The 133,197-nt window shown below is 38.2% G+C and overlaps 6 protein-coding genes across 6 annotated transcripts in view; 2 read left to right on the top strand and 4 right to left on the bottom strand.

The window, feature by feature from the left end:
• Positions 1-35,295: 35,295 nt before the first annotated feature.
• LOC146169825 (ATP-binding cassette sub-family C member 4-like) lies at positions 35,296-50,902 on the bottom strand. The gene is made up of 28 exons (XM_083387479.1): positions 50,786-50,902; positions 50,069-50,281; positions 49,315-49,404; positions 48,105-48,268; positions 47,755-47,880; positions 47,174-47,312; positions 46,569-46,679; positions 45,963-46,115; positions 45,379-45,480; positions 44,832-45,023; positions 44,117-44,329; positions 43,960-44,028; positions 43,706-43,808; positions 43,422-43,501; positions 42,745-42,914; positions 42,205-42,362; positions 41,649-41,795; positions 41,507-41,586; positions 40,984-41,134; positions 40,799-40,918; positions 39,619-39,836; positions 38,813-39,007; positions 38,301-38,459; positions 37,827-37,916; positions 37,190-37,362; positions 36,450-36,555; positions 35,852-35,985; positions 35,296-35,320 (listed from the first exon to the last, which is right to left on the bottom strand). The coding sequence occupies exons 2-28, from the start codon at positions 50,141-50,143 to the stop codon at positions 35,296-35,298; spliced, it is 3,543 nt and encodes a 1,180-aa protein (XP_083243605.1). The 5' UTR covers positions 50,144-50,281; positions 50,786-50,902.
• A 5,661-nt stretch (positions 50,903-56,563) lies between these two features.
• On the bottom strand, positions 56,564-59,262 carry LOC146169824 (BTB/POZ domain-containing protein 9-like). Its single transcript, XM_083381159.1, has one exon. It carries the CDS (start codon positions 59,260-59,262, stop codon positions 57,367-57,369), a length of 1,896 nt encoding a protein of 631 aa, XP_083237285.1. The 3' UTR covers positions 56,564-57,366.
• Positions 59,263-65,474: 6,212 nt separating this feature from the next.
• On the top strand, positions 65,475-68,900 carry LOC146169823 (DNA-directed RNA polymerase I subunit RPA2-like). Its single transcript, XM_083388767.1, has one exon. It carries the CDS (start codon positions 65,496-65,498, stop codon positions 68,898-68,900), a length of 3,405 nt encoding a protein of 1,134 aa, XP_083244893.1. The 5' UTR covers positions 65,475-65,495.
• Positions 68,901-69,155: 255 nt separating this feature from the next.
• Positions 69,156-92,971, top strand: LOC146169822 (uncharacterized). Its single transcript, XM_083387468.1, has 21 exons — positions 69,156-69,406; positions 69,543-69,577; positions 69,963-70,096; positions 70,522-70,617; positions 71,458-71,580; positions 71,974-72,102; positions 73,112-73,268; positions 73,544-73,645; positions 74,359-74,535; positions 76,778-76,857; positions 77,616-77,715; positions 78,177-78,283; positions 80,149-80,238; positions 80,590-80,645; positions 81,161-81,229; positions 81,740-81,810; positions 82,388-82,506; positions 84,020-84,140; positions 87,697-87,798; positions 88,318-88,410; positions 89,362-92,971. The coding sequence occupies exons 1-21, from the start codon at positions 69,246-69,248 to the stop codon at positions 89,688-89,690; spliced, it is 2,451 nt and encodes an 816-aa protein (XP_083243594.1). The 5' UTR covers positions 69,156-69,245; the 3' UTR covers positions 89,691-92,971.
• A 6,617-nt stretch (positions 92,972-99,588) lies between these two features.
• LOC146169821 (CDP-diacylglycerol--inositol 3-phosphatidyltransferase-like) lies at positions 99,589-103,718 on the bottom strand. The gene is made up of 3 exons (XM_083390801.1): positions 103,604-103,718; positions 102,703-102,784; positions 99,589-100,832 (listed from the first exon to the last, which is right to left on the bottom strand). Exons 2-3 carry the CDS (start codon positions 102,737-102,739, stop codon positions 100,687-100,689), a joined length of 183 nt encoding a protein of 60 aa, XP_083246927.1. The 5' UTR covers positions 102,740-102,784; positions 103,604-103,718; the 3' UTR covers positions 99,589-100,686.
• Positions 103,719-126,728: 23,010 nt separating this feature from the next.
• LOC146169820 (uncharacterized) overlaps positions 126,729-133,197 on the bottom strand; it is a 14,978-nt gene continuing 8,509 nt past the window's right edge. The window contains exons 2-4 of the mRNA XM_083392670.1: positions 132,910-133,197; positions 132,389-132,510; positions 126,729-131,944 (exon numbers count right to left, since the gene is read on the bottom strand). The exon at positions 132,910-133,197 is cut by the window's right edge and continues 14 nt beyond it. Coding sequence (XP_083248796.1) covers positions 131,800-131,944; positions 132,389-132,510; positions 132,910-133,197 — 555 coding nt within the window. The 3' untranslated portion in view covers positions 126,729-131,799. The remainder of the gene's footprint in view (positions 131,945-132,388; positions 132,511-132,909) is intronic.

The raw sequence follows: 133,197 nt of genomic DNA, 5'->3' as shown, positions 1-133,197 counted from the left end.
AAATAACGGGCACAGTATTTCAGTTCGTTTTTTAGACGGGTTTGGGTATCTTTACAGAATATAACTTAGAAATTAGGTTTAATGGCGTCCCCCAAGATGCATAAATTAGATGTCAGATCACAGCGGGGCTGCGGAATCGGACTAGGAAGTAAAACTGCCCAAACGTGTGCGCATGAGTAGTACCAAATTTCGAAACTGATAAGGCAGCAAACTGTAAATTGTTAGGTAGAAATGGTGGCATATTTCTTATGGTCCCTATGAGTGGATTGCTGAATATCCATCTTATTTTAGTTACGTATATGGGTGAAATACGGCTATAGAGTGTTAGCCGGACTCGGGACTCGATGAAATTGTACATTTGTCCGAATTCGGACTCGGATTGTTTTTAACCGAATCCGCAGCCCTGGTTGCCGGTCCAGAGCCAAAAATATAAAAGTGGTAGGCACGTGAGTTGTTGATATTTGGTAATTATTCATTAATTGGCACACTGTATACATAAGGTTGCCGACTCCTGCAGTAAAACTTGCTGAGTTCGTCGCCAATGGGATGGTTTTCACCACTAGAGGCGTATATTTTACAATGGATACGAGTTGTTTTTAATTCGGTGTTGTCACTAATACAGTTTTCCCACCAACAATAAGGATTATTTAGAATATCTAAAACTAATTTCGGCTAGATCCCTGGAGAATAGGACTTGAATGAACCTAGTAACATATCCATGATTGACGACAAGTTGCAGACTTGTACCAATTTTTTTGTTAAAACTTGATAAACAAGTTTATTCACATATTAAAGATGCTGGCTTGACCCCCAGTCAAACAGCAAACCAAGTGGGAACAGGTCTTACAAGATTAATCAAACCGTATTTCTTGGGCGAACTTTTTATAGCAAATTATATAACTACGACTATACCGCGGTAAACAAGCTTATAAGTTTTCAGATAAAATTAAACCTTAGAGCAGGGGTCGGCAACCCCTGGCACGCGTGCCACTTGAGGCACGCAAGCTGATTTTGCATGGCACGCCAATTGAATTAACGCGCACGTTATATCACCTTAAGAAAGTGCAACCATTACATCACTTCCACATCATTAACATTACTATTACATCACTAACACTAGCGCTAACTAAATGGTTGCACACATTGCCAGTTCGTGTCACAAATAAGTGTCTTAACTGTATTGTATTTAATAATATTTTTGTGGGCGTACTTGTTGTTTACCACTAACCGTTCGTATTACGTCACAATGCCCCAAATTTGGCGTAACGTTTACTACGTTAAAGCAGGGCATTCTACATCAGTGGTTCTTCCACCGCCGGTCCGCGTCAACTTCTCTGCCGGTCCGCCAAATATATTGCAAATTTATATCTCAATTGCAAAAAGCAAGATGTTGAAGGCGGCTTGTCCGTCAAATTTAGAACTTAGCCAGTTCCGTAAATTGCAGCATTGTAACGTAACATAGAGTTAACGGTCTACTTTGGGCTTCATCTTACGTCACAATGCTGCAAGTGTTATGCCAAACTATTTAAAAGTAGGCTACAACTCGTTTAAATTCTAAACTTTAAGACCAGTTGTACGTTAAAAACTTCAATAGAACCACGTATAACACGTATGATATCAAAAAAACAGCAGCAAATTTCTCATTACATAGAAGTTTTCGTTATTTGCTTTTAAGTTGCATAATTTTGTCATAATTACATTTTGGGTTGATTTTAATTTTTGAAGATCCACCGGTTCGCAAAAATTGTTTTAAAATTTTACCGGTCCGTATGCTAAAAAGGGTGAGAACCACTGTTCTATACATTAAAAGTAAGCACGTGTGTTTTTGCGCGACTGCGAAGCCAACAAAAAGCGAAACTGATAGTTAACACTTCTAGGTATTGGCTTAAAAGCATCGAAGTATATTTCAAAAATGATACGTAAATTAGATGTCAGATCACAGTAGGGTTCCTGATTCGGACTCGGGAGTCGAGTAAGACCAGGTAAAACTACCCGAGTCCGACGTGTGCGGCATGCGCAGTACCAAATTTCGAAACTGAAAAGGCAGCAAACTGTAAATTGTTAAGGTGGAATAGCATATGCTCGTGGCATATTTTCCATGACCCTAGAGTGGATTGCGGAATATCCACCTTAATTTAGTTACGTAAATTGGTAAAATACAGAGGCTGAGTCGGACTCGGGACGTGATGAAATCTGACATTTGGCCGGAGTCGGACTCGGGTTGTTTTTAACCAACTCCGCAGCCCTGATTGCTAGTGCGAAACCAAACTTACAAAAATGTTTGGCTCGCGAGTTGTTCCTATTTTTACATTATTCATAAACTGGCACACTTCGTACGAAAGGTTGCCGACCCCTGCCTTAGAGCCAGCGTGACCAATGACGCCCTGTGCTCATTTGGAATTAAAGACTCAGAATGTGTTTTCTGCTGCGATGCATTAGAAACTGCAGTGAACGTGTTTTATTTGTGTACCAAAGTAGTAACTTTCTGGAAAGAAGTAACTGCCTGGATCCCGGCGAAACTTTTGCTTGATGTACTCCCTAATCCTGTTCATATGTTGCTTGGTATTGTGGCAGATCGAACTGAAACCCTTTTGAATTGTTTGTTGCTGTGTGCGCGTTTTGTAATAGACCGTTGCAAGTACGCCGAATCCGTGACGAATTTCAATTTGTTCCTCAGTATGGGTAAATCGTTTTTTTAAATTCGTTTTTTATTTTAATGCTTGTCTCCTAATTCGTCGCTTTCTAAAATGTGTCTTATCTGAAATGGGTCTTATCTTGCCTCTTTTTTTCCTTTCGCACTAGCTTTGTTGTGTCGTTATTTAAATAAAACATAAAAAAAATTAGGTGTTGTCACGCTTTGTCTTTGTAGAATCTTTTGTAAAGCTTATTGTTCGTTTTGACTTTAACTGATGTAAATAGTTACATGTAGGTTACTGTTACAACTATTTAGGTTAAAACCATATAGCATTTGCTACAACTTAAATAAACTATAATTACAATATTTAAGGCCAGCCAGTTGTCTCGACAAAGAAACCCATCTTTATTAGCGAGAAATACTACATGTATGCTACTATTATACTACTATTATAACTATTTAGGTTATGCTATATGGTTTTTAAGGCCAGCCAGTTGTGAACAAAGCTTGAAACAAGCATTTTTGTAAGCAAATATTGTAGTTTTCTGGTTTTATTAACCTCTAACTTTGCCGTTATCGAGAATGTATCTTATGCCATTGTATGGCTTGTTGTAGAAAAGTATTTAAACATCGCCTCAAGGAATACTTTTTTGCTGCAAAAACTGAAATATTTTGTCTTGACAAAGAAACCTATTGTGACTTTTTGTTTTGGATTTTAATATACCTATAGTTTGAAACTTATCTGCATCAGGGCTAACCATATAAGTTGCATTTTGCTACAAGGACAACATTTGTAGATTCGATTTTATTTTTGGAGCAAAATAACGGAAAAAGTAAAGCACACGCGAGAAGCAACCGCAACTTTTGGGGTTGACAGCTTATGCTCTTCCAAACAAAAGCGAATCAACGAAAATTGACTTTCGGTTTTGCATCAGAGGGGTGAAGTCGACGAATCAGCAGAACCACTGCTATGATGAGGCAGGCCAGCAGAATCGCCGCAACAGTGAAAACCAATAAAGTGGTAAAATCTAAACGAAAAAAAAAAAGAGTTAAATAGGAAGAACTTTTATTCGGTAGAAACTGTAAATGTGCAACAATATCAGCATATAAAGGAAATAAACCTAGAAAAAGTGCAACGTACTAAATATTGCTGGTTCCGCGGTAGGTTTCTGAAGTGCAGGTTTACTGGATAGTGGTACAACAAGATTTCCAGTAGTGTTGGGACGCGGTATGACGTCAATGATTACGTCATCGGCGAGGAAGGCAACTTGCCCTTGTCCCATTTCACGATCGATTAGAAATATCGGTCCGATCGTGATGGGTTCTTCGTTCACCGAGGAGATGGATCGACGTTTACGTGAAGCACAAGTCGGGACCGAGTTGCCATTTGGACAAGTCTGAAAATACACAATACTAGTTTTATTTGGGGCAAACAGAAGTAGGGTTTAGGATTTACTTACCGCTGAAGCGGTTTGGAGACACATTTTTAAGTGGATGTGGATGAAGATTTCGCTGCACACTTTACTGCGAGGAAGCCGGAATGACATGCAGAGATGCTTCGGTGATGCTGGACTTCCCAGTTGGGCCATTAAGGCTGTTCCGTGCTCCGTCGGGCAGCTAGAAATAAACCAATGGGCAATTGAAAGATACTACTTCTTTCTTTTTCTAACGAGTGTCTTTTTACGTGGAGCATTCTTACCCGTCTTTCAAAAGATCAAAAGCTCTAGTTTGTAACGGTTGGTTTGCCAGAGATTCAGAGCAGGATACAGTGGCGTGCTGGAGTGTGGCTGTGCCTTCGTTCAGCTGTGAAAATGCAAAAAGCAACAGAGTTTTTGGGGTTATTCGTTCAAAAAACAGCTACACAATTACGTTGGTTGAACGACTGGTGACGTCGAATCCGAAGTGGATGATCTGACCCACAGTGAAGACTGCGGACTTCTGGACAGCGAACTGCTGGGGACAGGGCTCGCCACATGTGGAAACCTTGCAAATGCTCGGGGTCACTTCGTACTGGATTTGATCGAAAATAAGTCCCCGAATTGGTTGAACGCTGAAATGAATGTATGTTGGCGGTATAGCGTATCCCTCTTGTACAAGCGTTTTCTCCACAAACAAATGTTTCGATTAACGCAAAAATATAGATTCAACTCACGTAGGTTTAAGCGAGGTGTAGATCACGTACTCGTCGTTGTACTTGCACTGCAATCGGACGACGGGGAAGGGCATGTCGTAACCACCGCCCTGACCGAAGTTCTTGTTGAGCCAGAGCTCGTTTATGAAGACAACCATGTCGCCGCCTCCGTCCGAGCCGCGTTCAGTTCCAACAGTTGTTCCACACTGGGTGAAGGGATGGGATACCGTGATGCGGTATACGCCGTCGACAAGCCGGGCTAGACAAAATAAAAAAGGTGATGGACAAAGCATTGGCAAACAGGGTGGCTTGTGGGTTGATTGCTTAGAAGCAGGTGTTTTACCCTGGCAACCTGTAGAGGATCTGCCAACACCGTCGGCCGAGGGTGACATGAAGAGGATGCTGTTCCGCTGAGCCGCGTCAAACTCGTTGTAGAAGCGCGGCGACACTTCGACTACGATCTCATCTGCAGAGCATCTTATTTCTGGTATAGCTGGACAAGGTAAAATGTTTTTTGTAAGTTTGTTAGCGTTAGCGTTGTTTAGGAGTTCGTCAACTCACGAATATCGCAATGTCTTCCAAGGAAACCTTGCTCTGTGACACACACATATCCTCCTTCGTGTTTGCACGACGGTGTACACTTGCAGTCGCCCTGGCAGGGGTCGGGCTCGCAAACAGCGGAGGGAGGTTCAACCCGGGTGCATCTGTTTTGAGACATCGTCAAAATTGGAAGGTTTGTGTTTGTTACTCGCAGCCAAGTGCCTACCTATAGCTTGACCCAACGGCCTGACAATTTTGACCTTGTGGACAATTGGTGTTTTTGCATGGATCAATGACTTCCGAGCATCTTTCTCCGGAGTATGTATACGGGCAAACGCAAGAGGGGCCACCGTTGCCCAGCAGTGTGCAAGTACCACCGTTTAAGCAGTAACCGGTACAAGGACTGGTTAAACAGCGTGGCCCAGTGTAAGGAAATTGACAGTAACATCTGGAAGTGATGTGTGATGTCAGAAATTAATTTCACTTTAAAATACCCAATTTTTTACCTACCCAAAGGTGCTTCCTTGTGGAACACAGGTTCCTCCATTAGCGCAATCAACCAAAGCACATGGGTTGGTTGGTAGAGTTGTTCTTGGGGGGAATTGACAACGAGGACCATTGTAAGATGCAATACAAGTACATACTGGTGTGTTGGTACCAAATGGTGTAGAGCAAGATCCACCGTTGTAACAATAGCCTCCAAAGCAAGGGTTAGTAGTTGTGGTTAAGCAGTTCTTTCCGGTGTATGGAGGAACGCACAAACACCTAAAAAAACATAATTATGTACTCTATGCGCGGATGTGTAATGTAGCTTGGAAGGATTCTAAAGCCGAAATTGTCGGTCGAACAGAACGAAATCATCTTAATTAAGACGTCTGAAGACAAATTTAGTTAATGTAACCAAGAAGTAATAATAATGAGGTCCATCTGTTGGACCTCTACATATGAAATTTATTATAGGGATTATCGTGTTTGGCATTTTTTAGTTAAAAAATAGATTGAAACTTAAATATACCGGTAAGAATTTCCTTGTGAGATGCAGGTTCCTCCATTGGCACATACACCGAAAGCACAGGGTCGGGGTGATTGTGTTGTTCTCGAGGGAGGAACTTGACAACGCTGGCCAGTATAAGATGCAACACAGGTGCAAGATGGGGTGCTGGATCCAAATGTCGAGCATGATCCACCGTTGTAGCAGTATCCGGAACATGGGTCGGTTTGGCACAAGTGACCGATATATGGAGGCAAGCATAAGCACCTAGAAATCAAGAACAGAAAACTTTGTTCTAGCGCACAATCTGCAGCTATTGGTTTATTATGAATTGGTCGACCCCTTTACATGTAGGAGTTTCCTTGTGGGACACAGGCTCCGCCATTTGCACAGACGGCAAAAGCGCAGGGGCTGTGCGGAGGTTGTTCGGTGCTAGGTGTTGGAGGAATTTGACAACGTTGGCCAGTGTAAGATGCGACGCAGGTACAAGATGGTTCCGAACCGGAAGGTGAGCAGTAACCACCGTTTAGGCAATAGCCGGAACAAAAGTTGTTGAGGCAGTTTTGACCAGAGTATGGTGGGACGCAAGAACATCTTGAAAATAAAAAAGGTTTTTTTTGAGGATTTCACTACACAAGCATGCTACAAGAAATGCTTTATACTCCGGTGTTTTGCCTTGGTTTTATCTAAAATTGACGTTTGATCTCAACTGTGTTGCACGTTATTAATTTTTTTACTGTCGCAAGAGCGATATTGAACGCTTGGCCATTTAGGTAACAACAGAAAGCTTCGTTTACCGCGATTTATTTTAGTTATGAAACGATTGCATGTAATATTAATTACTATGTGCGTAATTGTGTTGTGTTTGATTATGATTATGTACTCGCAACATTTGCACTTCTCGCTAAAAATAGCTCGCGAGAGAATTCACCTGTAAGAATTTCCTAGTGGAACACAGGTTCCTCCATTAGCACAGGCAGCGGAAGTACAGGGTCCAGGTGATTGTGTGGTTCTTGCTGGGGAAATTTCACAACGCTGGCCAGTAAAAGATGCGACGCAGGTGCAAGTTGGTCGTGGTGGAAAACCAACCATAAAACAGCGTCCGCCATTGTAGCAGAAACCGGAACAAGGGTCAGTTTGGCACAATCGTCCAGCGTATGGTGGCACGCACAAACATCTATTGAAAACTCATTTTTTTAACTCGATTCGTAAAATCCTTGCACTTCTGCAGTCATACTGAACAACAATAACGGCACACATAGTAATGGTAAAGGGTTACCGAAATCATCCCAAAACGAAATTATCGAAAAAACAATGAATGTTAGAAAACAGCTAGTCCGGGCCCCGGTACTGATTTCATGCTGAATTACGCAGGCTCCGTATTCCCGATCATAACTACGTTTTTGGTGGATTATACCGAAGGGATTTTTTTTACATTTACCTGTAAGAGTTTCCTTGTGGTATACATGTTCCTCCATTAGCGCACACAACCAAAGAACACGGTCGGGATGGTGGTAATATTGGTGGAGCCACTTGGCAACGTTGACCGGTGTACGATCCGATACAGGCGCAAGTCGGAGGTATGGAATTTAAGCAACGTCCGCCGTTCTGACAGAATCCTGGATAGCAGCCGTTGTTTGTGGCGGTGTCTGTGCAAAGGTGACCAGAGAAACCAGGCAGGCAGTTGCACCTGTCGGTAGACATAACAAATGTATAATTACCGTATGCAGCAGAAATTAAAAATATTTTGTCGGTTTGATAACAACACTCACCTATTGTTGACACACGTGCCCCCGTTTTTGCACGGCAAGAACTTGCAGGCGGTTGCAGGTAGAAAACAGTTTGGGTAGTTTCTATAAATAAAAATCGAGACGGCTGGATTACGAAATTCTTCTTAAATTTTTTAAGTGTTCGAAATGGTACCTGGCATATCTAACCTGGAAAATATTTGGGTCATTTTTAACATGTATTCCAAAACAGAACTACCCCATTTTTATAAGCTATGTACAGATATTACAAAGTGGCTCAGCGAACCATGATCACTTGGGAGTTAATTAACTAAAAATATTTACGTTGATTGCTCGAAACTTCTGATTAGTTTAGTGTCAGAAACCAAAAGGAAAACAAAAACCTTGGCTATATTCGTTGAATAATACTTAATTTTTTTGAATAGCTCGGTGCCTGGACCGCATCTCAATAGATGAAAATTTCTAGGCCTTTTTTAAGATTGAAACAATATTGGAGCATGGCCGTAAGCGAATACACTTACGAATGCATTGTGCATAGCTCTCCGGTGGGACATGTCACACTGACAGGGCAGTTTAGAATGGCGCGGATGGATACATCGAGCGCTTCAAGGTTCTCTTCATATTCATCCGCGTAGGCGTCCATCTTGTCTCCACCGTCATCGTGATAAACGTACAAATCTCCATCAGCGGATTTGTTCTGTTGGTCGAACTCCTCGTCCAAAGCTCCAGGGAACAGAACGCTTTTGATAAGCATCGGCTCTCCAGAAGCTGCGCCTTGGACTTTAAAAACAAAAATGGTTGAATGCATGTCAAAACAGCAAAACTTGTAACTGTCCACTACACTGACAACCCAATTACCAAAGACAGCCGCAATCTAACACATTGCCAGAGTTCTTAAAACTAATAAACCTCTACATTAAAAGCTAATCAAATTCAGCCCAAATGCCTTTCCCAGTTTTCTATATTTATAAAATCCAGACAAAGGTCAATCTCAAATTTCGGAACTATGCGCCACTTTTATTTTCTTACCTGCAGTCAAATTGGAAATCATGAGAATGAAACCGAAGAAACATCTGAAAACAAATAATTCTAATTTAAATTATTTTACAAATGAACATTAATTTGGGTAGAACACATTTAGATGTTAAGTAGATCAACTTCAAACAGATTTAACACGATATTAACATACCTAGAACTAAATAATAATTGCTTACATGAATAAGATTGATACTTACATGAAATTGAAGTGCTCCATAATAGGAAAGAAATTAAACAAAACTAACAGCAAAATCAACTGACAGCTCCACAAAAAACACAAAATGCAACCACGTTTTGCAATGCGCCTCCTTTTAAAGGTTTGCCTCATTTTTGTTAATTAGGCGCTTTCTAGCGAAAAACGCTGATTGCGCGTAGCCGAAGGAAAAACGTTACACGCGTTTCAAACGGCGTATGACGTTTTCTTTAGACTCTTTTGTTAAGCCTTGGCAATTTTAACACGGTAGTTCCCCTAATCAAAAGTTCGCGTACCAATTATTTTTAATTTTCACTAGGTTAATATTTTAGCAATTTGGGATATCCAGTAATATTTATTTGTGCATTACAGACATGTTTTGCGATCCAACCTATAGTTTGTTATATTTATAAACAAATTTACAAGAAAATATTACCCTAAAACTAGTAGATAAATAGGCTTCCCAGCGCAAAAGCTAATTTCGGCGTACTATCTTGAAAATGACAAGTAAAACTCATAGTCAAAAACATGAGTAAAAACAGAAATGAATCATTCATTCGAATTAAGGAACTGATGATGCAACTTGGCGAAATATATTTTCCTTTTAAATAAAACGTCTGATCCTGTTTTCACTCATGTTTTTAACTATGAGTTTTACTTGTTAATATACGCGTCAGCGGAGCAGTGATCGACTGGCTATAACCTGCCGCCGATGGTTTTGGATTCTATAAAGATACACCCTAATCTTGAAAATGATTACCAATGAGTAATTGTTCTTATTTGGCTATAGTAATGACATCATTTGGCATCAATTTGACCCGCGATACTTTTGGCCAAATCTGGGGTATTGGTGTTGGGATGAAATATCAAGTATCAGACATGCCTACCAGCAATACCGATGTGGCATAATTGTCTATATCAGGGATGGGCAACCTTTTTTGCGCTGCGGACCGGTTCAAAACTGAAATTCTGCCGCGGACCAGCCTTAAAAAAAATGTTAAGCAAAGGAAATTTATTACAACTTTAATGCGAACTTCAAGCTTGTTTCGCCGCAAAGAGATTCTCCCATTTAGGAATTATTTAAATTGAGTCAAATTAATTTTTTTAAAGAAGTAAATCAAAATAATAGCAATATGAAAAAGTACGAACTACAGTTCGACGCCAGCTAAGTATAGAATAGAAATACCTACACCGACGTAAGGATGCCAGATGGACTTTTTGACAACGCATTACAAAAATCTGGCCTCTTTTAACGTGGTTGATCACATAAAAATCATTGGGCGTTTTGACTTTTTTCTGTCTTTTTTAAAGAGGCTAAACTAAAATTATAGAGGCTAAAACTTGCTAAAACTAATTAAAAAGCATAAGTTGGTTCGAAACATTTCCTTCTTGAATATCAAAATAACAAATCATTTCATTATGGGACATTGTTTATAAACATTGTCTGCATGAATTTATTCTATTGCACTTTGGGGTGAGCACGCTCAAAATGCATTCTATTTTTCTATAAATTGTAAGTACTATATTGTAAGTACGAGAGACAGTTATTTTGCAATTTCAATATGTATTTTTGGATGTTGTGAACGTGCTATTTACTCATATAGTCACAGCACACTAATGGTTTTAAACCTCACGAGAGCTTGATACTAATTGTGATGTTTATCATACCAATCAACCATGAAGTATATTTAAACGAAAGTTGATGTGTTTTGAATATAAAAATACTTTCAATTGTTTTTGACTTATTTTTTTACGTATTTAACATTGTACGTCAAAAAACCTTTTTCAGGTTTTTACGTTTTAACACATTTAGTGGGCCATGAGCCTTTTTCAAGGAGGCCATGAAAAAAAATTTAAAAATAATAGTTTATTATCTCTAAGTATACTCCTCCATAACAAAATAAATAAATAAAATTTAATAAACTCTTGAAGCCGCAAGAATTAAGACGTCAACCCGATTGAGCTTCAAGAAAAAGGGTTTGACCTCAATTTGGCCAAAACTAAGCAATTCATGCCCTAAACTTAATGAAATTGTCATCCCATTGCTGTTGCCTTTCCCATCAACATATCGTTGTGAATGTGGGTTTCAACAATGTTACTTCTGAAGACAAAGCCAGCGCAGTGTCTTGATATACTCAGTATGCAACTTTTCGCGCAATTAAATCAGAATTTAAGTGAATTGGAACAGTAGGCGTTTCAAGTTCAATCATTCAATTAGTTTTGTGACCTCATCTAAAACTTTTGCGTTTGTGTGAATAGAAAGCAGCGTAAACCACTGTTTTTAATGTATCTAATTTTTTTCTAAAATTTACCTAAAAATGCTGTATGTTTCATATTTGTTTCGATTGGATATTTGCTCTGTGTAGTATTATTGGAAATAAAATTCATTTTTTTCCAACGCTTGACCTGGAATTTACTTTGTGTATTCCAATAACTTAAGAGCGGAGACAATCCTGGAACTTTGAGCTAACCTCTCGCAAACGTTTGGCCAACTGACAGCAAATGAATCGCAAAGGTGGTTCTGTTCTCAAATGTCGGCCACAGGGCTGAAAATGTTTTAAGGATCTTGGCCGGGTGCAAATCTTTAAACGACCTATTGGCATCGACATCGACAAGTATATGGCAAGTTCAATTATTTAAAAATTCTGTGTTTTTTTCGACCCTTTCCTAAATTGTGCTTTACACGAAATGGACAACATTTTATCTTTTTATTTGGAGCAAAATAAATGGCAAAGTAAAGAAGCGCGGAGCAACCGCAACTATTGGGGTTGCGCAAGCTTATGCTCGAAACAAAAGCGAATCAACTGTCGTTATGCTTTGCATCGGAGGAGTGAAGTCGACGAAAGAGCAGAACCATCGCTATGACGAAGCAAGCCAGCAGAATCGCCACAACAGTGAAAACCGATAAAGTGGTGATATCTAAAACAATGTATGGATTGGTTAATGTGATTACGGTATGTCTTTATCAATGCACTCGAACCAGGAAAATCGAATTGGCGAGGTAAGATATTATCGTAACGTACCAAATACTGCTGGTTCCGTGATAGGCTTCTGAAGGAGAGGTTTGCTGAAGAGCAGCATTGGTGTTTCGGTGACGTTTGGACGCGGCATGACGTCAATGATTGCGTCATCGGCGAGAAAGGCAACTTGCTCTTGCCCCGATTCGCGATCGATTAGAAATATCGGACCGATCGTGATGGGTTCCGCGTTCACGGATGACACGGATCGACGTTTTCGTGAAGCACAAGCCGGGACCGTGTTTCCATTTGGACAAATCTGCAAAACACAAAATTAAGTGTTATTTTAAATCAAAAATATAAGGTATTTATAAAGATAGACTTTATTCACAGCGGATACGGTTTGGCGACACATTTTCAAGCTGATGTGGATGAAGATTTTGCTGCACACTTTACTGCGAGGAAGTCTGAATGACATGCAGAGGTGCTTCGGCGAAGCTGGACTTCCCAGTTGTGCCGTTAATGCTGTTCCGTGCTGTGTCGGGCATCTATCAAACAACAAAGGATTTCAGGACTTTGCGTAACATTTATTTAGCGTATGTACTAACCCATCTTTTAAAAGGTCGAAAGCTTGATTTTGTAATGGTTGGTCATTTAGAGAAGCGGAACATGATACAGTGGCGTGCAAGAGCGTTGCTGTGCCTTCGTTCACCTGTGAAAATATAAACATGTGGCCCCCGATCTTGCTGCTCAAAAGGTCTTCAATCTACTTACGTTGGTGGTTGAACGACTGGTGACGTCGAAACCGAAGTGGATGATCTGACCCACAGTGAAGATTGCGGACTTCTGGACAGCGAACTGCTGGGGACAGGGCTCGCCACAGGTGGACACCTTGCAAATGCTCGGGGTCACGTCGTATTGGATGTTTCCGAAAATAATTCCGCGAATTGGTGCAACGCTAAATAAGTAAGAATCACGGTCAAAACTAATTTGTCGCTGTAATATCAGTATAGTGTAGTATAAAGCAAACGTACGTAGGTTTGAGCGAAGTGTAGATCACATACTCGTCGTTGTACTTGCACTGCAATCGGACGACGGGGAAGGGCATGTCGTAACCACCGCCCTGACCGAAGTTCTTGTTGAGCCAAACCTCGTTTGTGAAGACAACCATGTCGCCTCCGTCCGAGCCGCGTTCAGTTCCAACACTTGTTCCGCACTGGGTGAAGGGATGGGAGACCGCGATGCGATATGAGCCGTCGACAAGACGAGCTGAAAGAAAAGAAAAAAACAGAAAAATAAATGCTTTGTACCACCGAAAAGTAAATTTCAAAAGGTAAAAGTAAAATGTATCAAAATGGAATAGGTGAACAACTGGTTGCATGTAATAAGTTGAAGACATGTTCGGCTATAAATAGAAACCCATCTAAGGCTGTTGCAAGGTTCTTGTTTGTATGCGGAATTTACCAATTTTTATTTTTTTTTATTTGAAAATGCACTATAAAGACCTACACTGGCATTGCGTCGTTGATCTGCCAACACCATCGGCCGAGGGTGACATGAAAAGGATGCTGTTCCGTTGATCCGCGTCAAACTCGTTGTAGAAGCGCGGCGACACTTCGACCACGATCTCATCTGCAGAGCATCTTATTTCTGGTATAGCTGGAAAAGAAATTTACTTTAGTAAATCCGGTAGCGTTAGATTTGACGTTCTAAGAGTTCGTCAACTCACGAATATCGCAATGCCTTCCGAGGAAACCTCGATCTGTAACGCACACATATCCTCCTTCGTGTTTGCACGACGGTGTACACCTGCAGTCGCCCTGGCAGGGGTCGGGCTCGCAAACAGCGGACGGGGGTTCGACTCTGGTGCATCTGTTATAATAAATAACAGGAAAATGTAGCATTGCTTTGTTACTAGGCACGCTACAAGTTCCTACCTATAGCTTGACCCAACAGCTTGACAATTTTGACCCTGTGGACAAATGGCGTTTTTGCATGGATCAAGCAATTCCGAGCATCTAGCACCAGAGTTTGTGGGTGGGCAAACGCAAGAGGGGCCACCGTTGCCCAGCAGTGTGCAAGTTCCACCGTTTAAGCAGTAACCGGTGCAAGGACTGGTTAGACAGCGTGGTCCAGTGTAAGGAAATTGACAGGAACATCTGGAATGGACACCATAGAATAGTATTTTGGTTCCTCTTTAGCACACAGTTATTGCTATTACCTAAAGGTGCCTCCTTGTGGGATACAGGTTCCACCATTAGCGCAATCAACAAAAGCACATGGGTTGGTTGTCAAGGTAGTTCTTGGGGGGAATTGGCAACGTGGACCAGTGTATGATGCGACGCAGGTGCAGATTGGTGTGTTGGTTCCAAATGCCGTAGAGCAAGATCCACCGTTGTAACAATAGACACCAAAGCAAGGGTTGGTTGAGGTTAAGCAGTTTTGTCCGGTGTATGGAGGAACGCATGAGCACCTAAGCATAGAGAGCGAAATTAGGCAGAGAGCGAACTTTAAGCTTTGCTTTTTTAAACACCAGTATACCTGTAAGAATTTCCTTGTGGGATACAGGTTCCTCCATTTGCACAAACGGCGAAGGTACAGGGTCTTGGTGATTGTGTGGTTGTGGTTATTACCGGAGGAATTTCACAACGTTGACCAGTGTACGAGGAGATGCAGGCGCATGTTGGTGTGATGGTTCCAAATGTCGAGCAGGATCCACCGTTGTAGCAGTAGCCAGAGCAAGGGTCGGTTTGACAAAGTTGGCCAGTGTATGGAGCCAAACACAAGCATCTAGACAACAAATTAAATGCAGTGTGTAAAACGTTGTGGTTTTCTTGGTTGGACACATACCTGTAAGAATTTACCTTAGTTTCCAAAACTTGTTTACCCTAATTTTATTTATTTTTTGCCACCAAATATAACTACTCTTGCATTGAATTATTTGCTCTGGAAACGCAACAAATTTACCTGTACCAACTTCCTTGTGGAGTACAGGTTCCTCCATTAGCGCACACAACGAAAGCACATGGATTGGGTTTTTGCGTGGTTGTTACCGGAGGAATTTCACAACGTTGGCCAGTGTAAGATGCAAAACAGGTGCAAGTTGGTCTTGGTGGTAAACCAAGCATAGAACAGCGGCCAGCATGGTAGCAGTAACCCAAACACAAGTTGGTTTGGCACAGTTGGCCGGTGTACTGGGGTAAGCATGAGCATCTGTGGTGAAGATTGAAATTAACTTGGCTTCCTTATTACCAGAAATGAAGAAATTTAAATATACCTGTACGAGTTTCCTTGTGGGACACAGGTTCCTCCATTAGCACACGCAGAAAAATCACAGGGTCGGGGTGATATTGTTGGTCTTGGTAGAGAAATTTCGCAACGCTGTCCAGTATAAGATGCGCCACAGGTACAAGCAGGTGTGTTGGAATTTATTAATGTACAAGATCCACCATGGTAGCAGTAACCCAAGCAAAAGTTCGTTTGGGAAATTTCGCAACGCTGGCCAGTATAAGATGCGCCACAGGTGCAAGTTGGTCGTGGGGGTAAACCTACCATAGAGCAACGTCCACCATGGTAGCAGAAACCCAAACACAAGTTGGTTCGGCACAACCGGCCGGTGTACGGGGGCAAGCATGAGCATCTACAGAAATAAAGACCAATTTAGAAATAAGACTCTTTATGATTATTATGAAAATATAAGTCTTTACCTGTATAAGTTTCCTTGTGGAATACAGGTTCCTCCATTAGCGCAAACAACGAAAGCACAGCGCCCAGGAGATTGTGTAGTTCTTGCTGGGGAAATTCCACAACGTTGGCCAGTATAAGATGCGACGCAGGTGCAAGTTGGTCTTGGTGGTAAACCAACTGTAGAACAACGTCCACCATTGTTGCAGTAACCCAAACACACGTTTGTTTGGCACAACTTGCCGGTGTACGGTCGCACGCATGCACATCTATCGTGGATAACACTGGATTATGCAAAAATCAACAAATTAAGTTGTGATAATAGATTTTCTACATTCACCTGTAGGAGTTTCCTTGTGGTATACAGGTTCCTCCATTAGCGCAAGCAACCAAAGAACACGGTCGGGGTGGTGGTAATACTGTAGGTGGAGCCACTTGGCAACGTTGACCAGAGTAATATCCGATACAGGCGCAAGATGGAGGTATGGAATTAATGCAACGTCCACCGTTCTGACAGAATCCTGGATAGCAGCCGTTGTTTGTGGCGGTGTCTGTGCAAAGGTGACCAGAGAAACCAGGCAGGCAGTTGCACCTATGGAGAAAAATGTGCCCCAATATATATATTAGTATACGGGAATAATCCATTTGTAGTCATCTAAATCACTCACCTATTGTTGACGCACGTGCCTCCGTTTTTGCACGGCAGGAACTGGCAGGCGAGGGCAGGGAGAAAGCAGTTTGGGTAGTTTCTAAATAACATAATTTTTAAGGCTTGCTAAACTGGACGAAAGCCAAGGATATCATGTGTTAACAGCTAGAAGACTCCCATGAAAAACAAGATGTTTTTATGCACAAACGAAAAACACCCTGTTCGAATACATTTGCCCAAATTAGAGATGTAGAATTATGTAGACAAAAACTGAGGTTAAGTTAAATGGTATCTTATTTTGTTATTTCGACTTTTTAGGGGTTTTTAAACAATACCTTTAAAGATGTGTAAATTGAAAAAATTAAAAACAAATCGCCTTACTCATATTCTCTGCCAGAGGACGGATGGACGAAATCGCATACTTACAAATGCATTGTGCACAACTCTCCACCGGGACAGGTTACACTTGCTGGGCAGTTCAGAATCGCGCGGATGGATACATCGAGCGCTTGAAGGTCCTCCTCGTCGTATTCATCCGCGTCGACGTCCATCTTGTCGCCATCGTCATGATAAACGTACAAATCTCCAGCGGATTTGTTCTGTTGGTCAAACTCTTCCTCGTCCACAAAACCCGGGAACAGAACGCTTTTGAGAAGCATCGCATCTCCAGAAGCCTCGCCTTGAACTTCACCTAAAACGTCAAGGGCATAACTTAAAACTGTATAAAGATATTAAAACATTTTTTTTTTAAATGCAAAATTTTACTGTGCACCGAAGTGTTGCTTAACCGGTGCACGGGTACGGTGAAATGATTTAACTACTCGGAAACGCAAAAGCAATTAGTTTTGCCAGATGCGCCGCATGCAAATTACCCATTAATCACAGCACTTTATTTATTTCAGGTATACGCTAACACGAAAATGCTTTATTGGCCACAAGCATGGGCGCCCGCACGGGGGGGCAAGAGGGGGGGCAGTTGCCCCCCCCCCTGGAATTTCAAAATGCGATTATAGTAGTATATAAAAGTGTAATATGTATTATAAACATAGTATACATTATCCATTGCCCCCAGTGGCGTATCCAGGGGCGCGGGAGTTCTTACCCCCTTTTGTAAGTGATATTATCGTTTTTTGTTCGTTTTTGTCATGATTTAACAAACTTTTAGAAGCGGCGTGCTTTAAGTAATTGGGTCACGCGAAACCAAAATCGAGCATAAAACGCCGTTTTTCGTCTTTTTGTTCGGTCGACCGTAAACGCTGGAAGTTTTTCTATTTCGTTATTTGTTTAGGATGACTAATTAGCAAGTGTGTATTCGACAATTGACAACGCTAAGTCAAACCTTCTTTCTTTTTTTCTCGCTAAAAACGATGCATTTGTTTAACTGAAGCAGATTCTTAAAGAGGTATAATGGTGACTGTCGTGCGCGTTTCAAAGTCTCCATTTTTAAGTAATAATGGTTAACGCAAAATTATTCTCTTTAAGCATACTGTTAAGACCACGTGCTAAGTGTGCAATAGACACAACTTATTTACCCTCAACCGCGGCTTGTAATTTAGCTGACTTGGCAACGCAGCTCGGCGCAGATGTTGCGCTAATCGTGGCATAATAATACCCGGAAAAAACGATCTTCGTTTAGTATTGCAGGTGGTGAAAGGCGTGCTTGTAATTTAGCGCTCGTTCCGTTCATGGACCTTGAAAACTGCTCTACTGATAGTCGAATTATGTGTGATTCTACCACAATTAGTCACACATATTTCACGGTCTTCGTTTGTTTTTTCGCCCCAAGTTAACGATTGCACACTGATTTCGCAGCTGGCGCCTGACAGGATTGTCGACGACGCACGCGATCGCTTTTGCTGGACGTATTTGGCTGTTTCTAGTTTGTTTTTTATCACGTCTTGCAATCACTATTATATGACGTCATACTGTCACTGTTTATGACGTCATCATTCATTAACGTCAGACGAAAATAGGGGAATTCCCCGAGTTAAAAATTCGGGATCCCCCTTTGATTTTCTGGTTACGCTCCTGATTGCCCCCCCTGGAAAATTTTCTGCTGGCGCCCCTGGCTACAAGCACTAGCGAAATAGCAAGGACAGTTAATACCAAGGTCAATTAACGATTGCTCTTATTTTAGGTTTGACATTGGTTTTCTTACCGGCAGAGAAATTGGAAAGCACGAGAATGAAACCGAAGAAACTTCTGAAAATTAACGAAATAAAAAATAGTTAAACTTGAATAAATGATAATAATGTAAAGCAGGCAGTTTTCCATATATATTTTAACTTTTAACTATTACAAGCATTCTAAACATTTGTCTTGTACCGAAACGGATGTATATTTCGAATAGACATTTCTAGATAATTTTATTGTTTTATGCCTTTATAGCCGTTTTTCACCACATATTAAAAGTAGCAATAAGCAAGGATTCAATCGCAAAACTAAAAAGATCACAGTTTAAGAATGTATACCCACAGTTTAAGAATGTATACTTACATTAAGGTAAAGTGCTCCATCACGGCACAAATTAACAGAGAAAACTAACAACAACTGACCACAAAGTAACTGACTGCTCCACAACAAACACAAAAGTAAACCACGTGTTGAAAAAAGGGCCCTTTTAAACGACGACCGCCTTTGTATTATTAGGCGCTTTTCGACTAAAAACGCTGATTGCGCGTATCACGCTGGAATTCCGTCTGGATTTGACAGGAAGGCAGTATTTTGTGATTTTCTGCGTAAAACAATTCAATACCTTCTTAAAATCGCTCTGATGATAAAATTGTTAAAATATCATCCGAAACATGAAACACTAAAAGTTTAAATGGTATTTATAACAAGATTTTACATACATTTCTTTAAACAAAACAACATGAATTCGTATTTAACCAGGTGGCGTAAACGCATAATAATTTCGCAGTCCTAAGTTTTTCATATAAATGGTTCCATTTACTTCACATCGTTTAACTTTTTTGTTCACAACTCGTTTCGCCAGTAAAGTTTTTTTTTTATTAAACCACTTAGGCCTTTCTAAGTTTCCTGCCATGTAAATCTCCCGCACAAATATAACTAACTGTTTTTTCGGCTTATTTTGGCATAGGCCTTTAAAGTGACATTTTTCCTTATCAAAATGTTTATGTTGCAAAATCATGATATCATGATTTTTGGCATTGTTGTGTTTTCATCAAAAGACGAAAGGAAGCATGGAATGTAAACTTTAATTTTTAAACGGTGCTCCTAACTCCATGCTTAGTTTTTTGTTGTCAAACTTGTGCTTCAAGAACAAAAACCCCGCCAAATAAAATTTTTCTTTTACATTTGACGTGTGTTTCGGTGCTCTCTTTTTCTATAGAAGACTTTGTGTTTCAAAACACATTGTTAAAAATACCACTGGTTTAAACAACGGCCTGTACGAAAAGCAGTATTGTGGTTTATGCGAGGGAACATATTTTGTTTACTTTCTTCCAGAGTACAAACTATCATATTTAGAAAAGCGCGAAAGGCAGTCAATAACAGTACATTGCCCGGGTCGGAAGTGAGGGCTAAAAGGGTTTTCCTGCAGCTATATGCACTCTTAGCTTTGATTAGTCGGAATTCGCCTAATTGCCTTAATCGCGCTCTCTGCAGTCAAAACTGTTTGCATTGCAACACGTAATTGCATTTAGTGTTTCTTGTGGTGCTGTCCATCAGTTTGCTAGTTTTCTGTATATTTCTTTGCAGTCATGGTGCTGGGAAACTTTATGTAAGTATTTCAAACTTAGAAGATTCTGCATAAATTAATGAACCCAACCAGCCAATGTATTTATGAATAATTTAAAATCATTTCGCATTTGGTAATTGTTTAAAATCGTGCTCCAATATACTGATTTATATTTGTATACTTCGTGTGCGATTTTCTACTTGTTTAGACTACTGCTATAATCTTGTGCTTTTATTTTCAGATGTTTCTTCGGTTTCTTTCTAATGCTTTTCAATCTGGTAGTGGGTAAGAATAGTTTTTGGTTCAGTTTTCAATTTATAACCTTTAGTCATCTATTAGGGTCAAGCTAAATCCTGGCGCCGTCGAATGCTATCATTGCGATTTTTGTCATATTTGAAAAATGTTTATTGTGGAGCATAAGCAGCTCCACCTAATTTTGTACGACACATAAATAATGCAGTAATACACGAAAGTGCGCTTTCCATGACGTGACGACTTAAGTCAATGAGTCCATGACATGACGACTTAAGTCAATGAGTCCATGACATGACGACTTAAGTCAATGAGTCCATGACATGACGACTTACGTCAATGAGTTCATGACATGACGACTTAAGTCAATGAGTCCATGACATGACGACTTAAGTCAATGAGTCCATGACATGACGTACAAGTCAATGAGTCCATGACATGACGTACAAGTCAATGAGTCCATGACATGACGTACAAGTCAATGAGTCCATGACATGACGTACAAGTCAATGAGTCCATGACATGACGTACAAGTCAATGAGTCCATGACATGACGTACAAGTCAATGAGTCCATGACATGACGTACAAGTCAATGTGTCCAAGACTTGACTTAAGTCAACGAGTCCATGACATGACTTAGTGCACTTGAGTCACTGTTTTTTAAGTCTTTTTGGTAAAATTACTGTTTTTAAAGTCTTTAAACAATTTGATTGCTATACGTTGTGTTTATCATATCTTTTGATTTTACAGATTGCTCATCGGATGATTTTTATCAGTACACGTTTTATTTTAAGACAACAAGTTGACTTGCTCTAATTATGTGTGAACTTACAAACTCTACAAATTTATAACATAGGATTATATTTATGTGCCCAATGCGGCGGTTTCATTTTCAATTGAAAGCATGCAATTAAAACAAAATAGGCGGAACATTTTTCAAGCTTTCGCTTGATTAACCCAATTATGTTGCCTATTTACACCCCAGGTCGCTCGAGACAATCGTTGTATTTAAGATTAGTTGTTTTATAACGTATATTTTATTTCGCCATCACTGAAAATTTTCATGGTTCTTCTCAAAATTAAAATCTTGGATACGCCTGCACGGTAGGACTTAGTATTTTTGAGCTATTTCATGTAACAGGCTCCACGCTTCCGGTTTACTTAATTCACGCACCCAATAACGCTTACAAGTATTTGTTTTCAAGTTGAAGGTGAGATTCCCTGGAAGGCATTTCATCTGAACAGTGCTCCAGATCCGGCTTTTGCGGATGAACAGGTTGATCTACGGAATAAATCCTTAGAGGAGTACGTTTATAATGATGACGGTGGCGACAAGATGGACGCCTACGCGGATGAATACGACGAGGAGGAGCTTGAGTCGCTCGATGTATCCATCCGCGCGATTCTGAACTGCCCTGTCGGGGTAACCTGTCCTCCCGGGGAGTTGTGCACGATGAATATGTAAGTTTATGGTTTTTGGGGGAAAGTTATGAATTTTGGCGAATCCTATTGTATCAAGTCTTGGCGTTATTGCAAGGACTTTGATCGGCGCCATATTTCGTATGGGGTAACAGTGGCTCTTTTTGTAAATATTTTAACTTTGTGAACGTTTGAAATTTGTTGAGCATCCTTCGAAATTAAGAGAATATGGCATCACATCCTAATTTAACTACTGCGCAATCTTTAGAACACGAGAGTCGTCCTAAACTATTACACTTGTACTTCGTATACTCGACACTTTAATGTTACCTTTGTAATGTATTATATAAACTGGGTGCCGAAAACGTTTTTCTCTGAAATCTATATACGTTTAATTCTTTTTTCCGTAAGCCATTGGCCTATAACATTTTTCAACTTTGAGCCACATAACATGTTTTCAACCGAGATTTAAAATAACTATTTTCTCAATAACTACTATTTTCTAAACTTTTTTAAAATCGCATTCAAAATTAGCGCACACAATATGCGACCCGCTAGCTGTATGTTGTTGTTCAAGCTTTTTAGGCTATAAGTCGTCTGGCGAAGTTTAGCCTTGTTAGTGTTAAGTATATTAAACGTTCTTAACAATGTCGGAATTTTTTTGCTTCATGTATAGTTTACCCTTTGTATTTTCAGGAACATTCCTAACTGCTTTCACCCGGCAGCCGCCTGCAAGTTTCTGGCCTGCAAAAATGGTGGCACGTGCAACAACGAAAGTTAAGTGATGCCTTAAAACTGTTATTTCTTCATTTTAACTTAGAGGAGAGGGGGCCGCATGATAGACCAAGCCTTTTAGTATCTGAAAAAGTATGATTCCTTACAAAAGCTGTCTTTGTTCTTATTTTAACAAGCCGCTAAGTGTAGAAAAAGGCGAGGATGCCCTAAAGTTTAATTTCAATTTTTGTAAAATCAAGAACGAAAAAACGTTTTCGTTAAAAAACGGTTTTGAAACCGCGGGTGGACTAAATTTTTTGTGCGGCTGAAGCCCGGGTCTGCTTTTAGGAAAACAATTTTTTGAGTGTTGACAAGAAACTCATCTACACCTCTTCACCCCACAGGTGCGACTGCAAGCTTGGTTTCTCCGGTCACATTTGCACAGACACCACAACCAGAAGTAACGGCTGCTATCCAGGATTCTGTCAGAACGGCGGACGTTGCTTAAATTCCATACCTCCAACTTGCGCCTGTATCGGATCTTACTCTGGTCAACGTTGCCAAGTGGCTTCACCAGTATTAGCACCATCCCGACCGTGTTCTTCGGTTGTTTGCGCTAATGGAGGAACATGTGTACCACTAGGGAACTCCTACAGGTGAATGTAGAAAATCTATTATCACAACTTAATTTGTTCGTATTTGCATAATCCAGTGTTATCCACGATAGATGTGCATGCTTACCGCAGTACACCGGCCATTTGTGCCGAACCAACTTGTGTTTGGGTTTCTGCTACAATGGTGGACGTTGCTCTGTGATTGGTTCGCCACCAAGACCAACTTGCACCTGCGTCGCACCTTATTCTGGTCAACGTTGCTATTTGACCCCAACAATATTACCAGCACCCCATCCATGCGTTCGGGTTGTTTGCGCTAATGGAGGAACATGTGTACCACTAGGGAACTCTTATAGGTGAATGTAGAAAATCCATTATCACAACTTAATTTGTTCATTTTTGCATAATCCAGTGTTATCCACGATAGATGTGCATGCTTACCGCAGTACACCGGCCATTTGTGCCGAACCAACTTGTGTTTGGGTTTCTGCTACAATGGTGGACGTTGCTCTGTGATTGGTTCGCCACCAAGACCAACTTGCACCTGCGTCGCACCTTATTCTGGTCAACGTTGCTATTTGACCCCAACAATATTACCAGCACCCCATCCATGCGTTCGGGTTGTTTGCTTTAATGGAGGAACATGTGTACCACTAGGGAACTCCTACAGGTGAATGTAGAAAATCTATTATCACAACTTAATTTGTTCGTATTTGCATAATCCAGTGTTATCCACGATAGATGTGCATGCTTACCGCAGTACACCGGCCATTTGTGCCGAACCAACTTGTGTTTGCGTTTCTGCTACAATGGTGGACGTTGCTTTATGATTGGTTCGCCACCAAGACCAACTTGCACCTGCGTCGCACCTTATTCTGGTCAACGTTGCTATTTGACCCCAACAATATTACCAGCACCCGATCCATGCGTTCGGGTTGTTTGCTTTAATGGAGGAACATGTGTACCACAAAGAACCTCCAATGGGTAAATGTAGAAAACCTATAAACAACCCAAGCAATCTAGGCATTCCGGGATACTGTCATAACGGTAAACGTTGTGTGACGCACGTCGGCAATCAGCCTACGTCGGTATTTTAATCCAACTAGGTCAGGGGAGCGCAACTTCTCCAGTAAGCAGGCCGGATATGTTAAAATTAAGTACTTGGCGCGCCGTATTCCTGAATCGATACATTAATCGTGTATTTATCCCCTATACAAGGATTTAATCGTATGTTGTTGTACTCTTAAACACGGCAACACTTTCACTGCACAGTAAACACGTCGCTTTTTTGCTGAATTGAGTGAAAAAGTATTTGGCCATCCAATCCTTCAACAATTTGCGACTTTTCTTGTCAAGTATACGTTTATTGGCAAACCCATGGAAAAATATTTGCAAATTCTGAATCTAACTTTAACCCGTAACAAAGAATCTAAAGACACAAATAACTAAAGATTTGACGTAGTAAGCAAGCACTGGGTATTACGGCAAACTGTGGACACAGGCCACATTGATCGTAAACTGTTTGTGGGCCGCGCAAAATCCCGTCGCGGGCCGGGTCCCTCCCGCGGGTCTTTGCCCGCCCCTGAACTAGGTTATCGCTGTAATTAAGTTTGGTTTAAACGCCCTCCACTCCAACCTACATTTATCTCTACAGCAACTACACTGCCAAGTGCGTTTGCCATTTACCCTACCAGGGCCTGCGCTGCCAGGTTAACCGGTGCCTTGGCTACTGTCGAAACGGCGGTAGGTGTTCACTAGTCGGTAACATCACCTCTTGCGCCTGTTTGGCCTCCTATACCGGTCCTCGTTGCCTGACCCTACGGAACGTTTGCCGCCGAGTGGTTTGCGCTAATGGCGGCACTTGTCACCCGGAAAGGGACACTTTCAGGTTTGAACACATACAGCAAAAGTTATTTTCTTAACGTATTCCCATCCACACTTAATGTTTTTGATTGTTTAATGCAGAACGTAGTGAAATACTTTCTTTGAAATCACTTTGAAATCAACGAATAAATTACTATTAAAAACGTTTTAATATTTACACATTTGATTCTAGATTTTGACCAATTTAAAAGGTGAAAACGTACAAAATATGTTAATACAAACTGCAAACACTTTGGCTATAAAAAATGGCTTAAAAGATAGCTCATGCACTTCGACGTCCTTTCCAATAATACGCGTAAACACAGTTCAACGTGCAATATGCAGCACGTCTATCGCACACGTTGCTTTTAACTCCTTGACATTAAAATATTTCGTTTGTTGTTGCGCAGTGCAGAGAAATACATTCAAGTTAGAGAAAATTGCGCGCACCTAACGCACTTAAAAAAGTTATAATAATGTTTAGATTGATCAGTGATTTTTCAACCCCAACTCGCATTTCCACAATGCATCCACAGGTGCGACTGTAGGCCTCCGTTCAGCGGCAAAACGTGCAACCTCACCTCGCCCTGCCACAATTTCTGCTACAACGGTGGCGCTTGCTACCTCTACGGCAACTACACCAAGTGTGTTTGCCGTTCACCCTACGTAGGCCTGCGCTGCCAGGACAACTACTGCACCGACCACTGTGAAAACGGCGGTAACTGTTCGCTAGTCGGTCCCTACCGCAACATCACCTCCTGCGCCTGTGCGCCACCCTTTACCGGTGCTACTTGCCAGACACGACTGAACGTTTGCGACGGGGTGGTTTGCGCTAATGGCGGCACTTGTCACCCGGAAGGGGGCACTTACAGGTTTGTAGACATACGAGAAAAGTTGCTTTCTTAACGTATTCCCATCCACACTAAATGACTTTGATTGTTCAATGCAGAACGTGTTTAGTGAAATACTTTCTTTAAAATCACTTTGAAACGAATAAATTACTATTAAAAACCTTTTTACCATTTTTACGTTCGATTCTAGTGATCGAACAATTTAAAAGAAGAAAACGTAAAAAAATGTTAAAGCTATAAAAATAGCTTAAAAGGCTCATGCACTTTAATGTTCTTTCCATTAATGCACGTTAAAAAGTTCAATATGCAATATGCAGTAGCTACGTTTTTTAACGTTCACAAATTGCTTTTTATCTCATTGACATTAAAATATTTAGTTTTTTGTTGCGCAGCGAATAGAAATACATTTAAGTTAGACGAATTGCGCACAACAAGCGCACTTTGAAACTTGTGCAATAAAGTTAGTGGAATTAATCAATGGTTTCAATTGCCAACTCGCGTTTCCACAATGCATCCACAGGTGCGACTGTAGGCCTCCTTACAGCGGCAAGACATGCAACCTCACCTCGCCCTGCCACAATTTCTGCTACAACGGTGGCGCTTGCTACCTCTACGGCAACTACACCAAGTGTGTTTGCCGTTCACCCTACGTAGGCCTACGCTGCCAGGACGACTACTGCACCGACCACTGTAAAAACGGCGGTAACTGTTCGCTAGTCGGTCCCTACCGCAACATCACCTCTTGCGACTGTGCGCCCCCCTTTACCGGTGCTACTTGCCAGACACGACTGAACGTGTGTGACGGAGTGGTTTGCGCCAATGGCGGCACTTGTCAACCTAATGGAAGTACATTCAGGTACTATATAGTACATATCTCTTATGTTATGTTGAGCCGCTTTTATCATTTTGCAAAATTGCTGGTTAATTGTTCGGTAACCGGTAGCTCCCCAACGTGTATCTGCATGCCCTCCTCCTTCACAGCACTTAAGTCAAGTCAAGTCATTACACCACTGCTTATTGCCATCGGTATGGCAACAGGCAACCAAATGCGCATCCTTAATAAAAGTATTTCTATTAGAAACTATTAGTAACTATTAGGAATAATGCAAGGCACGAACGCTTTCAGGTTGGAAGATGAGTTAATTGATTATTTTTTATTGTCCTGCTATACCGTCGGTTACGAGGCAACCAGATATAAAAGAAGGTAAATACTGCAAAAAAACTACTAATAGTCGTCAATAATATAACACATGTGACCATACACAATAAATTAGTTATGCACCTTTCGTTTTCCAGATGTTCGTGTATTATCCCATTCACCGGCCAACTTTGTCGAGACAACCTGTGTTCCGGCTACTGCTACAACGGCGGATACTGCAGGATTATCGATAGAATTCGGTCGTGCGCCTGTGGGTCTTCCTACACGGGGGAACGTTGCCAAACTCGAATACCCCAATCAAACCACCCGTGCGATATAGTGAAGTGCGCCAATGGTGGAACATGTATCCGGCAGGGATTCTCATTCAGGTAAAACATTAAGCAACAGAACTCAATGTTCAAAAGATCTCCGGCAAAAAGTGTTGCAATTTAAAATTGGTTGGGCGCAGTTCAACTTGTGAGGGATATCACCCAAAGTCCTCCCAGATACTGTTATATCAGAGTTGAAGAGTTAGGCAATTATATTAATTCAGTTCAATTGCAATTAGCCTACATCTGATAATTCAGACACCACGAATTTACGGATTTCCCAAAATGCGGATAGCCGATATTTTAGACTATAGCAAATAAATCGCAATTGCTAAGCCCGGATCAGCCTGAAAAATGTAATTTAGGTCAAAATATTTACAATTTAAAACTTAGCTACCCTTCGCTATTTATTTACCAAATCCTTTTGCATTTCTTTGCCAGGTAAAAGCGATGTGCACTGCTTTAGAAAATAACAAACCGTAACTTAAACACACTCTATTAGATCTGATTGGTACTGATACAACATTTTGGTCGAATTAATACCTTAACTATTTGGCATACGTTATCAGCTCCCGATTCAAAATTACACTATCGACTGTTGGTTGTAGATGTTCGTGCGTGTCCCCATACACCGGCCGATATTGCCAAAGTACTGGAAGACTCCTTCCACCACATCCGTGTTCACAACTTGTGTGCGCTCATGGCGGAACCTGTGTTCCACAAGGAATCTCATTCAGGTGAAATTGACAGCAACTTTATGTCATATCGACATCTGATTTAATTCCATTTTACAAAGCACACCTGTCTTACAATGAACTCCTAATCAGGCCAGAATATTTCCCCAGGTTATTTTAGTTTGTTCGTTTCCAATTTTCTGATACATCTATTTTTCTTTTTTTTCTGATTTATCCCAAAGCGATCCTAGGATCGTACCAAAAACGAAACACTTTGCTACTGTTATACTGTTACTTCTAGATGTTCGTGTACCCCTCAATATGCCGGAAGATATTGCCAAATCCGTGGAAAACCCTCCCGACCCCGCCCGTGCAATATCGTAATCTGCGCTCATGGTGGAACATGCATCCCGCAAGGAAACTCATTCAGGTAATAACGAGTTATCCAAACTAGAGCACTTATATTATATGGGGAAACATTGGCAATTAAATAAATCACGGAATAGTGATTGCGGCTGACCACCGTTCAGTCCAGGGGTGTCCAACTCAAACATGCCGGCGTGCCCATTTTTATCTTATAACTTCTTCCCGTGCCAAAGTTGCGTAACAATTCTTTTTAATCGTAAAAGTGCTTTATTACCAAAAATTGAAACGTTTATTTACACATGGAAAACTGTGTAGTAGGAATTCGCAATATTGTGGTTAAGTGTTCGGCGGTGAGCTGACTTTTGTTTATTCACACCAAGCTATATAAATATGTAAATGCTAGCCTCCTCTGTACAGTATAATGTTTTGATATCAAGAGTAATTGTTAGTTGTCGTGATTGCCGCGATTGTTTTATAGTTGACAAACCAATGGCAATTGGCTGAGTAACAAATTGAACTTTTTTGAATTTTAGTGTTTGAGGGGGGCTCGCGTGCCATTTTTTATTAGGTCGCGTGCCGCTTGTTGGACACCCCTGGTTTTGTCAAAACGTATAGTTTGTCCGATACCCGATATTTTAATCCGGCACCAATACTCGATATTTTAAACTCGCGATCTAATATAATAAACAAGAGAGAAGTAAAAATATTAAGAGAGTTTTTCTCGGGTTATTAGGTCAAAATTTATTTGAGCGTGAAGAAGTGTAATTATTAACAGTTAACCCTATTATTTTTTTGACAAATTTACCTTAAAAATCGTGGCTAACTTGCCTATATTAATTTGTTATCGGGTCGGCACCGGGATACAACCCTAGTATCGGACGAGTACCGATATTACCACTTGGAATCGAGTATCCGTTAGCGAATATAATTTTTTGATGTTCAGGCGAGGCAACAGTATTTCCAATAAACAATATATAATGAACATGCTAGAAATGCTAATTGATAGTCTATTTTGCAGAACTATTAGTAAGGGCCAGTGTTTACCAAATATTGAGCCTGGAACCGGTATTATTGAGATCCATATTATCCAAATATATATTTAGATGTTTATGTGTATCTCCATACACCGGCCGATATTGCCACACCGACCGATGTTCCGGATTTTGTTTCAACCGTGGTACTTGCTCACTTGTCGGGAACTCGCCTACTTGCTCTTGCTTTGATTCTTACACTGGCCAACGTTGCGAACGTCCTCTAGTCAGGATGCTAGCGCTCCAGAACTGCGATTTCGTTGTTTGCGAAAATGGAGGGACGTGTATTCAACAGGGAAGCTCCTACAGGTAAATAATAATAAACGCACTAATAGATTTGAAATGATCCCTAAAACTTGTTCCCACGTTGCTCCTAGGAAGGATTAAGTGTAAGGGCCTCTTGTGTGAAATGCAGAACATCGCTATCATTTACAGCAGGGGTTCCTAAACTGGGGTCCAGGTACCCCTTGATTTTTAGTGTATCAGAAGAAATCAATTTTTCTAAGAAAACAGTTTAATTTAAAATAAAACGGTTTTACACTGGGTGTAGTTCAGACCATTTCACTTTTACATGTTCTGGACCGCAATCAACATATTTATGAGGTCTGTTGTATTGCAACGTCAATTAATAACGTCCTTTTTGAGAATTCCTTGCCTACCGTGGTACAAAGCCAAAAAAAATTAGGGGTCCTAGATAAAAAAGTAAAAGAACCCCTGATTTACATCCATAATCTATTCATCGACAACTTATCAAGTAGTTTCTGTTTAATAATTAATGATTCTATTCTACAGATGTTCGTGTTTGCTGCCGTTTACCGGTTCATTGTGTCAAGATTATAATCCATCGATCAATGACCAGTGTCCTGGCTACTGCTACAACGGAGGCCATTGCAGGATGTTGAATTCCGTAACTCCTACCTGCACATGCGTCGGATCTTACACTGGCCGACGTTGCCAAGTGGCTCCACCAATATTACCACCACCACCCCGACCGTGTTCTTTGGTTGTTTGCGCTAATGGAGGAACCTGTATTCCGCAAGGAAACTCCTACACGTAATAACAATGAGTAGCCAAAAAACAGGGGAAGTATTTCTAAATTGGATCTTTATTTCTATAGATGTTTATGTGTACCCCCATACACCGGCCAGTTATGCCAAACTAACTTGTGTTTGGGTTACTGCTACCATGGTGGATCTTGCACATTAATAAATGCCAATGCACCTATTTGCACCTGTGTTGCATCATACTCCGGCCAACGATGCGAAATTACCCCTGCAGTAATGCCGCGTCCACCACAACCGTGCTTGTTCGTTGTTTGTGCAAATGGTGGAACATGTGTCCAACAAGGAAGCTCTTTCCGGTAGTATTAACATACATAGGTTCTATGTTGTAGGAAAAATTTTAGAAGACTTTTTCATGTTTTAACCAGGTGCTCCTGTAAATTTCCGTACACGGGACCGCACTGCCAAACAAGCCCATGTTCCGATTACTGCTTAAAAAACGGCCAATGCACGATGATAAACGGTATACCGTCCTGTGTTTGCTCGCCTCCCTATTCCGGCAAGAGATGTACGGAGCTCCTAAATGACCCTTGCGAAAACGCATTTTGTCCGCAAGACCAGACCTGTCAACCAGTTGGAACGACTTACAGGTAATCGAAGTGGTAATTTTTTAGTTTTAACATTGTTTTTTTACTAAGTCGAGAATTTCGTATTTGGCCCAGCCACATGTTTGCAATTAAAACCCGTTTGGATAACACAATGGATTTTATGAACCCTTCTGGTAAAATAAAACAAAGACTACTACAACGTTCTATGTTTGCGCCTGTTCTACAATACAATGTTTAACACTTTTCAGATGCACCCGGGTTGAACCACCGTCCGCTGTTTGCGAGCCCGACCCCTGCCAGGGCGACTGCAGATGTACACCGTCGTGCAAACACGAAGGAGGATATGTGTGCGTCACAAATCGAGGCTTTCTTGGGAGACATTGCGATATTCGTAAGTTGACGAACTTTTAGAACGCCAACTGTAACGCTAACAGATTTACCAAATGAAAGTGTTATTTTCCAGCTATACCAGAAATAAGATGCTCTGCAGATGAGATCGTGGTCGAAGTATCACCGCGCTTCTACAACGAGTTTGACGCAGATCAACGGAACAGCATCCTCTTCATGTCACCCTCGGTCGACGGTGTTGGCAGATCAACGACACAATGCCAGTGTAGGTCATTCGACCATCCGTGCATTTTCAAAGTAAATTAGCAATAAGAGGCACCAACTACATTGCGCATACAGATAAGACGTTTGAAGTAAAATATGAATCCTTTTTCTTAGTTAGTCAACGAAAGGCTTAGCTGAGTTTTTTTGAGTTTATATTTGAAGTAATTAATTTTTGTACAGTTCTTTCACACATGTTATGTGATTCTGTTTGTGGTTAGCCCAACTTGTCGACAGCGTTGGCAAGTCCAAATGGCTATTTAGCCTACTTTAATTTAACTCACAACTTGTATTTATGTCGTACACTTCTTCTTTATCCAGCTCGGCTTGTCGACGGCTCATATCGCATCGCGGTCTCCCATCCTTTCACCCAGTGCGGAACAACTGTTGGAACTGAACGCGGCCTGGACGGAGGCGACATGGTTGTCTTCACAAACGAGGTTTGGCTCAACAAGAACTTTGGTCAGGGCAGTGGTTACGACATGCCCTTCCCCGTCGTCCGATTGCAGTGCAAGTACAACGACGAGTACGTGATCTACACCTCGCTCAAGCCAACGTGAGTTGGCATCTATACCAATATAAACATATCTTTGGCTGTCATTTTAACATGTTCGGTTTCCTTATTCAATGAATCTATCATAATTTATCTTCATTCATCACTTGGTTAAATAAAAAGTGAATTCATCAATAATATCTTGATTTAGCGTTGCGCCTGTTCACGGACTAGTTTTCGGAAATATCCAATACGACGTGACCCCGAGCATTTGCAAGGTGTCCACCTGTGGCGAGCCCTGTCCCCAGCAGTTCGCTGTCCAGAAGTCCGCAGTCTTCACTGTGGGTCAGATCATCCACTTCGGATTCGACGTCACCAGCCGTTCGTCCAAGGTAATTATTATGGAGCTTGTGCATAACTGTTGGCTGGGGCGGTCTTTGGCTACTAAATGTGTCGAGCTAGGATAAGTAGGAAGAGGTTATTTGTAAGTGTGCGTTTTTTTATAATAGCATAAAATGTGGGAAACTCGCAATGATGTTTATTTTGCATTCAGCTTAATATTTCAATACCGGACGTTACTTTTTTATGACAAAAGGCCGTGATGTTTTTTTTTTCACAGGTGAACGAAGGCACAGCCACTCTCTTGCATTCCATCGTGTCCTGCTCCGATTCACTGGATGTCCAACCCCTGCAAACTCAATCTTTCGATCTTATTAAAGATGGGTTAGAACGTTGACACAGCTCTACTATAGGCTACAGCTAATTAGGCCAATTTGCGTATTTTGATTTATAGATGCCCGACGGAGCACGGAACAGCATTGTTGGCGCAGCTGGGAAGTCCAGCTTCACCGAAGCACCTCTGCATGTCATTCAGACTTCCTCGCAGTAAAGTGTGCAGCGAAATCTTCATCCACATACACTTGAAGATGTGTCTCCAAAGGGTAACAAAGGCAAGTGCAACCTGGTCTTGAGCCGAAAAGTCTTCAGATTCAACTCAAATCTTGAATTACAGACTTGTCCTGATGGAAACACGGTTCCGGCTTGTGCTTCACGTAAACGTCGATCCATTTCTTCAGTGAACGCAGAACCCATCACGATCGGACCCATCTTCCTAATCGATGGTAAAATTGGCCAAGAACAAGTTGCCTTCCTCGCCGATGACGCAATCATTGACGTCATACCGCGTTCCAACGTCACCAAAACAGACGGTCTTTTCAACAAAACTCCACTTCGATATCCTACTTTGAATAAGCCCGCAGGTTATGGTAAGTTGAGCCCACTGACAACTTGCTATAAAATATAGCTTGCTAAAGTATAATATGCAAGGGATTCTGATTTGTATTCTTAGATAAGACCACTTTATCGGTTGTTACCGTTCTGGCGATTCTCCTCACTTGCCTTGGCATTGCGGTGGTCCTCCTGTTCATTCACCGGATCCGATTCTTAAAACCGATGCGAATCTTTCATTGATACATTTATTTTATTATTCCTAGCATAAGCGTGCAACCGCAAACGTTGCGGTTCTTCCCAATGTTTGTTATTCGCCGTTTGTTTTGCGCCCAATGAATAAATAAAAAAGCACAAGCTTTGTCTACTTTTCTTAATCTTTAACTGAGGTATGGTTGAGACAAGTCACCAAATCAAGAAAAAAAAAGATGAAATACATGATGATTTTGCCCAAATTATTTGGGAAATACATGTTGCTATCTGAACAACTAAGTGACCTTGGCAACTATTTCTGCATTATATGGATACAGGACATCTTAAGCCTTCGATAATGTAGAGCTGTTACTTAAGGATTTTTAGAAGACCAACGGCTTGGTCATCCTTTGCGACAGTTTCCAGCTACTATAAACATTCACAAAACTTTTTAACTCTTTATAACATGTTCAAACATTTTTTTATAATATATTGTAGCTTACAGAGCCCGTTGCGGCGCGCCACAATGGCGCCGACAGGACTTCAATGCGTTTCTTACATAGCTTGTTCGGTTGTTTAATGCTATTGTACCATAAGGTGGTGAATACACAATGAACGAAAAGTACAAAACACGACCAGGGAAACTAATTAATATACAAGCATTCAAATTGATAATAAATAGCGTATGTAGTACATGGCATTGGTTCACAACATTCCATTGCAAGCATGATTATAAACAAACATGTTAGTTGACACAAAACATTGTGAATGGAAATCTGGGCTCTGAGCTTGGCGAAACTGATTTCCACATGCGAGGAACAAATTAGTTGAAACTTCTTCAGAACTTTACATAATATTTAAAACTTTTTAAAGCCGATATTACGGGACCTTGACTGAGTCAACATATTTCAGGAAGACCGTACGTTCTACATAAAAAGGAATACAATACTTAGTTTTTGGCGCCTTCGACGCATTTTATAATGAAACTTTCATTTTGCTCTTGGGTGCCTCGAATACCTGCTTATGTGGTAAATTATCGATTGACATATACTTTGTAGTTGTGCCGCCGACTTTTTCAGCTCTGTTAGCCTTTAGCATGTGAAAAAGATTGAGGAGCACTAATATAGGGCGAAGTGGAACTTACCTAATTTCAAAAAACAAAAACAATGAAAAACAAAATGAGGAACAAAAATAAAAACTTATACTCATATTTTCCAGCAAATATTTACCGCTTGGTGTATACGACACAATGGTATACAATAATCCGAAAATAGGATAAGAAAACAAGCGAGGTGGCCATGTGAATGACGTTATATCTAGTACGATTCAATCATTGTGTGTAAGAGGACTTAAATACTGCGCAGGTTTCATATCAAAAAATAATACAACATTGGCGAGGTAACAGTTGATCGACACCACGTACAGACACTACAGGAACAAAAGAAAAGGGATTTTTTTTCAGTGCTACCTACATTTTTAACATGATTTGTGCTTGGAAGCCATGTTGATTAGACGATTTTAGTAATACTGCATATAATGCGTCGCACGTTTTTCGCTATTTTGCTTTTATGAGGTAAAGAGATTAATAAAGATGCATACAGGTAATTCACTTCACTCTCAACAACACATAACGATGACGATTTCGTGTTAATTCACGCCGTTCAACGTATATCTGTAGAACAAAAACAAAATACAATATTTTTTTATTAATCAACAAGATTATAAATTAGCCTATATCACTGCTGTTAACATGTCGTTTTGAAATCACTGTAGTCCCAGTCAAGTCATTTGTAAATAAACTTAACTCCAAGTCAAGTCATTTTGAATAAACACAAAGTCAAGTCCCAGTCAAGTCATAATTCAATTTCAAGTCAAGTCTTTGTCATCAAAACTTAACGTCAAACTATTACAATTGGTATACTTGTCCGTAACTTAACAAAGAATAACACAAAACGCAACATGACAAGCAAATTGTTTTATGTACAAAACTTAAATAACAACCCACCTTATTTTAGCCGAAGTCATTATCCGAAAAAATTAAATCGATTCAAGTAATTTCATCTAAAATACTTAAGTCAAGTCAAGTCATTTTAAAACAATAACTAAAGACACTACAACACTGTAAATCATAACTTACCGAATTAAAAATACATAACGTACAAAATAGCAAAATTAAGAAAGAGGAATAGAACACCAAAAATACCTGTGAGCTTTCTCTCGCAGTGCTTTTCCTCTATTTCCACCCGTTGCGTTGACCATTTTACTGAAGGCACTTTCCGGATCAGAAAGCAATTTTTCGGGTTTTCCCAATTCCGATATATCGCCTTCGTCCACCACCTTAATCAATTAAAGAAAACCGAGTGTATTTCTATTGTCGCAGGGCTGCCATCTGGTTTATGTAAATTTGATCAAACAATTGCGGAAAATCCAACGATTTAAGATTTTTTTAAATCCGGAGTGCTCAAATAAAAAAGGTAATTATTTTGCAATATTGAAAATCGACTCTTAAGTAAAACTGCAAACATCGTTTTAAATGGCTTAAACCTTTAAGCATTCCGAATATTGTTTTTCTACGACCTTAAGTGCGAAGTGAAATCAGGGATTCGTTTGACAAAGATTTGTGGTAAAATGTAGAGGAATATGTATTACACAGACAAACCACATGGAGGCCCGGGCGGGAAATACCAGTCAGCTTGACTAAGCAGCGCAAAACGGATTGGAAAAAATATTATTAACTTTCAAAAATGGTCAATACACCTTAATACTAATATGCGATTTCAAAAACATAGTTTGCTCATTACCATGACACGGTTGCAGTGTACGATCGTCTCAACACGATGGGCAACCGTCACTACCGTGCATTCTTCGAACGTTTCACGTATCGTCTTTTGAACCAGTTCGTCAGTTCTAGAAACATAAAATCATTTACTAAGAAGTTACGAATCGGTGGCATCTGGTTTTCGAACAGCTAGCCAGATTGTTGACCACGGTTTATTCCAGTGGATGTCGACCTTTTTTACAAAAATGTGACTTAAAATTGCTATTGTCTGTGAAACTTTAGTGTTTAAACATCCACGACCAGGCGCGAATCTAAGATTTTTGTTTGGAGAGCGACCAGAGATGGCGTCACAAAGTTACGTCATAGCGTGACGTCACAAAGTTAAATCTAAACGTGGCATCATAACCTTAAGAACACTGCACAATTTGTTAATTAAGTTTTAGGTTGAGGTGTAGGTTGGAGAGGTGTTACTTTAAATGCAAAATATGTATTACAAAGATGTTATCGCACAAAGCGAAAAACTCCTTTACGTCGTTTAGGTTGCAAAAACTTTCATTTTAGAGGGTGCGATTAGACACACAGCTTTGGAGGTAAAACAATTTAACCAATGTTACATCGTTTAAGTTGCGAAAACTATCATTTTAGAGGATACGATGAGGCACACGGTGCCGTTGTGCTAAAACAATTTTACTAAATAGCAACATACAAAAATATAATACGATTTTTTTTCTGTAAAGGTTTTTTCTGTAAATGTAACCGTACCTCAAATCGACGTTGGCCGTTGCTTCGTCGATTACCAGGATTTTGTTCTGCCTCAGAATGGCTCGGGCCAAACAAAGTAGCTGACGCTGACCCACGCTGAAGTTGGATCCCGCCTCGGAAACCACCATCTCTAACTTTGCGGGAAAACTCTGAATATATTCATTCATTTCGACCTGAAATGCGAAATCCTACTTTTACTTTATAAGCTCCTATCAAAACAACAAAGGTTATAAAAAAGATCCACAACAACTTTTTTCAACAAGAGAAGAATACTATTCTGCCAAGATTCTTAATTCGAATCAATCCATTTACTTTATAAGGTTTAAAAACAAACCCTTTTATTCTTACGGGTGTGACAGAAGTACGATGTTGAGTAGATATCTACAAAAATCCTAACATAGTTAACTGTATAAACCCATTACTTGTCCGAAGCAAGCTCATGCCAATCATAAAATTGCCAATTCACTAAACTTGAAAACTAATTTTGTCTGTCGATTTAATTTTAAAAGGTAACATATCAACCAATTCCGCTTTGCATAGTCGTTTTGTTTAAAATGCAAATAACTCTACAACAACTCGAAATTTTATACGACCTTCGGCGATAAATAATTCTACATGAAATACTGTTAGATCTGACCTTTTTCAAAGCACTCCACAATAGATCGTCCGTGTAGATTGCAAATGGATCTATGTTCTTTCGAAGAGATCCCGCAAACAACGTAGGATCCTTAAAACAATAAAAACGCTTTGCAAAGTGGTAAGAATTGAAGTGTGTGACTACATGAGTTCTTATATGTAGCGTACATATAAAGTAACCTAACTAATGAAATTTTGAAAAACACTCGTCGTATGTCACAATGTTATTTATGCAGCAAGTTAGCTCTTGGAACAGGCGCAAAAACAACATGCACTGCATAATTTATTTTTTTAAATCCTTATATAGTGCAACCTTGTGGCGATATTAAAACAGTTGCAAGAAAAAATATTTCGCTTCATTAAGCTATATGCTTCTTGGCCTTAAAGAGACGTTTTGAATTATTCCAAAGTAGTCGGATCAGCTTAAGTCGTTAAATGCCAAACAAGGCGAAAATTCCAGCTTTGCCGGAGGTACCTGGGGAATAACCGAAACCGAGGATCTAAGATCGGTGAGGCCGATCGTTGAAATGTCCACGTCATCAATCAGCACTTTTCCAGCGCTGTGCTCGTTCAAGCGGAACAACGCCGCGATGATGGAACTTTTTCCGGCACCAGTCCGACCGACAATTCCAAGCTGTTAGAAGTTAAGGGAAAATGTAAGAAAAGCAACCTAAATAACAGAGATTTACCGGCGATTTTTAAGTTCACCAAATGAAGTCCAATGAATGAAATAAATTTTTTTTTTTTGTTTTAACACTTCAAGTGCATCCCAACACCAACAAAAGTGTCACTTTTTCTCATTTAAATTTACATGCTTTGTGTTTTACTGTTGTATGGTGGCTGTAAACAGCTTTATATCCTAGTTTTTAACTTTCATGCTAGGAAAATCCTAATTTGTTTTTACGTATGCAATACGAAACGAAGAACAATGTTACTCAAAAATTAGATATAGTTTCTCGCTTAAAAATAACAGATTATTCTATCTACTTTTTCTCCTGGCTGGATTTCGAAAGACAGGCGACGCAAAACGTCAGGTCCTCCCTTGAAGTGGGCAAACGACAAGTTGTCGAATTTTATCCGTCCGCTAGATGGCCACCCAGAGTTCAGCTTGGAAGCGGGAATGCTGTGCGGCGCCTCTTGCGGCAGGTTGCAGTATTCCTGGATTCGCTCAACTGAGGTCATCTACGCATAAAAGCAGTGTTGCAATGACTTAAGTGCAATGACTGACTTGACTTGTTGAGTGCAATGACTTGACTCAAGTACATTTAGGTCAATGTTTTGATATGACCTGACTTAAGTCGTTTTGGTTAAATGACTTAACATGACTTAAGAGTATTTTTGACAAGTTCTCGACTTGGACTAAGTCAAATAGTCAAATGACTTGGGTTGAAATCAAAAGTTTTCGCTTAACACTTTGCTATAAAATGGAGCTAACTATCTTAATTGTTTCTCGTAAAAAAAATCAAACTGCTACATAATGTTTGTTCTTATTTTTAGTTTATATATTGCTCCAAATCGAACGACTTGACGAGTGTTAAAGGGTATTGTTTTGATGCCAGTGATTTGATTGAAGATGACTTGCTCTAATAATGACTTGACTTGGCATTGACTTCGGTAACTGAGGTCTTGGACTGGGACTTGACTTGTTACTTTGCGAAATGACTTAGGATTTAAGTCGTTTTAAAATGACTTGTTTACAGCACTAAGTATGCAAAAAACTTGATGCCGCAAATCTACTCTAAACGTTTGGTATTTCTATGGTGGGAAATTGGAGTCAACCTTGGATAACGCACATGATTTTCAACTTCGGCACTCAGCCGAACGCACCACTGGGAGATAAACATGATCTGCGTGGCGTAGGCAAGAATCAGGCCGACCATACCCGCGTCCAAATTCACCAGTGAAGTGGTTAGCAAGGAAAGGAAGGCCACTCCGCCGATGAAGATCACATTCAGCGCGTCGAGACGAACGCTTAACCATCGGTTTGAGCACAGAAACATGAACCAAGCCCCTATAAAAGAAACATATCCAAACGTATACTGCACAACGTTATTATTGAAGGTTTCAAACTTTAACCAAGGTTACGGTACGTTTATATCAGTGGTTCTCAACTGGGGTGCCGCGGTACTCTAGGTTTCCATTTTTTAACGCTCATGGGTGCCGAGAGGTATTTCAAATTCTTTAGGATTCCATTTTTTGATCTATTAGTAAGCTTCTTGATACAATTACTTGAGTAGGCTAAAAGTTCCAATAACTTTATCAGCCTTGTTGCACAGGTAATGTGCTGTTTCAATCTCGTTTATTGTAACGTTACATTCAACCACTCACCAAATACAAACAAGGGTGCGGCAAACCAAAAAAGGTTGCGAAACACTGCGTTAACCATTTCGTAAGCCACAGTACCGACATTTTTAAAGATATACGGATGCAGGTAAAAATCTTCCGCTAGCTTTAAGAGTACCCGACGATAATTATTGTTTAAAGGTTTTTATTAAATATTTTGTAACATTTATTGTTTAACGTGAATTGGAACAAAAGTTTAGATTATTAACTAAAAGCTCGTACGGTACTTGGTGCTTAACAAATCAACGTTAGTTTAAGCCAGTGATTCTCAACCTTTCATGGCTTACAGAACCCCTCAAAAATAATAAATGGATTGTCGGCACCCAGGCAGGAATTTTCGTACCCAGGCAGGAATTTTTCGAGTATTTTACTGAAATATCACTATAAATGGAACTGAAACAACAAAATCAACTTAAAACATGAAGAAAAACGTCATTTGATATAATGGTCTCTAATCGTGCACAATTAGTTCTTTCAAGAAGCCTACCAATCAAGCAAAAATCAAATTCTCAAAAATTATTTCATATCTCTCGGCACCCTTAGACATTAAAAATGGCACATTGAGCGCCGCGGCACCCCGGTTGAGAACCACTGAGTTTTAAGCTTTCAGCTATTAAGAAACTGCCTCACTGCTGTGCACATCCTGAAAACGATGGAATGCGTTCTCAAATTTATCTTGCATGCGAAATGCCCGAATCGTTGTCAATCCTTGAAGGGTCGATGACAGATGAGAAAACACTGGGCTTCTGCCTGAAAAGAGGCTGTGTGTGAATTGTTTGGACTGTGAACTCGCCACTTTACAGTAAATAACCCACTTGCCCCTTCGAATCTCTTGATGTCGCGCGACGTCTTAACGTAGTACTGACGCAACCACACAAAGTAAAGCACAAGTGGAGTGACGACGAGCAGTACGAAGTAGTTGATTACTGCCGCCAAAATGAGGATGGAAATTATATGAAAAAAGGTCTAAAAACAAAATATTGGGAGAAATTAATTACTTGCAAGTTACATTTTGACTGAGTTGTTTGTTGTTGTTTTTAGCGTACCAGTGAGCTACATTGTCTGCTTTGTTGTCTAAAATTGTTATTTGCAAAGGATAATATGAAATTAAATACTGTGTAAGTACTCTATTTACTTTTTACTTTAAACCAAACCTACACGGTTTGACTTAAAAATTATGCTGATCAGAATAGAATATAGAATACAACTACAAGTTTTCTCAGACAAAATTGCAAATAATTATTAGATAATATTAGTCTAAATAAACCACACAAAATCATTTTTTTTTAAATAAACAATTTTAGAGTTGGAACGCAGCGTTGTTCGTTTTCAACTCACAAATGAGAAATCCATGAACATCCAGGGAAGTAACTCGTCCACTTGTCCCATGTCCTTTGAAAAGCGGTTTAGAATTCGACCTAGAGAATGTGAATGTAAACCACCAAAAAATAGTAAAGCTCTTAAAGCGTTAATCACGTACCTACTGGATTTGAGTCAAAGAATCGTATTGGAGCTTTCAAAATCGCCAAAAGCATTTTGCCGTGCATACGCCTCCCCGACACCACCAAGTGGTGGTTTTGCAGGATCGTACGTGAAAACATCACAATCACAAATGCAGCTGTAAGGTCTGGCGTCGTGAAAATGTAAAACTTGTAAAATTGAAATACAAGAAAACCGAGCAAAGCAATGACGTTTCTACAATCTTCTTATTTACTTCCTAAGGAAATATTTTTCTCGTCGTTTTTTTGTCCTTTTATCATTTTTTTTCGTTTATTTTTTTGAAAAGAAAATACCACTGTGAACAATTATTCGTAAATAAAACTGAACCTTAATCTTTAAAACATAGCAATAAAGATAAATTGCTATGCCCGTTAATAGCATTAACATAGACTAGTTTAAACCGGAGTTTTTAGAAAAGATTCGGGTAACCCCTAAGTGATGCACTAAGTCTAAGATGTCAAGTTTAATATATTTCCCAATACTTAGTCTAGAGTTTAGGCCTATGCCAACTTAATAAAAACAATACGGCAACTTACACGAGAAAATGTACAAGTAATAGCGGTCGTCAAAATCGGATTCCAGCTTCGGTAAAGCGTTTCTTGATTTATTGACTTGGTTATTACCATTGGTCACGGAAACGTTATTCAACATGAGTGATTTCTTTGTTTTATAGAAATTTTCAGACTGGGTAGCCCTGAAATGCATAATGTTTGCGTTAACACATGCTGAGACGCAATGTAACCCCCTTTATGGAGGTTTAGTTGCATGATAACATCGACAAAACCACACCTACTTGGATGTGCCAAGTTATACTATTTTTCATATTTTAACTATTAGCATTCCACTGATAATATTTAACTAATAAGAGCATTCCATGTTATTCATAAATAAACTGACAACTCAGCCGATAAAAAAGTTGGTCGATTCTTAAGTGTTTAATATATAGTGTGGTTCTAAATAATGGTTCAGAGTAAGTTTAGCAAACTTTAGGATACAAATTAAAAACGATAACGCTATTTTTCATATTTTAAAAAATAGCACTCCACAGATGAATCCCCCAAAAGGGCGAAGCTTACCAAACCGAAATCCACCAATCGCAAAGCACGTAGAGCGTTTGATTGACAGCCAGAAGAAGGAACAATATCACAAAGCCAAACTTGTTGCTCGCAAGATATTTAGCGTACGCTCTCCACCCGATGCTTCCTTGCGATTTAGTTACTTCTTCGTCGATATTTAAGGCCTGCTGCTGCGATTTATAACAAAGTATATCTATTTTATTGTCAAGGTATAAAAACGTTTTTTTTTTGTAAATCGGGATGTTCGATCTCATCTATTTTCTTCCGATATCGATATTTTAGGCAAGCAAACCAATACTAAACTACGTTAAAATTATGGTGAAATGTACAAGTTAAATCAACTAAAATGCTCAAACGCAATTTGTTTCCGACTATTTTAATTTAAAAATTACTTACAGAGAAATAACCTCCTTTATTACTTAGAGAGAAATACCTCCTTTATAAAGTGTACAACGCTTATTTAATTATTTAGAAATGTCTGTCTGAAAATGCCAAAATCAATTTCCTATTAAATAGGCACATACCACCCTAGTATCAGAGTTCCGATACTTCCACTTGGTATCTGTGATCAGCTTTAAATTAGAAATATCAAACACCCCTAATTCAACCGTCAATTCACTACCTGACGTTCAAGGTATCCGTTACGTTATAAAACAGTCCATAATATTTTGTTTTACCTTGTCTTCTCGTGCTTTTTCAGCAGTTTCAGCAATGTTATCGTTTGTCACAATCGAATTGCCGAAGGCTTGTACATTATCTGTTGTAAGTAAAAAAAAAATAGTGTATATGACATATACTATGTTACGTACATCGAAAGCTATCGCAGTCTAAGAATCTATCAATACTATTAGGTAAGCCGTAATCGTTGGTCATCAGAGTTGTTGAACACGTATTATGTTTCTGTGTATCTTTCATGTAATGCCTGTATTTCATAATTTTAAAAAGGCAAAAAGAAACTCACTTGCATTTTGAGATTTTTCATCATCGGAAGATTTTAACCACTCTTTCACATTGGTTTCTCTCGTTTGCAAATCGGCGAAACTTCCAATTGAAGAGATTTGACCCTATGATAAAAAAACACAATTGTTTAGTAACCTGAAATTCCTAGAATGATTTCAAGTCAGTGAAGTTTTGCGATAGTGTTGTGCCTTAAAAAGCTTTTGAGAAAACTGTAAAGCAAATAAAATTGCATCCAGTTAAGGTTCCGGATTTTACCTGGTTTAAAACGACCACGCAATCTGCATCTTTCAAGAACTGCAATTGATGCGTCACAAGGACCCTGGTCTGCGAAAGAAAAGTCGTCAAACAAACTTTCAACGCTATCAGCACAAAATAAGTAATCATTACTTTTACCAAAATGCCAAAACTAAACCTTGTGTTTGAGAAATCCGCAAATACATTGATCGAACAGCTGTTTCGCTACAGCGACATCGACTGCGCTTAAGGGGTCGTCCAACAAGTAGATGTCGCTGTCGAGTCGATAGACAGCACGGGCCAGGTTCACCCGGGCCTTTTGACCCCCACTGAGGGTAACTCCCCGTTCACCCACGAGAGTGTCACTACCGTCTTTCAGGTTATTTATATCCTGCAAAATTGATAAAATGTTGTTTTTTTTTTCTCATTTTGCGTTATCCGCGTCAAATTGCTGGTTAAGTTTCGTAAAAGTAATGTATGTCCAAAAACGTTTTGCCAAATAAAACTTGCTTTATTTTTTTAATACGAAAAGTATGTAACGAGCACAAATGACCTTATGGGAATTAAATTATTTTGTAAAGTTTGATTTATTGCCAGCCAGTTCAAAAACTAAGCGTGTAAACGGCTATTTGTATAAGGTCTAACGATGTTTGGTAGCTAGGGCTTAACAAGTTTTCAACATACATGAAACCAAAACTACAGGTATGAGACCTGTATAATGGGACGTGACTTGAAGCTTGGCTCTAATTATGACTTGACTGGGACTTGACTTGCGCAACTGATGACTTGGACTGGGACTTGACTTGCAATTTATTCAAAAAGACTTGACTAGGACTCAAGTAATTTTAAAGTGACTTGTTTGCAACACTGGAGTTGCATATTAACACACTTACTTTGACAAGGGCGCAAGCTTCCACCACGCTGTCGTATCTCTCCTGGTCGAACTTCTCCCCGAACAAGATGTTGTCGCGCACGCTTGCCGAGAACACCCACGGAACCTGGCTGACGTAACTTATCCGGCCCGTGACGTCAACACTGCCCAACTTGGCAGGGAGTTCCCCCAGAATGGCACTTAGTAGGGATGACTGGAAATTAAGATAGAAGACAACACTTGGTATAGGTTTTTAATGATCTTATTGTGAAGCAACCGACTTGGTAAGACATTTTTCATCATATATATAAGTTTTTATATAAAGTTGATTTTCTTCGTTTTAAATCTTTATGATTGAATTTAATTCTTGTGATACAAAATATTTGTGTAACTAAGAACAGGCGTAAATTCCAAAAAACATCCAAGTAATCCGGAAAAAGGCAATTTCGGCTTGATCTGGGTACATTAACAAGCCTAAATTGTCAAAACAACCTATCACAATTTGCAGGCGTGTTTAAAAAAAGTTAATTTGCTTGCACATTTACAAAGTACAAAGGCGCCGTTCTTACCTTGCCAGAAGCGACCGGGCCGACAACGGCAACGAGTTGTCCAGGACTTACTTTCAAGTCGATATGGTCCAGGGCAATATCTCTTCGGTCCGACATCGTATCCTGTACAACACGTTAAGCGTGCTATGTGGGTTTGTTACGTTTAAATAAGACCTTAAACCTAATTATTCAAGATGAAATTGGTGAAAATAATGCAGTACTAGAAGTATATCAAAGGGTTGGTTAAGTTTTATTCAAAATGCTGTGCTTGCAAGTCAAAGGTTTGTCGGTAGGCCAAAGGGCTCCCAAATTGATTATAATGAAAATGGAGCATAAAGGTTCGAGGTTATACAAAGACGTAGTAAGAATGTCAAAGCCCATACAGAAGTAAGCAGCATTTTGAACCTTTCGAATATCTCTTTATTGATTTTCATCATCTATTGAAAATGGACATATCTGTTAAAAAATGAACAAAGTGATATTCGAATACGTTCAAATGCGACCTACCTCTGTATGGGCTTTGATATTCTTACTAAGTAACTAACGACACGTTTAAAAACTTTTTTTCGTACTATAGATTTCACATGGCCGTCATGCTTTTTTACCTCATGATCTCCCTCGAACGCCAGATTAACGTCATCCCATGAAGCAGTAAAATTGTGAAAGTCGATGACTGGGTCCAGCTCACTACTTTCGGCGCTTTTATCACTTAGAGCGCCTTTGGACAGCGTTTCGATTTCACCCAAGAGTAAGAAAGTCTTCAATTAAAGGATACTCTCGTTATTGGGGGGTCGTCCTTTTAACTGAATAAATATAATAAAGGAGAATATCCAAGACAATTTCAATTGCTAAAACAAGTATGATTTCTTTCAGTCCTGGATAACTTATTTGTTAAAAGATACAATGTAGTAGACTTTGCGTGAAAAAATTTATGAGGTTGTGAAGGCTCATTTATGAGGTTAATTAACTTACATTGACTAAAATCGGCAATTCATTAAAGTACTTTATTTAGCTTCATCAGCTTCTAAGCTTCCATTTAGATAATTTTTTTGTTGTCGGGTAATGTTCAACCCTGGTAATAAGGGTCTTCGCATTATTACCAAAAAAATATAGAGCATACATATATTTCCCAAAACATCCTAAAATGGAAGCATATCTCAGTTAACATAGTTTGAAGTAAAAATTCATCTCAAATTTGTCTTTTTTCTGACCTCAATTCGTCTAAGGCTGATCCTTGATTCTGCCAGATTTTCGACTCCGATTGGGAAAAATTTATTCAGTGGAAGTCGAATCGTAACGAACCAAGTCAGTACCGAAAATACCTGAACAAGAAATTTATTTTATGTTGTAATACATGTGCAATGTACGATTCCCAAAATCAACCTCAAATCTAAAAATCAATAAAAGGTAAAATCATTCAAACAAGGCTACTTGCAAACCCAAATGTATTGCTATATTCAAAACAAAGTTATTTCGACGTTGAAGATGAATACATCTTACATTGAAGATATAAGATTGAAGCTGTAAGACATTGAAGATGTAAAATGTATTGACTGCCCAGCTTTTGGAAAAAGGAATATTTGCGTTAGGCAGTTTATTTCTTTAAGCAAGTTACGTGTTTTCATTATACTTAGATAACACTCACCATCATTATAATAAAAGTTTTGTTGATTTTTAGGTTATTACAAAACAGTAGACCTAATTACCTAAATACTTCCATCTCTCAAAAGGTTAAATTACACTAAAGCTCTACGTTAAGCGAAATCGTCATAGTTTATCTGTGTCGAAAAGCAAATTATAAACTTGAAAGCCTAACCAGAGTCGAGGTGATTCTTCCTCCCAGTGAAGAGTAGAGAGCGAAAGTGGCGAGTAGAAGGACCCGAGTACTCGAGTAGGTGGTGGCGAAGTTGCAAGCTTTCAGGTAACTCGACCAAAGAATTTTGCTGATCTCTGCTCTGTGGAAGCGACAATATGGTGATTCACTTTCGCATTAAGGCAATATTAAGAATAAAGCAGTGTTGCCTTAGACAGTAAATGTCAGATCAAAAAGAAGAATATATATTTACCGATACCTGAACCATTCAGTGTACATTAAAGAAGATGCGAATTTATTAAAATATAAGACCTGGTTGTAGTTGTTTTATGGAAATTTGGCATACAAACTTTTGCTATTAATAAGATTTAGTCGACAAGAGTTAACTAAGGTACCAGGACTTGTGCGAAACGCAAAAAAATGTACACAATTAGTTTTGTTTTGTTGTGTTAAGTCTCAGATTTTTAAGGGCCAGTGTACAGAACATTATGGCTGTGACCTGGGTAAACACTTTTCTGGGTAGTTTTAGCCTTGCAGCCAACTCTCTATGTGGTTCTGGATTTATGAATAAAAAAAACACGAACTGGCGCACAGATCCAACTAGTTCTTTGAAAGGTTTCTCCCAGGCGTAGAACTTTACAACCCTCATCGCACCAAGAATCTCGCTCATGATACGGACCCTCGCGTCAGTCCGGACAGCTGTTTTGGCCCTGAATTGCAAATGCAAATGCAAAATTGCATGGATACAGTACGAAAAATAAACTGGGCTTATTTTTGCGGCTACGATTTAAGTGCTTTCGATTTTTTCTTCTTAAAACGGCAATGTATCCAAGCTAAGTGTATAGTCTCGTCGGTAATATTGTTTTAAAACTTAACAACAAATGTACTACTAAAAAGATTTTTTGGGGGAAAGGTTGTGAAATCTACCGTTTACCTTATTTGTCCAAACGATCGCGCGAAAAAGCCTTGACTTAACACAGTGAGGACAAGAACGGCCAAACTGACCAACGACGACACGCCGATTTCCCGCCAAAGCAGAAAGACAACCGCGAGTGCCAGTAGAGGACCGATCCACACGTAATGAATCATCGGAAATAACTGGGCATATTTATCAATTAATTAGAAAAAGAAAAAAAAGTGAACGCTTTGTTGTAGGGTCACTAAACCATAGAAAACGCCGAGCTTTGACCGCTTATTCCCATAATTATTTTTATTATTCAACGTAGTAGATTAACTGTTTCTTGAATAAGCGGAAATTGAAATTATCGAATGCTGTAAGTTAAGGCTTAAAAGTGCATTACTGAACACCATAAAGGTCAAGTTTCCACTTTTATTCCGTTCGAATAGTCAAACTAGATACACAAATATGTTATAAAGTTTAATAAACCCTGATAACTGGTAAGGCCATATTAAGTTTAGCCAGGAAGGGCCATATAATTGGATAACAACCAAGGCTACCAGAGAGAACAAGTTTTGCTAAAACAACTGAAGTTTGTTAAAAAGAAAAAAAATTCTCTAGTTTAAACGAAATCAACCATGTCAAACCAAATCATATTCCGTTGAACTAACTCTCACCTGGTTAAATATCTGGTCAAGTAAATCTTACGGAATAGGACCAAATTTAATCAGCCCGAAATAAATCTGACCATGGTAAACCTTATCTTATAGACCAGTGGTTCTCAACCTTTATAGCTTACGGACCGGTAAAATTTCAAAACAAATTTTGCGGATCGGTGGACCTTTAAAAATCAAAATCAACCCAAATTTTCATTACGACAAAAGTATGCAATTAAAAGTCTTCTTAGCTTTCACATACTACTGGTCTTAAAGTTTAATACTGAAACGAGTTGTAGCCTATTTTTAAACAGTCGGACACAACACTTGCAGCATTGTGACTTACGATGAAGTCCAAAGTATCATTAACTCCATGTTACGTCACAATGCTACAATTATGGAACTGGCGAAGTTCTAAATTTGATGGACAAGTCTTTAACATCTTGCGTTTTGCATTTGAGATGTAAAATTGTAATATATTTGGCGGACCGGCGGTTGAGAACCACTGTTATAGACAGGAACGGGAGTTCTGTAGGTAAGCAAGACAAGCACAGTTGAACCAACTTATCCTAATACGAAGTAAATAATACCAGGTCGAATCGCATGACGTCTGTTGCACCCAGGTTGACGATTTGCCCAGTTGTAGTCGACGCAAGCGATTTTTGACTAAGACGCAATGTCTGCAAAAACAACATCACTCCAGGTTTTGTGTCCCTTTATTAAATCTGATGGCTTTATTATAACACACAGCTTCCTTTTGAATCATCAGTCAAAATTTTAAGCATTTTTAAGCATCATTTGTCCAAATCTCTGTAATTAGGCAAATCTTCTTTTAACCGATTGATTACCCAAATTAGGTTCCATTGTAAAACAAATAATTTCTCAAACAGGTGAAGTCCAATTATTTAGCAACAAACGTCAACCTTAACGTTAACTTGAAAAATTAAAAACAATTGCAAGAAAATACCATACACGTAAAACATAGCAACAAAACCTAAAATAATTATTATCCATATTTATTACGACTTAACTTAAACACTACATCCAAATCAAGTTATTGAAATAAACGAATAATTGTTTACGGACTTTTGATGTCGCCTCTGAAAAAATCCATGGGTTTCGGTAATTCTACGTCACCCCTGCACTTAAAGTGATTGACGAAAACACATATGTAATACATTTCATGTATAAAAATAACGTATATTTGTGTATCGCCATACTTGATATTAATGATTTTAAAGTTTCGAGAATCTATTCTAGATAGATGACCACCTGTCAATATTCCGATTTGTGCATAGTAGGTCGCAAGTCGTATTAGGTTATCCACATTATAAAATTATTTACCTTTTTATACATGAGGGCGCATGTTGCAACCCTTAACTCCCATCCGAGGCAGTCGCATTTGAAGAAGTACCACATATGCAAGAACGGCGTTATGAGGGCGGTGGCAGTTATGGCGGTAGCGTACAAGTAGGCTGTTGTCAATGAAGTGCCGTTGCCCTCGAAATAGCCAATCAGTCCGGCCAGCCAAAAAGGGTTCAGAACGGCAATCACTTCCTACCGACATATATTGGTTGATGTGTTGTGCTAACCGATTAAAATATGAAGCTGTAGAAAAGGCTGTTGTTCAACGCCAGGAATTATTTTATGTTATTTTATGTATGAAGTTTTTACTAAGTGAAAGTTCATTAAGAAAGTTCTTTAAAACGTTTAATTGATTGTACAAAAAAACGGAGATAAGTTGTAATTTTAGATCAAATATAAACTTAGTTAATTTTTGTAAAGATCTACTTTAAATAGAAGAAAAACTACTCTTTATTAATTTATAGTATTTAACCTCATTCAAAGTGACTAAGCTTCGTACGTTTCTAAAGAAATAAAATATAGTTAACTTGACGTGTCCAACTTAACAAAGATGACGAACCTATCGGACAGCAATTGTTAGATGCAATGAGTAAATGTTTTACGCTCTCATAAATCCACAGATATAAGTCTAGGAATCTGCATATACAAATTATGCAAGCATGCTATGCAATAGATAATAATAATCACAAATCTTACTTTTACTAAGGCCCACGTTCCATAAAACAACCATCTTGACCGGAACGTTTTTACCACTGCGCGGGTGAAACTGGGTCGACTTGCAGAAGCTTTCGACGATTCCAGTTCGATATGCCACTCTCTGTAAAACAGTTGGATGTAATTAAAGTCGCAACTTTTGCTTTCCAAACAAAACTCTTTCGAACCGTTAATCTTTTCATTGAACTCCAGTTCTCGGTAATCAAAACCTTCACTGTGGTATGCTTTAGCTATACAACACCTATATACCAGGGGTAGCCAACACGTCGATCGCCACATGTCACCTGCCAAGTTCTTTCATGAAAAGAGTCACATTTAAAAAGTCAACGTACATCAGAAATTTGATAATTGTTAAAGAAATAATTTGATCACAGTTCTTCCCGTCCTACGTTTTCCATTGCTTGGCATTTCGAAAACTTTTCCAATTGTTAAAAAATACTTTCCATCAACTCCAACATACCGCGGCTCTTTTTACTACTATCCTTTTCGTTAGCAAGACTGATCCCAAAACGATTGCTGGCCTCAAACAGCCAGATCACAATTGAGTAAAAAGAAGTAGAACCAAACTTCTCTTCTTGCAACACGTAAACCCTTGTATTTGGGCATGAGTGTTTTCTCTCTAAAATTTGGCAGAGTCATGCAATAGGGCAACTGGTACAAATGGAAACACGTATTCTGGCATTGCCAGACCTATACGCTTTACTGACCTCTCCAAACGTTCGCACATCTCTGTGGAAGAATCTCCGTCAACGATTTCGTAAAAGTCGGCTTCTACCAAATCTGCGTTGTTTCCACGCCTGAAAAAGTCGTTCATCCACCTGTGTATAACTCATCAGTAGATTTATGTGTTATATCACGTTTATGTATCAATCATATAACTAAGTGATTCCCAAACTGTGTGTCGTAGCCTCGAGAAATTGTCAAGTGTGCCGCGAATCTTTTTATAATTTCGGAAAAAGAGAGTATTTGTACCAATAGGCATTCACGCAAGCATTTTAGACTTAATTACGCACTATTCATTACAAATTAAAAATTTCGAGACATATTGTACTGATAGTTTGTCGTGTGCTAAGAGCGATTGTAGAATGAGTCTATTGTTGTTCTGTTAAAAGTGTGCCGCGAAATAGTTTAGATTTTTTTAGTGTGCCTCAAGCCAGAAAAGTTTGGGAACGGCTGATATAATTGGTGAGTTTTGTTAAAACACTATAATGCATGTCAAAAACACTTAAGGGAAAAATGGGTTGTTTATAGGCCCTAATAAACAGAAAACGGTTTAGCACAAATAAGCGACGTTCGAAAAACTCTATTTATTGTAATTTCTATAACAGGTGACTGTTTAACTTCATGACATGTTCTGCTATACAACTGCGCCAGTGTAAACCCTAAACTTTTTTAATGGTCCTTAGATATCTTAAAATTCGCTTACCAAAAGGAAAGGTATCCGAAGATATTGGCCGAGGTAATTGGATTGGGTTGCGGAGCTTTTTTTAAAGTCATGTTGTCAAAAAATTACACACAATAGTATAAAAGTGATCCTAAAAGTATACGGACATAAAAAACCCTATTCGTAAACCTGTAAACGATAAACATTGTAAGGCTGCATTGGAGGCACATAGGTCGCAGAGCACAAGAAATTTACTGTTTATGTAAAGCAAACAAATTTGTTTAATTCTAGAAGTTTGTATAAATACCAAAAACAGTTTGTTTTCCCAAAACATTACAGTATATTTTAAATGAAAAAACTAATGAATCTGCGCTTTTACTATAAAGTTGTCACTATTGGCTCTGAAACCCATAGAGTACATGTACAGCGTATAACCTTTGCTCAGTTTCATTATTTTAGGACTGCTCGTAACAGCTTCACGCTTTAGGTGTTTTGCTTACAGATGCGCTGACAATTTTATGACAAAGATAGGGCACACGCACTTCTAAAGCTTGGCTGCCGTGTTACCATAGTTTTCCTACGTTTAACAATCTTAAACTTGGAGGCGTGAAGGGTTTGTAAGAGGGGTGCTAATGACTTCCCAAGAAAATTTTGTTTGTACTTATTTAATATTAAGGTTTGCTTTATACAAATAGTTTTTTTTATTACTTTTAGTCGTGACTTTTTACACAAATATGTTTTTCCAATCACTTAATCTATTCCACTCAGAAATAATAATCTTGAATTTTAATTTCATGTATTTAGTTCCAGTGACTTGAAAATGGCAGAATACTTACTATTAACACTGTACAGTGTTTTCAGGGGAATTACACCATGCCATTCCTCGAAACTATTTTTGCCTTTTACTATATACATCGCGAAACCTAGTACTGCGTTGATTCACTACTTTTTACCGCTTGAAGAAAGGTTTTAGTCGCAAAGGCGCCGTTCACAGTCGTGTTTCAATTATATTTTCAGAAATCACAAACCTATAGTAGCCTAATCTACAGCTTACCTCTGTCAAATTCATCATTGTGACGTTATAAACAACTTAAACGTTAGGCTAGGGTGACTCACAAAAATTACATTGCCAAATTATAACGTTTAGCTAATGAAAACCACAAGTATCAATTAACCAGCTTTCGCATAATTTGCAGGTTTTACATAGCGCCCATATGCACTATTTGTGCGATGTTTGTATTTATCTAAAAACACTGCCTGTAGGCTACATTGCTGATCACTGGTATTATGAAACATATTATTCGCATAGAGGGCGAGAGATAAATTGTGTCAAGGTTAAGAACCCCTGGGTTAAAGTGTACTTTCCTAACAACTAAACACGTTTGAATAACAGCATAGTCGAAACTCTAATCATAACAAATATCTTGAATACAGAATTTCTAACATTACAAATTTTCTAAAGATGGCAGAACTTTGAAAGCAGGTGCGTTTTCACTTAAGCGCGCTGCTGTGAACGTGATTTTAAAAAAACGAGTCTGCTTCATAAAATAATTAAAGCTACATCCAGTTAGGCCGCTTCCAACATGGCTTCAGATGCCTACAGGTACATCCACACTCAACAGTCAACACCTAAACGAGCGAGTACGCTTTTTGACTGTGAGCCAAAATTGCCTGAAGTGCTGTTGCCGTAAAAAAATCGTTCAGGCGCTAAAAAACCTTGCAAAGGTTTGCTGAGCACCGTTTTGGTAATGGATCGGAATTCAGTTTAATTACTTTGGACTCTGTTTGTTGATTCTCTTTTTCCTGTCTTTAGTAGAAGTTTCTCGCTAAATTTTGGAAGTGATAAATTACATAAGACCAAGCTAAAAGCTATTCTTACTATTAGTCTATCGTTATAGTGGTTTATCAGACGGTAACGGTCCATCGGTTGACCATTGGCCAAGGTTTGCACGCAAAGCAAGAAACGTCATATTAAAAATGGGGTTAATGTGTGCGCTTTGTTCCGTAGAACAGACTAGTGGACGTATAGCCTACAGAACAAACTTCGAGTTTTGCTAATTTGGTAAAATGTGTGTTATTTCATTGCAAATTTGTTTGTGGTCGTTGTGTAATGGTTTTAGGTAAAATTTTCTGTTCATCGATATATCTAATAAACGCTTTGCTCTCTGTTTTCAAAATAAATGTTTTCCTTTAATGTGTTTTGTCTAAATATGAAATACTTACTTACAGCCAAAGAGATAATCTCTTTGCTTACAGCAACAACGGCTATTATAACCTGAAAGATCCACACATCTCAGAATGTTTTACATTTCATTTTCGTTGAGGCCAAATCTTGGCTAATGCATTATAAAAACACAGAAAATCGCACCAAATGTTTCAAGCTGATAACCTAAACTGCGTAGCTTCAGTCCTTGATAAATGTGTCCGGTTGCAAAAATCACAAAATTCAAAAATTAGGGCTTTGATTATAGGGTAACAATCAGATAAAATAGCAAAAGACGCGTAAGAAATATTAATTTAAATTTTTTTGAATTCTCACATGTTATTTCATTTAACTGCAGTTAACTGAAGTGAATCGTTTGCCTTTTTAAATCGTTTGCCTTGAGAGATAAGTTTGTGCACCGCTTACGTAACCTATACTAATGTAAAATTAAAAGATGTGCCTCGACCCGGGATTGAACCAGGGACCTTTAGATCTTCAGTCTAACGCTCTCCCGACTGAGCTATCAAGGCGACAATGAGAAGTGACGAAAATGGGTAAATATTTTGGAAACCAATCGCTGTTTTTTTGAAAGTTGTAAAATGACTAACCTTGTGTACGCATATCATTTAAAATAATTTTCAATTATTTGATGTAAATAATTATATTTACCATAGTTAGCAACAAAAACGGCGCTGGTCTAGAATCCTACCACAACGCGCATTATTTGGGTTAGGTTGCGGGTTAGCGTTTGGGTTAAGGTGGGTCAAGTATTATTATTAAATAAAGAATATAATAATACTTGACCCACCCACACCCAAACGCTAACCCGCAACCTAACTCAATTTTGTGCGTTGATTTCATAACTGTGGTAGGATTCTAGACCAGCGCCACAAAAACATGTCTTTTTGACCTGCAGTATTAAAAATACGAATGTTGGAATTATACGGACGGCAGATTATTGCTCTACTTTTCACAAAACTTCTTCGACAAATTCAGAAGTTTATTATTTAAAAATAACAAAAAACAAACAAAAATAAATAAGTGGCCAGTACGGGGATCGAACCCGCGACATTCGCGTTATTAGCACGACGCTCTAACCAACTGAGCTAACCGGCCAGACATTCGATATCGCTCGAATTGTGGTACATAAATCTTTCAAGGTTACACTTTTTGGCGCTGGTCTAGAATCCTACCACAGATCTAAAATCAACGCACAAAATTTGAGTTAGGGTGCGGGTTAGCGTTCGGGTGTGGGTGGGTCAAGTATTCTTATATTCTTTGTTTAATAATAATACTTGACCCACCTTAACCCAAACGCTAACCCGCACCCTAACCCAAATGGTGTTTCGTTGTGGTAGGATTCTAGACCAGCGCCCACTTTTTTACTATTATACAGCAGGGTTTTCCAAACTTTTTTGGACCACAGATTTGTAATTCTGTTTTTTCTCGGACAGCAATACAATTAAAGTTAAGTTACTGAACTTAACAACTAAGTCAATGACAGTATAGTCACACAACTAAATTATCCTATTACTTTACTTCGTTTCTCATCTCAGCTTCACAATAAACTTTTTATTCACTTTTCTTCGTTTCACTAACTTTTGCGCAAGTAAACGGTTGGAATGATCTCAACAAAACCGCAAATTCCAAATGACGATTAGAATATATTATTACGTCATAGAGGAGGAATACGAGAATTTTTCGTAAACAACTTTTTGACTACAACAAAGGCGCAACAAGCAACATTTATGATACTGGATAGCAAAAGCTTTCGAAATCATTCGTTGTGAATAATTGCCTGCGGCAATTATCTCTGAAAGGTTACGTACTGTACAACATATATGTGTGACTTTATAATTTGTTGTCATATCACCAAGGACCACCTGTGCAGTCGTCGCCGACCACCAATGGTCCGCGGACCACAGTTTGGGAAACCCTGTTATACAGTATTGCTGTAGGAGGAACAGTGTGGAGGATTCGCATAGGACTTAGTTTAAATTTCTCAATATAGTAACTTAACATTTCTTTTTATCCTAAATATTCCATAGCATATTTTACTGCTATATGCATGCTAATGCAAATAATAACTACTACCGGTAATGGTTTGTTTTTTTGGCAGTGCCGGACCTATTGATAGACTTTTTCGACTGGTTCTAAAACATCACTATGAAAATATACGGTGCATAAGCTTGTTTAAACATGTATACCGCACACAAATAAAAATAAAATGTGTAGTAGTTGTGGGCAACAATACACAACACAAGAAAAAGCTGACTCAAAATATGTAAACGGGTTTTGCAAGTGCTTGACAAATGAGAAAAAGAAAATAAACTAAGGCTACCAAAATTTTACAATAAATGTTGGCACACATAACACTTTTGGTTTGACAGTGGCAACTTAATAGCCTGTGTGGTTGCACATTACTGTTTGTGTGAAAGCATAGAATTTTAAATTGTCAAAGTCGGTAAAAATAAGTTTATGACAAAAATCAAACATTGTTGCGAAATATTGCAGATTACAACCTACTTTCAAGTTTAAGTTAAATAGTGGCCAATTTACACTACAAATTTTATTTACAGCAAAAAAAAGAAAAAAGATAGAGACCCCAGCAAGAAAATTAATAGCAAAGCATCAAACACCAGATGTTATTCACAATGATATTACATCTTACAAAAACGTAAGAAAAACATTATAAAGTATCATGCCCAACACAAAAATCATATACATAAATTTTATTGCTTCAAGAACATAGATCTAAATTCTCAAATGAATGTTGGCGGTTGATCTTTAAGGTAAACACATGTTTAGCTATACTTCTATTGAACAACTCCAACAATGGAAATTCATTTGTTCTGCATCGTTTACCAGAACAACACTTTTTGTTAAGACAAAAGATTTGGCAACTATGGAAACAAACATGGTGACAATTGTACGCAAAGTGGAACATGGCATATTAACAATTCACCAAAATGGTTACTATAAATCTTTGTTTTGTGAATGACTGCATTCTGGCGTCGGAGAGTCACCACAATCATGCTGCTGGGAGCCTGTGTTTAGGGGCGTTGAATCGTCATGGTCCGTATCCCTGTTGGATTTTTCAATCGGAAGGTTGCTTGCTGGGCATTCAAAATGCACACAGTGGAAAACCTCGTTGGCCGTATTTGCAGTGCCGACAATTCGCACAAAAGTGGCGGCGACCTTTGAAAACTGCAATACTTGCCAGGAGCGACATTCCTCTTTTTGCTTGTCTGCGATCGTTGACCATTCCTCCATGTCAGAAGACACTTCGATGTAGTAGCTATAGCTACGGTCATCGATGTCCCAGAGCAGCATTCGTATGGAGCTGAACAGGAAAGGCTGAGCAAGCTGGACCACTATGGCGCCGTTTCCCAGCTGATGGCAAGTGTAGCCTGAATCCCAGTCATAGTTTTGTGTGTCGCCATTTATCAGGGCGTTTCTGTCCCTGCTGACACCTTCGATAATACAGGCACACTTTTCCAGAGTAGCTACGTTGGAATCAGCCACTAGAAGGCCATCTTCCAGTTGCACAGTCCTAGTGCTGAACATGGCCTCAAGTGTTACCAAATGAAAAATGCGGTTGACAGAGTTTCTGGTACCTGTGACACGAATATACCTTACCACTCGCTTGGGAAAATACAACTCCTGCCAAGATCTGCATAGGTACTCAGAATGATCAATAACTTTAACCCATTCCTTGTCGTCAACTGAGACCTCAACATAGTAAGAGTATGAACGGTTGTCTTTGTCCCAAAGCAGCATGCGCACACAGTTGATGATCGACTGTTGGCCAAGTTTTACCTTGATGCACATCTCCTTTCTGTTGCTGCACTCATCGTTAATCTCATGTCGAGTGTATCCCCTGTCCTGGTCGTAGGTTTTAGACTCGCCGTCGAGTAAAGAGGCACACATTTCACCCTGGACAACTTGCGCTCCATGCTGAGCAGTAGCTACATTCTCATCAGGATACAACACCCCTCTGAATTGCAGGTTAATATCATAGTTGTCTGTCTGCGCTTTGATGGCATCCAACAACAAATCAGAAGATATGAGCCCTGAAGGTCTGACAACATCCAATAGGTCAGGTAAAGGTATAAGAGGCAATCTTACTGTGGATAACAGCTGATTTCGTTTCTCTATTTCCTTTGCCCTGTGAGCTGGCTCTAAATCTTCAGCAATTGGATTTGAATCGCACCAGGACTGAATGCTTTTAAAGATGACCTTTTCAGGCACACAGAAAGAATCTCTATGGAGAACACTGCACAGGGTTTCATGTGACATGTGTAGAAAGCTATCACTTGACAAGATCATTGAAGCATTTTTGTCAATGTATTCAGCGGTGGCTTGTTTAAGATCGCTAAGTGAATACAAAAGTGCAACATCATAAATTCCACTGGCATTGGAGACTGTCAAAGTCTGTCTTAGATGCAGAGATATTGACCTCTCTAAGGATGCAAAACCGTATACATTGGCAAGCCCAAGGATTTCAATGATATGGTTTTCTTTGAGCTCAGATACCTTCATTTTTCCGGTGTAGATGTACTTTAGCAACAATTCAAATGCTTCTGCCGAAGCATCAAGCACTTGGATTGGCTCAGACCCCAATGATTCCCTCATTCCACCATACAATAAGGCTCTGAAGTACTCGCATCTTGACGCCAATATTACTCTGTGAGCAGGGAACTCCTTTCCTTCCACCAAAAAAATAACATCATTGTAATCATCGTTTAATGCTAAAGCACCGATATTCTGTGACAACTCTTCGCAGTGGTCGATTTCACTTGAAGAGGACAGACTTCCTGGCCCAGACATTCCCCTATTTGAACCAGACAGATCACAAAGTGCTACAGACATGGCACCTAAAAAATACAAAAAATTATTCAAAATCCTGTATACACGTATAAGCAAGAGTGTAGGTATTTCAGTTGTAAAACCTGGTCTAAAATGCCCAAAGAGCTAAAAAAAAATAAAGAATATTATAGTAGGAAAATAAAACCCATATAGAAGAGGTAACATATTGAACTTTTAAATATCTCTTTCTTCAGTTTCAACATCAATTTCAAAACAAAATAATCAAAACGTTGCCTACTTTTATATGGGCTTTGATATTCCAACTATGTCTAACTAAAACTTTCGAAATTATGCTCCAAAGCTTATTGTTATTTTAAAATATTATAGCAAACTCAACTTAAACTTGTTTTACTGACGGGTTGTACTAAAAATATTCAGAACTTAATTTTAAAATATCATATTTTGGCACATAAAAGCCTGCTGTGATTATAATAATATTTTTTGGGTACATTCACTCAGTTAGTGTTGTAAACATGCTAAACAACTGTTAACCATGCCATAGAAAATAACTTAAGCCTAAATCAATGTCATCCAAATGAATAGCTTTGCCTGGGGGCAAATTTAGCTTGTCTAAAGGTTTTAAATTAAAATTGTACACTGCTAATATATGGCATTGACAGATTTTCTATAATAAGTTGGGTTTATTACCACATATGCTACAATTGCGTGTACATCTATTGGCAAATCTTATAATAAATTAAATTACATTCAAGATTAACTTGTTTCTTACTGAGTTGGCTTGTAATTCTATTAAAGCATGTACAAGCACATAAGCACTAAAAACACATAAAAATATATTGGGCTATAACATAGGAGAAATAACCATGCAAGCCACAATAAACATTAAGTATATTAGAATAAGATTTAAGCCGATAATTCATGATGTTTAACTGGCGCTCTTTCACTATTGTACGTAAAAATTAATAAAAAAAAAAATTCTTCAAATGCTGCATACCACTACACATATTGTTTGGGTTAGGGTGCGGGTTAGCGTTTGGGCGATGGTGAGTCAAGTTATTATTAATAATAAACATAATATTACTTGACCCACCCTCACCCAAACGCTAACCCTCACCCAAACGCTAACCCGCACCCTAACCCAAACAATATGCGTTGTGGTATGCAGTATTATTATTATTTTTTTTTGGATAACTTTTCACGTACAATAGTGAAAGAGCGCCGTTTTGCTTTTCATGATAAGTTTAAGGAACTCTAATAAGATGGACATCCAACATACTGAAGTTACAACAAAAACGATTCATAATTAAGGTAAAACAGGCTAAATCTTTGTAAAGGCGGATAAGCATTTATAATTTTTTTTTTTGCTTTATGTAAGTTCCAAACATACAATCGTTTGTTCAAGACTGTTATAAACACATGACCAACCGTCAGTGACAAATATTTTTAATAATATCTCGCCTATAGTAGCTGATGCTATACAACACAAACAATAAACCTTATCTATATCTTATGTATATCTTATAATCGAACATTTAAATTATTTTGTAAAAAAAAAACTAAACAATAATTGCACAACAACACACGGTTTTTGTAATTGTAGATTAAAACAGCGACACTAAGTGGGTCACGTGACTCCTAATTTCGGACATTCACTTTAAACTGCTTCAACAACGGATTATAAAGACACAGTTTAAACAGCAGATAACCAAATTACCGCGTTGTTCATCATACTAAGGTACACTTTCAACACTTCCAGGTCGAGAAGGTCATCTCTCGTACTTTTCATTTTCCAGTTTCGCGCAGAGCAAAACTTTTTTTTGTATTTCGTAGTCAAAATCGGCGACAATATTCAGTTTAGGAAGTTGCCTGTTTTGGGGTGAGCAAAATTTTCAGCTGTCGATTGATATTTAAATTTAGTAGTTTAACAAAGAGATACAGGTTTAGGGCGGAGTAGTTGTAGGGGACCCAAACACATTGAGTTTTTAAAAATGGTCACAAACAGTTGCGGTGTCAGGGGCGGAACCAGGCCATAATCGCCAGCTGAATCCGGCCCCCCAAAAATTTTGGATAACTTTTACCATGTAAATACAATATTTTAACCTCTTTCCGATTTTGCTATGTTTTTTCTGTTTTGTGAAAATCAGATCAGCCCAAAACTGCTATGCATAGACTATATGCTACGTTATAGATAAGGCATGTTGCGCCACTTAAATCTAAAATTAACTATGACATGTTTGCCAGATGAATTTAAGAAAGAGCAATTTGTTTTAAGTAGATCATGATAGGCGAATCTCTTATATTTGGCTAATGCGTATCACGTATCGTTTAAACCAGGGGCGTGCAACCTTTCATACTGCCGGGCCAAATATGTGTATTCGGATTAGACCACGGGCCACTTGCATATCTCGTCGTCTGCCTGTTAGCGCAGTGGTCGGCAAACTTTTTGTTGCGGCCCAAAGTAGTCTTTTCAGAGCTACGTAAAACCACTACAAAAACAGTGGCGGATTCAGGGGGATATTTGGTTTTAAGGTGAAATATTCTACGGCGCTTAATATCCAAAACACTGCCATGCTATATTATAAAACATTATATAAAAAAGAGAATATTCGCGCGAAGCGCGAAAAATTTGCGTTTACATATAGAGTTAAAGTTGGCAGAAAATATAGTTTTACAGGCTCACAAGACCACATTTGGCACGTGGGTCTTTCCAACTCAGCCAATTTAAAGCATTATATGCCACACCAATTGTTAAAATAAAGTGCAATGAATGTACGGCTATCATGCGGCCAACAACCATACGGTACATGACAACACCAAGCTATTCAAAAATAACTCGCGGTCCACAGTTGGCCTACCACTGTGTTAGTGACTACCACAAAAAAATGCTCACACACGTACGTTGAACCGAACAATGCCACCTTAAAAGCGACAAATTTTCTCAGCTGTGGAAACAGCGACAATTTTTTTTCTTTTTTTTGTTTCTTTGTTTTACAACCCACATGAACATTGAAATTGCATTTCAAATGAGCAAAAAAGATCAAACGGACATTTTTAATATGCTTTCTTTACATGGCCATAAGTAGCTATTCGAAAGCAAGAACAACAAAATTGCAGCGCTCAGTGCAATTCACTTTCACACAAAGTTGTACACTTTCAGCAACAGCATCCAAAACACATTTTGTAGTTTTATTTTGTTAGCAGGTCACATTCTATTCTAATTCTAATGAACTAAAAATGTAAATGCTCTATAAGGCGACCTAGACTAAGGAACAGTCAGGAAGTTTCAATATTTCAACAGTTACCTAAATGTTTAGTGGTGCGGGCCAAAAACCAAAGCTCACCGCGGGCCACATATTTTGGTTCCGCGGGCCGCAGGTTGCACGCCCCGGGTTTAAACCAAATAAAAACAATTTTGTCGAATAAATTTTACCAGCAAGTCATTTGCATACCTGATCGCTTGAGAAAAAAAGCGTTTATTATATTCAAATTGCCAGACTTTCATTAAGAAGAGACGTGACGTATTAATTTATTAATCGAGGTGTTTCGTAAACCTAGTTGTAAGCCATTTACTTCAACCGCTGGTTATTTTCACAAAACAACATCGCACAATTTGCGCCAAACAAAAAAAGGTTTACTGCGTCGATCTTGTAGGCTATAAACGTTAAAGTTGGAGAAGTGTTAATTAGATACCGGTAATGGTATTACAGGTCTATTCAGGGCGTTTTCAGATTAAAACGTTACTACTAATTTTGGTAAATATATAAATAGGCTAGCTATAAAGATTCGGGCGTAGAGCAAAGCAGTTTTCCGATTATATAGCCCTAACGCGGTAAAACTGGTTTGCTATCGAATCACTATTATAGACGAAATACGCCTATATATATTGTTAAGTTGCCCCAAAATTTATTTTCAAGGATGCAATGCGAAGCAGGACGTCTTATTTGGGCTAAAAAAAATTTATGAAAATGGAGTAAAGACGTAGCCTCTTGAAACAGAGACATAATTTCTTGTAACGTAATAATTTAACTCTGTGTCGTCAATCCTGAATATTTTCGTGAGTTTCTCGCAGGTGCTGAAAACTTTTTTTAAGGAAATCGCGAGAAACGAAGCGTTATAGCTAAGGAAACATTATAGCTTAACGTCACATGTATAGGCTATATGTATGTTTTAGTTTACTGGTGCAAAAAAATTATACTAAGAATAACACCTTAATGAATGTTTTTGTGCTTCCACATATAGGACTATATGTTTTCAGTGTAAGAAACATGTTTTCCGGGGTCAAGGTTAGGCCTACCCGGAATCCAAATGTTAGAATAAGAGCGACATCTATGATGTCATTATTGCCCAAAATGTTCTCAACGAGACTCCCTATAAATAGCATAAATACGTCACATCAACAGCAGTATGGTAGCATTTTGTGATAGGTTAGGCCTAGGCTAATAGCGTACCGTACTCTTGAGTGTAGGCAATCGCGAGGATGACAGATCAACTATGAAAGCTCGCTGTCTTCACAACTATTAAAGCTCGATTATCTGTATTGAACTTATATTAACCAAATTATAATATTATAGCGATGTATAAAGGTCATCACTTGGCCAACATGACCGAAAAACGGTTTTAGTTTAGCCAAACGAGCTACTTATAATCCCAAAAGTATACAGGTTGCGCTATACTCCATTTAATAGCGTGTCAAAACATCTTCGAAAGAACAAAATCATTTTAACAACATCTCAATTTTAACAGCAATAACGCCAAACAGTTTAGGGGTTAACTTGTCGAGATTGATCACCGAAAACGTTCTGAGAACCTAGATAATTGCGGTTTGAGTCACCCTAGCCATTTCACGTTTCACGACGTACTGGGTTGAACTTTTAACGCTTTATTTATAAGGCCTTTTCGCTGCACGATTTTAGCTGACCAGCCAATTAGTGTAGCAGGACAATGTCATATTTCTAGCTGAATAACCTTTCCGCCTTACAGGTGCATTTAAATTTATTATTGCGTAATAACAGCATAACTAGGATTGAGTTTTACATGCAAATATTGGATAGGTTATTTTGAAGCTAAAGGAGTTTTTCTTCGGGTCCGGTTAACGAATTTTGTAGTAGCCTACTAGGCAGGTTAATTGGAGTAAGATTGTTACCCGTCAAAATGCGACGAATATTAGGGCCTAATCGTCATTATTGTTGCGTGACTTTCACGCCAAGCACTAAAAAACTTTTTACCTTTGTAAATGTAGCGTCCACGTTCAAAGGTTATGTTTGTAAATAAGGAAGACTTTATTGCTTTGACAAGATGTGGACCAATTCAAAGTGGACAGGGTTGTAGCATAAAACGTTTACAAAGTTTACAAAAACCTAAATACACATCCTGTGTAGAAAGGTATAACTAGTAAATTTAGCAACTTATTCAAAAAAAGATTTACAGTGTTCTATCCAATTGTCTGCTATTCGGTCGTATCGCGGGCGACTTTTTATCAATATTGATTCAGCCAGGAAACCTATTTGATATGGAGTTTGTCCCCAATGCAAACAACACCTACACCTAAAAGCCTACACGCCCTACACATTTAGCCGTTGTTCAGACACAACGAGACAAGTAAATCGATTGAAATTGGTTTAAGGTTCTGATTGCCAGTGCCTTAATATGTATTTTGTTGATGACCACCTGTTTTTGTTATCAAAGGCACGATTTTTTAACGGTGACCACGTTTATATCATACTTTTTACAGACGATAATATTACATTTTTTGGCTATAACTACTTCATGCATCACTGAACGCCGGTGTATTATTCCAATTTTTTTCACAGTGAGTAGCCACTAAAAGGCACATGTGCACTATTGTTGTGGTTCTTGTGTCTCTGTGAGGCATGGTTTTTGTTATTTAGTTTAGAAGAACGACAGTTGAGCATCAAGCAGTTTGTTGTAGGTATAGAGGTTTGGTTATGATTTTGCATTGTCCCAACAGGATACCTTTTAATTACACTTTAGAGAGCCACAAATTATTTTATAAAACCTTATTGCGGTAGTTGTGCGTGAGTTTTGTGAGAATCTCAATTTGTAATCGTCAACGTTCCCGTAAAAGTGTAATTTTTGGTTACTTATGTTGTTCATTAATATCACGATTCTTCAAGTTGGCATAAATCTATACTTGTATAACTATGGGTAACGTATATAATTAGGCGTTATAATATGTTAAATCTTTATCTATATTCTTGCCAATTATAAAGTGTATCTCAAATAAGAAAATGCCTGTTATAACAATTGATTCAAAGATGCCCGCTGTCAACAAGCCCTCTCTGAAAAATCTGACCCAAGATTATGGGAGGCCTCCGGATAAACAGCACAAAGCATTGCAGGATCTCACAAAGCCGCATGTTGACTCTTTTAACTGGCTCGTAACAGATGGAATAAAACTCATGGTGAAGTCTATTGTTCCAATGGAATCGATAGTGAACGGAAAACGATTCTCAATTTCGTTTGTCGACGGGTCTATTGACAAACCAAAAGTGGACGATAGCGTTCGTAACTGCAGAACTGTGCAAGTGTATCCGTCAGAATGTCGCCAGCGTGGCTCCACTTATCAAGGCAAACTGCAAGTCACCATTGCTTATTCGTTAGATGGTGTTAAGCAGGGAACAATATCTCAAAGTATCGGTAGTATTCCGATTATGGTCAAGTCGGTGTGCTGCAATCTTCACGGATTGTCACCAAAGCAGTTGATTGAAAAGCAAGAAGAGGCGGAGGAAATGGGTGGGTACTTTGTAATCAACGGAAACGAAAAGGTCATAAGGATGCTGATCATGCAAAGGAGAAACTATCCGGTCGGAATTGTGAGAAATTCATGGAAGAACAGAGGCAGACATTACTCCGAATTTGGCATAACAATGCGCTCGATGACCAAGGACCAAACCACTGCCAACTTGGTTATGCATTATCTCAACAATGGTTCTATAATCCTGTGCATTTTTCACAGGAAAGAAATGTTCTTTCTACCACTGATGCTGTTGGTTAAAGCCCTTGTACCTTTCAGCGATATGGAAATTTACGAGGAGCTTTGTAAAACAATGGAAGACGACACTTACTTCACTGGATGCATTCAGAATATGCTGAGGCAAGCAAGATCAATGAACTTGACCACCCAAAAAGATTTCCTCAGATTTCTCGGCGAAAAATTCAGAATAAAACTGAACCGGGCAGAGTGGTACAATGATATCGATATTGGCAGATTTCTGCTGAAACACCATGTTCTTATTCACTTAGGTGACAACGAAGATAAATTTAGACTGCTTTGCCTCATGGTGAGGAAAGTATTCAATATCGCTGCTGGAAAATGCATGCCAGATTCAGCTGATTCTGTCCAAAATCAAGAAGTTCTACTACCTGGCCATTTGATTCAAATGACACTTAAAGAAAAACTCCAGCTTTGGTTACTTATGCTCAGCCGGGTGGTGACCAAAAAGTTTGCTCAAACCCAGTCCACCGCAAACTATCGCCTGTCTCTGAATGCTCTCGAAGTTCAGAATTGCATGTCAAGGGTCAGTGACATAACATCGTCAATGGGCTATCTTCTAGCCACCGGAAACTTAGTTTCAAACACCGGCCTTGGTTTAATGCAGTTTTCGGGCTTGGCTATCATTGCCGATAAGCTTAACTTTATGAGGTACGTCTCACATTTTCGCTGCGTTCATCGAGGTGCTTTCTTTGCCCAAATGCGAACCACAGAAGTTCGTAAGCTGCTTCCCGAATCCTCTGGATTTCTCTGTCCAGTACACACACCGGATGGCTCGCCGTGCGGCCTCATGAACCATATGTCATACTTGTGTGAGGTCGTCACCCACCAATGCAATGCCAGCCACACTGAGCCACTCCTGTATCAACTTGGTATGGTGAGCCCGCAGTGTAGCGATGTCCATGGAGAGGGTGCTTTTTACCCAGTTATCTTTGACGGGCGACTGATTGGCTGGATACCAACTGATCTTGCACAGTCAGCAGCCAATGCGATGAGGTTAAAGAAGGTCCAAGGTACTGACAAGATTCCTTCCACTCTTGAGATATGCCTAGTTGAATATACTGGCAAGGCAACTCAGTATCCTGGCCTTTATTTTCTTTCTGAGGAAGCCAGACTTGTACGACCTGTTGTCAATTTAAGTACAGGCACAGTTGAGATGATTGGCACCTTTGAACAGGTGTACATGGACATTTGTATTATTCCAGATGAAGCTCACTCTAAAACCACCCACCAGGAGTTGACACAGCATTCCATTCTGAGCACAGTTGCATCCTTAACCCCATACTCTGATTTCAATCAGTCGCCAAGAAACATGTATCAATGCCAGATGGGTAAGCAAACCATGGGAACACCATGCCAAGCTATTGCCTATCGCGCTGACCACAAGCTGTACAGGGTACAGACGCCACAGACATGCCTAGTACGTCCACACATGTACGATCACTACAAGATGGACAACTATCCGTTTGGCACAAATGCTGTCGTGGCTGTGATCAGCTACACAGGTTATGACATGGAAGATGCCATGATTCTCAACAAGGGAACCTTGGAGAGAGGTTTCGCTCACAGCCGCATCTACCACACAGAGCTGATTGACCTGGGTAAAAAGGTGGGTGACAGGTCCATAAATACCACTTTCGGAGTGAACCCCAAAGATCCAAGAACTACCACATTGACGATAGGGATGGACGGGCTTCCCTTTGTCGGACAACGACTGACCGATGGCTGTGATTACTACAGTTACATTAACCACGACACTGGCGAAATGAAAGTGCAGAAGTTCAAGGGTCAAGAAGATGCGTTTGTTGAATGTGTAAGAGTGCTCAGTGACGGAAGCGGAAAGGGCCACTTCAACAGGATAAGTGTTTTCCTCAGTGTAAACAGAAATCCGATCATTGGTGACAAATTTGCCAGCAGACATGGTCAGAAAGGAGTATGCTCTCAGATGTGGCCCATGGAGAGTCTACCCTTCACAGAAGGCGGCATGTACCCTGATATTATTTTCAATCCCCACGGCTTTCCATCGCGTATGACCATTGGTATGATGATTGAGAGCATGGCTGGAAAGTCAGCTGCCCTTAATGGCCACTGTTACGATGCCACACCATTCTCCTACACGGAAGACAGCCCTGCTATCGACCAGTTTGGCGAACTTCTAACCAAATCAGGCTTTAACTATTACGGAACTGAGAAGATGTACAGCGGAGTGAGTGGTCTTGAACTCGAGGCAGAAATTTTCATCGGAATTGTGTATTACCAGCGATTGCGTCACATGGTCTCCGACAAGTTTCAAGTCAGGACGACCGGGCCTGTAGATCAGATAACACAGCAGCCCATCAAGGGGCGAAAACGTGCCGGTGGCATACGTCTGGGTGAAATGGAACGGGACGCTTTGCTTGCACAAGGCTGCATCATGCTTTTTCACGATCGAATCCTGTCCACCTCCGACTACTCGCAGGCGTATGTGTGTAAAAAATGCGGTAGCATCCAGTCACCGACCTTGGTTACCTCCGTGATTCCGGGCAACAACAAAAGCGCAAAGCAGTACTTCTGCACGACTTGTAAAACTGGGGCCCACATGGCTCTCGTCGAAATTCCCTTTGTCCATCGCTATCTCGTAAACGAACTTGCAGCAATGAACATTAAAACTATTTTAGGTGTTAAATAAACAAATTTATTAAAACGTTAGACATTCCCAATTGTCGGTATTGGTAGTATCATGTTGTGTATTTGCCAACTCTTTTTTTTGTGATAGTGCTGCATTACTTTTCGCATTCTTTTAATTGGTGCTTTAAGTGCAACATGCATTGTTGTGACTTTGTAAGTGTAATGCCTTTGGTTCTCTTATTTGTGCTGTGTAAGTTATCCTACACTGCCTCCTTTGTTGTTGGATTTAAACACTGCCATTTTTTTGCAGAATGCAGCTTAGGTAAGCTTACCATAATTTCACCTCTGTAGCAAGCCATTGAACCTTCCTTTGGTGTATTTTTGTATGATGCTACTGTGAACCATCATGGCCATTTTCACTACAATTCTTCAAAACTTTCTTCAAACCGTTTCCAGCACTCAAGGTGGCTACAGCAAGCTGGCTGACAATGAGTGGTTTCCTATTGCAAATGCTATTTTGGTTGGAGTGGCGCTTATTGTTATATACTTGCTGTACAGACAAGCCAAGTAAGTTGCTATATGTTTGTCCTTTACCTATGTTGTTTAGATTTATATGTGGTTCTGATCAGTGCCTTATTATCTCCTAATTAATTTATCTTCAAAACAGCCTTGTTTTATTACATATTTATTTTATTTTTCATAGACGTGAACAAAGAACAGAAAAGAAAGTAAAAGTTGGTAAGTTAAAGACTAACTCAGTTATTTATGGTATGTTTAATATTCTATGGTTAAACCAGAGATTCTCAAACTGCATCTTGCAATGCCCTTATGCGCTGTTTAATTTTCAAAAAGTGTCATACAATGGTTTTGCTTTGTACCTGAACTCTAGTGTGGTAGTAAAATGCATGCAATCATTATTTTATTAAACCTAACATGGGCATTCAAACTCATTATTACAAAAAATGTAGCATTTGGCTGTGATTTTTGGATACAAACAAATAAACAAGTTAATAAAAATTAGTAAATTTTCTGTTGCTGAGTGTATCGCAAGTTTTCCAAAGGCTTCTCAAGAAAATAAGTATTTTAAAATTTACTGACAAAAAAGCCAAACTTCCAATTTCAGATGATGAACCGGTTACTGATTTAGCCTGGGTGAACCAGATCTTCAGCTGGTTGTTTCTCAGTGCACAAGGCAACACACCAGTACTGGTCGAGGCCTGGCTGCAAGATTTAAACATTGCATTAGCCAGTCAGCAGGTTACAAATTATTATCAACATTTCAGCAACCCTTTGTTTGAAACTTTGTTATATGGCCGATAGTTTATGCTTAAGGATTAGAGGGTCTCTAAATGATTTCTCATACCAACTACCTGCAGTTATGAGCATGTGCACTGATTTGTAGTTTTATTATCTACTATAAATTAAACTGGCCAAGGTTGAAGCTGATTACTATCGTAATAACCCTGTTGTAATCTGTAATCCTATTTAATATATATATGAAGTAATGTAGGTTGGGATTAGCCCTGATTTTGTTGTTTGGTGTTTTATTAGGATAACACATCTTTGATTAATCTTAAAGAAACCTTCTAAGTACAGGGGTATTTTCTAGTCAGTTTTTATATATATATATATTGTTGCATGGAATTTTAGTTTATTCAAAAAATGTTTTAATGTATTTTCAGAATCGATTTGGAACTTTGATTTATGGTTTGCGTGAAGGAATCCATCCACCACTTATCAAATCCGTAAAGGACCTCAAGATAAGCAAAGACTATGTGGTAATGAAAAAGAAAAAAATGTTCTGTTTTAACATACTCATGATATTATTTACCTAAAAATAGGGAAAACCTTTCAAATGGTCTATAAAATGTATTTGCCTAAAATGAAAAAACATAATATTGTTTTAGTTAATTCTTAAATGTAATTTCACTTATACTTTTGTCAAACCCTTTGAATTTGATCATAAGGTATTTTTATAGAATAAATATTTGTAAGTTTGTTCAATACCCATTTTTGTATGTTATTCCAAAGGTTGGCACTTAAACTTGTCCTCATGCCTTATAGCAATCTAGGTAATACCTGTTGATATATTGCCCATTGTACTTGAGTTATATTCAATTTAGGCATTCATGTTTAACCGCCTTAAAAACCTATTTATGTTAACCTTGGCTGATGTATTTATTAGGTATAATGAATTAATTTACAATGAAAGTCACACAGGGATAATTTAGACCCACACACAATTTGTTAACAGGCATCTAGGCGTAATGTTTGTTATAGCACTTTATAAACTGCTATATGATATTGTCCCCCGAGGCTATAATTTTTACACCCATATCAAGGTTAAACACTTTTTGTGGGATAAGGCAACACAGTTTGATAATTTCAGATGGATAATAATTTAAATTAGTGTGAAAGAAAATCCAAATAACATTTCATTTTATTTACCTATATTTATTGAACTCTATGAGATTTTTTTTAATTTCATGAAAAACTATGTCATATTTTCATAGTAAATATCGGCCAAACCCGAAATATTAGTTATAATTTAACAGAAAAATGTTATGTATATTTATTTGGCTGACTTCGAGTATTTTAAAAAATACTTCCTTTCATAGGAGGGAAAGGTATTGCTTCAGACAAGTGATTTTGGGTTTTATGTCACCGTACAAGAAAACGAACAAGACAAGATTGTCGCCTCATCTAACTACTCTGCAATAGTTTCACAATTCCAATGTTGGGTAAGTGTTTGTTATAAATTAGGATAGGTTTATTGCAAAAATACTCCCTTCATGTTATGTAATGTGTGTGTGGTAAGACCAACATGAAACTGGGATTAAATTATCGCCTTGGTTACTTACCCAAGTCAACTGTTAAGTCAAATTATGCCAACCATAAAAATTATTAGTTTTTAATCGAGTTTTTTATTTAATATGTCCAAATTTGTGTAAAGATATTGTGTTGAAATTAAGAAATTGTAGTGTTGTTATATAAACGTTGCCTATGTGACCCTTTTTCATTTAGAAGTAGTAGTTTTGGTTAAGCCAAGTGGCTTGAGAAACTGTTCATTTAGTAAAATTACACTCAAAACTATCACATGACGAACTAACAGTTTACCTTTGCAACAATTTCAGTTTTCGATGTCGCTGTCACTTCGAAGTGGCAACTATGTTCTGCAGCTCACACCAGACGAGAAAAGGCCGATCTTCTCGTTTGTAATGAAGCCTCTTACCAAACAGACCCTTGCTTCTACTGCCCCAGAGGTACACTTTTAATACGCTATCTTTTTCAGTTTAACTCAAGTTTTTAGATTTAACAGTGTCTTGATGTCGGCAATTGTTTAAAGTGGTTAACTTCGAGTTTATGTAGTTTCAGTGTACTGCATTGACAATAGATTTTTGTTTCCTGCACATTGAAATTCAGCCTATATTGTAGAGCGCTTTCTGCGAAGAACGATTGTCTTGGTTTCACCCTTGTGATTTTTCTTTGTTATCCTTATATACGCAGTTTAAGTGCGGCGACATGCACTGCATACAACAATCGTTCATTGATTTTATGAAGAGCTGTTATTATCCATCTAAGTAGGCTATAAGGAAAGTCGTTTGATAAGATTTGCGCTCTCTGCGTGCTTTCAAGTCTAACTGCACCGCCAAGCATCGTTTGTGGCTTATAACTCCATAATAAACTACAGCAGAAACTTGAGATGCCCGACACTTCACATTTTACTCCGATCCCGATGCACGATATTTTGTACAGAAAGTACCGCGGTCCGATTCGATACGACATGACGTCATTACTGTTCTCAAACAGTCAAATTAATTGCAATTAAAACGTTTAAAGGTAATTTTTTACAGACTATTTGGCCCTCATTTGTTTTAGCGCTAAGAAGCTTATTGTTTTTTGATAAATTTCCCTTCAAGGAAGAAATCGCTGCATTTCATCGCAAATCATAGCAGAAATTCGCAATAACGACTGGGTGTCGGATCGGCACCGTTACAACCCTAGTATTGGCCTGCAGGGGTTTTTTTAAGGTTTGGTTTGGGTGACCGCTAAGTAGTTTTACCGCAAGTGTTTCATTTAAATACCAAAAAGTTGCAAGTCCAAAATTTGGGAAACCGCTGGAGAAATTTGGGGGACCGTTTCGGTCTCCCAAAACACCTTAAAAAAAACACTGTTGGCCTGTATTCAAGCATAGGTTCCGTTCCGATATTATCCAACATCACTAGCAGGAAGGATCGGTTTAAAAAAATGCTGAGTTTTTCGCAACCCTAGGTTATAGCCGAAGCGCTGAAGTCTTCGATTCTGCGAACCACCTACTACGCCAACATCACCACTTGGTGTCCCTACAGAGATAGTTGTCATGACGACAGCGAGTTCGAGGACGTCGAGGAGCAAAGTTGCTTTGGAAGCGACGACGAAGTGGCAAAGGGTATCTTAAAGTTTTTATCGTTTAAAAGTCGGCCGTAAGAGTCGGTTACTAGCATGAAGTATAGTTCTTGGTATGGTTAAAAAATATTTAATTAAACTAAAGTCAAGGAATATTTCGACGAACTATCATTTGCCGGATTTATTTTTTATTTAAGTCCAGAAGAATTCTATATCGTTCTAGACGTTTTTTATTCTCAGAATTATATTTGTTGTATTTTTTCAATAATGCAATAAGTACAATAAAAATAGATTTTTTATATAAAAAATTCTCGGTAGACCCGAAGCCCCGCACAACTGAACGAAGCTACAGCGATGGTCTGATAATTGACGTCCCTCCATCTTTCAGCAGAATGCAGAGGGAATGCATCAGCAATAGCGGTAAGAATGAAAATGATTGTGATAAAGTCCATAAAACTGGTTAAAATTAATAGATAGTTATTTATCTTGATTGATCGCTGTGTCTAGGTTAAATAGCGCTTAATAAAATAAAGAAAAATATTTATGATATATTTCAACGTAATAAAAAAACTTTTAGCCTCGTTATAAAATACTCTATTTCAGTTAATGACAATAAATTCGTTTAAAAATAAAATTGACTAAAATTTAAATGTTCTGGGGTTACGTTTGACATTTATTTGCAAAGATTTGTGTTACACAAGAACATCGATTTTCCCTCCAGACTTTTAGATTTTTTCTAAATTTTTTTCACCCAGTTGTAATTAAAACGCGGTTAAGCGCAACAAAAATCGATACTTCTACTAAAAACGAACAATTATAATCACCATTTCGTTTAATTTTTTGCCGAAACAAACTCGTGCCCAAAAAACCCTGAAACATTTAAAGTCGAACGAACAATATCCCATATTATCGTTTTTTTTTTATTTAATGATCTGAAGTTACGATATACATAAGAGCATTTCAATTTTCTCCACAAATTTCTAATCAAAATGCGGGTTAAGGACAACAAAAGCAGAATTTCTACATATTACTTAAAAACGAACGATTGAAAACGACCATTTTGTTGTTGCAAAAATACCCCTTGAAATTCAAAGTCGACTAATATGCCTTAATATATATTTTTTTTAATCTAGTGCCAGGCAGCCGCTCGTCCACTCCTCTTTCCTCCAGCAATCGCCTCAAGGACTTTGAGAGCTCCTCTAAGGTGCTCAGCGGGAGCCTAGGATCGCTGAGCAGCATCACCAGGACTCCATCTGGAAGAGGACCCGCCAAACCAATCCGTGTCCGGGAAAAAAGGCTCCTGGTTAAAGGTAAGATCTCATGGCTTGTGGAGTTTGTCGCCTTGCTGAGTTTTTTCGTCCGACTGTGGATCTGTCTGTTTCCTACATTATTGACTCCACCAGCAAAAAGTGTCTTTATTAGGTTTGGGAGCTGATGTTCGATGGCAATTCTGGTATGTGAAAACGAGTTTATACGATTGGACACTTGGTCTTGATCATTATTAGGGATTTGTGATACTTTCGCGGCCCTATTCCATAACAAAATACGTCATTACCCATGACTATGGTTAAAAGCAATAAACCATCCTACTATCGGACGGTACCGATGCTATCAAATGGCATCGGGTATCAAAATAAAATAAGGAATTTTAATAATAACGCATTGGCTTAGTCCAATGGATTCATATCTTAATTTGAATGCATTACAAATCCAAACAAAACCGTGATGCATAAGATCTAAGTTGTATAGTAAGATTATTGCTGTGCACTTACAAGGAATTAACAGCAACTGCTGTAAGGACAAGTACAATGTCAAGGCACCATGTGTTCAGTGACCTTTAATCGAAGGCAATATAATGCTTACAATTAAATTAGTCATAAAACACTTACATTGAAAAGGTTACAGGTAGTGAAACAGTCCCAGGGCATTGCTACCGGCCTGTTGCTAAAAGAATATAAAGGCATGTCAGCTAGTAGTAGCAAATCGGATATTTAACATATTTAGGCAACAGCCTATTTAACAGCTAAATTTGTAATATTATCCGGTCAGTTTGGCTCATTTGCGCGGCGACCGCAATAATAAACTAAAGTATAACACGAAGCTTTGGCGCCCAATTCTTTTTCACCGAACTTTTTGCAAGCTCAAAGTAAACAAAAACAAATAATACAATAGCACAGTAAAGTTCGATTCTTGTTAAACAAGCCTTATCTTTGTATTGCTTTACCAGCTATAAATTTTGGAAAAAATTTGCCAAAAATTATGTTTAGTAACAAGATGCATTTACAAAGAAGGAAAAAACAAACAATGACCAATTGGCCAGTATAGCGATATTTAAATCAAATCCTATACCGTAGATTTTTGTACTATAGGTATTGGCTTTGAATTTTAGCTTTCATATTGGATATATATTTATTTTAAATAATGTGTCCAACAACATTAACTGCTTTAAAACTTGTCTGATTTCACGTTAAAACTGAAAAAAAGTGAAACTACATGTAGCATTTGATTTGTCGTTGATTCGAGCTCTAAGTGACATTGTTTACATAATATTTAAAATCAAAGCAAGGTAAGCACCAGACGCATCCTTAGAGACGTCAACAGACGCATTTGTTGCATCATTTATAGATCTGCGCGCCAAAGGGTCTTAAAGCGCACATCAAATCGATACAACATCGCGCAAAGCGCCTTTGGTATTTCCGCCCAAGACCACATAGTGTAGGGATCGGCAATAATTTTTAAAAGCGGGCCGCATAAGAAACAGTTAATGTCTTGGCGGGCGGGCTAAACAATGTCAAAAACACATACTACAACGTGTGATTCCTTTTAAAAGAAACTTTAAATTTAAATTTAAATAGGTGATGATGATCCACAAGGGTAATGTATTCAATAAAATATTCTAAAATTAAGAAAAATATGTTAAGGCCTGTTTTTGCCTAAAAAGTTTTTTTTTTAAATAAGCCGCGGGCCGGATTATATTGCTAGGCGCACGGCAAAAAAAAGTCCCCGCGGGCCGTGGTTTGCCCAGGACACTAACATAGTGCACGGCAAAATTTTAGACGCGGGCACGTTTATTTTATTTAGGCGCCGTTTCTAATTCGATGTTCGACGGTTTTACCGAAGCTCTTGTTGTTGCGGTTTTAATGCCAACCAAACGGTCATTACTTGGCCAAAGCTAAGCATCTCTGGAGTACTGTTGTGTACGTCAAGACGCAAGCACACCATTGTTCTTGCCTATATGTTACACTCTGTTTTGAATTTTTATCTAAGCCTGAGGATATTATACATGAAAGAATTCGTTGGTCGCTGGATGATTTTTTTTTACTTTTACCACCTTTTTTGCCTGTTCCTAATTTTGCTCCCCAACTCTAATTATTTTGTGAATTTTCCTAATTACGATATAAATGTGGCCAATATTACCTGTTTTTAGAAAACAATATATTGCAAAATTAGTAAGGTAAAAAAACGGGAATGTAACTCGTGGTTCTCGGGTAATCCCGATTTTCTAAACCTTATTGAAATTAATTGTTTTAATAACTGCTTAATACTTTTCAGTGCTGAAGCTGGAGACACCATCTGCGCCCAGCGAGAGTCTGGTTTGTCACGTTGCTCTCAACCTGCCAAAGCAATCCCGGGTAAATTGAACTAATGTTTTTGAATATCTGTTTAAAATTTTTTTTATCTATTTATCTGTTTTTTTGGGTTTTTTTCACGGTTGTTTTAATAGCCATATTTAGGTCTTCTAAAAGGAAAAATTTTACTTAACTCAGCTAAACCAAAGATGAAATATTGTTTTTTTAGCTTGCGGGACACTAAAAAATAGAAAAGCATTGCGGCACATTTTCTACAAAATAATATTATTTAATATAATGGCTTTTAACACACGATAAGGCAATTGGTAAATACTATGATGTTATCAATTACAAAAAAGTTCGGCGGCACACCTGAAAGTATTTGAAGGACACACAGTTTGAGGATGGATGTTTTGGGACGTTTAAAGTCGTGAAATTTCCAGAAAATAGAAAAAGTTATTATTTTTTAATCAGCAAAACACGGCGATAAGATGATCAATCAGCCAATCTTGTTTAACACATGAAGCAAACTTAGGCCACGGAAATTCACTCAAAAGAGTAAGCAAAAGATGATAAGCCTTACTTGCCTCAAAAGACTTGCTAGCTTACACGTCGATTTATTATTGCACGATGCAGCGTAACAATCGCAATTTGGTGCAAGCTTTGTGACGTCACAACCGGTCACCCGCTAATACGCACGTGTTCCGTTCCTGGTTTATTGCAAACTAAGATAAAATTTATCTAGATTTGGACAGTTTTTGAATTGTTTACCTGATTGTGTTATGCAACTGAAATAAACAACCCCGTCGACCTTTTTTCAGGAGTCAACCCTGGCAAGGTCACAGGATATGCCGATGACCTTCGACCTCGGTTCAAGGTCATCCCAGATGGACGTCAATGTCACTTCGTTTGCTAAGACAGGTAAACTCAGTTATTTCGTCACGCTTTATTATAAATGATCTGAAACAATAGCAATGCGTTTAAGAACTGTTTTTTTTTCAAATAAATGTGTAGAGAAATGTAGAACTTTTTGAAAAAGTAATAGACGTATTTATCCGTTTAACACAATATTTCAAACATTTTTAAAACTGAAATAACCTTTAAATTGTCTAATTGAGCGTTGAGGGCAACTTTTTGTTAGTTGTTGGGGAACTTTGTCCACTTAGCCATAGTTCATTCAAGTCTCGTTAATTCGACATAGTAGTGGTCCGCTATTGTTATTAAACGCGGTTAAAATAAAACAAATTTTATTCATTTTTTTACAATTAGGTTCCTGTCGACTTCTTAACTATAACGTCTACCTCGACCCAAGCGACCGCTACATTGCACATCTGCCGCGTTGCTTAGCCTTAGGAAATATACATATATTTTCAATTTTTTAGTTGGAAGCGGCGTGATTTTTCTGGACACGATCGACTTGGAGAAGTCTTCGCAGACGAGCCTTTCTTTGCAAAAGGACGGCAAGTCAGTCGGAAGCATGGTCGTGGAGGTAGAAGCCTGCCATTTTTTTCTAAACTTTGGCCTTTGGTAACTGACCACTAGGATATTTTATAAACTCAGTCTTTCTACCATAATTTGTAAATTAGCTTTGGCTTACTAAACCACCTAAAAAAAAATCAAAGTATGCCTCTGTGATTTTTTTAAAACACTTCAAAAATCACCGCCAATGGGTGTTTTTGTTAATTCCATATTCGAGTTGTAGTAGTGAAAAATCTTTTCTAGTGTTTTGCAGATAACTAATTTAAAAAGTAGTGAACCATGGCGAAATTTATAAGTTTTTAAACCAAAAATACTTTTTGCGAAATCTAGCTGTCTGTACTTTCTTAAGAAGGATAGAAGTGGCGGAATATTGGCTTGCATACACCAGGCTATACCTTCTGAGTAGCCTGTTCTGTTAATCTAACCTTCTTAGTGAAAGATTTGGATCCAATCTCACCGTCTTTGATCTGATTAATTTGCGGACGGATTTAGGGATTTATCTCGTGTGAAAATCTCAAATAATAACTTGAGGCGCTTCACGCGCTTAATTTAAAGCTATCGACTGTACTTTGTCGAATCGGCATTTCAGGGATTGCATTTATGGGATCACATTATCCGGTGTTTATCGAATTTTACTTAAACGACGTTAAACTGCAATCTAAATCGATCAGAATTATATTCCTAATTATCTAATGGCTATATCTTTGGTATGATTACTATTTTTGAATGGCTTTCCCAGTATTTTCCCTTTATCTTTCTGTGTTGCGTATTGCCATCAGACAACCAGACTCAAAGGTTAACGAACGATTTGCTGTCAAGCCTTAAACCGCAATAACAGTTCTTGGCTGGGGCGGGCGAATCAATGAACGATCGTGTGCTCTTAATGGGTCCGTGTTTTTCCCTTTTGTTGTTTGAAAGTTGGCGTAAACACGTCTTTTGCCGGGACTTTCCCTTTTTTGCGGAAGTGCGATGTACTGTGGTCGATAAATCCCGTACTTGTTGTTTGTGCACTAACTGTTCAAGTTTACTGTAGATTGTAAAGACAACCGTTTCATCATTGCCTAAAAAAGCTAGATACTTTTTTACCTCGAAATAAGACCTGATTGCTTAAAAAGCTTTTGTGACCAGTATTACACCTTACCAGTCCACCCTATGTACATTTTCTCTATATATAGAAAACGCGAATGGAACTTCGATCTATTTTCTAGGGATGTACAGAATAAAATGTCGGACCCCTAGGACTGTAATTCTGAGGTATCTCAATCCTATTCTGCCGTTAATATCGGGTAATTGAAGCCGCTATAATTCCTTCGTTTTACTTCGAAAGGGTTGCGCCTACTTGTACAATGCACGAGTCACAAGTGTGAACAAAGGCCTGTCGCTGGAGCGAAACATTAAGAGTGAGTAAGTTGCATTCGGAACGCACTATTCTAGAAAAACCTTGGATTCTATTTGAACATTCCAACTCATAACAAGATGCATTTGGGTTGATTTCATAGGTTTGGGTTCACCAAAGATCTAGTCTTGCGGTTGTAACACGCAATTGATCGTGGCAGTTTAAGGCCAGTTAAGTTTTGTATGAATAACAATAAACAAAGGTTACCAACAGTAATATTCAGCAAAACATAAATAGAAAACCTAAACTTACACAGCAACAGAACAGAAGTAGCTGTTAACACTGATAAAGTCACGTCTGAAATAAAGGACGTACAAAACAAGTTTCTGCTCGAGGCAAAGCGCGCCACTTGGAAGTGTTTAATAAAAGAAAACACCGAAAGTTGAACTCTACGCATTCGACACAAACAGATGTATATTGTAGCCTGTTCGGGTTCATATACGAAACCGCAAGTTGGAAACCAGATTTTCGTTTTTTAGTTCTCAGTGATGGAGAACTACAACGGCAGCAAGTCCAACTCGCTCAAGCGGAACAGCGTCTCCACCATGGAAGGCTCGTCTCTCGTCCAGGTAAAAAACGATTTTCTTAACAAAAAAGGGGTTTCCAACATTTTTTTGTTTTGCGGTCCACTTATCGATTAAATTGTCGTCCACTTCAAATTTTTCCCTTTTTTAAATTAAAAACCCGTTCCCCTCGTAAATTCAATATAGATTCTTCTCCAAAAATGGCGCCCAACGATATAAGCGTTCCACAACTAACGTGAAGGCAAAGCGTCTTCTCCACCTTTTACCTTTCTTAAAATCAGACCCTGATGTAGCTCGGCGGTTGGCCATAAATGGCGCCTAACGCACGAAGCGTTCCATAGCTAACGTTGAGACGAATCGTATTACCAGCGACGATCGTTGTTTTTTCCTCGACAGGAACTCTTCTCAACCCCTCAAGGCAAGCTCCAAGGCAAAGCGGCGCCAGACACGAGGTAAAGGGATTGTGTGCTTTTTTAAATGATAAATCTAAAATCTTGTTTGGCTTTTAGAGTTAGGCTACGCGTAAAATGTAGATTTTTTTGAAAGCAAAATCACCTTTGTCACATAGTAGAACAGTGGTGTTAACCTTTTTCCTTGCTGCACTCCTAAATCCCCAAAGAATTCTCGCGACGCACCCCCCTTCTAGAATTGCTTAAATAACAAAATCATTGTAATTTTATTTTTATACAATTATCTGTTAACACAGTAACACAATACCAAAATGTGAGTTAGTTTTACATGTAACTAAGCAAAAAAATAAATTACAGTAATACGTTTTTCGTGTCTGATTCAGCATACCCGCACCCCTGGTTAAGAAACCCTGTATAGTAGAAGCATATGTGCTCTACTAGGATTCCCGCAGAGCTCAAAATATGTCGCAGTATTTCAAACCCTGTAGGCGTATATAGCCCAAGCAAGTGGCCAAGCAAAAAAAAGGTAGAAACGACTTAAAGGCGTTTATTTTTAGCGGCGAAAAAGAGAAGACAGGAGATGCGACCAAGGTGACGACAGTTACAACCGCAAGGAGCGTGAAAAAGTGGGTTATAAGAGTGTTTTTTTACGTCTCCAGTTCGCCTTGCTAAGTCAGTTCAACTTTTTAAGCATTTTTTTTTCTAAACTATATCAAATAATAACTCAAGCGCACAAGATTCGGAAATTTTGCGGATTTTAAATTCAACCAAAGCTTTAAAAAGTTAACCAAATTCAACCTTAGCTTATTTAGTATTCGAATACGATTTTAAATTCCAAAGGCGTCAATGTGCGTCATCTATTTATTTAATATATGTATTTATTCGCAAAAAAATGTTGAAATCCATTATATTTCATGGCAAGATATAGACGTTAATCCAATCAATAAATTTATATGTATGATTTATTTCGTTCAAATTCAATTTTAATGCTAAGAAGCGTTTACAACTTAAAAAAAATTACTTTAAATTCCAAATCTACACCCAAAGCATTATATCAATAGTGTTTAACATAGAGTGCAATTTGCAATGCTCCAACAACTTGTGCTATTGTAATAATTACTTGGTGTTAATTGCAGATCGCCTTCCCGACCTTCGAAGCTGGATGACGTCAAAACTGCCGTAACGGAACCCGAGAAGAAAAATATCGGTGAGAAGTCGCCCTGCCTCGAATACCTCGACTTTCTGTATCCAAGCTTCAGCACCCGCGTATACCTATGTTTTTACAAGGGTCGAATAGGGCTTTTTCGTAATTTATCTGTTGACAGCATTAAATCAGGACTTGTCTTGATAATTTGCCACTGGTGGAATGCGATTTTTACAAAAATGTTATATCGCAGATGTCTCAATTTTTTATGTTTCCTTGAAATATAAAATTCCGAACACTAATGAAACGCCCGGCACTGCAATTAAGTTTATTGTTGCTTCATTTATGAGTCCAACTGAACACGCAAGTTAAAACACATGTTTTTTTCTAAAAGGAGTTACGCCATTGCAGCAAGCAAGTAGGTCATACGTGGTCAGAAAATGTTTAAAAAACAGTGATGACGTTGCACTGAATATGTGATAATGGAAATCACCTTGACCCTTGCAAGATAAATGTCGACCTTAGTTCCTGGTCACTAACACTAATAGTGTCTGGCCTAAATTGGTAGCCTTGCTAGAGTATTCTGCTGTAACCAGTGACGAGGTATTTTTTCACTAACCTTAACTTTTTCGTTCTACAGATGAAGTGACGTTCAGTCCCAAGTCGGTGGCCGAAGCCGCTTTACAGGATCTCTCATCTCGAGGCAAGACTGGGATGGCCAAGAAGACGCGGATTGTCATTACGTCAATAGAGAAGGAGGTAAACTTCCCCGGCCCGTTGTTGCTGTTGTATAATGAAAGTTTTATCTGGAAGTTGTTTGTTTTGGCCTCACACTGCGTTTAGTTTTCCTTATTTTAATCGGCTTCGTTTTTGCTATTTACATAATCTTTTGACTTATTTAACCAACATGTCATACTTCGTTAATTGTTTTGGGTAAAAAAAATTGGGGCTTTAAAGCGTTTAAAGTTCTGATTCCCTTTAAAGTTTTGATTCCCTAAAGCCACGAGAAAGTATCCGGGGGTCTGCGCAACATATTTTTAATATATTGACATCGACAGATACGTTATTTTAGCCGAAGCACACTCTTCTCATTGAGACTTAATGATATCTATAATATTCGATGACTGGTGTAGTTAAGTTGTTCGTAGTACTGACTTGAATGTTGGAGCCATGACGTGCAGTGTTTTTTAGACAAAATTCTTGTTTGAAAATTATTCGAGAATGCAAAAGTGGTCCGCCAGATAAAACAGCTTGGGAACCACTGTTTTAAAGGTTATCTTTTGGAAGAAAAGTCAGCTCAAAAGCAAGACGTGGCTTATTGGTTTGAACTTACAGAAATATAGCTGCGTCGAAACCCTTTTTCCAAAAAAGTGGATTCTTCTTGATAGACCCCAGCAAAGTGTTTCCGCGTATTCAATCCGTCCCTATTGTCTCAATTGTCAAAAAACGGTCCACCCCTAATGGGCAATAGTCTTACGTTTTTCGGACAGATGCGTTGCAGTATTGTTGTTTGTTATCTCATTGGCATAACTGTTCAATAATAAAAAAAATCGACAAACAAGACACATTTTTGTGTTACTTTTGCCATCATACCCGCCATTTAAAGTAAACTTCTTCAAAAGGCAATACTAGCGGGTTTCACTCGCATACGTGACACAAAACAGAAAAGACAAAAAAAGATCTTATTTACTCTCAAAACGGCTAAACAAAATGCTTTGACACAATATTTTACAATATTTTAGCCGCCACGTGTACCATCAAAACCAAAGCAAGAAAATCTCACCAAGTTTGGCGTATGTCGACCCAAATATGTCGACCCAAACGTTCTCGGTACAGGGTTGCCTGAAAGTTTAAATCTTTAAATGTCGATCATTTAATTTGGTCTTTAAAAAACCCTTTGTTTTTCCAAATCTTTAAATATTGAATTTGTTTTATGTGTTTAATGGCTGTGTAGTAAAACAATTTTTTAAACTATTTGTCGTTGTGTTGACCATAGTATTTATATTGTTTTATTTTCGAATTATACTAAAAACATGTTGAGTGAACCATTTTTGTTTTTTTGAAATCCTAAGAATTTTCTTTGAAAAGTTTTTGAATGTCTTTGAATTAATCCGATAAATCGTGCGACAATCCAGCACGACATTATGACCACCTCAACCGTAAACTGAAAAACTAAATAAGACAATATAAACATGTTTGACTGACTCATGTTTTGAGCGACAACTGTTTAGCCAACATCTTTCATTCGCATACGAGCATATGTTTAACGCAGGATGCCGATCTAACCAGCAATGGTGACATGTCTTCGTCGAGCTCCGAGCATCTCCAACCTTCGACCAGCGAAGAGGTGGCTGCGTTCACCGCATCCGGAAGCAGCCCGGAGAAAGAAAAGCGTAAGTTTTTCCACTGCTACCGTATCATCATTTTCCTGTTTTTTTTTTAGTTTGGTTTTAACCCTGGAATAAACTAAGAAGTTTCATATAGGTCAATAGAAAATAGTCGCAAACTGCAACAAACTCAAATGTATTTTTGCTAGGTTAGAAAGCCAAATTTACTCTAGGCTTAAAATTCTCAGTGATACGCACATTGTTAAAATTTACCTCTCAAATAAAAAATCGCTGATTTGAATCGCAAATCATGGCTGAAATACCTATACTAAGTATTTCCCAGTATTCTGTTTCGAACAAAAACTCGAAACATTGTTAGATACAGAGCAGAAAATCCGCTGTCGCAAAAAACATAATATTTACATATTAACACATAGATTGTCAGGTGTGTGTTAAAGTTTATCAATAAACGTATTATATAAAAAATATATATAAATTAAACGCTAGTCTGTGTATTCCGGCATCACTTTTAAACGAGTTTTTGTAAGGAACGATAACTTTTTAATAGTGTTTTTATTTTAACTTTGTGTTGCGTTATGACGTGACAATGGGCTATTGATCCTCGGTAATCCCAACACGAGTAATTGCTCATTAAAAACATATCGATTGACTTTTGATTGGAAGATAAGGAACAGATGTAATGCGCTCTCAAGGGAAATACAGGGCACAATTACTAAGATTTATATGTGGGGATCTGATCACGTCTGAAAAATGTCACGACCGCGCATAGGACAGCGACTTAACATAACCTTAAAAACAAAGACATTAAGCCTGTTTATATGCACCTTTCGCGGGCAGATTAGATTAAGGTTCAATCCGGATTGAAAAGTAATCCGTTCCAGCGTCGTAATTACATGGCGCGAAATTCAAGCCAGCTTGAGTGTACAAACTGCACTGATATGCATTATTACGTAATATTCTAGTAAACCTCTGACGCACAACCGATTTTTCGGCTTAGGCAACTCCCTGCGGTAGCAATCTATTGCTGCTTGTTCGTTTTTATAAACCTAAAATTGAAAAAAAACAAGAATTACTTGAGTTTGGTTTGCCGATTGAGTTTGGTTTGCCGAAGTATGTTTTTGACTGTATAGTGCTTCAGTTTACCTGGCACACAGAATATTAGTGCAGGAAAGTTAAGCTTATGTGTGCTGGTAAACGCTATATACAAGGCAAAGTGTTCAAAGGAAGGTGAGGGATGTACCAAATATGACTAATGAAAACTGTATTTGGCGCTTGCCTAAAATCCTACCACAGCGATGAGACAATTATTAAAGCAATGTGCAATATTTGGGTGAGGGTGGGCCAAGTATTACTATTTAAACCTAACCAAACCCGCATCCTTTGTAGATTCTAGACCAGCCCCTCTGTCACAAATTAGTATTTAACGAGTGTATGTAATATTCTTTTCTTATGCGCTAAACTTGTTGTTTTGTTTACGACTAGCCGTTCGTGTTACGTCATAATGACACAAAAGTGGCGTGATGTTTACTGCGTTAAAGCAGGTCATTCTACATTAAACGATTTCGGCTGGATTGAAAACCACTCCTTTTGACCGATTAAGAAACGAGAGAACTTAATTCATTACAGCACCAAAACGAGAGAGAATGAATTAACGAAACAGATTCGAATCCGGCTTAAACGTGCATATAAACGGGCTTATTGTTGGCAATTAAGCATATGTTTAAAGTAAGGTAATCTGATTGCACTATATATAAAGACAAATAGTATATAAATGTTGATGAGAATCACTAACGTATTGGACGCATCTTGTCTTAATAAGCTTTCGCACAACCGTGCTTCATCAGGTGAAAGTAGAACATATTTTTTTAATTTTATGCTTTTCAATTTCTATTCATATAGTACCCCCTGATTATCCTATTTAGAATTATACAAATAGGCCATTCACAAAATATGTTTACAGCAATGCTCTTTAAACGCCTATTGTATTGTATACCCAGTTGTATTATGGATAAAAGCTAGGGTAAACGTTTGACAAAATGTATACAATAGGGTTGTTCAAAAAAACACTTTTTTGTCAAATTTCAGTGGGGACCCCCTGGAATTGTTAGCTTGCGTAAAAAAAACCCCACAAACCAAATCTGAACACGTTTGGTTCAGTATTGACCGTGCTACGTCAATTTGAAAATTCAGATTTGGGCTAAAATTTTGAAAAAAATTAATTGTCCCCCCCCCTAAAAATTTTTTTTTTCTTTTTTTTTTTTTGCATTGCTTTGCAATTGAATAGCCATAAATAAACCTGTTTTGCAGTAAAAAAGTGAGTAGTCATGGTACAAATGTCTCATTTCAACAATATTTGTTAGGCTGTTATGTATGAAAAATGGCTTAAAATTTTAAAATAAAGTAGATGCAGCAATCATGACATCAAATTAATATAATAGTGCATTTAGTCTTCACACAATTATATCAATTACTTATCTAAAGTTCAAAAAATGTGCTAAAAAGCCATTTTTCGTACAAAACAGCCTAACAACTGTTTACTGCAAAACAGGTTTATTTATAGCTATTCAATTGCAAAGCAATGCAAAAAAAAAAGAAAAAAAAAATTTTATGGGAAGAACAATTAATTTTTTTCAAAATTTTAGCCCAAATCTGAATTTTCAAATTGACGTAGCACGGTCAATACTGAACCAAACGTGTTCAGATTTGGTTTGTGGGTTTTTTTTACGCAAGCTAACAATTCCAGGGGTCCCCACTGAAATTTGACAAAAAAGTGTTTTTTTGAACAACCCTAGTATACAAATTCGATCATAATGGGGTTGCATGTTAAAACTGTAACAAAATATCTTTTTTATATTGGCTTTTTTTTTTGAATGCTTTGAATACGGCATGGAGAAAGCGAATTTTTCATCGGTAGCATGTTGTGTTTTACCGCCGGTTTTGTTCGGTATAGTTTACAACTGTACGTAACTGTTTTATAAGACCAGTACATGTAAAGCACTGCTTCACTATCTTACACTGCTTGCGGCGTCGCGTTAAGAAGAAACGAAATTGCTACACACTTTAACCATTAAATAACAGTTCATTGCAATTGCCCTAACTGTACAGCAGTGGTTCTGAAACTTTTTAAGCTTGCGGCAGAGTATAATCGCAGCACACATTTAAAATAAACCATTAGTCATTCCATAGCAATCCCATACAACTATAACACACGCTTATCACACGGAAAGGAACCACGCAGGTAAGCGCTATAATATTTCAACAAACTATAACTGATAGAACGGATTCTTGTCTCGCATGCTTGCTAGTAAGCCTATGTGCAATACCGATAAAAAAATAGGCGCAACACTTTACAATCTCTCGAGACCGCGGCACACAGTTTGAAAACCACTGCTATACAACAAGGTTATAGGTAAATAACATTTTAATATCAGTTATCTATTTAATAGAGTACTTATCTGGATACCTTACTATTTATTACTAATTCGAATAGGTATTTTTAAACTTTACCAATTTTTCGCGGCACACTTATCAATTTCTGGAGGCACTTTGATATTCCGAAACTTTAAAAACCACCTAAATAATCCTCTCTACCGCCTTCTAGCGGAACGCCGCAACTCGGACGCGGCTCCTTCGACACGCTTCACTTCCGACGCTTCTGATTCGCCCGTGTCGTTCCGCCACAGCGCCCACCTGCGGCCGGAAGGTTTGTCGTTTTTTTTTTAGTTTGCATCGAATTTGCAAAACTGTTACCTTGCTATTCTTTCCTATTCTTTTATGTCGTTTGCACGAAAGAGCTTTGAAAAAACGTAATTTTGCCGTGATTTCGGAGATTTTTTATGTTGTTTTGTAAAACTAAACCGTATTTAATTTAAAATATTTGTTTTGTTTTATTAATCATGGTCATTGGTCATTCCAAAACCCAACATGTAAATTAGAGTCTTATGTAACAAAGGAGAGATATCCAATATTATCCATGTTTTACTTTTGACAGAAGTTTGTTTTATTTTCAATATTTTTTATCAATGTCCCAAAAACAACAATCTATAACATTTTATATACTCTTCTAATAAACACTAATCGAATCAAAAGCCTCTGGTACTATTTTTTTAACAACTAAACATTATAAGATACACCTTTTTGCTTTTACCTTATTCTCACTTATCAGAGCTAAAAAAAACACTTTATTCTATTTATCTTCTAAACTTAATATCCTTACCAACAGCAAAAGTGCGACGCACCAGAAGCTTGATCTTCGGTAAGAAGAAGAAAAAGTATCCGGATGTTCGCAGTTCCCTCGTCATCGACAATGGACAGGGTAAGAGAAAAAGTTTTGGGGTTTAAATCCTATGCAACTTAACACGAACAGATTTCAAAAATAACAAAGTTATGTAAAATCTAACTATATTACAACGCTACAACTGCTTACTGCTCGAGGTGAAAACACACCACGAAGAACAAACCATTAGCAAAACCATATGAACTAAAACATTGTAAACAACCCTACATTTTTTATTAAATGGTTGGGCTTTGCTTGGTTGTAATGTATACCGGAGCTATTTAAGGTTTGTTCGAGATAGACTGCTTTGTTATTTAAAAAAAAGTAACATTAGCATTTCATCCGGACAGTTTGAGAATAGTGACTACAGAGTTTAACTAAACTCCAGGCTTCTGTGCAAGTAGGATTTACTGTTTTGTCGTCGCTGTTAAACACAATAATTGTAAACCTTCAAACTTTGGCTTTTCACGACCGTCGTACTTTGGCCATGTTACTGATGAACAGTTCACCAGCAGTTCTTAACATAACAACATTTTGTTCCCGATAAAAAAGCGGTCATATCAATTTTTACAGACCAAACGAAACCAAAACGAGCAAGCCAGACCAACTCAGCTCGTCACAAAATTTCGCAATATTTTTTTCACGTGCTAATATTTACCTAACTGTTTGGAATGAATCATAAAAGGCCCGCTTACACTACAGCTGCTCTGACCTGAGCTGGGCGTGAAATTGCGTTTGTACTATTAACAAGGCAAAATCTCTTTCACGTTTCGATGGCAGTCAAGCAAAGCGTGAAAATCGCTCCAAACTTTTTTTTAGCTGCATGGGTCTTGAGTTTAGCAAAGCGTGAAACGCTCGCCACAATAAAAATTAAATGCAAATTACGCTTTGCTCAGCTCAGCGCAGCTGTAATGTAAACGGGCCTTAATGCACACTTACGACTGCACAACAACGTGTAAATGCCAAGTTTATAAATCCCATTGTTCCCAGGCGATGCCGCCGCCTCCCTCCAGCTTCCAAACTCCACAACAGAAGGAGTAGGATCGGGATCAGGAGGTGGAATGAAGAAGAAGAGCACAAGCATGAGCAAGCTCTTCGGCGGCTTCGGAAGCGCCAAGTCCAAGCAAAAGAAGAAGCTAAAACAGCAGCAGAAAGACCAGGAACAAGACGACCAAAGCCTCGAGGTGGTGCTAGAGAACGGCAGTCGGGCGTCCGGGGATTCCCCGAACCTGGCCTCGGCGGCCAAGCCCCGACGGGCCACGAGCTTCCGGCGCCTGGTCGGCCGCAAGGACAAGGCCTCGTCGCCCAAGCAGAGCTGATCTATCTGCGGGCTCTTAATGCGCTGAGTGCTATTTTTTTGAGCTGCCTTTATAGAGCTGTAGCTTTTGTTCCTCTTAAATGCTGAATACGATAGGTTGATGGTTTGGTAAACCTCGTGGTACTGAACCAGAGGCGGTATCTCTTATATAGGTGTAATTATTAATCATGTGGCTAAACAACCCTACAATCACCCAATATTTGGCTTCAAAATAACCTTCAAATATGTAAACAAGGCTATACGTTTTGCTTTCAGTGATAAAGGATAGTTTTTCGTATCATTACCAAATTACCTCTTAAAACTTTTATAAGACCTCTTTCGGAATGCTTACCACAGTTTAAGAATCACTGGTGTAACTTAATTACCCTATCAAACTACATTTATTTTCGGCATTTTTCTGCATCCTTATTTTTAGTTTTTTTTTTGTTAACCCTTGGGTACTTCGCGCAAACACTCTACGGTTTATCTACTTTTTAATGAAATCTGTATCTTACGTGCTACCACCGTGCTAATAGTTGTAGGTACTGTGCAGGGATGGCCATGCAATCACTAACGTGCATGTTTAGATTCAAAGCACTCCATAATTGACTCTAAATTTAATATTTCTGTCAATTCTAGTTTAAAGGATGACGAACTGTGAAGAAGATTATTGTTGCAATTAACACTCGTATAGAGCGAAAACAGATTTAACACCCCAGGTTAATTTAAATCCAAAATAATACATTTTTAGTTAATGTTCCATTTGTCACTTTACACCCTTGTAAAATTGAAAAAATAACCGACAGAATGCGACAATACCTAAGAGCTTTGATATCGACATTTTCTTTATGCAGCTCGTTTAGTCCTGTTAAATCTGCTATCTTAGATTGATGTTTAATCTAATTGCTTTCCCTTGCTTGTGTCTACAGACCCCACTGTTTTTGTCAAGTAAACCTCGCAATTGATTGAGACGCGCAACGCACTTTGGGAATGTTTTAAAAAACTAAAAACGCGCACTGATACATCGAAGAGCTTGGCGTAACCCAATTTATAAATTAACAACATAAATTAGTTTAGTAAAAAATAAAAATACCATTTCTCCTATCATGACATCTTCATCTTCTAAAAGTACAAAATACCAACAAGTTTAAAAAAACGTTTCGTAAAACTTTAAAACCTTTTTTTTTTTTGTATGCTAATTGTTACAGAGCACAAAATGCCATTATACATGAAAATACCTTTTTTACTAACTGGTTCAATGTGGTACGATGTTCACAATACAACGAATCCCGCTTAACAATACAAAATAACCTAATGTCGAACCTGCGAATGCCAAAACCAAATGTGAGTGTAATTAAAAAGACAAAATTTGTACTCGCCGTTAAGAAATCACTGTTATTTACCGCTTATGTCAATACACTGCGCAACCGCAGAAAAATGCAAACCGTGCTGTTTCCGTCAACATAATTTCGCCATATGTCAACCTACTTTGTTTTGCAAATTAGCTTGATACGTTCACTTCACGTTTGGATTTTTTCTGCTCCCTTTAATTTGCATTGTTTTCTTCCAAAAAACCTCTAACCGTGTTATGTTATGGAGTATAGAAGTACATCCTATATATAAACTGTTGCTACCAGGTATAATAATGTAAATCAAAAAACAGCTTCTTTGGTAATTTAATTAAAATTTAAAATTGAATTAAAATTGCCACAGGAGCTGTTTTTTTGATTTTTTGTACATCTTATATGTGACACTTTTGCTGTTCAGACACCGAAACGAAAGTCCTTATTGCTGTAAGCTTGCTTACCAAATAGGCCTGATATAAGACTGCACAAATAACCCTTAGCTTGATATTTCTTCGCTATACATTCAGTTTTCATTTGCACAACTGAATAAAACCTCTGGTACTGCACAAGCGCATAATAGTCGTCATTCCGTTACAAAAGAGGTCGGCAAATCTTTTTTTACACCAACGTTTTAAATAAAATAAAATAAATGTACGGCAATTGGGTGACCCACAACTATCATAATAAAACTGAAATAGTAAAAAATAGCTCGCAGCCCAGTAAAAATTGGCAAAGGCCCGCAGTTTGTTATAATGTAGTCCCCGCGCGAGATATATTTAAAATAGCAAAGTAATTTTTTTGTATATTACACTTTGCAAACCACTAATTTTTTTAATCAATTACACCTTCTAAAGTAATTTTAAGCCCATTACACTCCAAACATACCAAAATAGAAAAACGCTTTTTACAAAGTGCAAAAATCCTTGCATATAGCCCACTGTATGATTGCTTGTTTATTTCACATTGTATCTTTGCGTGGTAACTTGTTTTTTTACAAAGAACCGCCATGTTTCATCGCTGTCTGAACGAACGTTTTCGACCCAGCAAATATACCAGTTCTCAAACATGATTTAGCCTTGCGTTGACACCGCTGGATTACGTTATTAGTTATTTGGGAAAACGCTAGAGTTTGATATGCGACGGATTCCCAGCCGCATTCAACTGTAGCTTTGCATCAAAGTTTGATTTAAAACCTCGTAGCACCGAAAAAAACTATACAATGTTTGTATATCGTGCTCCATGCTCTGTTGTATATCGTCCTTCCATGTTAGTAGGCGTTTTAGGTTTGGTTGGTAACTCTGTACAACCCAAGCATAAAAACCGCAGGGCTTATGGTCAACGCTTTAATCAAGTTCGCTTTAATAGCTGAGCAAAGGGTTTAATCTCATTTCTTTCGAAATCGCTGTTTCGCTGTTCCCTATCCGAATTTTGTGATATGCATGTTCATTGTGTAGTGTAGAAATTGTATATGTTTTGGCGCCACAAATCTTATTCTAATCTATGATTTAGCCAAAATGCAAGTTTTGTATAACATGTTTTAGTCGTCTTATCAACATGGAAACATATAAATTAGAAATCCGCTTACTTTACCAAGCTGCTTTGTTTCAAGTGATTTTTTGTTACTTATATATAAGAGTGCAACGGATTTTTACTTAAAAAATCTTAATTAAATACTATTACCGAAAGACATAAATCTCAAATAACAGCCATATAAAATAAATGTCGCAACTGTTGCGTATATAGTTTTCCTATTTTTTTATCAAAAAACGCCTCCAATTGCAGAGAGCGAGGTAATTCCTGTTGTATCCAACATTGGGCAACTGTGCTGTAGTTTTTGGTAATTTGCGTCGATAATTTCTGTTCTCAAGTGTGCGTTCTTGTGTAATATAGCGCCTCCTACTACTTTTTCTCGCCTCTTTTTTTCCATTATTAGCGAAGCCGTCAACAATAAACGTCATCCGCCTGAAATCTGTTTGGTGTTTTTGTGATTTCCTTGTCTCTGATTTGTGCCGGGTGCTTTCCGTTAAAATATACCTGAATAATTAGCTAAATAAATCGTAATGGCGTGAATTTGCTTGGCATGAATTCACCTTATTGGTCAGATTTCAATTTACCTTGTAGAAAAATAACATAGTTTTGCCTAAAAATTAACTCTTAGTGGATTTTAACCATTTAAGTTTGAGAACCGGCATCTGAACTAAAATTATTTTCCATGTTGTTTGACGGTTGAAAGTTTCAATTTATTATACGCATCTATAAGAATAAAACGTGTTAATTGATAATACTTTATTACGGCTCGCCGAGACCGTTCTGAGCTTGGGTCTGGCCAGAAACCAGAAAAAGGTTGCCCATCCCTGATTCAAAATTTCAAGCACTTGTGATGCTAATTATCCGGTTAGGCTCATCAACCCCATGAAGAGATGACTTTCTCACAACCCCGGTTTGGCAAAACATGTATTTCAATAACGATAGCGTGTCTGCAGTCAAGATGTTTTTCGAAAGGCTAACAATAGCGATCAGGTGAGAATGGCCGATCCTAGAACCGTGACGTATAAATAATTTAGGCCTAAACCGACCTCTTTTGTCGCGTATCTTTTGTGGTGTAAACGTGACCATAATGTGGTCGTTACACAATTCACGCAAAAATAGACCCCGGGGGTATATTTGAAGTTTGCTACTCGCTAAATCAATCACATGCCATTGTGGTCTGTATGGTCTTAAAAGCCCAGGTTAAAAACTTCAGGAGGCTAAATATCTAACGGGTCTAACTGATTGAAAGAGACTAGAAGGAAAACAAAGCTGCTGTAAAAAAACGAAAAAAACGTTTTGCAGGTAAACAGGTAGGACAAAACGAAAAATCGATTAAAGATTGCCGAAATAATAGCATTTCTGGGCATTGAGTATTTTAATTCGCAGTCGATAATCGACCGAGGCAAAAACACGCGCAGTGCATACGGTGCTAAATAAGCTACGGTTATAAAGTATAGAGGTCTAGTCAAGAACACCTGTAAACTTTCATTTGTTCAGGGCTTCGAAATTAGCCTTCCACGAAAAAGGTTTTTACAATTATGTTTCAGTTATATACTAGTCTGTTTTTCGAAGTTAACAAACACTGGTGAAAGCTCATGGAAAACATCGCCACCTCGTTGCTGGGAAGAATAGACCGCGATGTGAACGGCTCACTTTGTGGAATGCCAGGATTTTGCAGCGACAAGGCGTACAACGCTTGTTTCTCAACTGCCTTGAAAGACTGCGAGGAGTGCAGGTTAGGCCTAAAATTTAAATATTTTCCCATCACGTTTACTTGTGAAGTCTGGAAGGCCAGCGTTTATTAGGAAGTTATAGTTTTTAGTGGTGCTTATTAAGTATCCGCCAACTGTTTTTAATGCATTCATAGGACAGATTATTATATGTGTGTTAAATAAGAACGCCCGATAGTTTTCTATCGGAGCTGTTACCAAACTCCCTTATATCTATATTGGTCTGATGTTAATCGGATAAATGCAACACATCAGACATTCCTAGAATCGCTGTGAAAAAGTCAATTGATCCTATGCCCAGTGTCACATTAAGGCACTCTCGCAATGCTTGTTAATTAACGCTTTTCCTCTTTTTAACCTGGCGACAGCACCAGAAAATTTTTTGTTTTGATTTTGTATGATCCATCTGTCTTTTTATTTATTGAGCGGTACAATCCTTATACTCCTGTAAATAGATGTATCCAGACTGGGTTAGCGAAAATTAAAAAAATGACCTTTGATGTGACGAAGTCAATGTGGCAAGAAAATGTGGCGTCAATCATAGTCAATATATTTCTTAGAATTTTTTTAGAGAAATTTGGGATATATTGCATATAGACTTTATTCTAGAATAGATGCTGGTATACAATCCGTGAATAAAAATTAAGTCAAATATTTACAAAAACGTTTTTTTAAACGACCTATTTCTGTGCATCGATTTACAGTCCAGTCGGCGGTTACTTTGTTCTCTCGGTGGCCATACTTTTGTCTGCTGCCATCACCTTCGGTAACTTGCTGGTGATAGCCACTGTATGCGTCAGTTCAACGGAGGAGCGGAAGAAATACGGCTTCATTAAGGCTTCCTTGGCCTTCGCCGACCTCATTTCAGGTAGGTGTGTCGCCTTAGCAAAAATGGTAGGCCTACCTTGGGACAGCACAAAGTGGTATACATTTGGATGCGACGACTACAATATAGGGGTACAATACGAGTAAATACGAGTACAAATTCGACAAAACGAGTATAATACGAGTCCTCGGACACAGGAAGAGTATCGAGTAATTTAAAAATCACCACCGAGTTCCAACGACTTTTATATTCTTAAAAAAATAAATAAAAAATAAAAATACCCCCCCCCCCCACCCCCCCACATTAAAATTATTTTGCCTATTTTAACAACGTAAGTTAAATACAAAAAACTACCTCTGTAACCTAAACGACATGTTTTTTTCTTTTGCGACACAATCAATGACATCTTTGTAATGTGAATATTGTAATTTTTACGTCTCAAACCAAAAATAAGAAAAAAAAAACTACTACGTCATTTTAAGGGCTCTACGGCGCCGCAGTGATAGTTCCAAAGATTCACTGGACGCTTCAAGTAACAGCCGAAGAGCTCAGCAACAAACAGCTCGAACTTGAAAACTCTCCAGCGGCGTCCGTGGGTTCGGCTTTCTTCATTCTCTGCTTCGTCGCCTCCATTGACCACCTTTGTATGCTCAGCGTGCAACGGTTTGTGGCCATCCGTTGGCCGTTCTGGTACCGGAAGAAGGGCACCCGGCCCACCCTGGCCCTCCTGGCCGTGGTCTGGACGAGCGCCGCCCTTACCAGCGCCCTGCCAGGTATAAAATCATAAATCCTTGTTTTTGTTCAGTTTGCCACCCCTAAGATTGCACTTTTAAGAAATTGTTCCACGCGCACAAGGCTTCAGTAAAAAGGTTGCAAAGCGTGCTTAAGTGACCTGTAATTTGACAAAAAAATTCATCATTTTTAGGCTATACTTATGTAAGATTACACTTTATGTTTAAGCGATTTTTTTTTCACCAAAATATTTTTTTATATTTTTTTAATTGTTTTTGATTTTAATTTGTCTAAAAATTTTCATTTAATATTCGCTTGAATAAATACGTTGAAAACATTGAGATTAAAATTAAAGGACAAAACATCATTTGTACGTGTTTTATTGTTTTAAAAATAAGGGGGTCCTCCATTACTTTAAGAATGCGAAATATGCCTGCCAAGATCTAAAGTTAGAGAACCACTGAATTCTTGTACACGGTCAGTTGTAATATATATACTGTTATCCCCGGTCACAAAAAAACGTTGTACTCTTCAGCGCTGCTTTCGGATAAGTTCATCGCTTCTTACATCCACTCGTCGTTCACATTCAGCACCCAGATCGTACACAGCGCTGAAAGAGGCCTGTACATTGAGATGGCAGTGATGCTCGCCTTTGTTGTTCTGCCTTACGTCACAATGGTGCGTACTGATACTAATGTGGGAATACGTTTCTCCATAAAGACTGTTTAGTCCAGGGTTTCTCAGCCCGGGCCCTCGGAGCCTTTGAAGGTACGCTACAATAAAGGTCTGTTGCTATAGCAAAAAAAGCAATTATTTCCAGTTAAAGCTTTCACCCATATACTATTTTGCGATGGTCCGTAATGCCATTTATCTAGAATTTTCTTTCATATTCACCAGTTATGAAAATTCCCCTATTATGTTAATGTGCGTAAAATGACTATAATTTGTCTTATTCTTGGGCTAATATTGCATTTGTTCAATGACATTCGTTTATTGGTTTTATTTATTAATAACCTGGCGAACTAAATAACTGCTAGAAAAAGGCTACTATAGTTTAAAAACAAATCAACTTTTTTGTTAATAAACAGGGGGAAAGTGTTAAGAGCTTTTAAGAAATTTAAAGCTCAACACCACTGGTTTAGCAGTAATTTTAAATAATGTGTGTTAAAGTAAATACATTTTAGAAAACTGTCTTATCACAACAATTTATAAAAGCTTTTCTTTGCTTATCCAGGTTTAGAGAATTGCCATCTTTTCCAAAAAATAACATTAGTCTATAGTATACTCTATAACTAATGAATTATGTTGACAGTTGACCCCAGTATCACAACAAAAACTTACGATTTCACTGTACGGAATTCGAATTCAGTAGGCTTACTTGTAATAGATTGACTCATGCTTGTAGACGTTTTTCACCATCTGGACAGCAGCAACTGTATTTGCCTCCTTGCACAAAACCCAGCATTTGACGCGTTCAAGTAGAACAAGAACGCTACGAAAGGAGGTTGCAGTGTTTAAAACGCTGGCCGTGATGGAATTTGGATTCACGATTACGTTTAGTAAGTCTAGTTTGTTTGCTTATTTCACAGCCTCTTAAAAATTAGTTTTGTTTGGTTTATAATCAATTTTGTTATTGCCCTTCTACAAAGCATGGTTTGTTTTGGTGTGCTGTGGAAAATATCGTAAAAGATTTTAAAATATGCAGAAAAATTTTTTTAACCTTTCTTTTAAAGCAAACTTCTAGTCTACAAAATCGAATTCCTCCTGAATTAAAGTATTTCGAAACGTCTTGACATGGGCGTCATTCCAAATATTTTGTGCATAAATTACTGTTTGAGAAAATAGTTATTTGATACGATAAAAGCTCTTTTTATCCAAGTGATCCAACAAAATTCACGAAACACTTTTGGCAACTAAAGTAGTTCGAAACGTCTTAACATGGGTGTCATTCCAAATATTGGTGCATAGCTTTATTTTTACTAATAGTTTAAAGTAAAAACAGTGTTTTAGCTCTAATTTGGACAATGTTCCCTTTTTGCCAAACCTCGAGTTGTTTTTCGTATATAAGGCTCTTGGTGTATTTGTTGCAGTTCCGGGCGCGGTAATGTTATTGCTTTTCTACGGAAAAGTTATCACATGCAACCTTCTCGCCAAACTGCTCACTGGCGGAATTTTCCTTGTAATGTCAAATGGGTGAGTGTCTTAGGCATAGAATTATTTATCTAAATTTTGCTGGAATCATGGGTGCGCTACTTTACTACTAGCAATAAATTTTAAAAGGCCGTTTTTAATTATTTTTAAAATAATTCAAATTTGATGCCGAACATTGAAAACAAAACAGTCCAAGTCAATTCATTATTCGAGCAGGTCAAGTCCTTGTCATAAAAATAAAAAGTTAAACTATTAAAATTGGAAACTCATCCCGTTTATGAACAATATCGAATGAAAAATATAACAAAAACGCGATATGCATCAAGCTAATGTTTTACGTGTTAAAAGTAAAAATAAAATACCCCGAATTTGTTTAATTAAAACAATGAAAACACTTAATTTCAACTCAAGATATTTGACACAATGACTTGGGTCCAAGTCAAGTAATTTTGCTCAAAAGATTCAAGTCAAGTCTTTAAAAAAAAGTGACAGTGCATTTGTTTTAAGTTATTGACGTAAGTCATTCCAAAACTGACACCTCCAATAAACGAGTTTTATTTACAGGTTGGTTAACGTGGTTGTTTACAGCTTTCGGGATGGCAGTTTTCGAGCTTCGGCAAAACAACTGATGAAGCAGTTGCGGAACTGTTTCAGTAACTTTTGCTTTTTTGTAGCAAAATAATCAAATATAAAATCAACATTTAAATGTTCTTGCTGTTTATTCATGTGCCGATACATTGCAAATAGAATTCGCAGGGTCGGTTTTTCTTCTTAACAAAAAGACCAAATGTCATGATTTGCCCAAAGCGCAAAATAAGAATCGCTAACAACACACCAGTGCTTCTCAAACTTTTTTCTTTCGACGCCTTACGGGAATTTCACTAATTTTTACTAAAATTTTACAACAAAGCCAACTTATTTATTTAGTTTGTTTGTCTGTTATAAATCAGAATCACTTGCTGCATTTTTTCGTAACAATAAGTTCGAATACACGCGCCATGTGCTAATGATATCTGTCAGCATTTTATTTCCTCAAATAAGCTTACATACGAAACTAAATCATTGCTCGATGCATTACGACATCTTTAACGGGCTCATGACTCACCACACTATCTTACTGCTCTTGCTCATAGACACTTATCTTGTTTAGGACGTTTATGACGAAGGCATGGCGTGATTGTCTCGATTATGCAACAGTACAACATATACGTTAAGCCCTGTTGCATAACTCGATATTTTTATTGGGAAACTTACCAGCCAGATGCTACGTAAGATCAAAACAGCATCGAAATAATAGAAAAAGGTTTGCCTAACCTAAAGTCTCCCTTGAATCTCTAATCATACCTCACAGTTTTATATTTTACTGTTTGCATATATATATATATACATATATACATTATAAAAAGCTCTCCTAATATAAGTGACCGATACAACACAATCACAAAACATCTTTGGCACCCGTACCCTTTTAAATTTCAGTATGTTTTTTTATATTTTGGGAATATTTTACAACAAACACTCCTCACTTAATTACGTTATGTTTAGTTATAGACCAAGTTTTAAGCGAACCTTGTGTTTATTAGTTCGAATTGAAATACGACAGGACAGCGCCATCCACAAAAAGGCGTAGCACAACGATTAGGCGAAATAATTATATTTATCCAGTGCTATCACGTTTAATTTTTTCATATTTTTAAAACATTTTGTTCAATAATTCATATATTACATACTTACATACTTTACCCGAATCCTATGAACATTGCCAAAATAAACGCTGTACAAATCACTTGGAAATTACGCCTACAAATTTTAAAAACAATTATAATTCTGCTAATCCTGGATCAAACGTTTCTGTTAACTACAAAACACAATGCTTTAAAAATGAAAATGCAAGTCAGCAATGCACAATGTCCTAAAAATATAATGCTGTCCATTTACAGCAAATTGACACCAAATAAATAACAGAAAACAGTTATACAGCCACAGGTATGGTTATAGCTTAACGAAGACGAAAAAGTGTATCAAAATAAAGTAGAAAAGCATAATTTTCATAATAAAAACGATGCAGAATTGCAAGTGCAATTAGTTAGCCTACATAAATTGCATAGGTAAATTGTTCCTTTAAGTTTTATAAAAAAAATAGGACAGTTATAATATTAGTGGCAAACAGCGTCTTACACAAAGTCTTAATCAGGGCTAACACACAACAAGCGTTGCGTTTTATATTTTTACTAAAAGTAACACTCTTTGTTGAAAGCCAATAGCGCGAGTGTGTTATACCGAGTACATTCTTGATACTAAAAATAACTACAAATACAACTTCGAATTTGTATAAACATACTGCATAGTTGCATTGTGAAAACACCTTTATACATAATTACCTAGAAAGCCTGAAATATCAAACGTATAAACGTAATGTAGGGCTTTACAACTGAATGTTCATCCACCCCTAAGTGACCATTATGCTCTATCTAAGAGGTCCGCAAATTTTTTTTTACATTTTGTTGCTGACCAAACGGTGACTGAACATTTTGTGTTTTTTCCCTCAAAAGATTAAGCAGTCGGACACAGATTTTTTTTTCGCAATAGATGTACATCTCGGATTACGCCTTTTACTAATATCTGTCGATCAAATAGAGATATCGGAAAAAGCATGGTGGCACACAGCCGAAACCAGTTGATTAGTCTTGCCATAAAGTGTAACTATTGTTGTTTATTGAGTTCGTTGGCGTCAAATTCTGCAATGCGGTTCACAGCATAAACCAGCTGAACGACGCTTATAATCACCTTGGAAATCATAATAGGAGTCGTCAGAAACAGTACAGCTCTTACGACGCCTAATCCCATCACTAAAATGCAGCAAGAACAAAAAGTGTTAAGCTCGGTTAAGTTACTGTAATGTTACCAACTTTTAAATTCACATATGTCCAGTATTATATGGGAACACACAATAAGATCTAAAAAGCAACAATACCTAAAGCAGACAAATCTATAAAACCGTAGAATTAAACCAACAACCTTATAAAGCGAAATACGCGGGGGGGGTAGAAAATGGGTTATGGTTGAAATTATTAGGGGAGTTAGTAATGTACTTAGGGGTGGGGTTTCGGGTTAGGTAAAAGGTTGTTCAGGTCTGATTCTGACCATTTAGGTCTTATTACGACGGATTTAGGACTATGTCCGGTTTAGACGGTACTATACGACCATTAGGTGTTAGCCCTATATTTTGATCTTATTTCGAACTGTGTTCTATTTTAACGTTGCTGTTGTTCTTTATCTCGGTCTAATGGCTGGACTCCTATTATATAGACCTTCTTGAATCTGTTTAAAACAGAGTTTTAAAATCCAGTGATTTTAAATAATTAAAACAAAAAGTGTGTTTATACAACATGGAGTTTCGCGTAAAAACTCAAACAATGCACAAACGCCAAGCGCAGGAAATATACGTTGATAAACATTATGTATGTAGGCTAGACCAGTGGTTTCCAAATGCCGGATCCGGCCCGCGGCTTATTTTTGCTAAAATGCATATAAGCTAAAACAAGGGCGAGTTTCTACACGTTTGGTTGTACGTTATCTTAAACACTCTTTCCAGACCCTTTCCCGCAAAACTCTTGTGGAAATTATTTCCGCGCTTCGCGTGAATCCCTTCTGTCTTTTTCGTGAGCGCCAAGCGATTTTTTGGCGTCTTTACAGACAAAAAGCGTCTGCATTATGTCGCTCTCCCCAACGAAAGTTTAACAAACTTATCCTAATATTTATTTAGTTTTTGCGCTTCTATAAATTATGAACTAAATACCAGCCGTTTTCTAAAATTAATACCATTTTCTAAAAAATTATCGTTTTCTGAAACATACCGATTTACATGTTGTCAACCTAATTTAGTTAATGAACCCGATTTATACTGTCTTTGCAATATGGCCGTTGCCCGCAAGTAACACATCGGTAACTTAAAGCCTCAAAAAGCAAAAACATTGTAAGTTTTTTGTGAGAAATTTTTACGTATTTTAATCTTAACTTTTGGGTCAATGCGCCCTACAACTTGATACATGCCAATATATCAACAAGATATGAAGTCTATATTTTTTATCTGTGTTCAATGCGTCACGCCCCCACTAAATTTAAATTAAAGTTGGCATTTTAAAACAAATATAGTCGCAAGTATTTCGCGCTTTGTGCGACGTCTTCTTTAAATTAAACTTAAACTGCAATATTTTGTACAACTACAAACGTAATAACAAGTTCGTTAGCTTATTTGTTTTATCCCGTCAGAGTATGACGTTATATTGCGTGTATTTGAGATCTTATTTTTGACCTTCCCCGCCACAGCATTTTAAGTTTTTCATGCGGCCCGCGGTTAAAAATAATTGCCCACCCCTGCTGTGGATATTATGCGCTTTGTTTTGAAAAACAATAATTTCTTAGCTAGAAAGGTCCTTGTCTCCTAACAATGGGATTTAGCCTCTGTGTTGGACATAGCAGTTCAAATTTCAAAGTGAGTGAGTAGCAATGTTGCCAATCTTGCGTTTTTCAAACGAATTTAGGCTTGTTTTTCTTTTTTGTGAGTTTGCGGTTCCGAGTTGGATGAAGCGCTCAAGACCGATGTTGCTCAACATCTTGAAAGCACAGGGTGAGCCACGAATCGCTATATTATAGACATTTAGGCCACAGACCAAAAAAGTTTGGGAACCCCTGGGCTAGACAAATGACTGCTCTTACCTAATGGACCTTCGGTGAAGTGAAGAAGGTAAAGCATTATGAAGAAAATCTCGTTTCCATAAACTACTCCATAACTGACAGGCTGAAAACAAAAGTTACAATCGCTTTATTTAAATTCTTCTAACTAAAACAGATGTATGCAGAAAGTGACAGGTAAGCTATTTTGGCGCTCTTTCACTATTGTACGTAAAAATTAATAAAAAAAAAACTTTCTTCAAATGCCGCATACCACAACGCATATTGTTTGGGTTAGGGTGCGGGTTAGCGTTTGGTTGAGGGTGGGTCAAGGTATTATTAATAATAAACATAATATTACTTGACCCACCCTCACCCAAACACTAACCCGCACCCTAACCCAAACAATATGCGTTGTGGTATGCGGTATTATTATTTATTTTTTTTGCATAACTTTTCACGTACATAAGTGAAAGAGCGCCGCTATTTTTTCAATACGAAGTAGTAATGTCGGTTTCGAACAAAAATAAAAAGCTTGTTCAATTCAAATATTTTTTTTATTTTTTTAAATGATCTTTAAATATTACCAAAATTGTAAGAACATCTTTTTTCTTGAGACAAGTTGGAAATTTAATAAATCTTATCAAAACCTATATACATTACCGAAAATTTTAATTGTTTTTTTTATTTTTATCAGTCAAATGTCGCTTCATGTATTGAATATATTCTATGATTACAAATCCTCACTTGCAATTCATATTTACCGAGAACATTTCTAGAAGATCGATTTATATTTGGTTTCAATCAAACAAACAACACCTAGATAAAAATCAAACAAACAACACCTAGATAGAAATCAGAAAATCAATCTTATTCCATACAAAATTATATTCCAAGGCAGCGACTTACAATTGATGTAATACACTTTTAAAAGGTTTCGACTTACAATTGATGTGTAATACACTTTTAAAAGGTTGTTCTTTACTGTGGTTGCATCTTTATGACTTGAACTACCACAAAGCAGTGTCGAATGCAAGTACAACCAGTGACTTCCAATTTCAATTAGAACCCTTAACCAAAGATATAAAGCATAGTCGAAAATTGCAAGAGGGGCGATTAATTAACTATTCTTTGTTCAAAAGGAAGTAGGCCTAATTTTACTGATTGGTAAAAAAGCAACATTTTTCGTTTAAACACAATATTTTATAATTGAATTTCATGTCGGTAAATTTAGGTTTTTACCTTATTTGGAATAAAATCATGTAGCGTGGGTAGAAATGGGCCAGGGCCATACACAGGCCCGCATTTCCGAGCATGTCCGTAACCAGGTCTAACACGGCTCCGAATTTGCTGCACTGAATAACAGAATACATTGGTTTTTGATGCGTGTAAAAGTATTTAAGGAACCAAATACAACCAGAAGGCTCAGCAATAAGTCAATAGTATTTTAATAAATGAAAGACACACAAACATATGTGTTTAATAACATCTGTGATCTATCCCCTCGGAAGCTGCTTTATGACCAACGATTACGGCTTCCTTATCAATAGTACACCGAAAAGCCATCTCAGACTCGCCCAATCTGTCGATCTTTGATGCAAGCAGAGCAAGCCAGAAAAACAACTAGCCTGCAGTGAGGTTCGAACTCACGACCTACGGTCAAGCCGGGACCGACAGATTCGGCGAGTATTTCAATAAACGTTTTTACACTGTTCTGTTCGGAAGAGTTCGCTTCACCCTTGCTTGGATATTTGCTGAGTTGTTTACTGTAACGTTACAGAAAACGACATTGAAACAGCATATTAATTGTGCAACAAGGTTGAAAATCTTTTAATTTTTTGCACTTATATCGTACATAAAAAATATATAACGAGAAGCTTACCAATAGAGGAAGAATTGGAATCCTAAAGAATTTGAAATATCTCTCGGCACCCTTGAACGTTAAAAATGGCACCCTAGAGTGCCGCGGCACCCCGGTTAAGAACCACTGTTTTAAACAAGCAATGGACGGAGCTAAAACGAGCAAAGGAACGATTAACTCTTGCATCTAATTGCATATCAAACTAACTTAATTTCACCTGATATTTTTAGTGTTCATGCAGCTATTTTTTTGTGTTAACAGCAAAGCTAAAGTTGGCGAACTAGTCAAAGTTATGACGATCCATGGGTTTGGAAACACTCTTTCTCTAAGTCTAAGCCAATTTGAATCGTAAGAACAGAAAACATAGACTTAACTGGTTTTCGGTAGAAGTGTGTTACATAGTAAACGGTGTTATGATTCTTTTTTTGTTGAACTTTTTCATTAATAATTTCTCATTTAATTCATATGAGTCATGTTTTCGTGTTGCCTCAATATTTTTTTAAATGTATCGAGAAATATTGCCTAGAACCAATCTCGATAAATGTAACCAAATGGACTGTTGTAGTTGGCAAACCAGCCAAAGTAAACGGCGGCCCATGAGTTGAGAAACACTGCATTAAGCGATAGACAACTGTTTTTTAGGTCAATCTGAATCTTAAGAACAGTAAACATGATCCTTAAATTTGGTGATCGGTAAAATTGTGTTTCAAAGTAACGGGCATATCATACTTGCACTCAAGTGCAAGCCCACTTGTGCAACTAAAATGTTAATAGATATTTGAGCATAAAGATACATAGTTTAGGTTTATTTTTATCTCGTCAAATCGTACTTGTTTAAATTTTCGTGCGGCCCTTCCATCAAACTCATCCAGAAAGACGCTTAAAAAGTAAGATATCGAGGCTATTTGGAAGCAATCAGAAACGTACCAAAACGTCGCCAGAATAAGGACAATTCGAACATAACCTGTAAACAAATTTTGTTGAGTTTATATTGACAATCGCAGTAAAAAAGTGCACACAGTACTTTGCATTAGCATCGACAAAAGTAAAGAGTTACATGAAACGTTATACACGTTATTTTTGTTGTCATATTTCTCGTTTTTGTTACAGAATTGAGACATGAAACAAAATAAAAGAAGACAATTCCAAAGTGTCTGTTCAAAACCTGGTTGTAGTATTTGTCGAATTTTAAATCTGGAAATCAAGTGGCACTTTTAACGACAAGATGCATAGAAAAATTAACAAGATTTCACACAAACGACTTCGTCAGGTCAAAACAAAAATATTTGTAAATTGTGTGCCTTACGTTTTTTGATATATTTTTGTCATGTTGGAAGCGGCAAAATGTAAAATAACGCCGTTTATTCTATTTATTACACATTCTGTGCAGGATATTTTATCACATAACTCAATTTAATGCATACTCACCTATTATATTGGGAACAAACAGCAGAACGTTTCGAGCGGTGTACTTGGTCATCATGCGCCTTCTGTAAAAAACAATTACTTTTGGTCTGACACGAAAACCGAAAACCACTGGCGCTGTCTGTTCACAACGTTCTAGGTAAAACAACTTATTTAATTTTAACGTTATCGGAACGCAGGCAAAATATAGGCGACTGACACTGATGTAGTTTCCGGGCTCAAATTGCGTTGCTTAGTTGCGCGTCGTCTTTTACGATGATTCAAGCGCTTTGTGTGAGATGACAACCGTTGACGTTAGACTATTTCGTCATTCTGTATCACAGGCCAGTCAGCATACCGCACAAAACACTAGCGGACATATCAGTAGCGTAAAGGTTACCCGAGTTTAGACATGCGCGTCCAATACAGGCAATATGCAGCTTTTGAGGCCATTTTGATGTTGGCCGGCACTCTTTTGCGCCTTACTATTTTGTTGCGAAACGCCCTAAACAACTTTTTTAACTAAACCGCAGATGTTGACGCCAATATTCAATGAAATATTTTGCTCTTAAGCGCAACCATTTTGTTATATTGCATAACCACCTTAATGTTGGGCATTGAGTAGTGCCTAATCTCAATAGGTCATAAACGTAATGCGTCAGAGGTGATTTACAACGAATTGCAAACAAAATATGACGTCGTCGTAGAATTACTTTTAATTCTGTACTCCTGCCTAGCGGTAGCAATATTTCCTGAAAAGAATATGGTTAAAACGAAACCGTTACACAGACTGTCTCACGTTAATACTCGACGAAGGGGCACTGTTAAAGCAGCCAAACAGATTCCGCTGTACATTCTGCTTTAAAGCGCCTGACACAAGTATGCCAATACTTAAAGCCAAAACCTAAACATCTTCCCTGCCATCGGCTGTTATATGCAATTTTAAAAACTGCTCATTATGTCTTTAGATTTGTGTAACTTTACTTTTATTATTAATGCACTAGGCAAACCATAATATAACTAATTCTTTGAAATGTATCACGTCACTCTGAAAAACACGTAGTACGGTATGTAGCGGCTACGGTATGTTATGTATCCTACATTAAAAGCTCACATTGTATAATAACCTTGTAGCCCTAGTATGACTTAGTTCGTTTGAAGGGATTCGTTGCGCAATTCTATAAGACTTACAAAATTCAACATTGCATATAACGCAGCCCTTTACAACAAACAGGGGCGTATCCAGAATATAAAAAAGGTGGTGACCCGAATTTTCAACTTAGGGAATTACCCTATTTAACATCTGACGTTAATGCATAATGGCCCACTGGTGGGCCATGAAATCATTTGAGATGGGCCATAGACCAATATAAAACAGCTAGATTTATTTAAGAATTTATTTTCATTTGTGTCTGTCACAAATTAGTTTCTGTTGTACTTAACATTCTTCCTATACGCGTTAGGCCTAAACTTGTTTTTGATGTTTACAACTAACTGTTCGTTTTACGTCACTATGCCTAAAAACTAGCGTGATGTTTACTGCGGTAAAGCAGGGCATTCAAGATAAAAGCGTGGCAAGGAAAACACGAGTGGTTTATGTGGGATTTAAAACCAAGCGAAAGCGAAACTAGGAGGCTAGTGAACACTTCTGAATATACAGGCTGAAAAGCGTCAAAGGATATCCAAAGAAACGGGCACATTATTGTTTTCGTGATAGTGTCACTGCAGAAATAATTAGTACACATAGTATTAACATTGCAAGTATAAATAGATAAATTTCCAAAATAGCTTCTTCTGGGATACAAATCATTTGTTGTGCACTCTCTTCAACCCCTCCAAAAATAGATGAATTGATCGATTAAGGTCAGCAGCAAAAATCTCACTAATGCACGGTTAAATAAATACTCTTGAAATATGCCCTGCTTCTGTTAGTGCAAACTAAACCTATTTTATAGCCTTTTTCTTTCATAACAATTTACTGGGCCACAGAATTTTTGTAAAGCGAAAATGAGCCATGAAGTAAAAAAGGTTAAGAACCAACTCGACGTTTCTAGCAAGATAAATAAGGGAAGAGGCTTGACTTAGCGTTGTCGTTTGTCGAATACACCCTTGCTAACCAACCTGAGCGAATAACGAAAGGCGAAAGAGAAAAAACTATTTTGCGTTTACGGCCGACCAACCAAGAGACGAAAATCGGCGTTTTGCATTTGATTTTGGTTTCGCAATAGCTGGAGACGCGTGACCCAATTACATTAAAAACATCACAACTTTGGGCGGTGAGTTACACCCTGACACAATAGTAATGTCGATTACGAAAAAAAGGGTGGTCCGAACTCCCAACCCACCTGGATACGCCACTGGAAATGTTTAATTACGGCAATAAGTGGAAAAAGATTTTCAAATGTAAACTATTTTTTTCAGATGTAATATCAGCATAATATGTCAATTGCAGTCCTGGGATTTTAGGAAAATTAATTTTTAAATAAAAGTGCATTTTTCCAGCGTCGTTCATCCATTAAGTCACAGTTGGCCGCACAAGCGTTTGACGTCTATACCGCAGCTACAGTCTGGGGGAGTTTGTACTGCTCTGTTGCGAAGTGAAATTATCTTTGGTTGGCTGCATCATCTTGAAACTGATGCCTGGTCGCCCTAAACAGACACCGCGTAACGCAATCTGATTTCTGTTTATTGTCACGTACAACTGCAGTGATGTGGTTCTGGTGACCTCCAATGCACACAGTGAAACGAATATACGTAATGAATAGTAAAACATACTAAACGAAAGAAATTGGGCTACGGTTAATCGGAACCGGAACCTTTTACGCGCTTGCGATTACACAACAACGTTTATTTATTGCTTCATTACCATAAAAATACACATATTTACAAGGATTAGAAAGAATTAAAATTTTGAATTTTAACTGAAAAAATTAATTACACAAAAACTGCCAGTCTTTTAGCTTGTAATGATAGAATATAATGCGCAATTATAAAACGAATTTAGTCTTTGAATATAATGCCACTTTTTTGTAGTTTCACCAACATGTTTAACGACGAAACCTGGTGAATATCAGTCCCTGTAATAAACAAGTCCTAACGAAACAGAACCTATTTAACGGGTTAAGCCTGTGTTCTTGTTTTAAAAGAACTAAACGAGTTTGCCGCAATCTTACAAGTGAAACATGCACTAAATGTTTTATAAATGTACAGAGCAAAATATTTTCACTTTTAGCCAAAACACACACTTCAAAGAAACATTACAATCTTCATTACCATTAACATTTAAAACGCAAAGGCTTGGTATAAGTTATGTCAAAAGTCGAATATTGGACAAGATCAATTATAAGTGTGTAGTACAACTTTAACATTGTGTTCAGATTTTTGGACTATAATTTCGATAGCCATAATATAGATTAAAAGGAAAGAGTTGTGAAGGCTGTCTCGCGCTAATAAGTGACAAAGGGGCACTTTGATTGCAGCGAAACAGATTACGTTAAAGCAGGGGTTCCCAACCTGTGGGCCATGGCCCCCTAGGTTGCCATGAGCCTTTTTCAAGGGGGCCGTGAAAAAATTAAAAAAGTAATATATTTTTAGTCTATTATCTCTAAGTCTACTTCACTATAACAAAAGAAAGTCCACTATAAGAAAAGAAAGATTGCTGTTGCCTTTTCCATCAACATAGCGTTGTGAATGTGGGTTTTTAACAATGTTACCTCTGAAGACAAACAGCGAGTGTCTTGGAAAATTCAATATGACATGCGACTGGCTCTAATCTTTTAAACATTTGCCAATCTAAATTGCAAAACTCAATATGACATGCGACTGGGCATTGCAAAACTATTCTAACTCTCTAATCTTGGAACAAATGTTTTTTTAACCGCAGAGCACAATACCTCGAAAATGAAATGTTTGAGCCGGTAATGAATAATTTTCTAAAAAAAAATACTGGTAACGATTTACCGCGAATTGACACCATTTAAATCAGGGCTGCGGAGTCGGTTAAAAATAACCCGAGTCCGACTCCGGCCAAAAAAATAAACCCGAGTCCGACTCCGGTCAAATGTGCGATTTTGTCGAGTCTCGAGTCCGGCCCGGACTCTACAGCCTGTATTTCACCAATTTACCTAACTAAAATAACGTGGATATTCAGCAATCCACTTATAGGGGTGTCCTTCATTCACTCACAATACATGGATGGAAAATATTCCGCCATATAATATTCCACCTTTACAATTTCCATTTGGCGGCCATGTCAGTTTTAAAATTCGGTACTGCGTATGTGCATGTCGGACTCGGGACTCGGGTAGTTTTACAAGGTCTTACTCGAGTCCCGAGTCCCGAGTCCGACTCCAGCAAAAACAAACCGACTCCTCGAGTCCCGAGTCCGACTCCGACTCCGCAGCCCTGATTTAAATAACAGAAAATAGTTGTATAGCTTAAAGAAGGCACAATAATGTATTAAAATAAAGTATAGGAAAGCATGATTTTCGTGATAAAAAACGATACATAATAATTACAACTGAAATTAGTTATACCAATTGCATAGGATAAAGCATTTCTTCAAGTTATTTTATAAAAAATAAGCCAATCGAAAAATACATGGCAAACAAAGTCTTACACAATGCTTTCGAAGAATTTAGCCATGCGCGACGAATGCTAACAAAAAGCGTTGCGTTTTTTCAATGCTTGCAAAAAAGGGCTTCATTTTTTTAGTAAAATTAACACTCTTTGCTAAAAGCTATAATAGCGCGACTGTGTTATACTGAGTACATCCTTGATAAGATAAATAGCTAAAATAACATTTTCAATTTGTTTAAACATACTGCATAGATATTTTTTGAAAACACCTTTATACATACTAACTTAAAAAAGGCTGGAATGTCAAACTTATAACCGTAATGAAGGGTTTTATAACTGAATGTCCATCTACCTTTAAGGGATCATTATGCCCTATCGAAGTGGTTCACATACTTTACTTGTAAACAGTTTTTGATGCTAAGCGGCGATAGAAAATGGATTCACATATCTGATTATGTATTTTGCTCATTTCTGCTGGAGATCCGTAGAGCTATTTTAAAAGGTAAGGCGGTAAACTGCCGAAAACGACATAAGTAGTGCATAGCTATTGTTGTGCATTGAGTTCGTTGGCGTCAAACGTTGCAATGCGGTTCACAGCATAAACCAGTTGAACGACGCTTACAATCACCTTGGAAATCGTAATAGGAACAAACAGGTAAAGTGCAGCTCTTACGATGCCCACTCCCATCACTAAAAAGAAGTAAGAACAAAAAAGCTTATGCTCGGTTGGGTAATGTAAAGTTATCAACGTTTAACTTCATATATGCCTACTATTATATATAGGCATACTTCAATTCTTTTTATGCAGAGTTTTAAAAAATCCAATGATTTTAATTAATTGAAATAAAATATATTTTTGCACAACAAAGTGTTTCGTTCTAAAAATCAAATGTCGGTGCACAAATTCCAAACGGGAACACACAATAATACCATAAGCCCCTAAAATTAGGGCTAGAAACAACGCTAGCCATGGCATTTGTAAAGGACAAGCTGCTTGCTAGTTATTACTGGGGAAGTCCGATATTATGTATATACCTGATGCCAAGTGGGGAACACAAATATGACCTAAAAAGCAACGGTACCTAAAGCAGGGCTGCGGTGTCGGTGTCGGACTCGGGACTCTAGCAGGTTTTTTTTTTAAGGTTTGGTAAAACACCTTAAAAAAAAATTGGACTCGAGTATTCGATTTGCTTTGCTGGAGTCGGACTCGGGACTTGAGTAAGACCACGTTAAACTACTCGCGTCTCGAGTCTGACATGCTCATGCACAGTACCAAATTTAAAATGATATGGCCGCCAACTGGAAATTATAAAGGTAGTATAGCATATGGTGGAATATATTAAAACCATGTATTGTGAGTTAATAAACTATATGACACCCCTAGAAGTGGATTACTGAATGTCCACGTTATTTTAGTTACGTAAATTGGCGGAATACAGGCTGTAGAGTAGAATCAGGAAATCGCACATTTGACCGGAGTCGGACTCGGGATTCGGGAGTCGGACTCGGGTTTATTTTTTTGGCAGTAGACGTACTCGGGAGTTGGACGGGTTATTTTTAACCTGACCTAAAGCAGAAATATGTATAAAAACCATACTATTAAGACGAACGAAATAATAAAGCCATATACGCAGTAATATCCACGACAGAATAAGTCGGAATACGCATTAAAATCATCGAAATAAGGTCTAAACGGCCTAAATCAAGCCTGTAATTGTAGCGAGAAGATATGGGACGATCAGGGGCCTTCGGTCTGGCATCGGCCGTCTGTGTGTCGACGTTTGGGCGGCCTATAGTTTTCTCGGCGCCGTTAGGACTCTGCTGTTTTGGCATTGAAATTTTAGCCATATTTAAGGTTATTTGTGGGTACTGAGTGGGGTTGCAAAATGGATTAGGGTTGAAATTATTAGGGGAGTTAGTGATGTACTTAGGGTTATGGGTTATGTAAAGTGTTGTACAGGCGTGATTCTGACCATTTAGGTCATAGTCTGACGGGCCTAGGACTTATTCCGATTTATACGATACTACGGTATTATAGTCGTATTTTGGTCTTATTCCGAACTGCGTTTTATTCCGACGTTGATGTTGTTCTTATTTCGGTCTTATGGCTGGAGTCCTATTATATAGACCTAATATGCTTATAAACAATATGCATGACGTACAAATGACGGCTCTTACCTAATGGACCTTCGGTGAAGTGAAGAAGGTAAAGCATTATGAAAAATATCTCGTTTCCATACACTAGCACATAACTGCCAAGCTAAAAACAAAAGTTACAATCGCTTAATTATATTATTTGAAATAATTGCGGTGTAGTGACCGGTTACCCGTTTCTTCGGATCCTAAAAAGTAATTTCGATTCCCAATAAAATAAACAGCTTGTTTAACTCAAATTCTTATTTTATAATTTAAATGTAGTCTCACGTTATTGCAAAAATTGTACGAAAGTCTTTACATAGTGACATTTAATGATATTTTGATACCAATAATTGTATTCTGATTTTATGGATTCTAATGTAGCACGTTTATTAAACAGCAAAAGTCGCAAATCATCACTTACAATTTATATTCCCCTGGAAACTTTCTGCCAAGATCGATTAAAATTCGGTTTCGATCAAAATCCACACAACACCCAATAGAAATCATAAAATCATGCATTTAAAATTATATTCAACGTAGCTGAATTTTCGACTTACAATTGTCGTATAATAGGCATTTAAAAGGTTGTTGCTGACTGTGGTCATATCTTTGTGGCTGTATATTCCACAAAGCAGTGTGGAATGCATATACAACCAATGACTTCCGACTTCAATCAGCACCCTTAACAAAATATATAAATCAAGTCGAAAATTGCCAGATAGACAATTGGTCATCAACTAATCACGCTTTGTTCAACAAGCAGTAAAACAATTTTACTGATTGGTTAAAAAGCATCATTTTTACATGGCGCATTTAGTTTGAACGCAATACTTTCTATCTGTAACTTCATGCCTATACGGTTATGTTTCCACCTTATTTGGAATAAAATCATGTAGCGTGGGTAGATATGGGCCAGGGCCATACACAGGCCCGCATTTCCGAGCATGTCCGTAACCAGGTCTAGTACGGCGCCGACTCTGCTGCACTGAAACAATAAAATACAATGATTTATTTTTGCGTGCAAAAAATTAGAACCAAAATAAGACCACTTGGGTTAGCCCGGAGTCAATAATATTTTTATTATAAATTTGAAGACTGTTCTGTTAGGAAGAGTTAGTGAAAACCCTAAACAATAGACGAAGCTAAAAACGAACTAGCAAGGAAAAACTGTCGATTGTAATTACATACAACACTGATTTAAGTACCATCTGATGTATTTCAGTGTTTCTCAGCTGGTTTTTCGCGTTAACATCAAAGTTTTGGCGACCATAACCTCTTCACTGAACTTTTGTATATTAATAAATTAAAAATTCGATTATTATGAGCCATCTTTACGTAATTCCTTCGTGTTTTCTAAACTTTTCGAGGAATAATGCCCACATCCAATCTCGATAAATCTCACCATGTGAGCTATTGCAGTTGGCGAACGAGACAAAGTAAAGGACGACATAGGTTTGGAAACACAGTTTCTCTAGGTCAATCCGAATCGTAAGAACAGTAGATATGTTCTTCTAATGTTGCTTATCGGTAGAGCACAATTTATTGTCCAACCAGAAAATTTACTGATATTTTAGCGTATAGATATATTAAGTTAAGTTTAATTTATATTATCAAATCGTTTACTTGTTTAAATTTTCTTGCAGCCATTCCGTCAAACTCGTCCAGAACGACACTTAAAAAGTAGCATATCGAGGCTGTTTTGTAGCAATCAGAAACGTACCAAAACGACGTCAGAATAAGGACAATCCGAACATAATCTGCAAACAAATTTTGTTAACGTTATTTCGACGATCGCTTTAAAAAACACAGCATTTTGCATTTGCATCGATAAAAGTAATGAACCACATGAAATGTTAATACACGTTATTTTTGTGGTCATATTTTTCGTATATGTTACAGAATCGAAACAACAACATAAAAGTGGAAGACAAATCGACGTTCCAGAAAATTGCCGGAGGTCGTGAGTTGGAACCCCATTGCAGGCTCGTTGTTTTTCTAGCCTACATTGCTTGTATCATTGATCGACCGATGCGGTTAGTCTGCAATGGCTTTCAGTGTACTAATTATTTGTAAGCCGTAATCGTTGGTCAAAAAGCAGATTCAGAAGGGCTAGATCACAGTCGTTAACACGCATATGTGTGTGTATCGTTTATTGGACAATTGCTGAGTTTTTATTTACAGGCTCTTTGCTGGTAGCAGTATTCGCCTAATTTGAAATCCCAGATGCCACTCCTGACAAAAAAATTGTATGGAAATCTTAACAAGCTTTCGCACAAACTGCTTTATCAGGCCAAAGTACAAATATTCCTAAGCTGTGTGCCTTACGTTTCTATAATAATAATAAAGCACGTTTTTTTCGTTTACTACACATTCTGTGCAGATTATTTTATTACCAAACTAAAAAAAAAAGCCTACTCACCTATTATATTGGGTACAAACAGCAGTATGTTTCGGGTGGTGTACTTCATCATGCGCCTTCGGTAAAATTAAACAAAAACTCTCTTTAGGTCACACACGAAAACCGAAAACCACTGGCCCTGTCTGTCAATACGTTCTAGGTAGACAAAATATTGAATTAACGGTAAAAAATAGGCTACTGGAACTGATGTAGTTTCCGGGCTCAAACAGTACGTTGGTCAGTTGAGCTTCGTCTTTTAGGATGAATCAAATGCCTTGCACGAGACGACAACTGTTGACGACAGAGTGTTTAGTCATTTTGTATCGCAAGCCGTTCAGCCAAATTGCAGAAAACACTAGCGGCCACACCAGTCAAAAAAGGTTACCCAACTCTAGACATGCACAACCGATTTATTCAGCTTTTGAGGCCATTTCGATGGTGGCCGGCACTTTGTTTTTGTCTTACTATTTAGCTCTTTTTTTAAGTTTGAAACAATTTTTCTACTAAATCTGCAGAATGTTGGCGCCACTAAGTAATATTCTAAATCTAAAATCTAAAAATACAAACAAGGGTATTTTTTTTAGCTCAAAACCAATTTTTTTCCGGGTTTGCGTGTTTTTATACATATTTTTAAGCTCTTTTTTACACATACTTTCCTTTGCCTAAAAAACAGCAGAGAGAGGCGACTATATTTGTGCCAAGAAACATCCTAGAAAAGCCTTTGATGACAAACTAAGGCATGCGTTATGATTTGAAAACAACAATTAAATCCCACCCCTATTAAAATTATCTGATGGATTTCGAAAAAAATCTGAATAAATCCATGTGAATTGCAAAATACTTTTAAATATTTTATAAATCGCTACAAATCAGTTAAAATTCAGATATTTTGCTATTATTCAGCCCATAAAGATCTAATAAGTCTCTTTAGTTTCATAAATCCGAAAAGGACTTTTAAAGCATTCCCATGTAGAAAAGTTAAGATTAAAAGTAAAACAAGTGTTGTAAGTACGACTCCGTAAATATCGCGGACTTTACCTGACAATATCCATAAATCTTATACAGCGTATCTATTCTATACATTATACAGAGCATTTATATGTCATAGCACATTTATATTACACATTTAATTATATTCGAAACGCATTAAACGTATTATAAATGGGCTAAGATAAGGGTTGAACCGAAACCAATTGAAACTTTCAGTCTTGGGTTCATAATACCAAAATAAAATTAATTATGACCAATAATTTAGTTTGCATTTTGAATATTAAAAAAGTTTGTGTAAATTTCAACAGGAAAACATGACCACCGTGCTATCTGAACTCCGCTAAGCAAAACTAAACAAACTGCCATTGCACTTCAAAGTGCATACTGTTAGGTTGCTTATAGATGTGTTGTACATTTTGAAAAATTCAGCGCAGCTCCGCGTTAAATGAAACATCTTACAGTAAGGCGCGCATGTCGTTGTCTCGTGCAGTAGAATTCGGATAGATTAACATCGCAAGAAGCGAAATGTGTTTTGGACAAACTGGGTTAGTGTAAACGGGAAAAGGAAATGAGCAGAACATTTTTTTTCGAGTGCGCACGCAAAACAAACACGTTAATAACAAATACAGATGCTCGCTCTTAACAGTTGTGGATAAAATTTTCTTTGCATTTCTTCAATATGTGTTCTTATACGTTTAGAGAAATTTCTATTTCAAATTCTAGGGAAATTTCTATTTTAAATTCTAGAGAAATTTCTATTTTAAATTCTAGAGAAAATTTTATTTTAAATTCTAGAGAAATTTCTATTTTATGTTGAAAGCAATTTTATTCAATTTAAATCTGCCATGCAGTTGTCAAAACGAAAGTGTAATACACTGCAATTGCCTAACGTTTTTAAAATCGTGTTAGAAAATCTTTATTTGATCCGAGTTACCTTGCACCGTTGGCAAAAATCGAACCGGGTGCCTTCTTAATAGACTTTAATATGCACGACACAATTGCTCTGTTTACATAGCTGCACTTCATTATAAATACTTGTTTGGTAGCAATGTTTTGTTAAGGTATCCACCAGAACTTGATTTAGCACAGATACGGCATCTAACTGTACACATTATTTCTTTGAATTTAACTATGATAAATCATTCGACAACTTGTAGAGTAAACAGTATACTTACAGCTTGACCTTGTTTCTATTTCTATTGTTAAAAATTAAGGAAGTCGCTATCAGTAGGCATTTGGCCAAAAATGGACCTGATTTATTGCTAAATTCATTTTTTTAATATTGCTAAATTCATTTACATTTAATGGCGACCAATGTTGAAGACAAGTCCTTTGAAATCCAAGTAAAGTCATTTGCAATAAAAAGTAAAGCCCCAGTCCAAGTCACCAATTGGCTGGGTCAAGTCCAACTAGTCAAGTCATTATTAGAGCATGTAAAGTATTTGTTATATACATGAAACGTTAAACTACATTAAAATTCGTGAATTGAGCTGTCTTAGCAATATCTCAACAACAAAATAAAAAAAAAAACGCAATATATATAGCAAGGAAATTGTTTTACGTGCTAAAATAAAGAAAAATAACCCGTTATTTAAAACACTTAAATTTAACCCCAAGATGTTGGAAGTCCAGTCATTTTGCCTTAAAGACTTAAACCAAGTTAAGTCATTTTGAAAACAACTAAAGTTCACTTAAGTCAAGTCATTGACATAAGTTATTGCAACGGTACTGCCGAACAGCGAGTTTTACAGGTTGGCGTGATGGACATTACAATATTTTACAACAACTATACCTCTGATAATCCTAGAAATAATATTTCGTTAACTGCAAAACAAAATACCTCAAAAACGAAATGCTCGACTCAGTAGGCCTAAGTATTTAAAAATATCCTGTTATCGATCTACTGCAAACTGACACCATTTAAATAGCACAAGACAGTTGTATAGCTTGAAGAAGACGAAAAATGTATAAAAAAATAAACAATGCATTTCAAGATGAAAACAATACCGAATTTTAACTGCAATTAATTACATAAACTGCATAGGTAAATCGTTCCTCCAAGTTTAAAAAAAGGGCAATCTAAAAATAAATAGAAAACAGCGTCTTAACAATACTTTCGAAGACTCAATCAAGGGCGACCAATGCTAAGAAAAAAAAGCGTTGCGTTTTATTTTTTATTGCTAAAAGTAACACTCTTTGCCGAAAGCTAATAGCGCGACTGTGTTATATTGAACACATCTTCGATGCCATAAATAGCTAAAATCAGCATTTCGAATTTATTTAAACATTTAGTGCATAGATATATTGTGAAAACACCTTTATACATAATTACCTAAATAAGTTTGGAATATTAAACGTATAACCGTAATCTAGGGCTTTAACTGAATGGTCATCGTATACTAACTGACCATTATAAGGCCCACAAATTTTCTTGTTACATTTCGTTGCCGAACGAACGGTGACTACAGTATCCATCTTGTGCTCTTTTCTTAATAGATTAGGCAGCAGTCGGGTTTTTTTGATGTACATCTCGGAATATGCCTTTTACGAATTCTGTTGGTGAGCTATCGGAATGGTGGTACACAGCCTGGAACGAGCTGATAAATCTTGCTGTAATGTGTAACTATTGTTGTTTATTGAGTTCGTTGGCGTCAAACGTTGCAATGCGGTTCACCGCATACATCAGTTGATTGGCGCTTATAATCACCTTGGAAATCATACTCGGAATACATAGGTAAAGTGCAGCTCTTACTAAGCCAACTCCCATCACTAAACAGAAGTAAGAACAAAAAAGGTTAGTTTGGTAAATGTATTGTTAAAGGTTCGGTTTGGTAACTGTATTGTTAAGTTCACATGAGTCCAGTATCATACAGACCTACTCAAATCTGTTTTAAACAGAGTTTCATAAATTCAACGATTTTAAATAGTTAACACAATATATACGTTTATAGAAAACAATGTTTCGCATTAATTCTCAAAAATGGGGCACAGCCGTCAAACTATTAATTTAGCGCAGGCAGTACATTTATAAACATTATGCATGTACAAATGGCGACTCTTACCTAATGGACCTTCGGTGAAGTAAAGGAGGTGAAGCACTATGAAGAAAATCTCGTTTCCCACAATTACTCCGAATCTGAAACGCTAAAACAAAAGCTACAATCACTTTTTTCATCGAATTAACGCAGGTTTATGTAAAACTGACAGTATAACCTATTTCTTTGAATCCTAAATAGAAATTCCGGATTCTAACCAAAATAACCAGCTCGTTAAGTTAAAACAGGATGTGATATTTTTTGGATGTGATATCTAAACAATGCAAAAATTGTAAGAACGGCTTTTTATATTGAAACCTAATAAATATTGTTTTAATCACAGACAAATAAATTTTAAGTTCATACAACTGTAGTAAAAATTCTCGTTAAAACGCATCCATATCGAAAATTTACAATTGTATTTTGGTTTTCATCGATTCCAATGTAGCTTCATGTATTAAACAGCAAAATTCGCAAATACTCATTTACAATTTATATTTCCCGAAAACATTTATACACGTTTTGGTTATAGTAAGCGATCTAAACGGACACCACCCGCATAAAAATCAAAAATATGATATTTTTATGCCATTTGAAAAATCAGGGAGTCGAACCGTTTTGCTTATCCGGTTCAAGGATTTTTTTCGAAATACGGTTCAGTTCCGGTTTCAGGTTGGAGCAAATCAAAAGTTCAGCTCCGGATGGACCATTGTTTTTTAAAACCGTATTATGAAGTTCCGTTTGGGATGCAATAGAAGTTGCAAATGTGGGTCAATAAATGTAGAGAATGATTATTGAATTGTAACTCGTATCAAATCTAAGTTTCGTGACCTATTAAAAAGAAAGCAGCTCATTACTAAAATCTAAAAAAATTAAAAGCAGCGTTTTAAAATAGTCATATTTTTCATAAAATTTTAAACGTGGCATAACTCGACTCTGTAAGGCGTCATGCTGGAGTGAACACGTTTTTGACATGTTCGGGTTCGGTTACGGTTCAAGTTCTTTCGAAAATATTCGGTTCAGTTCTGGTTCGGCCCTTTAAAAAACGGTTCAAGTTCGTTTACAGTTCGGGAAAAATAATGGCTCAAAACCGGTTGATAAAGGTTCGGTTCGGGTTCGGTTCGACTCCCTGTTTTAAAATCATAAAGCAACGCAGCTTAGTTTTCGACTTACAATTGATTTGTAATACACTTTAAAAAATAGGAAAATAAGGTTGTTGTCGACTGTGGTCGTATCTATATCTTTGTGGTTGGAGCTTCCACAAAGCAGTGTGGAATGTAAATACAACCAATGACTCCCGACTTCAATCATCACCCTTAACAAAAGATATAAAGCATAGTCGAAAATTTCAAGAGAGGAGATTGGCTATTAACTTATCACGCATTGTTGAAAAGGCAGTAAAACAATCTTATTGATTGATTAAAAAGCAACAATTTTTACATGACGCATTTAGTTTGAACGCAATATTTTCTATCTGTAATTTCATGTCGTTAAAGTTATGTTTTCACCTTATTTGGAATAAAACCATGTAGCGTGGGTAGAAATGGGCCAGGGCCATACACAGGCCCGCATTTCCAAGCATGTCCGTAACCAGGTCTAGTACGGCGCCGAGTCTGCTGCACTGAAACGACACAATGCAAAGATATTCAGTACGAGGAAAATTTAACGTTTATTGAAAAGAAACAACTTAAAGAGAAACAGTTGGTCCATCATTGAGGTAAAACTATGTTTTAAACTTTTTTTTGCATTTCTTCGTTCAAAAGCGTCAATAACAATAAACGGGGCTTAATGAAGTTAAAAAAACGGTTTCGTATATAGCTGCATTGGCGGACCGCATTAAGTACAGTCCGGTGTATTTCCGTTTCCGTGTTTCCCAGCTACTTTTTGCGACAAGCCAAATACTGAGTTAAGTGTAACAATTTGGCGATAAAATTCTCTTTCTACTGAACCTTTTATGTCTACAATAAGTTTTAATTTAATTAATATAAATCATGTTTTCGTGTTGCCTCGGTAATTTTTAAAATTTTGGAAAAATATTTTCCAGAGCCAATCCTGAAAAATCTAAACATGAGAACTGTTGCAGTTGGCGAACCAGCCAAATTAAACGGCGACCTATGAGTTGAGAAACACTATACATTAAGCGATAGACATGAGATTGTAAACTGTTTGTCTAGGATATGTACAGGACTAGGCCAATCTGAATGGTAAGAATAGTCACCATGGTTTTTAAATTTGGTGATCGGTAGTGGCACGAAATAAGAACCAACAAACAAAAATTTAACAACTTTTTCTCCTCAGTTTGGTTATTTTTACCCTGTAGCTTTGTTTGTTTTTCTAACATGGTAATGTTATACTTTTACTCAAGAGTGAGCACAACTGTGCAACTAGAATATTAACAGATATTGAAGCATATAGCTATCTTAAGTTAAAGCTAATATATGTTATCAAATCGTATACTTGTTTGAATTTTCTAGCAACTGTTCCATCTAACACATCGAGAATGACGCTTAAAAAGTAGCATATCGAGGCAGTTTTGTAGCAATTAGAAAATAACCAAAACGTCGTCAGAATAAGGACAACCCGAACATAACCTGCAAATATATTTTTCACTTTTTTTCACATATTGACAATTGCAGTCGATAAAACACAGTATTTTTGATTTGTATCGATAATAAAAACTTGAATTCTTCACACTCGTTATTTTTGTGGTCCGAATTTTCTATATGTTATAGAATCGAGACATGAAACATAATAAAAGGGGAAGGCAATTTGAAGAGTCTCTATTTATATTTTATAAGGTCTCTGTTGTGGTAGCCGTATAATTGTCGAATTTCGTATCTGGAAACTAAGTGTCACTTAAAGGCAAAGGGCACAAAAATCTTGACAACTTTCGCACAGATGATCTGATCAGGTCAAAGTAGAAATATTTATAAAGGGTGACGCCGTTCTTTGTTTACAAGATATTTCGTAAGAATTTACTACAACACTTGTATTAAACAATACTCACCTATTATATTGGGAATAAACAGAATTATGTTCCGAGCGGTGTACTTCGTCATCCTGTGCCTTCGGTAGAAAAAAATTTAAAAAAAAAACTTTTTGTTGCTCAGATACCAAAACCGAAAACCACTGTTTCTGTCTGTCTACTACGTTCTAGATAAAACAACCTATTAATTGACGGTATTGGAACACAAGCAAAATATTGGCTACTGGAACATTTTGTATCACAAGCCTTTCAGCATACCGCACAAAACATTAGCGGCCAGTCAAACAAAGGTTATCCTCCTATATATACGTGCGCCACAAATATAGCCAGCCTTTGAGGCCATTTCGATGTTGGCCGGCACTCAAATTTTCGCCTCACTATTTGTTGCAAACGTCCTATACAATTTATTTTAACTAGAGCGTCTTATACAACTTATTTTTAACTTCCTTAATGCTAAACTATACATATTATTTTATTGTAAAAACACCCTCATTTTGCAGCATTAAGCAATGCCTAACAGGTGGTCATAAAACAGCATGACAGTTTATTTACAATGAGGTGTGTAACAAATCAAGATTGGTGAATAATAGATACAAAAAAAGGATAATTTTCGTAGCTAAACCCGTGTTTTTATGAGGAATTTACATTTAACAGCAAAGCGGCGGGAAAAGAGCGACTTGTTTTTGCGCCAAGAAATAACGTCGGAGGAAAGATTTTGGTGACAACTTTACGCACGGCCCTAAGACATGCGTTGTAAGTAATAAACAACATAATTGATTCTTACTCTTATTTATCCTGTAATTCGCTGATGGATTTAAAAAACAATCGGAATAAATCTATGTAAATTGCAAAACACTTACAAAATCATCTATCACTATAAATCAGTTAAAATTTAAATACATTTTATAATGCTATCCATAGAGATCTTCTAAGTCTCTATTGATTTTTTAAATCCGAAAAAGCCTTATAAAGCATCCACTTTCTAAAAAGGAGGTGCAATAAACCGAAATTGTCTAAACTTATTAAAATCATTAGATAAAAACTTTATTTTGATCGGTATATTTCAACAAGGAGACAAATCGAAATTAAACTGCCATTGTACTTCAAAGTGCATGTGCATACTGTCAGGTTGCCTATAGATTTATTGTTCATTCGAAAAATTCAGCATAACTCCGCTTTGAATAAACAGCTTACAGCGCAGTAAAACCGCGTCTCGCAAGTAAGGCGTGCATGTCGTGCAGTACAATGCGCATACAGTACAACTAACGTCGAAGGAAAAGCGAATGCGTTCGGGACTAAATTGTTAGTTAATCACGTCAGTAGGCAGGATGTGTACGGGAAAAGGAAAAAAATGCCAAAACGTTTCCAAACAGAATTTTCTAGTGACTGTAGACTCAAAACAAACACGTCACATAACAAATACAGATGCTCGTTCTCTAGTGTTCAAAGTTACTTCACACCGTTAGGTGTCGCACGCAACTTACAATGTGGTAAAATAGCAAATTTCTTGAATAGATCAAAATATTTGCATTAGGCCAACTTACAGGGCAATTTTGAAAACCTGACGGATCATATTTCCAGCTATTTCTAGCGTGCCTATCGGTTTACTTTGCCAGCGGTCATCTGAAATAACCAACAACCATGAATAATTTCGCATGATTTAAAATTTAGCTAGCTCCACTCTTTGACCATTTGTCACTTTCCGTTCAGCCTTTGTAAATTCTAAGAGGATTTGGAAGTACGATATATTCAATGACACAAACCAAAATGCCCTGTGACCTTGAATACAAACGTAATAAGGAATGTGAGTGTACTAAAAGGAGTACTTCTGTAAAGTTCTTCAAAGATAGCTGCAATACGTTGAATAAATGCTGTTACAACAGTTAAAAGCAATTCTTTTTTTAAAGAAAAACTACAATATGAAGTAGTATGGTTCGTGATTAAAAACAAAAATTATTTGGTTTAAATAAAATGATTTTAATACAGGAACTAAATGCTTCTGTGCTTTAGTAGAAATAAAAACAAACAAACAGGGTACATCCTGCATGAAGCTGTTGGCATCAAAATCCAATCCAGCATTGCAAAACGCGTGGTTCGTTTTTCTACGTTTACTGGGCTGTACAGAAGCGAGGCAGCAGCAGCAGAGATTGCTGACGCCGACTCGCTTCGTTGGCTGTGAAGTGTCCTAGCTGGCACAGAGCTTCAGCAAAGCGTAACGGTTCAGTAAACCGTTTTGCCTAGCTCACTTGTTAGAGAGTTTACACGAGGCAGCCTTTATATAGCACTACGAAAACCACCAATACTCTTCAACCACGGTTTTGTGGCTTTATTTGCCCCAATTAAAATAATTTTACACAGCTTCTTTCCAAGGGCAAGGTTTTTTCTTCCTATAGAGCAGGGGTGGTCCACCTTTAGGCCCAAAGCGTCATTTGGTTTTCACTTTCACCGAAGATGCGTCGCAAAACCTGTTTATTGTCTTTAGAAGATAGTTAAAAGATACACAGCAAACAATAAAATGAATAACAATCATTACTGTGTTTAGGATATTAAATTGCTGCTGTACTTTTATCTTGAAATCAGTAATTATTACATTTTTTTTTAGGTTTGTTCTTCTATAATCTGGGGAGTAGTGAGGCAAGCTTGTTGCAATCATCGTTCAATACGCAGACGTTGGCACATATGTCACAGGTTGTCCACCCATACCATAGGGTATTTAGCAAAAACGGCACGACAAAACAAAAAAAAGGGTGACTTTACTCTAACTGGTCCAGGGTTAAGTTTTCCAACGCAACTGTCGCGGCAATTTTAGCTCATATCTGGTTTTCGTTGAACCCCTCTGGCCTTTTTTCCCCGTATCTCGGACAGTAGTTTTCTCCCTGTCAAGCGAAAAGGAACTTCCAATGGCCGATTGCTTTGATTTGTCGCCACGTCCCGGTTTTAAGTGTGGGCCCTACGGCTTATCGTCCAGTGACAAACCGGGAAGTTTCGCTCAGTGTTTTGTTAAGTGTACATCTCTCTATAAATAAATTTCTGCCCTGGTCAGAGGCACTACCGTCCGGCAATCCAGTTGTAACCAATCAGATAATTGAGTCAGATGATTGTATCAGATACGTGTTGAGTTTTGCCACAAAAAGTGTTTGATCACATTGCGTTTTGCAGAACTTTTTTTGGCAATTTTATTAAAACATAAATTGTCCTTGTTGTGTCTGGACATTTAAACACAAACATTTCATGTAAAAAACAATTTTTTACCACCCTTCTACCTCCAGAGCCTGTAAATTAAACGACTTTTTAAGCAGAACTTCCTACTAAAACACGCGTTCTTAAACTGGGGTCCATACCCCTTTGAGTCCGTGAACTAGATTTAGGGGGTCCATGAAGACCTAATTGAAATATTAGTGTATATTTAAGAAGTAATAAATTTTTAAATAAAAACAATTCAATTAATTATAAAACGGTTTTGTACTGAATGTAGTTAGACTTCATTTTACTTTCACGTTTTCTTGGACCGAATTCAGCAGATTTATGAAGTTTATTTGCACTGTGACGTGAATTTATGACGTCCTTTTTTAATTTTCTTGCCTACCGTGGTCCACGCGTAAATAAATTTTAGAGGTCCAGAGTGAAAAAAGTTTAAGAACCCCTGTACTAGAATATCATCCCAGCTGAATTCAAGGCAACCTGATATAGTGTTAATACTGAGCAGTTGGGATTGAAGTGTTACATTTAGGGAAATGGTGTGGGGCAAAATTGCCGGCTACAATTTGCCCCCATGCCACCCACACATTCCCCGAACATTAACGGGGTCATTTTATAGGGATTTGTAAGGCTCCGTTGGAGCGAGTAGGTGGAATGGCTCGACCATTTGCGGGCCATTGTGCTTCAAGTTGTAAATAGCACTAATTACATGTTTTTCCTGGACCTACACGACTCGGATCGATTTCGGGATTAGTCGATTGCTCTGGGAGAAAATGATACAGCAACAAAGACGTTTCGACTTTGTAAAGCGCAAAGCTCCAATTTTAGGCACAATTTTGTACCTAATGTCTCTTTACTTTAACGTTTGTTCCCTCTATTTTGTGAAAGCATGGTAAAGGAAAAACATTATACAAATATGATCAAACAAAGGCCCTAACCATCGAAATAGTTTACATTATGTTTTTCCTTGCTTTCATTTTCAGCCAAAAAATACCCGTATAATTTTCTATTTTCTTTCAAACTAACACTATTTTTTCTCCAACTAACACTTATAGGTGTCACTGTATTCACTAAACACGTTTAGATTTTATAAAGTTATAATGAAGGTGGTTGTAAAGGCTCCAATTGTAGGCACAATTTTGTAACTAATATCTCTTCACGTGAGCGTTACCGCTCTCTTTTGTGAAAGCATGGTAAACGGAAAAGATTAAAATATAGCCAAACAACGGCTCTACTCTAAACAATATATTTTTAACTATGTACATAGACTGCATGTGTGCATGCGTTTTCAACACATTATTTCTGGCATATTTTCTGTCTTTTTCCTCAACTTACACCTACTGGTTTCACTGTATTCACTAAACACGTTTAGATTTAGATTTTTTTAGTTTTTAAAGTGTATTTTTTTCTGTTACACTTTTTACGCTTTAAGCTTACGTATATTGCAAACGTCTTTTCAATAAAGCAGTACTTAACTCCGATGCAATTTTCTTTATTTTTTCAAACGCTGCAACGCCAAAACAAGTATCGATGGCAGTGAATATATTGACAGGTTGCGGTACGGATTCAATAGCTTTAGATAGGGTTTAGCAAAAGTTTAAAGGCTGTAAAATGTCCAGTTTTACTATGGCTTCTACTGCATAAACACGTACATGGTGAAGTGATGAGATTTCGTGAAATCAACAGCAACAACAATCTTAGCCAGTAAGAAGGGGCGTAAAATTTTTTCTCAGCTCAGCTGATTCGCAACAGAATGCAAATGTCCGGCATTTTTATTTTCAACAAATAAATTACTCTCCTCTGGGGAGCGGCGGAAGGGGTAATTTTTGGCACAGCCAACTTTCAAAAAAATCGAGAAAACATTGCCTGCAACTTCAGTAGAAAACAAATTAGACTGGTAAGAGAGTAGGAAAAACGAACGCGCACTTTTTCGCGTACAAGAGGGCACAAAAACTGTGACTGAGAGATGTCGATGAAAGGACTGTACTGTAATGGCAATAAATCACTGTAGGAGCAGCCAACAAAGTAGACAGGGGAGCAGCAGCAGTAAGTACACAAAAATCATGGCGTTTTCGCAATTCAAACGGCAGCAGGCCGCGACGTAAATCCAGTATAGGCTGCATGGACGCAGCTTGGTGTATACACAGGTGGATACTGTACGCTTAGCCAGCAAGCATCGGGTTAAAACTTAAAATGGATTTTCAATATACATAGGGTCGTACGTCACGTGCTCGCTTCCACCAATCAGCAGCGATTTCGAGTCAACATGTTGTTGTTCAAAATCGGCCGAAATCCGAAGCGATGGCGCGACGTTCGAACGCGTTCGATAATGGTGGCGTCCAAAGCGACGGGTCGCGTGAAATGCACGAGAACGGTAAATGTACAAGGCGACGGCGTGCTGATGCAGGGGCGGGAAAAACATTGGCCAAACAAAGGCGAAGGCTTAGGAAAAATCGTACGCGAAATGACAACTACAGTTTTGAACTTAACAAGGTGGGAGGGGTATTTTTACTAGAGAGAATTAAAACCTAAAGTTCCTATGCTGGGTTTTAAATCGTAAAATACAAAAAAGAGAATTTTAAGCATTTTATAAAAATGTCAAGCTTATTGGAATGAAAACTAAAATTTCGATTATTCATGTAACCTTGAATTCATCTCGCAAAACATTTAAAGTCATATTACCCTAAGCAACTTCGAAACCCGTCCTTTTCGGCAGCGGTTGCCCAAATTTCACCACCAACCCCGGGCCTTTGCGACGGCGCGCGGCCATGCGTGTCCTCCAGACGTCTGGCAAAGACGGGCGGGTTTCCGTTTGCCAAAACGAGCCCTATATCTGCCCGTTTCCAGCTCGTTTTGCACGCGCTTTGTTTTTCAGCGCTCGACTGGGGCAACCTTGCATGGGCTACATAACGGCGGGCGCTTTTTTGACAGTGTGTTTTGCCCCGGTGTTGACGCGATGTCAAGCTAACTGGGTGTCTATCGGTGTAGGCGGGAATTTAAATACACATTACGAGGATGTCTGTTTGCCTTGCGTCTGGCGATCTTGGCATCGCGCGACATGGCAGCTTGTTTATCCGCCGCAGGTTGCTTCAAGCTGGAGGCCAGATTGAGAAAAACACACCGCCTGGGCGACGCACAATCAAAGCCCGACCATGTGGCCGATCGCTCTCGAAATAACTCGCATTGAGCCGTCGGGAAACCGCAGCGCGGAAGAAAAATCGAGCGGCGGCCGCTGGACACGAAACGCGAGAAACGCTCTCCGGAGTTTTGAATTTTTTTGGGGGGGGAGGGGGGTCTGGGAACTTTGAACTACACTTTCGGGCCAGACCGCGCGAGGTAAATGCGTTTCGATTCTTACGCCATCAAAGTGTAAATTTATCCTGATTTTACAGCTGATAATTTTACGCTAAAAGTTTGCTGTTTAATGTGGCTAGGTTAATGTTAATTTCTCCCTTTAATGCGGTATTGTTTATGTTTTAATTTATTTATAAAACGTTAATTTCTACAATATAACCTAAAATTGGGTATTTTTATCGTTATTCTAAGTAAAAAGGGGCTTTAAGGGCGTGTATTACTGTATGCAGGTTACTCAAGGGCCGGTTGCGTGGGAGGTGGTAATATTTTGCGACAAAGGCGTTATGACTCAGCTGATTACGATGGCGATAAATGGCGGCTATATTCAACGGGCTTTGAACTTACGACTTTGCGTGTAGCGGATGAGCCGCACCTGCGCCTATTTCGGAGCGTGATTCAAGACTATATACGCACGTTGGAGGTATTGGCCGCGGGCGTAAACCACTTTAAACGGGCCCGCTATTTCGTTTAGGCCCTCTTTATCCTTGAAGATCTTTATCCGACTGGCTCGCAATATTTCTTCGAGCGTCCTGTTTCGAGTTACGAGCAAAGGCTCCGCTACAAACACAATCAACGCGCACGCCCAGGACGCGATTTTTATCCGATAACTCGCAACGCAATTTGGGTCATTTTCGCTTGTCACTTTCCATGTACCAGTCGCTACGCTACTTTTACGCATGCGACTAAATGGCACAGTAAAAATAATCCACTTAAAATCGCTTTTACGCAGTATTCAAAGTCAAAAATCCATCTACTTAAGTATATTTGACCACAAAGCATTCAGTGGTTTGGAAGTGCTATTTTAACGCAGTATTCTCATTCAAAGTCGCGCAACCCTTTAGGCATAAAGCTTATTCCACCCTTCGCAAACGTTTACTATCTCCGATCGCCCACCAAAGTCGAAATAGAAAAAAAAACGAACCATCTCTAACCATCGCTTTGTTCGCCAGCCGAGCGCAAAAAAAACGAACACTCGTCTCTATTGTTCGCAGCCCGCGGTTCCGCTTGAGCACACGCCAACGTCACGCCTCCAACTCTAAACGCACGTTCTATATTCCAGCGAGGTTTTGCTGGGTCACGAGCAAGCCAGAATTTGCAACCGCGTTTTGCAGCCCCGGGATTGTGGCCAGGGCTACTTCCGCGCGTGTCTGTCGGTGCTAGCGGCTTAGCGCTACCGTGGGCCGCAATCTGTAGCGCCCAAAACACGCCAAACCGCGCCATTTACATGTACGCTAGCTTAATCCGCCAGCGATTTAAGCGCCTTTGAGTGGAATTTACGAATTAATTCGCCTAATATCGGCCGTCAGTGGTGTTTTAAGAGCCTGGAGACCTCTCGACCCGAGCCTCGCCTGCCTTTGAGCGGACACGAACCGAGCATTATCGCTTGGAAAGCACCCGGCAATGACGTCACTGGCCGATATGGAATGTGAGTTTGTAATATGTGAGCGCCAAAGTATGGAAATAACACGTTGGCGCGTCGAAACAAATTGCAGGCTTTGTGCACAATAATATTACACTTTTTTTGAAATGCGTGCTCTAATGAAGGCATGTAACAACATTTTTCAGTTTACTACTTCGATTTTAAAGAAGCATGGACGTGCTTGCGTATTGCATAATCTCACCGACAGAATATAGGAGTACGTTAATTCAAAAGAGCTGGTTTAAATATTTCCGAAATCGCTAATTTCTTATTTGGACCATATCGCGTTGTTTTCATGTTACAATTGTATATATGCGCTGTCAGCGACAAACAGTTTGCTTGTTGCGCTCCTGTGCTACAAGTACAAAGGGTTGTTTTTCCAGCGCGAGCAGGAAATAGCGATCGAACACTAGATTTCGTAAAACGCGCGGTTCTGATTCGGGCGTTCAGGCGAGCGAGACCAAGCGAGACCCTAAAAGCGAGCCACGTGCAGTACCCCGTCGTAAAAAAATACATCGCTCGCGCTCGAACCGTTGTGAAACAGCAGCTAGCGTGCGAGGCTCGGCGTTGCGGACGTTTGCGCTTCTCTACCAAGCGTGGCAGCGCTGGATTATTGGCCCAGTTGAGTATTTTTGCGCGCTTGCTTTCGGCGAGGTTGTTTTCGTTGTCGCCCTGGAAACTGAAATAATGTTTTTTGCCCTTCCACCCACTTTTTCGAACCCTTTTCTCCACACCTGCTGGGCGAAAGCTTTCGCACAGAAATCATAGCGTCCGGTTACAGCCGCTAACGAAATCAGCCCCCGGGTTTTTCTGTTGCTGTTTCTCAACCCTTTAGTGAGTGGGCCTCGGGTAAACAGTGGCGCCGCGGTTCCCATGCGTCTCGTTTTTGCGCAAACAGCCGACCGCCTTTCGACATGCCTCCCCCTCCAATCAAAAGAACGACAGCAATCGGTAAATTCGCTCGGCGATTGCTTTGCTAGCCAGTGCCGAGTGGAGCTGCCAAATGCGACGTCACGGCGAGTTTAGGTGACGTATTGGAGGGCTAGAGGCTCCGATTGCCCCGGTATTACTTCCAGCGCGCTTGTTTTGACCGAGCGCGGCGACGGGTTAACTGATTTGGCGCTGGCCTCGGCAAAAGCGAGCGTTATCGACTGGTCGTTGCGTGCGCAGTGCCCGCCCGGATTGCGGCCTTTTAGGGCAGATGCAGTCAATTTAGGGGGTGTTTTTCCCGGTTGCGACTGAGGTCGCGCCAATTGCTGATGTCTGGAGCGCGCTTTGGGAAGTGGCTTTTCCGTAATGACCCTTTGTCAGCACGCCGCGCTTTCAAAGCGAAGGCGACGGATAATAGTAGTTAAGGTACGCACACATGAACATACATTACATTACACAAGCACAGAAAGAAAATCACACGTAATACAAAGGACCCTGCCAGAGGGCCGCCTCTAATGTTTTTTCGTATAAAAGGAATAGAAAAAGGCAAACACGCCTGACAATCAATGCCAGCGGCACGAGACGCAAACTTGAAACTCACGGACTTTTTTTCAAACAAGGGGTTAAGGGTGGGGATGGGGAAGTGAAGTGGGACGGATAGGTGAGATGGCAGTACATATGCGGATACATGTGGAGTCGGACTGGATAGATACAAACTGATAAAGGCACTTCGGCGAGGGATTGGGAAACTGGACGATTCGCCCGCAAAAAAACGGGGGGAACTTAAAAGGCTGTGGATGGGTGCTGAAATGCTGAAGTTTAAGAGGGAAAGGGGGCATTTTTATCTCTCTACTCGACCTGTACCCCAATCTTGGGCACTGGAACCATCATCATGCTCCTAGGCAGACTTCCGGATACTCCGTAGTCCATCTCATCGCAGCTGCTGCCACCACTCATTCCGTTGTAGCGAGGCGAAGGGCTGACGCTTTGAGCTCTGTAGAAAGGATGGTGGTAAGGTTTAGAAGAAGAATCTAGTGGTAAAGTTTGGTTATTTGGTTTTTACGCCGAAAGTTTGGTGCATGTATGTTTTTATTAGGTTTTTTTCACATTATCACACTTTAATTAGTGATCATGCCTTTTTTGTTTTCTAAAGTTAATTGCTTTTAATAACGAAAGTTAGTGTTGTTTTTTACACCAAGTTTTCGAGGGTATTTATCATTTTTTCCAAAGTTATAACTCTTTAACAGGTTTACGTGCTTGTATCTAAACTAAACAGGCCAATTCACAGTTCAGACAACTGATTTCCGCCATTTTCCCCACCTAGCAGCGTAATAAGATTCACACAATGTTGCAAGGCCCGTTTAGAGATATCTTGACAAAGGAAACCAGGGCTAAAATTTCAAGACAAGGAAACAGCGACGATATTTCGATTCCTCACCTTTCAGGGCTTGACGGGGGGTGATCAGAAGCGGCCGATCCGCTGCTGTCCGTCTCCACCTTCATCAGCTCGCGTTCGCGCTTCTGCTTACGCCACTTGGCACGCCTGTTCTTGAACCAAACCTACAAAAAGCGGGAAAAGTTTTAGAACAAGAACAACCTAGCAAACCATTCGAATTAATCTTAAATATTGTCTGGGTTAATTTTATGCTAGCCTTAAATATACGAAATGATCAAATTAGTTAGAAGGACAACACCTTAAAGTAAAGCTTTAACATATGAAGTGTTGAAATGAGCTTTACAAACTAGTAACCTTTCAATTAGCCTATAGAGCAGATTTTTTGGCGTTGACAACAGAGACAAATATCGAAATTATCCAAGTTAGATATTTTCAATTGCCCCCCAAAATAAAGCTGACCTATTACCTTAGAAATTAACCTTAAAGCCGACACATTACTACTAAATAACTTAACCCCAAAGCAGACTGAGTACATTTTAGTCCTACTTAAAAACTCCACCCACCTCGACGCGTTCCTCCTTCAACTCGACTTTCTCGGCCAGCTGCTCGCGCATCACCACGTCCGGGTAGTGCGTCTTCTGGAACATTCCCTCCAGGGCCTCGAGCTGGTCCTCGGTGAAGATGGTGCGGTGGCGGCGCTTGCGCTTGGCCGGAAGACGGTAGAAGAAGCCGGGCGGAGCTGCGGCCCCTCCTTGGCCTCCGAGCATCCCTGGTGGGAGCATGCCAACTGGAGAGCCAGTAGAAGCGGCTGCGGCGGCCGCGGCTGCAGCGAAGGCGTATGGCGAGAGGAA

Source organism: Ascidiella aspersa, chromosome 1, assembly GCF_963924565.1.
Source record: "Ascidiella aspersa chromosome 1, kaAscAspe10.2, whole genome shotgun sequence".
Taxonomy (NCBI): domain Eukaryota; kingdom Metazoa; phylum Chordata; class Ascidiacea; order Phlebobranchia; family Ascidiidae; genus Ascidiella; species Ascidiella aspersa.
The sequence above is the reverse complement of the archived record's forward strand: the minus strand, read 5'-3'. Positions and strand labels throughout refer to the sequence as shown.

Bases quoted from the DNA above. Each gene is read 5' to 3' on its own strand.
- LOC146169825 (XM_083387479.1), bottom strand. From the start codon at position 50,143: ATGTGGTACTTCTTCAAATGCGACTGCCTCGGATGGGAGTTAAGGGTT. The intron at 41,796-42,204 runs GTAAGTTGCCGT...TCACGACGCCAG, and splicing joins TTACTTGTACATTTTCTCGT to ACCTTACAGCTGCATTTGTG. The intron at 41,587-41,648 runs GTACGTGATTAA...CACATTCTCTAG, and splicing joins CTTTGACTCAAATCCAGTAG to GTCGAATTCTAAACCGCTTT.
- LOC146169824 (XM_083381159.1), bottom strand. From the start codon at position 59,262: ATGTCTGTAGCACTTTGTGATCTGTCTGGTTCAAATAGGGGAATGTCT.
- LOC146169823 (XM_083388767.1), top strand. From the start codon at position 65,496: ATGCCCGCTGTCAACAAGCCCTCTCTGAAAAATCTGACCCAAGATTAT.
- LOC146169822 (XM_083387468.1), top strand. From the start codon at position 69,246: ATGGCCATTTTCACTACAATTCTTCAAAACTTTCTTCAAACCGTTTCC. The intron at 72,103-73,111 runs GTACACTTTTAA...TCGCAACCCTAG, and splicing joins TTGCTTCTACTGCCCCAGAG to GTTATAGCCGAAGCGCTGAA. The intron at 84,141-87,696 runs GTAAGTTTTTCC...ACCGCCTTCTAG, and splicing joins CAGCCCGGAGAAAGAAAAGC to CGGAACGCCGCAACTCGGAC.
- LOC146169821 (XM_083390801.1), bottom strand. From the start codon at position 102,739: ATGCTTTACCTTCTTCACTTCACCGAAGGTCCATTAG. The intron at 100,833-102,702 runs GTAAGAGCAGTC...GCTGCATTTTAG, and splicing joins CTTCACCGAAGGTCCATTAG to TGATGGGATTAGGCGTCGTA.